This window comes from Mustela nigripes, chromosome 10 (assembly GCF_022355385.1).
Source record: "Mustela nigripes isolate SB6536 chromosome 10, MUSNIG.SB6536, whole genome shotgun sequence".
NCBI lineage: Eukaryota > Metazoa > Chordata > Mammalia > Carnivora > Mustelidae > Mustela > Mustela nigripes.
In genome coordinates, this window is record NC_081566.1 from 5,354,429 (window position 1) to 5,487,484 (window position 133,056).

A 133,056-nucleotide genomic window follows, 5' to 3' on the forward strand; every position below is an offset into this window, starting at 1 on the left:
CACACACAAAACAGACAATCATATCAAAAAATGGGCAGAAGATATGAACAGACACTTCTCCAATGAAGACATACAAATGGCTATCAGATACCTGAAAAAATGTTCATCATCACTAGCCATCAGGGAGATTCAAATTAAAACCACACTGAGATATCGCCTTATACCAGTTAGAATGGCCAAAATTAGCAAGACAGGAAACAACATGTGTTGGAGAGGATGTGGAGAAAGGGGAACCCTCTTACACTGTTGGTGGGAATGCAAGTTGGTGCAGCCACTTTGGAGAACAGTGTGGAGATTCCTCAAGAAATTAAAAATAGAACTTCCCTATGACCCTGCCATTGCACTACTGGGTATTTACCCCAAAGATACAGATGTAGTGAAAAGAAGGGCCATCCGTACCCCAATGTTTAAAGCAGCAATGGCCACGGTCGCCAAACTGTGGAAAGAACCAAGATGCCCTTCAACGGATGAACGGATAAGGAAGATGTGATTCATATACACTATGGAGTATTATGCCTCCATCAGAAAGGACGAATACCCAACTTTTGTATCAACATGGATGGGACTGGAAGAGATTATGCTGAGTGAAATAAGTCAAGCAGAGAGAGTCAATTATCATATGGTTTCACTTATTTGTGGAGCATAACAAATAGCATGGAGGACATGGGAGATAGAAGAAGGGAGTTGGGGGAAATTGGAAGGGGAGGTGAACCATCCATGAAAGACTATGGACTCTGAAAAACAATCTGAGGGTTTTGAAGGGGTGAGGGGTGGGAGGTCGGGGTACCAGGCAGTGGGTATTATAGAGGGCATGGATTTCAGGGAGTACTGGGTATGGTGCAAAAATAATGAATACCGTTATGCTGAAAAATAAATAAAAAATAAGTTAAAAAAAAAAGACTTATATTGCCCGAGTTCATGCTTCATTATCTACTTTTTTTTTTTTTTTCCATTCTTTAATTTGTTCTCTAATTCATCAGGGGGCATTGGGTTTGTCTTTTCTGAACTGGAAATTGTAGTCTTATTTACAGGAAACTGTTTTGGCATGGTGGGGTTTCTTATCCTCAATGTTTCTGTCAGACCAGAGCCATGAACGTCCCTGAAACTCAACTCTACTCACAATGACCTCAGAAGTCTACTGTAGAAGTTACTAATCTTACAACCCTTTACCTGCAGTTCCTGGTGATTCGTGATGGAATCACTGTGTGATATCTTGGTTGCTTTAACCCCAGGAGTACTGATTTCAAATCAAACATACCTCCCCGAAGGAAAAAGAAACCAAAAGAAAACAACCCCCCACATATCAGGATGTCCAGCTGGGGAGACATCTGTATTATAGACCACTCAATTAAACATTATGTGCCCAGGGTTGATTTAGGATATTAGTTCCTGATTTGGGGGCCTGGGAATGGTAGATAAAATGATGTAGGAGTTAAATAAATAAATAAATAAATAAGTGATGTAGGAGTATCAGAAAAAAATCTGTGGACTTTCTCAAGATCCCCTATCCTATCTGCTCAGGCATTTTGCAACTGGGAGGCCAAGTAGGGTGTGACAGGGTTTTAGCTCCAGAGTCAGGCAGAAATGTGTTTTAAGGTGAGTCCCACCAGTCTGATATGGAGCCAGGAGTTAAACTTCTCTGAATACATTTCCTTACCTGTCAAATAGGTATAGAAATGCCTGTCTCTTAGGATTGTTGTGAATACGAAATAAAAGAATGCATAGTGCCTGTGGACATCCCACCAGTGGTGGCATTGAAAATTATTGGTAAACATTAAGGGACAAGGGTATAGAATACCACAGAGCAGCAAAAGACACTTTGATACACAAACAAACAAACCCAAATGATTGCATGCTAAGGCATCTAGTTCCTTACTGGAGAAAATAACACTTTTGTTTAAGAGTACTCCTGGGGTTAAAGCACACCTTGGGAGGGGGAGAAGTGTTGTCTAGAAATTTAAAGGTATTCTTGAGAAAAATCAGAATTTCATTTAAAGAGAAAATTTTAAAAATCACCCCAAGGAAATTGATAATTTTCTAGAAAGTTCTTATGGTTAGAGGGTGGGTACTGAAGTAAAAAATATGAAAGATTACTTTACTGATCCATTATACTAAAAAAAAAAAAAAAAAGAGAGAAAAGTCTGCTATGTAGTAGTTACATTTTAATTATGAACTAGTTATTATTTTTTTTTAAGATTTTTATTTATTTGTTTGACAGAGAGATCACAAGTAGGCAGAGAGGCAGGCAGAGAGAGAGAGGAGGAAGCAGGCTCCCTGCTGATCAGAGAGCCGAATGTGGGACTCGATCCCAGGACCCCGAGATCATGACCTGAGCCGAAGGCAGCAGCTCAACCCACTGAGCCACCCAGGCGCTCCCATGAACTAGTTATTTTTTAAGTAAAATAATCAAAATTCTGTCACATATTGCTATGGATCTAGAACTAAAATCAAAGCAAAATGAAGAAATTTGGGATCTAGGCTCAAAGTTACATATTGGATTCCCTACTCAGTCTTTCCCAATTGATTAACCTTGAATAATTTCTTTAACTCCCAAACCTATTTTTCCATCTACAAAATGGTGATTAAAATGCTTTTTTGTTGGGGGGGGGGGGCGCCTGTGTGGCTCAGTGGGTTAAGCCTCTGCCTTCTGCTCGGGTCATGATCTCAGGGTCCTGGGATCAAGCCCCACATCGGGCTCTCTGCTCAGTGGGGAGCCTGCTTCCCTCTCTCTCTCTGCCTGCCTCTGCCTACTTGTGAACTCTGTCAAATAAATAAATAAAATAAAATAAAAAATACCTTTTTGTGGTTGTTGTTAGATCACTGAGATGATGTTGAGTCACAAAAGCTGAGATATGCTGACCCTGATTTACAGGAACATCTTGGGGAGTCAATTTGAGAAATTTCGTGGAGACTTAGGGGATAGGGGTAGCTTGAGCTACAACCATGCAGCTAAGATGCAGAGGGGAGATTCTCTGAAAGTTGACATACAGCTTCAGACTTGAAAAAAACACAATTTTATTTAACAAGAAAAAAGATGGAAGTATAATGTCTGAAGCCATTTTATTCTATAATTTTGATGGTTTCTTAGTTTTATCTTAATGAAATAAACACAGCATGTTAGTCTTCCTGCATAAATGAATGCACAAGTTAATGAAATGACATTTTATGGGCTAAGGGAAGGGAAGTTTGAATGCTGTCCATGGAATTAAATTGTCTGCTCACTTGTCTTCCAAAGTAAATAGCATTGGCTTTGCCACGCAGGTGGTGATAATGAAGGTACTGTGGGGACCTGAAGGCCAACTATCACAGTTGTGTGGCATTCATCTGGACAGAACTTCGTCTCAACGTTGAGACTTCACTGAGGGTCAGTCTTGCAAGGTCAGAGTTTAGAAGGCCTAGTTCATATTGTTTATTATTGTGGTTGTGGTGAAAATATTTTATGATAGTAAACAGAGTTTTTAAAAACCATCCAGTATATTATCAGAGCAGAAACAATATTTTTGTGTCAAGTAAATATTATAACCTAAAACTCCGCAATCAAATAAAAAGTTTGATTGGCTGGGCACCTGGGTGGCTCAGTCAGTTAAGCCTCTGCCTTTTGCTAAGGTCATGTTTCCAGGGTTCTGGGGATCAAGTCCCACATCGGGGTCCTTGCTCAGTGGGGAGTCTGCTTCTCCTTCTGCCCCTCCCCCTGGTTGTGCTCTCTCTCTCAAATAAATAAATAAAATCTTAAAAAAAAGTTTAATTGGCTTGGGATGTCTGGTTGATGCAGTTGGTTAAGCGTCCGACTCTTGATTTAGGCTCAGGTGGTGATCTCAGGACCAACCCCTGAGTCTGGCTCTGCACTCAGTGGGGAGTCTGCTTCAGGATTCTCTCTCTCCCTCTGTACCTCCCCTCACTTGCTCTCTCTCTCTCTCAAATACATAATTGAATCTTAAAATACAAACAAAACCCCAACAACTTTGATTGGTTTGGCTGAACCGCTGACACATAGATTTTAAAAAAAGAGAAAATTTTTGTAGAAGTCAAAGAGGTTGTTGCCTGTGTTCTCCTCTAGGATTTTGATGGTTTCCTATCTCACATTTAGGTCTTACATCTATTTGGAACTTATTTTTGTGTAAGGTGTTGAGAAAGTGGCCCAGTTTCATTCTTCTGCATGTGGCTGTCCAGTTTTCCCAACATCATTTGTTGAAGAAACTGCCTTTTTCCCATGAGATATTCTTTCCTACTTTGTCGACTAGATAACTGTGGATCCATTTCTGGATCCTTCCACTGATCTATGCATCTGTTTTTGTGCTGGTGCCATACTGTCTTGATAACTACAGCTTTGCCGTAGCAACTTTTTACCAGACACATCGCCAGAGGCAAGGGAAACAAAAGCAAAAATAAATTGTTGGGACTTCATCAAGGTAAAGAGCTTCTGCACAGCGAAGGAAACAACCAACAAAACTAAAAGGCAGCCTATGGTATGGAAGAAGACATTTGCAAATGATATATCTAATAAAGAGTTAGAAAACAAAAAAGAGTTAGTATCCAAAATCGATATCAAAATAAAATCCCCCCAAATAATCCAGTTAAGGGGCACCTGAGTGGCTCAGTGGGTTAAAGCCTCTGCCTTCAGCTCAGGTTGTGATCTCAGGGTCCTGGGATCGAGCTCTGCACTGGGCTCCATGCTGAGCGGGGAGCCTGTTTCCCCTCTACCCCCCACTCTGTCTGCCTCTCTGCCTACTTGTGATGTCAAATAAATAAATAAAATCTAAAAAAAAAAAAAAATCCAGTTAAGAAATGGGCAGAAGACATGAACAACACTTCTCTAAAGAAGACATGCAACTGGCTAACAGACACATGAAAAGATGCTCAACATCAATTATGATCAGGGAAATACAAACGAAAACCATGATGAGATCCTGCCTCACAGCTATCAGAATGGTTGAAACTGACTACACAAGAAACAGTAAGTGTTGGCGAGGACACACAGAAAGGGGAACTCTCTTGCACTGCTGGTGGGAATGCAAACTGGTGTAGCCACAATGAAAAACAGTATGGGGGTTCTCAGAAAGTGGAAAATAGAACTACCCTCTGATCCAGCAATTGCACTACTAGGTATTTACATAAAGGATACAAACATATAGATTCAAAGGGGTACACGCACCCCAATGTTTACAGTGGCATTAACAGTAGCCAAACTATGGAAAGAGCCCCAGTGTCCATGAATGGATGAATGGAAAAAGAAGATGTGGTATGTAGATATAATGGAATATTACCCAGCCATCAAAAAGAACATGGGTGGAACTAGAGTATTATCTTACGTGAAACAAGTCAGTCAGAGAAAGATAAATACCATATGATTTCACTCATTTGTAGAAGTTAAGAAACAAAACAGAGGAATATACAGGAAGGGGTTAAAAAAAGGGATAGATGAAAAAAAAAAAAAAACCGTAAGAGACTCTTAACAACAGAGAACGAACAGGGGTGATGGAGGGACATGGGTGTGGGGAGGGCCCGACGGATGGTGGCTGGCAAGGAGCACACTTGTTATGATGGGCACCGGGTGTTACATATAAGTGATGAACCGCTGAACTATACTGAAAACAATATATTGTACTGTGTTTGAGTAAAAATTTAAATAAAAATTTTTCAAAAAAGATAATTTCTTGGGGTGGAGAGCCAGCAGGTTTAAAGTGAGCTGTGTTGAAAAAAAATCAGTTAAAAAGGTGGGGGGGCATCTGGGTGGTTCAGTGGGTCAAGCCTCTGCCTTTAGCTCAGGTCATGATCTCAGGGTCCTGGGATCAAGCTCCACATCAGGCTCTCTGCTCAGCAGGGAGCCTGCTCCCCCCACCCCCACCTGCCTGCTTCTCTCCCTACTTGTGATCTCTCTCTGTCAAATAAGTAACATCTTTTTAAAAAATCAGTTTAAAGTGAGCTGTGTTGTCTGTCTTATGATTCCCTGCAGCATACACTGAGCTGTGTCTTTCAAGAAACTTACAGCGATAGAGGAAAAAGGAAGGAAGGGGGTCTTTCTTGATTTGCAAATGGCCTCATGCTGCCCTTGTTATGCCTCCGCCACAATTTACAGGCTTCTGGACCTTTTGATATCCTGATAGAAACTTAACTTTCTCCGGGTCTGTTTCATTTCAAAGGGACCAGCTAATCTACACCACTGAGTTAGCCTTAATTCAAAGGAATGAGCCTAACGCTGGGATTTCAAGCCAGAATTGCCCCTGGGCTCCCAAGTGTCCTTCTTTATCAGAGAACCCACCAGATGCATTTACTCTTCAGAGAAAGACACTCTCTTTCATTCTTCTTTGCATTTCCATCACCCAGAACAATCTTGTCCTCTAGCAAGTACTTCCTGAATGGAAGGAAAGAATGGATGAAACCAGTGAAGATCTTTTATGGCAGGTCCCAACTATTGCTGTGTAATATAACACAAGTCAACTGAATGGGTCTAGTGTTAACTAGGGTCTAAACGTTGGCTGTATGTGAGTTCCTCCTTCCTCTCGACCCCGCTGTAATCAAGCAGGGGCCATTTTCCTTCAGTTGGAGGGACTGTGGGAACGAGTGATTTGCTCTGTCTCACACACGCGCTCGCACACACACACAGGCACACGTGCACACGGGCCCTCAGCTCTCTGCCATCTCCCCAGCAGCCTTTGTGATAAATCGAGAGCTAAGTAACTAATTACCTGTGTGTGCAGCTTTCAAAAGAGAAAAGCTGTCTGCAATATGCACAAATATTGTGACTCCCTTCAATGACAGCTTCTCTCCCAGGAGTCGGAAGGAGCGCGCACACTGAAAACTGAGCCCCTTTGAACATCGCATCCTTTAGGTAAGGCTCCGTTTAAGGGCGGTCCCCGGGGCCCTATCCTTGTCATCCCCCACACTTCTTCGCCCTGGGCTGTCTGTTAGCGAGAGGGCCAACACCGGGAACGGGAGGCCGGCTGGAGCGACGGCTTTGTTTGCAGACTGCTTCTTCTGCATGGTGGCAGCCCTCCAGTCAGATTTCAGATTTCTCTGCAATTTGAGTTTTAATCCCTCCCTGGGCATAGATCCCTCTTAAAGGCAAAATGGTGTGGGAGAAAGAGTGGCTTTAAAATCAGACATACTTAGGTCCAATTTTTGTTCTACTTCCATTGTGATTTGGGGCACATCACCCCGTTATGTCTGACTTTTCACATCTGTGAAAGGGGGATTTTTACAGTGATTTTGGCTTAATGGGGCCTGGCAGAGAGGTGGTCAGCTGCAGGTCTAAATGCAATTCCAAAAGAATAGCGGGCGGGGTGTGTGTGTGTGTGTGTGTGTGTGTGTTCTGTCTTTGGGGCCACCGGGGCCAGGAACAGGAATTGTCTTCTTGTCTGAGGGCTTCTTTGTACTGTTGTCGTGTTCCAGTAACTTGAACAAGGCAAAGATCCACTTAAGCCAAATCTTCTCAAAGTCCTGCAAAGGGCCGTGAGTCATGCCAGCCATCTGCCCTTTTGCCCGCTGCAGGGAAACTTTGTGGCTCTGTGTTCCTCTGAGGAATGCCTACTTCTCCGAAAACAGCTCTTAGCAGCCTCCTGGGAGTGAGGTCAGAGCTGGCTAGCTGTGGCTGGCCCACTGCGGGGCCAAGACCAGTCACAACTGTGATGGTTTTTGGATCGACTTTCCTTTCCCTGCCCACTCTCCGTACCAGCCTCTGTTCCACCTTCAAGAAGGTGGACATTGGTCAAAACTGGCCTCTCTTGAAGCAACTTCCATGTCACTGTGACTTGGAGCAAAGTGCTTTCAGCAACTCTGGCCCAGTAGTGCCAGTAAAATGGGGGCTGCTCTCCCAAGTGGGGGGCTGATCTGCTGTGCCTCCCACAGACCTCTGGGAGTCTCTCCAACCTCGAGTCCCTGGGACATTCTCTCTACTCTCACCACCTAGCCCCCTTGCTCACTCATCGGGGGGAAAAAGATCACTCTGAAAGTAGCCAGAAACACCCTGACTTCTTTGGGTCCTAAAAAGATCCATGCTGAATCATTAATTATGTAGCTGATCAATAATTTTATGCTCTTAAAACAAGATTGATTTAAAAACTTACCATCTAGTCGTGGGTGTATAAAATGCTTACTGAGCACTTATTATGGACCAGGCATTGTCCTAAGCAGTTTACAGATGTCACATACTCTGTGCTGTGTGCAGTCTCTGAAGTCAGATGGTCTCGATTTGTATTTTGGCTTCAACTTGGAGTTGCCATATGGCCTCGGGTCCTTCATGGTTTCATCCTCCAAACCCAGTGTCTCTGTCAGTTCCTTTGCAGGGGATTCTTCGAGGTCCTAACCAGGCTGGCTCCGTCTCATTGCTTCGGCTTCAGCTCCTCAGAGAGGGTCTCCTGATCTCTGTATGACGGCAGCACTCCCCACACACAACATTGTTTCACTGTTACCTGGCTGGTCTCTCTCCAGCCACAACACAAGGTTGTGAAGAGCACCTTTTGTCCTAGATTTGATTTCTACATGTGGGGCTACATCCATGAACTGCAGGCTTGCATTTTGTCATTTTATTTTATTTTTTAGTGAGCTCTATGCCCTATTGGGGCTCAAACCCACAACCCCACCATCAAGAGCTGCATGTTCCACTGACTGAGCCCGTCAGGCATCCCAGGGCTTGCTTTTTAGTAGGTAGAGAGACAGACAGGCAAGTGGATAACAGATAAACAAATAATCTTCTAAATATTCAAAATTCCTCTTTAAAGTTTTTTTTTTTTAAGATTTTATTTATTTATTTGACAGAGAGAGATCACAAGTAGGCAGAGAGGCAGGCAGAGAGAGAGGAGGAAGCAGGCTCCCTGCCGAGCAGAGAGCCCGATGCGGGACTCGATCCCAGGACCCTGAGATCATGACCTGAGCCGAAGGCAGTGGCTTAACCCACTGAGCCACCCAGGCGCCCCTCAAAATTCCTCTTTATTGCCTATCTCCCTTCATAAAATTATTAGCTCCTTGAGGACAAGTTCTCATCTCTCTTGATTTCTCTTGATTCTCCAGTGGCTCTCGCTGTGTTTAGGACACCACAGGCTTAAAAAAAAAAAAAAAGGGTAAAAAGGTAACGGGTAAGATTTTTGAGGAGAAGATGTAGGTAATCCATGCCGAAGCTCCGAGCTTCGTGCCTGGAATATGGTGAACACTTGATACAGTGTCGGCTGTTTTTCCGTCGGATTCCAAAGCTGTGTTCTTAAAGACTTTACTGCACGGTGTCTATAATAATTATTACGGTAGTCACATTGTTATTATAGAATTACTCCTAACAATGTACAGCTTACTAAATTCTACAGTGTGCCATCACCTGCCTAGGTATGTTAAAATTATATCTTATTTAATTATAAGTCCATAATAATCCTAAAAGACATTCTTATCCTTATGAACCGAATTCCTATGATAAAGACCAGACTGGGCTAAGCATCAAAGACAAGTGCAAGCAAAACGCTGCATGGTTTCAGAGGAGGAAGAGACTCGCGTGGCCAGGGGAGCTGGAGGAGGGTGAGTAGCAGAGGAGAGGCTTGGAGGGTGGTGGGACCACTGCAGTGAGGTGGCAGGGCACAGTGGGGCGCCGGAGGCAGAGGGGACAGCCTAGGGAGGAGCACGGTAGAGGGTGTGGAACGGTGGGCTGCTCACACAGGGTGGGAGGTGTGGCCCACAAGGGGAGCAACCAACGGCTGGACATGCAGGATAAGGGAGCCCTTGATGGCCGTTGAAGGGATTGAAGCGTCACTGCCCGGGCGGTGGGGAGCACTGCAGGGCAGTGGGGAGCACTACAGTTCTGAAGCACAGGAATACAAAGAACCAGAATTGTGAACCTTGGGAAGATTAGTTTGGTTCTAGACCAGATAGACAAGAGGTGAGGCCAAAACTGGTTAGAAAGGCAGCGGCAATAGCCAGGCGGTGCGCAGAGGGGCCTGGTTTGGGGAGCCGTGAGAGGACTAGGACGAAGGGGGCAAATGTAACAGGCAGGGGTTACCGGGCCCGGCTGCAGGCAAGAGGGCCAGGGAGGGGACAAACGTGACTTCCACGAACGACGTTCTTCCGAAGGATCTGGAAGACCGAGAAGCCTGCACACATCTGTCCCCACTTGCTAATGCTCCCCAGCCACACCAGGCGCGAACGCTTCAGAGAGGCCGGAGAAATGCATAGCCCTTTTCTGGTAACTTTCCTGACACCACAGGCAGAGTCTTATAACCAGCCTCACAGTAATAGGTCACGGGATAGCTGGTGTGCTGGCCCCCAAATTTTGCCTTGGCTGTGCCTATCTTCTCTTGGCCTCCAGCTCCACACCTGGCCCTGACCCCCCACCTCTGTGACCGTGAGGCTGACTGGGCGCACGCCAGGCCAACTCTCTTGCCTCTGGGATTTGGTTTGTGGGGAACAAGACAGGAGACGTGGGGAGCCACGCAGGAGACTGGAGGCTGAAGTCCTCTGGCTCCTTCCCCATGGGGTCCTGTCAACCTGGCCCCCTGGACCAAAGATGTCAGCTCTTGGGAGACATCCTCCCCACACATCCAGCTCTCTCTGTCTCTCGGTCTCCTGGAACAGCTCCATGTGCTGGCCTCTTTGGCCCGGGGGTGTGAACCCAGGTCCTAGGGTGCACACTGTCTACGCTCGCCGACACCTTCGTAAATAACCCCTTTATGGACCTCCCCTTCGAATTATCCTAATCCGGGTGTGCCCTCTGTTTCGTCCTGGCATGCTTCCCATATTCCTTATTTCTTCACAGTCTCCAGGTTTTCATTTACCCTCCAAGGCCTCACCTTCGAGGCCAACTCTTCTCCTCTCTTTCTCACCCCAGAATTCTGTGCAGGATTCCCACTCTTGTGGGGTCCCTTCTGCACACTAATCTCCCCTTACTGTGGGGCTTTTCTCCTTGGAAATTCTACACAACTCAGGACTAGATGAAGGACGCAGAGTAGGTCTGTCTTTTCTTTCTTTCCTGTATAACAAAATTACTGACTCTGTGAATTGGTTCTGTGCAGCTAAAACCCTGTTCAATCATTAATTATTCTTAAGAGCGGATCGACCTTGTGGTCTGTGCATCGTGTTCTCAGTCATCTAGAACATCGCTGCGGAGGTGACACAGACACGGCCTTCCCACTTCAACGTATCTATCTCTGTGGCTATTCTCTGCCCCTTCTGCCCTGCTTTCTGTTCCTCTCCAGCACTGGGCTCCCCTTCTCGCTGGCTTCCAGTTAGGTCTGGCATGAAAGTTACTAGCATGAGATCACACTCTAGAAGGAGACAGAGGTCGGGGTAGTCATCCCCCTACTCCTCTGCTGGCCCTCGGCCCACGACTGTGGCTCTTGCCAGGCTCTACAAACAGCTCCCTCACGCTGTCCCTTCCGCTCTCGGGTGGTATTCAGTCTCTCACATTGCTAGGACCTGGGTGCTTTATTCTCCCTTCTCGTCCCCTTAACCCTGCCCATGCCACTGTGCACAGTTGCGGCATTAAACGCTCATCAGTTTCCAACTGGGGCACGACATCTACTGGGACCTTTACAGACACAAGGCATCCCTGTGAGTCTGGAAGGCCGGAGTGCAACCCATCATCCTGGATTGAAATACTTGATCACTAATTCAGAATCACTAATTCAGATCACTAATTCAGAAGTCATAGTTGTGATCCTAATACTCTAAAATCTGTTCAAGCTCATCAAAGATCACATAAAATTTCTACTGATGTGGTTTCCTGAAATAAAATCTAAACTCCAGGAGTAAGCTGAATTCAGAATCCCAAATTCCCAGACAGACACCTCCCTGAAGGCAGGATCCTGGAGGCGCTCTCCTTGGAGACAGAGCAAGCAAAGGCCTTTCTCCAGGGCTTGACCCTGCCCCTTCTCTGGTTTCTTCCTCTAGTGAGCTGAGCTCCTCCATGAGGGGCGACTGCTGTCCTCCAGCCTACGAGTGCAGCCAAAAGCAGGCCAGGTGGTCCCCTCGGTCTGTGTCCCCCCAGGCTCACATTCACTGCCGGGGAAAGACTAGGTGACTCTTGAAAAATTAAGATGCTTTGCATTTTGTTCAACATCCACTCAGTTGGGATACAAGTTGGGAGTGACTAAGTTGTTTTTTTTTTTTTTTTTAAAGATTTTATTATTTATTTGACAGAGAGAGATCACAAGCAGGCAGAGAGGCAGGCAGAGAGAGAAGAAGGGAAGCAGGCTTCGCTGCGGAGCAGAGAGCCCGATGCGGGGCTCGATCCCAGGACCCTGAGATCATGACCTGAGCTGAAGGCAGAGGCTTTAACCCACTGAGCCACCCAGGTGCCCCACTAAGTTTGTTTTTAAAACATTTCTTTTCTACATCTGTGTGGCTGAGATCAACATATTTATTTTTCACTCATATTAAAAAAGAGCAAGACACATGGAGGCCTGAGTTACATGGCTCCTGTGGATGGCTAGGGCTCAGCTCGCCTGTCAACTCACTTGGTCTATTCATCCCTGACCCTGGCTCTCTAAGTATTTACCTTAAATTATAAGATAACTTAAGAAGATCAGAAAAGAAAAAGAGCTGTTGTACCTGGGTCATTCTCATTCCTCCATCCAGAAGATTAACCTTCTAGTTGATTGTGCCTCCACCAGAAATTTCCCCGTGGGAGTGAAAAGAGAGAGGAAGGCTTGAGCTCACCCAGAAATGGGCAGCAACTGGCCTTCTTCCTGGCGGTATATGAAGATAATGTCATGTCATATGAAGAGAATGTTCTATCAAGCACTGGAAACCAGAGACTAAGGCTCACTGACATCTAGACAACGTGGAGCCCTTCAAGGCATATGCCTATTTTCAAATCATGCCAGGTGCTGCGTGTTGAAAGGAACTGTAGAAACCAGTCCACCAATGCTTGTCTTAAGATGTTTAACACATGTCTGCTGGCTTCGGCAGCCCAACCTGTGTTCTGTAAGGCAGACATACCTTGGGAATAAAGGGTTAAGCATTCTCACTGACTCAGCCCATCCAGAGCACAGGAAGGATCCAGTGGGCTGCCCACTGCATGGTCCAACCATCCTCCAAGGGATGAAAAGCAAGGGTGACTCAAGATTTCATGGAACCACACTGCCATCTCTTCGTGTTGGGCTTTGTTTCTTCTCCCCCAACCCGCGCCCCCAAAGTTTGCTTTTTTTTCTCTGCTCTTCCAGAGGGACCCCATCTCTGCCCACGCCTCACCACTCTCACCACAATACAACCTGATCTCCCTCTGATTCCCTGTTACTCTCTCGGGTCTTCCTCATGTCTTCCCACTATACTGGGTCATAGACGAGATACTCGATCCCTGTTTTAATGTGATGATAGTAGTTTTGTCCGAAGGCACAGCATTTACGAAACAAGGCGAGGCTCGCTCATCATCACCATCTGTGTCTTTTAAGGGGGGTTCAAAGAGCTAAAAGTGACCAGAATGAAGGATAAATGTCAGACAACATATCATTTTAATGGAGATCCCCAACATTTCAAAGAAACCACCAGAACTCAGTTTTGCCAGGAGAGGTGAGACCTGCCACAGGGTAAATTTCCTGGGTCTCACAAAACCTCCACCAACAGAACCATGTCCTGCATTCAGTCTTCCTGGATGTAAGCCGGAATCTCTGACGAGCTATGGTGTCGTGGTGAGCTCACCTCTCCAGTCAGTGCTGAACAGGAGGAGATACACAAGCGAAGGGTCAAACCACAAGAGGACATGCGGCAACAGAATTCGGTGTCAGTTGGCCCATCATTCAGACCCACGTGATGGCTCTCCTCCTCTTCTCCACCTCCAGAGCTGCCTCGTACCTCTCATTTGGGTTTTGCCTGTCTGTATGAGCCTCTCCACATCCCTGTCCCTTGACGGGCGGAGGCCAGGTGTGCCCCGAGCCCCGTGCTAAGCCGTGCGGCTTCTTCCCACGTTCTCCGTCTCTCCCAGGCCTGCCTTGCCCGGGTTACTCCTCCCTCCTTCTCTGCAGCTTCGTCCTGGTCTCTTCCTGCCGGCGTCTCCAGGCAGCAATGATGGCTTCATCGTCCATTTCTTCCTCCTCCTCCCTGTCAGTGCTTCTCCGATACTGGGACCGCCGCCCTGCAGCAAACCTCCCTTCTTCTCTGTTTTCCATCCTCTCTCTTTCTCCCTCTTCCTCAGACCTCATGAAGCTCTGGGTGAATTTCCTCTTGGCTCCGAATTCAGAAAAGTCTGAGTTGGACGACTCTTCCACATCTTCCCAGTCCCTGGGCCTGGCCCAGTTTGGACGCTGTGCTTCCGGGGACTCTTCCCCTTCGGAGGGCTCGGGGGTCCGGCGGAAGAAGTAGGGCTCTGGGCTCTCCTCTCGGGAGCTTGAGGTCTCACTGAACATCGACCTGGAGAACTTGTGCATCTCTCTGCCCTCCCTGGTGGAGGAGGAAGACATCCGCGAAGTGCTCCTTACAGAGTTGCCGTTGGCCTCACGGAAGGAGGTCGTGTCCTGTTCCTCCGACTGCGATTTGGAGAACTTGTAGCTAGAGGACTTGGACTCCGTTTCCTGGAGCAGGGAAGATCTGGTGTACCTCCCCCTGGAGCTTCCAGACCAATCACTCTGGGGAGGAGATTTATCCTCTGTCCGGAGGCCGCTGAGCCACTTAGCGATGCTGCCTTCCGTCTCTCTGCCAGCCCGGCTTCCACTTCCACAGCGATCCGACACAGCCAGGGACGAAGAGGTGTCTGTTTCAGGCTTCTGCGAGTTACTGCGGGAGGAATACCGAAAGCTCCCTATGGCACTGTCCACGTCCTCGTCCCCGTCGCCCGCGCCGCCGTCCTCATCGTCCTTGACCCTTTTCTTCTTGAAGAGGGAGCTCCGCTTGTTGTCCGAGGCCAGCTTCTCCATCTTGTACTCGGACATCTTCTCCCTCAGTTCCATCTGCATCTCCTTCTCCTTCCGGCCAAGCTCCTTTAGGTCAACGTTGTCGGCAAAGAGGCTATAGACAGGCTTGCTGGTCCCCCTGACTCGGCTCCCGAGACCTTGGGCCCTTGAGCCCAGCGCCGTGTGGGAGGACAGCAGGGCCGGCGTGTCGGAGCTGGGTCCCAGCTGGCTCTGAGGCAGCAGGCCGCTGCCCAGGGAGGAGCCACTGTGGCCACTGAGCAGGGAGACCTGGTCATCCCCCCGGCCACCGGCTACCGGTGCCACCCTCATGCTGGCCACCGATGGTGAGCGGGACAACAGCAGCATCTCGTTCTGCTTCTGGGCCAGAGTCTCGGTGACCACATTGGCAATCCAGTTCTGAATGCTGGCGATGGAGATGGTGTCTCCAGGCCCCACAGGCAGGTTAGGCAGCGCTGCGGCAGGGAGAGAGGCCAAGCAGCTCCCCGCATGGCTCCCAGCCTGAGAGGGGCGGGAGCTGTGGCTCTGGGTGCTGAGGACGGAGGCTGTGTCATCAGCTCCGACGGACGGAGCTGCCGACCAGAAGGCAGACAGGGGGATGCTCCTGCCGGCGGCGGACGAGTCGGTCTCCCAGCCTCCCATGGACTGGCTCTCCTCCAACGTCCGCCGGCTCCGCTCCAGCAGCTCCAGCCGCCGCTGCCTCTTCTTGGCCGAGGCAGAGTCCTCGCCCTTGCCGAGCTCCACGACCTCCTCCTTGTTCTCACTGCCCACCTTCTTCTGGTGCCTCAGTTTCCAGGCCTGGTAGGCCGTCAGGCTGACATCCGAGCTCCTCCCCTGGCTCTCTGCCTCCTCGGCACCTTGCTCGCTGCTGCTGTCTTCTGCGCCCAGTTCTTTCTTGTGAAATCCGAACTGGATTCTCTTGATCTTCCACCTTTCCAGGGCCGTGAGCCTGTCCCTGTTCCGGCTACAGAAGCTGGAGAAGGAGCTGGCCTCCGAAGACACGCTCTGCTCGCCGTCCTCCCGCGCCCTGCTCCCCACCTCCGAGCCGGCGTCCACCTCCGCCCTCTTGCTCCGGGACTGAGAGCGACGGGAGGCTTCCTTCTCAATCTCCAGCAGCCTCTCGCTCCACACGTCCCAGGTGCTCTCAGTGGACGCCGAGTCAGAGCGGCCTCTCCCCCCTCGGCTCTGGCGGCTGGTCTCCAGCTGCTGCTTCAGGACCCGGAGGTCGTGGCTGCTGACACTCTCGGATGTGCTGCTCTCACTCAGGGTGTGCCTCCGTCTTCTCCTCATGAACGAGCCGCCATCGCCTGCCGCCTCCTCCTCCTCCTCCTCCTCCTCCTCCTCCCTCCCCCACCTCCGATGCCCTTCTGCCTGGTACCTCTCGTTCCGGCTCTGCCACTCCTGGATCATCCGGTCCACGTCCTCGTCTTCGGGCTCCTCCCCACCTTGGCTGGAGGCCGACCGCCCGTCATCTCCCCCCGGGGGGACCCTGCCTGTGGGGAGGCCCTGCCCCTTCTTCCACTCCTCGAACAGCTTCTCCTCCTCATCTTCGTCAATGAGGGTGAGGGGCTTGGACGCCTGGCTGGCCTTCCCCCAGGAGGAGCCGCTCAGGCGGCTGGTGGTGTCGTCCTCCTCCTGCACGCTGAGGGTGCGCACTCTGGCCCCGGCAATGCTCTCCGCGTCCTCGCCCTCCTCGGCCTCCTCTGAGCCCCCTCCCTGACCGTAGTCTTCCTCCCTCTCCTCCATCAGCTTCTCGTTGAGCTCCCGGAGCTGCTTCAGGAAGCCGTCGTTGGGGTAGATGGCACGCTTCCGGCGCACGGTCATGAGGGCCTCCAGGACGGCCATGCTGTGGAAGATCATCAGGTAGGCCACCACCAGCACGGCGGACCGGCTGATGCCCATCTCGCTGCTGACCAGGACCTTCCCTGGAAGAAGGCACAAGGGACAACAACATAAGTACCGTGGCTTCCTTAGCGGTTTTAAAATACTGTTACGAAGTACTGTTCAGCTGTGCTGGGCCCAGCCTCTGGCATTCATCTGAGCTCCAGCGCCCTGAGGGACAAGCGTCACTGGCCCCCATCGCAGGTGTCAGCGAGGGCGGACAGGCGCCCTGCCCTGGTGCAAGCATCCCCCGGCATTGCCTGAACGCAAGCAGGGAGGAGGGGCAGGGAAAGGGAACCAAAAAGTGTCCCCACTTTTGAAACACTGGAGTGCATTTCGACTTTCTTCCCGCAACGTGAGCACCGGTGGGAGGAGAAATGAAAGAATCGGGGAGAGGGGGAGAGAGAGGAAAAGAAAGGAGGCCAAGTTGAATGAGTCACAGGACTGTCCGTCGGGGAAAGCACACGGACATAGTGGAAACCTGAGAATCCCCTTTACAACATCCTAGATGTAGACCATCCACCATCCAGTGGAGCCTGGATGCTTCCTGAGACGGGGAGCTCAGTATTCCACACACGCACTCACACACATACCTTTCACTCCCTATTTAGATCAATCTACTCTTCTGAAACTTATTTTATATGTTAGGGTGAAGTATAACTTTCTGTAATGAGCAACCCATGCTCCTCTTCTGACATTCGGACATTCTGGGGTCAATAACAAACATCTGTACAATGTTTTTTATACATAAATATTTTTTATGTGTTTTTTATACATAAATATGTTAGAGGATCACTAACATATTCTTTTTTTTAAAGATTTTATTTATTTATTTGACAGAGATCACAAGTAGGCAGAGAGGCAGGCGGAGAGAGAGGGGGTAGCAGACTCCCCATGGAGCAGAGAGCCCGATGCGGGGCTCGATCCCAGGACCCTGAGATCATGACCTGAGCGGAAGGCAGAGGCTTTAACCCACTGAGCCACGCAGGCACCCCTAGTGTATTCTTTATTAATTTTTTTTCCCTTTTCCTGGCTACTTCGGGTCTTACAATCATTCGGACATTTTTTCGTTTCCTACTACTATACTGGCCAAACTTGCAAGTCAAACTTTCATTAGTTTATTTATCCCCCTCCCCCCCGCACCTTAGGAGTCTGTATCAGGATGGAGCAAATATATTTCACGTTTGGACTGACCCACACAGGGTCAGGGAGGCCTCTCACCATTCTCATTCTAGGCACAGAGCCTTCACTGATGCCATTTAAGCTAGCACTATGGATGGGTGCATCCTAAAATGGACAAAGATTATCTTTTATATCAACAGAAACCTGTAAAGGTTTTTCAAAAAACTGCTATTGCATCATGTGTCACTTTTTTCTGGTAGCATTTTTAAAATGTAAGGATATCTTTACAAATTCCTATTAACATTTTTGGTAAATATAACCTGTTCTTAGAGCCTAGTGGAAACTTTACCAAGTCTTGACTATAGCACTCAATCAATTGGTTATCCCCTAGCCTCACTTCTGCTTCGAATCCTTCATGAGCTGGACAATATGCTTTCTCTACCTTCATTCTAACGGCTGTTTACAGTGCAGCTTGGATCCACAGACACCTCCTTCCAGGCTGCCATCAATCTATCTGCCCCAGACATCTTTGGGGATGTTTGTTAAATCTTTGGGGGGTCCTACCTAACAATACAGGATGGGCAGGGGGTGTCTTTTATTAGTATGTCTTGCATCACTGAAGACCTTGTCTGTCACCCAGAAGGTCGGAGACCAAGGCAAGAGTAGGAGGGACCTGAGGCCCAATGGTGCTGGATGGCATTGCTGCCAAAGGCCAGCAGTCCATAGAGGGAGGTGAGTGGGCAGAATAAAGCTGATGCAGGTTCATCTACAGATCTACTGTCTCTTTCCTGCCACCTCCAGCCCCGGGCTCAGCTGTCCCTCACCAAGGATCCCCCTTTAACTGGCTGACCAGGCCACCAATTAGTATTGTCAGTGCCAAAGTCTGCCTTCCTTCCTTTGGAGGTGGAATTACTGGGCCACCTCACAACAGGACACTCCAGGCACAAGCAGTCAAGCTGCCTCAAGGACATGGCAGCAAATGCTCCTTGGACTCAGTCTGGCAGAGACGCAGTTGAGGTGCCATGCTTTTCCGTGCCCTATTTTCTGCACGCTGGGATTCCTCTGTGGGGCCTCAGGGGCAGCCTGAGGACAAGGGGGAGGGTGGGGGGGCCAGACCCCAGGTGACGGACTGTCTGTCCTCTGTGAGGCACAAGGCCACATGGACACTGTACAGATAGTGCTCTGCACAACTCTGGGGGGCGCCTTGCACATCCAAGTCAGAGGCGATCTGTGGAATTGTTTGGTTATGATAAAAAATGTACAGCAGTCAGATGGCTCGAGGAAGGTGGTCTTATCCTGATTTGCAGTCACCATTTTGATCAGCAGCAGGGCTGAATGCGGGAGGGAGGTTCCCTCTAGAGGTGGTCCTTCTGTTCTAAGTTTGAAGGGTATGGCTAGTGGAGAGAGCGCTGGGCTTGAGTAAGAAAGGTCTCTTTCTGAGCTCATTATGCCTCTACACGGTTGGCTTTTGGGTTGTATTCTCCCAATTCATGATTCTCGTCTTCCCCAGAGCGTTCCCTCTTTCCATTTGCGAGAAAAACAAGAAGTACTTGCCTAGAATCGACCCTCCCCACCTTGCCACTATGGATAGAATTCAGGGTAGACAAAGGGCCAGAGTCTTTGCCAAGCAGATTTTCTCTCTAGGAGATTTGGAAATGGGACAGAGGCAGGGAGTTAGCCAGTCTACCTGCAGGCCTGCGGAGGGGCCACGCAGTCTGAGGCGGAAAAAAGAGAAGATGGAAACCAAGAGTCCAGAAATTCCCTAGTCCTCATTCAGACGATCCTCGAACCACATTCCCACCCTGGGCTACTTTCTTGTAGTGTTATAATTAATGCTTGAGACAGTTTCTACTTATTAGCAACCCAGAGACCCTTGATTATTACACAGTGGCAAAGTCAGGAAACCTTTCATGGTCTCAGGTTCCCCATTTGTAACATGTAAGTAACCCCCTCCATTGTGCTTCGTTGTTTTACTACACAGACCGCCCAGCCCAGGTGTTAGTGTTGCCTTTCTCTTCCTTAAGAAATGACTCCACAGCATCCCAGAGGAGAGGAAATGACAGAAACTAAGCCGGGGTGGGGCGGGGGGCTCGGTCATTTCTGGGGATGGTGACAACCATCAGACTAGGAGTAGGAAATACCCTGGAGGCAACCCTAGTAAAGAGAAAGTCCTTTGCCTGTGCAGCAGGGGTGCAGGGCACGGGGAGGGAAAGGAGGCTGAAAGCAACCGCCAGCAGGTGTGCGGGGCGGGCTCCCACATCGCCCTGCGGGCTTTTGCCAGGCCGCCCTGCACACCTGCTTCCTGCCACGGGGCCACCCACCGGGGCCTCCCTGGAGTGCGCTGCCCTCCTCGAGCCCGGATGAGACCCTTCCTGGCCGGGGGGGCAGAGCTCGCGTTCGCCCAGCCTGTTGCTGCCGCCTCCCTCCACGCTCCCAGCAGCTTCTCCCACTGCGTGGCCCTTGCTGTCCGCACTTCTGGGGACAGTCACCGTACTCGGGGCCGCGCCGGATCTACCCGCCAGGGCCACGTCTGCCCGGGCTCCTCCGCGCCTCCCCGCTGGCATTCGCAGACTCTCAAGTCACGTTGGTCAGAAGGAATGTATTTTTTAAAGTAGGGTTCCCCCCCATAAAACTGTGTCAAACCGTATATATTGTTTCACATTCAGTTTTGTTCACTTAATCCATTATGATCATCCTCTCATGGTAGCAAATAGAAGGTCCATTTTCATTTTTAAGGACGGCTGAGTTTTCTAATCTATGCCCATATCAAAATTGACTTAACTGATCTGCATTTGTGTTTCTGATCACTCACAGTATACTAATCACACAGTGACACCTTATAAGCACATCTCCGGATGTATTTCTCATGTCCTTAGGGTGAGTCACTAGCAGAACTGCCCCCCATCCAATGTTATGTACGTCTTAGTGTTCTTACTGAGGGCTGTTGCTTTTTTTTAGGCATTGAAAGAGAAGAAAACTTTTTCATATATATACATACATATGTAACATATATACTAAATTTATAAATTTCATTTTAATAAAAATATTTCTATAAAAGTAGTCTATGTATAGATATACATACATATATTTATAAATATACACATATGCTTACATGTATAGATGTGCCAGGGGCTGCGCTAAGTAAGCTTTTAGGTGCCTTTTAAAATGTTAGTCCTCGATGCCTGGGTGGCTCAGTGGGTTAAGCCCCTGCCTTCGGCTCAGGTCATGAGGTGAGTCTGATCAGGTCCTGGGATCGAGCCCCACAACCAGCTCTCTGCTCAGAGGGGAGCCTGCTTCCTCTTCTCTCTCTGCCTGCCTCTCTGCCTACTTGTGATCTCTGTCTGTCAAACAAATAAATAAAATCTTAAAAAAAAAAAAAAAAAGTTAGTCCTTGGGGCACCTGGGTGGCTAAGTGGGTTAAGCCTCTGCCTTCGGCTGGCTGGGGTTGTGATCTCGGGGTCCCGGGATCAAGCCGCATGTTGGTCTCTCTGCTCAGCGGGGAGCCTGCATCCCCACTCCCTCTCTGCCTGCCTCTCTGCCTACTTGCGTTCTCTCTGTCAAAATCTTAATAAAAAAAATAAAATGTTAGTCCTCACAGCGATGTTAGAAAAATTATATCTTTTATCTTTGTTGTATATACAAGGAAACTGGGGCTCTCCTGGAGAGAGAAACAGCCTGGGGTTCCATGGAATGGAGATCATGTAGCAAAGCCTGGACCCAAGCCTGGGGTTTCTGACTGTGGATCCTGAACTCCCAGCCACCCCCCACCAGGGCATGGGCTACAGCCTGACTCCACTGAGGTGTCCTGTCAACTCTACGGCTGAGTCGTGGGTCATCTTGGGCCAGCCTGGATGACGGCCACAGCCTTAGCACGGCTCTCCTTGTTCCCACTCCTACCTTCCTACTGCCGCGGTCTCCCAAGACCAGAGAGAGTTTTCTAAACTGTAGATCAGACCAAGGCTGATCAGAGGCTCAGCTACTTCACTTTGCCCTTCCACTTTCTGCACGGTGGGGCCCCTGCCTCTCTAACCCTCAGCCACCATGCTGGCCCGCATGAGCCCATGATCCCGCACACACCGAGATTATTCTACGGTAGGAGCTCTGCACCAGTTGGCATGTCTTCTTGCTAGGGACGCCCTTCCTCCGATTTTTCCGTGGCGAGTTCCTCCTTGTCACTCGCTTAAATGTCCTCTTCTCGGAGAGGACCTCTCAACTGGGCTAGCTGGTCACTCCAACACAACATCCTAGTCAGTCTCTGCATCACTCTTGTCACACTCTGACAGTTTTCTTTGCAATTTTCTCTGCCCTCACTGTAGTGTGAGATTCGGAGTTCAGGAGCTTTTTCTGTACCTCTCACCGCAGCACCGAGAACAGCGCTTAGCATGTGTTCGGCCCTCGGTAATCACTGAAAACATGAATGATGGTCCTTTCCTTTCCCCTCTTCTTAGAATGAGACCACAGCCTTCTTAAGACAGAAAATCCCTTCTCCCCCTGTGGAATTCTAGCAGCCTGGGGCAGGCAGAACCCCCCACCACCACCACGACCACCTCACCTCTGTAGGTCAGCAAGGCTTCATCAAGGAACTCAGCAGCCTTCCGGAAATGCTGGGAGATGTCCACCTCGGGGAAGTCATCCACCTCCACACCCAAGTACTGAATCTCCAGGCCAGTGTAGAATTCGGGCCCAGTGTAGACGCCGGTGCCATGAGCGGCATTCAGAATGTGAGTAATTCCCAGCCTCTTCAGCCTTCCCTTGTTCACAGCTACACTCCTGGGGAAAGAGAAGCAGAGATAATTTCTGCCAGAGTCCGAGCTAGAAAGACCCATTACCCCTGACACTGGGAGCCTGCTTTGGCTGGGTCAGGGAGGCCAGAGCTGGGGAGTGCCTCCTTCTCTGCTGTCTGGGGTCTGGAGCTCACTGCAAATGTGGTTCTCAAAAGGAGCCAGGGAGGGGCGCCTGGGCGGCTCAGTGTGTTAAAGCCTCTGCCTTCGGGTCCTGGAATCGAGCCCCACATAGAGCTCTCTGCTCAGCAGGGAGCCTGCTTCCTCCTCTCTCTCTCTCTCTCTCTCTCTCTGCCTGCCTCTCTGCCTACTTGTGATCTCTGTCTGTCAAATAAATAAATAAAATCTTAAAAAAAAGTGGGGGCCAGGGAGGGCTGGGACAGGGAGCTGGGCAGGAGAGGGTAGAATGAAGAGGAGAACAAGACTGATATGCCAGGAAATCTTTGGTCTAGAGATCTCTGGTTTAAAATTCTTTGCCTTGGGGCGCCTGGATGGCTCAGTGGGTTAAGCCTCTGCTTTCAGCTCAGGTCATGATCTCAGGGTCCGGGGATCGAGCCCCGCATTGGGCTCTCTGCTCAGCGGGGAGCCTGCTTCCTCCTCTCTCTCTCTGCCTGCCTCTCTGCCTACTTGTGATCTCTCTGTGTGAAATAAATAAACACAATATTAAGAAAAATAACATTCTTTGCCTTGGAAATGGACATTCATCAAGACACAAAAGTAGCAGACAAGAGTAATAATCAAGGTGGACATGCTTCACGTTGGTCCGACCTGCCATACTTTCCGAAGTCCTTTTACATGCATTCTTTGCCTTTATCCCTAATAATAAACTGAAGAGGTAGGCAGGGTAACTTTTCATTCCCATTCAAAGATTATAAAAATGAACCTGAGAGCTTTTATGACTGGTTTCTAGTTGAGAGCTCTGTTTGCTGCAGCAAAGTAAGTCGAGCTTCTTCTGAAGCAGATGGAGGTGTCTGGGGTCCCTGGTGAACGCAATGGGAATGTTTCTGGGTCTACAGAGTGAGCTGGAGATCACTTAGGACTTGATGCCCAGCTCCAGGAATCAGGTCTGGGCAACTCATTACTCCCAGGGGAGTATGAGCCCCACCATCCAAAGTGATCTTCCCGACTGTCTGCCACCATGGGGGCCCCAAATTTCCTCCTTTGCTTCTGCATGTAAGAGTAACTACGCAGAGAGAATATCTCATTAAGTAGCCAATGGATCAGCAAAAATCAGTCTCACAAACTAGCCTCATGGTACCAATTATACGCGGGCAAGATCCTCCAGGAATAGGACATGAGTGAATTGTTTCACGTTTTGTTTTGAAAACCACTCACAAACTTCTTAAAAATAACATTTTTTTCTGTTTATGCAAATAACAAATGTTTACTCTAGGAAATCTGTACAATTCTAAAGAAACCTAAAGAAGAAAATAAAAATCACTTGTAGAACCGTCTACTAGAGAATATCGTCACCATTTTATCATATTTGTGTCTGATTGTCTGTGCAAAAGTGCATACACACATCTATATATTGCTCAACTAGCATCATATTATATATGTATGTGTGTATACATATATATATGCATATAGATACATGCATATATATATATATATACATACACACATAATTTGTTATCTATTTCTCCTTACTATATTGTGAAAGTTTTCATTGGTTGGTAATAACATATAAAATCCAGTATCATCACTGGCTCCAAATGTCCCATCAGACAGCATCACTTTGCTGGATGGAGCTCTTGGGACTTTGCCTAAAGAGGAGGGAGTTTCACCTCTCTCAGGCATCAAGAGGGTAGGACAGAGGGGCATGGCCCACTGTGGTCAGACTCACTTCTCTGCTATGAAGACATTGGGCCAGACTTCATCCACCTCATTCCAGGGGGCTTCCTGGCGGTCTTGGACTAAGGCCCGCTGTAAATCCAGGACACAGGGGGTGTTGTACAGGCTGGTGTCATCCATCTTCTCCCTGACACGGTTGTACAGGTCCTCCACCAGCAGCTGCTCGGCCGACTCCAGCATGCCTGGACACTCGGCCTCGGCTCTGCTCCCCCGTGGCTTGAATTCTAGGGAAGGCAGGCAGCACTCTCGTTAGAGTTAAGAATACTGTGGCCCTCCCTGTTCCTCAGGAGAATCTGGTCTTGGCCAGTCTGCTGCTAGGACTCCGGGCACGGGGTGAAATACCAGGAAGGACTGAATGAAAGTCCAGGGGATGGGGGGATGCGTGAGGGGGGCACTGCCTCAGTCCGGACACTTATGGTCAGGACCAGCAGCCGTGCAGGTAGAGAGGTGGAGGTGAAGGAACACTGGTTTCCCTTACTCCCTCCTGCATTTGTCCAAAGCCGGCTTAGAACTTCTTAGAGCAAGGTCCTTCTGTCGTCGTAGGTCTGATTCACACCTACAGCTCCCACAGTGCTCTGTAGAAACCAGAAGCACTTACCAAATGAATCAATGGCATTCTTTCACAACAGAATTCACTTTAGTAGTTTGACTCCTTTACATTCGGAATGCAGATAACTTGGGAAAAGTAAAAACTTTCAGCATTTATGTCAGGTCACTCTCTTCATACACATTTAATTTACTAGTTCATTTCATTTATTGTCTGCTTCTCCCCACTGGAGTAAGCACCTGTGAGTCTCAGCCCCCCACTTTCTGGCAGGGGGCAAAGGTTTGCCATGAACTCCCCTCATAGTCCCCAAACAGCATTCCTGGCCTTTCTGCCAACAGTTTGGAAAAGATCGGATTCCAAATGAATTCAAGGGACGCCTGGGTAGCTCAGTTAAGGGTCTAATTTCAGCTCTGGTCATGATCCCAGGGTCCTGAGATCAAGTCCCGCATCAGGGTCCTTGCTCAGCAGGGAGCCTGCTTCTCCCTCTGCCTGCTGCTCCCCCTGCTTGTGCTCTCTCTCTGACAAATAAATAAATAAAATCTTAAAAAAACGGAACCAAACCAAAATGAATTCAAAATCTATTCACCCATATCTCCAGTAAACCTTTATCTCCTTCTCCTAATACGTTTGTTCCCAGTGATCAAATTTGTGGGGAAAGTAAGATATTTCTTTCTCTGAGAAGGTATATAAGAATAGTGGAGGGCAAAACCTTTGGGCCACTTAATAGCCAAAAATATTGACTAGAGAAGGAAGAAAGTAAGAAAGGAGTGTCACCTGCATTGGCCATAACCTCCTGCGGGCTCTGTGTCTCTCCCCGATGGGGGGAGAGCAGAGCCACGTTTGGCAAATAGACTCGGCCCAGCCCTTCGGGACGAACAGGTGTCTGTGAGCCGGGCTGGCTGCTCGAGGTCCGCGGGTCCTGGGAGTTCTGGGTTCTACCCAGGACCGAGTGCTCCACTTCCCTACAGCTCTTCTCCCTCTTTTCCCTTTTCTGAACCCCTTGACGGGCCCCCATATCCCTGCATCAGATCTCAGCTCTAAGTGTTCTCTGATCTCCGGCTCAAAAGCAGAAAGAAGAAAAAAGCCCTCCAATCCCAGAGCTTTATTTTGTTTAAAAATAGATGAAGCGATCCTATTCTCTCTACCACTGGGTCTTCTCCTGGGGGTCTCCTGGGATCTTACCGAGCAAACGTGAAAGCCCCCCCCCCCCAACTGAGACGTCTCTCCTTTACTACCTGTAAAAGATAAAATTCCCTGATGTCTTATTAAAATATACAGCAATGTCTTCCTCAGCTATTTATACTGCTGGCTTTTTCTTGATTTTTTTCCCTTTCCAGTTTAAAAACAAATGTCCCCCCAAAAAAAAAAAATGTCCCAGCCCTTCATTCCTACTGGCATTCCTGCCTTCCCAAGGGCTCCGGCCCACTCTCGGCCTGCTTCAACTCCACCTCCCTCCCTGCCTCAATTCTTCCCATTTATTTCTACTACCTAAGGCTTCTTCAGAAGAAAACAAAGCCTCTACATCTCCCCTCTAAGCTCTTTCAGAGGCATGGCATATGAAGACTTCCATGAAAATGAAGAGTTCTTCAAAACACGTTTTTATCCCTCTGATCACTGGTGAGGAGGGCAATGTTTTGAAATATCACTTGATTCATTTTGCTTTCTCTGGCATATATTTTTTTCTTCCCCCACCACCAATCAGCCACTAAGAAAAAGGAAACTTAGGCTTAATGCCCTAGACAAGGGGAGAGTAGATAAACCTAGAATTAAAAAAAAAAAAAAAAAGCCATTGCTTTGTTTCAGATTTCAATCTATGTGTGCAATGTCCCATAGACATATGTATATCATTCTCTAGGCTTGAGAGCAAAGTTTCAAAGAGAGAAGATGATTTTCTCAAAACTCCTAGATGTTCACTTATCAGGAACCCAAGCATGGAGAGGGGTCCAGAGAGTAAAGCACAGAGCAGAGATGTTGCAGGCTGGCAGGTGAGGGAACTTCCCAAAAACACAAGAGGAAAAAAGGACTTCCAGAGTCAGGTGCTGGGATCAATTCAGAGAGATCTACTGGGTGAAGCCACTCGCGCCTGGCTTGGAGCAAGGGAGGCGAGACCCCAGGCAGCGTAGTAAAAGAAAATAGAAAAGAACGTGAGCGTTCCTCAAGAAGATGGGGCCTCCAAGGCTGCTCCTACCACAAGCAGCAGCAAATAGAATTTCTGGCTCCTCAGCAGGTGGACAGGAGATCTAGGTATCCTCAGGGACCCTGTGGGAACCCAAAGGGCCTGGGGACTGAGAAGGGGAGCTGGGATACATGGAGAAGGGGCAGCATGTGTGGTTCTCACCACTAAAAGCCAGGGAAAGGATCATGGCCACCAGCAGTGGTGATGCCCAAAGCTCCAGCAGGGCCCATGTCATTACCAACACTGCTATAGCCAACCTCAGCCCACAGCAGAAGCAGAGATCCCCAGGGCAAAAGGAGGAGAAAAGAACTTTGTTCCAAAATTGATTTAAGAAAAATCCATCCAATCAGGATAACTGTCCTTGAATGAAATACATAGCATGCTTTCTGCTCCAAAATTTACCATGTGCATATTAACCTTTCTCCCCACTCTAACTTTCCCTGCCATAATTCAGATGAAAACCACCTTCAAACACTAGTGGACATGCAGATCTAAATCTAAATATCCCTTTGAGCAGAACTCTCTGGGTGCTTCTGGTCATTTCTTGGGCTTTCAGGTCTGTGTGTCCAGAATAAGCCACCCCAGGATCCCTGAGATGAACTGAAAAATGGAATGGGAGGCCACAGGAGCAGAGTGGAACTGCCTTCCGGGCTGTTAACTCAAGAGAATTATTCACACTTGTACCTAATAATTTCCACCTCGGGTTCATGAAGGTTGATGATGAGTTGTGTCGGCAGAACTGCCTTCTTTGGATCTATTCCTCTTAATGGGATGGGTCGCACCTGGGAAGCACCTTGACCTCTTCCAAAGGGCCCTTTCCAAGGGTTCCCAGATGAGCTGTGGACTCTCCCCGCTCCCACCACCTTCTGATGGCATTACCTTCATTGATGATCTGCTTAGCTGCAACAGCTGAGGAGAGGTGAATGGGCTCCATGAAAATGCTTTCTGTTTCTGCATCTGAGACCATCGAGTACCTAAGAGAAGAGGGTATCTGTGTGAGATGACTCTGGGTAGCATCGGAATGGGAGGCATTCTTTTTAGACAAGAAACTTGGACCTGATTTTAGGCACAGTGGACAACAATGAGAGATAAAGGGAAAGCCTTCCTAAGTTTAAGAACCTGAGAATGCTGAACACTGTGGGTCAGTTGCCACCCGATTTCAAACCAGAGTTAGCATTAATGTGAGTTGATGTTTAAGGACACGGTAGTCTAGGCTGTGGAGGGAAAGGCATACAACTGTGGTTGGGGAGAACTTACCCCGATGTGATTCTCCTTCCTCTACTGGGTTCCCACCCTTGGATGTGCTGTTGATAATTTTTTCCCTCTAGTCCCTCTTTCTCTGTCATCAGTACTCTAGGATGTCCCTAACCATGCTTATGTTACTTATGTTACTAAGGTTCTGCTGGATTGGTGGGCTGGTGGGCTGCCACCATTCCCTCCATGCCCTGAATCCTTGCCCCGTTTGAGAGAGAATGAGCTAAGAATGATGGGCTGGCACAGGGAAACAGGAAGGTATGCTCAGATGCACAGTCCTGATTCTGAACACAAGAAACCAAGGTTCAACCTGAGCCCAGGGATGCAATCAAGTAACTTAGGAAAATGTCAAGCAATTTTCCAGAAATAATTCAACAGACATGTCCAAAGGGATATGAGGAACATAGTGAATTGTGGCAGAAACAAGGGATAGGACCATAGTATCAAGGTGGGTGCCCGCCCTTTGTGGGTTCATCTCTTTTCCAGGCATTGGGGTGAACTTTGGGTCTATTTTTTCTTTTTTTTGCTTAATCTTTCCTTTAAGTCCAAAGAGCTTAAAGAAAAATTTTCCCATCATACAAACTCCCTGTGTTACCCCTTTATATAGTCAACCCCTCCCTGAACCTCATCCCCTGCCAATCACTGATCTGTTTTCTGTCCCTACAGTGTGGCTTTTTCCAGAATGTTATATAAATTCAGTCATACCACTGTCTTTTGGTTCTGGCTTATTTCAGTTAGCAAAATGAATCTATAAGTCATCTGTTATATTGCATGAATCAATAATTTGTTACTGAATAATATTCCATTTTTTAGGCACCTCAGGCTGTTGCTACCATTGCTGTCACACTGTCTTGAGTCACAACTGGGTATTCTAGAGGGGAAAAAGATAATATTCCCACTGCTGGTTTGGTTGAACTTTGAATTCTGTCTTTCTCAATCGGCCTGCTACTATTTACTTTTCAGAGTCTTTAAACAGTGGCTTTATCCTTCTGTTCAGGTTTTACAAAGGCAATCCATGAGAGAGTGGCGGGTTTTTGCCATCTTACCCAGGACTGGAACCCCTGTTCTACTGTCTTTTTGCTATTAAATGTCTGAAGTCCATGTGTTTCATGATCCTTATAACTAACTTTATTTTATCTTTATGAAAGCCACAGGATCTTTTCGTTTGTGGTATCTAACTTCCCAATGATGTTTGTTGGCTTATTTTCTTCCATTGAGTATGGAATGGACACCATTTTTGAGTGCCTTCTAGGAACTTAATCCTAACAAAATTCCCACTCTGTAGGTATCATTATTCCCGCTTTAAAATGAGCAAACTGTGGCCCAGACAAGCTAATAAAATTCCCCAAGGCAGTAAACAAGAGGCAGGGCTAGGAGGCAAATACAGGGCAACCCTGCTCAAAGTCCAATCTTCTCTCCACTACAAGATACCATTTAGATTAGACAGGGGAGGTGGAGTCGACTGGTGGATCCCCAAGCCCAACATAGACTTTGACACAGAAAAGTACTTCTAAAATACGTGTTGAAAGCACAGGTGGATACAAAGATGCATGGATGGATGGGGTTGAGTTGTGCTGGGTCCAGCTGAACTGAATGGAACTAACTTGAGCAAAAATAAGTTTAGTTGAATTGATTAGCAGAACAATTTTCTCATGGTAGAAATCTACATGAGAGTCCTCCCTTGGGAGACAGGCGTGCTTAGGGCTAATAAGACTATGGAGAAAGAAATACCTTAGCCAAAAGAAAGGAGTAGCCTATGACTCTACTCAGAATGTTGCTAGACTTACCAGTGCACCATAAGGGACAGCACAGTGTAGAATTATTGTTGGTATTCCTGAGGGATTTCCAAGAGCAGTTGTGTTGGATTCCCATTCAAGCGTGGAGTACTCCTCTAGTACTCCAAGTACTCAAGAAGATGCATTCTTAAGTTAAGTATGATGGTGGGGGCGGGGGTGAATTAAGGGCGAAGTCAGTGGGATATTATCCTTGCATGGAACCACAGAGGTCTCATTATTTGGCAAAGGTAGTAAAGAATGGAACACCCGGTGGGGGTGGGCATGGGCTCTGCAGAGGCACACATTAGGTCAATTTATTTACCCCCGTATCACCAGCCCATGGAAGGTGATCAGGCAGACTGAGATCAGACTGAATGGATGGTGGGTGGACAGACAGGTAGATGGATGAACAGACAGATGGATGGGTAAATGATTGGAATATGCCAGGTACTGGGCAAAGGTGATATGTCCAATATCACCCTGGGGAGCTAACCAAATGGTCTCCAGGTCCTGCTGCCTCTGTCCTTCTCCTTTCCAGCCTCAGCTTACACTGCCTTCCCTCTGGTTCACGCCTTTCTAGGAAGCTAGAAAGGCTTCCCATCCTCACCAAGCTTCCTTGTGCCCTGGGGCTTTGCAGAAGCCTACTTCCACTGCCTAGATGCCCCCTAACTCCTGCTGTGTCTACCTCTGAGATCTCAGTTCAGTCTTCTCTTCTCTCTCATCTCTGCCTCTCGTTGCAACAGACGCCTTTCCTTTATGGTGCTTCTAGCAGATGCAATTTTACTTTTATTTATGAAATCATTTGATAAATACCCATCTCCTTTACTTAACCATACCCTCTCTGAGGCAGGGACCATGCCTGGTACTTTGAAGACTGTTATGTTCCCAGCACCTGGTACAATGTCTGGCACACAGTAAATGCTTAATAGGGATTTTCTGATTCGCTGATGGACTGAACTGGTCCCCAGTATGGGTCTGCCTCATAGCTGATACAGCAGCTTCAACAATTAGCAACAGGTATTTATCAAGTATTTGCTACTTGCTCATTATGTCACTGGATACCATAGCAAGCCCAGAAGCGAAACCACGCTCTAATTGTTCATGCTCACTCTCTGCCCTTGTGAGGCCAAGTTGGACACAATCTCGGAGGCCGGTGTTGTTAGTAATTTTTTCTTAGGGTAGATCTGTCAGTAATTTTTTCTTAGGGTAGATTAAAGGTGGCCCCGGATCTGGAACACTCTTCACACTTGCCTTGAATCTGGAGGATCTGTGACTGTTTTCACCAACAGAATACGGTAAAGGTGACACTGTGGCAGTCTGAGCCTCAGTCTGGCTCTCGTGTCTCTCTCATCGGAAGCCCTGAGCTTCCTCTAAGAAGTCCTACTACCTCAGGACCACCGAGCTGACAAAGCCACGTCAACTGCTCCTGCTGAGCTCCTGGCCAATGGATGGCCACGTGGATGTGTCTCTTAGACGTGGCCCCTCCCCCTGTCATAGCGCCCCAGCTGACACCACACATACAAGCTGCCCAGTGGACTCCTGTCCAAATTCCTAATCCACAACGAGGGGAGCAAAATAAAATCATTGCCTTAATTCATTAGGTTTGGGGGTAAATTTGTTAAGTTGCAACAGTTTAACAGGCACGGTGCTATTCCAAGGGCTCGGAAGTGAGACTTGAGCATATGCTAAGGCGCCCTTCTCCCTAATAGTGATACAGAACCTAATAAATAGCAGCGAACGACCCAGATTTGTTGCAGTTGGGAAATAACAACAAAGTAACACCGGTAGGAGAGCAAACCCAGTCAACCTGCGGGCAGCTGGGCCCAGCTTTCAGGGCAGTCTATGTGAAACCAGCAACGTCTCACAGAACTAGAGCTGGAACCTCAACTGTTACATAAATGTGAGTGATATCCTTGTGAGTAAACAGTATTTGTTAAGGAAGTTTTACTCTTATTTATAAACAATTAATATTATTTATACTATTACTTTTTAATTTATACTATTATTAGTATAAATAATCATTTTTTAATTAAGGAACGGTATTATGTAAAATGAGTTGGGGGGTGGAATCAAAGCAAAATCCTGACCAGGGAATTGGCAGAAACCCTTGCGGTGTGTTGGGCCAAGAGGGGCTCGCTCCTGGCACATGCCCTCATCTCTCCTACAGGTCAGTTTTCTGTTTCTCTGCAGGCCTCCATGGCTCTGAGGCTTTCTCACATCTGTAGTCAGTATTCCACACAATGGGCATGACCTGAAGAGGGACAAAGGAGGAGCCCTCACTGGTCAGGCATGCAGAAAGCCTCGGAAGGAACCCACCCGGCCGTCTCACCTAGATTCCCGCCTGGAAGGATCGGCAAGCCCGTGATCAGGCCAATTTTCCTCAACAGCACTGACTTTAGATTGTATGGATTTGGTTTCACGTGACAAACACAGGGAACTGAGAATCTGTCCTAAATGTACCTGAACTCTGAGGCTATGAGTTTGATAGGGAGGATTTGAAATTAAAACCTGAAAATAGAAATGACACAGAAACATCCTTCCTTCTTGTGGGGAGTCAAGATGGAACTTCAGCTAAGGAGTCCGTCCAGAGGAGACTCTGGAAGACTCTATCCAGTACACTTCCCAGAAGCAGGCGGTTTTATGATTGAGAAGAGAGGGTGTGAAGAACAGCTTCTCTCCAGCCCCATGACATGTCTCTTCTTGGCTGCTCAGGCAAACATGTGAACAACAGTAAACTGAGCTCAGCATTACATCCTGTTGAGTCTAGGATGTAAATTATGAGTCACCTGCTAAGGGGAAAGGACACGCAAACCTAACAGTTCTAAATCTTTTTGCCACGGATACAGTTTACTAAGTCAAGTGTGGGGGTAGGACCCCAAAAGGACCCAGTGGAGAACAAAGTTGAGGCATAGAGAAGCGGCTCCTTTGTTTTCCATGGAGAAGCAGGCCCGCAGGGAAAGAAAAGAGGAAGGAAAGGGAGACCCTGAACCACCGGCCCTGTTTATATTTGCAAGGTCAGTGAGACAGTGGCTCTGGAGGTTTTGATTTATGACCACATCTGTGCCTCTACCGCAGACCTGAGACAGAGTGAAATGACACTCACACCCTGATTGGAAAGCAGCGAGGGCTGGCTGCTCAAAAAGATGGGCAGGGTAGGAGCGAATCTAGGATCGATATACCCCTCATCACAGGTTCACAAAGCAGCAGCTAAAAAGCCTTGAGGGTGATTTGAAAGAGAAACAATAAAGCAGAGTTTGATGGACTTCCTAACCAAGAGCAGGAGACTGGTGCCATTTTCTCTAAACCTGTGTTTTTCAAAATTGCAGACTGTGACCCATTAGTGTATCATAAAATCAATTCAATGGGTCCTGCCTGGCATCTGGAAAAGGAAGGAAGGAAGGGAGGGAGGGTGGATGGCTGGGCGGAGGGTAGAGGAGAGAGGGGAGGGGAGGAGAAGGAAAGAAAGAAGAAAAGAGAAAAAGAGAGTAGACTAGTACTAGCCATTTTAAGATAAATATAATTTCGTGAAACCTATTTTTTTATTAATACCGACCTGAATGTATGTTCTGAGTGGAGCTGCAAATGGCATGTCTTACCCTGGATAACAGTCACCAAAGTTTGAAATCCACTGCTTTAATCCAATTGTCAGGTTGTCAAGGCACAGAACAGGTCCTTCAACCCAGACCCCCTGCCAGCGGATCAGTTCATTTCAAGGAGACCCTTGGAAATGCAATGGACGCAGCGGCCCAGGAGGGGGTGTCTATCTTGATTTGGCTTTTGCAAAAAAGGAACGGATTTCTGAGTTTCTTCTAAGTGTACATTTACTCCAGAGAAAGTGACCGCACAAGCAAAGTTCAGGTTCCAAAGAAGGAGAGGAAGTCAGCAATGAAAGCAAATTGATTTATAGCAAACTGCTTCTGTCAGGCTTTGTGAAAGCTGTGAAAATCTTCATGGAAAAAGAAATAGAAAAGAGAAAAGGTAGCTAGGAGTAGCTGTTTCCCAAGGACACACAGACCTGACACTTCATGCCCTCATGTCAGTCCCACCTGCTGTTACCAGCCATGGAGACCTCCCTGTAGGGAAATCACAACATAGTTAAGGAACTTCACCAAAGGGGGCTAGGGAAATTCTGTCACAAGAGATGGCCTGAGCAGATAATCAAGGAGTTCTAGAAACTGTAAAGGCTTAACAATTTCAGATCCAAAAAGCCAAAGCAAGAAATGCATTTTAACTTGGAAAGAAAGAAAGGAAAACAGGGTGGAGGAACAAGATGGCAAAGGAGCAGGAGACCTAAATATCGTGGGGTCCCAGGAGTTCGGCTAGGTGGTTAGCAAACCATTCTGAGCACCTACAAACTCAACAAGAGATCGAAGAGAAGAACAGCAACAATTCTATGAAGAGAAATCGACCACTTTCTGGAAGGTCGGACATGCAGAGAAGTGAATCCGAGGCGATATACGGGAAGATAGACCGTGGGGGGAGCGCTGGCTCCTGGCAAGTGAGAGAGCAGCAGAGCAAAATCAGAACTTTTAGAAGTCTGCTCCAGTGAGGGATGTCACTCCAGAGGTTAAGCAGGGGTGGAGCCCTCACAGGGACAGTGTGGTCTCAGGACCCGTGAGGTCACAAAAAGACCGGGGGTGCCTGAGTGTGGCAGAGCTCCCAGGTATTGAGCAGGGAGAGTAGGCTCTCAGCTCGGGGTTAGCTTAAATTGATATCTGAGGCACAGTCGGGCCACTGCTCCTCAAGCAGGGACCCCACAAGTGGCAGGTCTGGGGAGACTCACCTTCCTCCTCTGGGAGGAGTGGCACAGGAGCGCAGGACAGGAATCTGCTGGGTTTGGAGACTCCAAATGGGGCACGCGCCAGAGACAGAAATGCTCGTCACAGGCCGGGTGAGCTCAGAGCACGATGGAGACCAGGGAGACGAGAGGGACTGATGGCATTTTCCTGAAGGCACACCCAGGAGTGGGGCGCCAAGCTCTCAGCTCCCCCAGTCGGAGACTGGGCGGCCGCCATCTTCATTCCCGTCCTCCAAGGCAGTACAGAAAGTGCTCAGGGAACAAAAGCTCTGAGCGCAAACCAGAGCAGATTGCTTAGCCCGGCCCCTGGCGAGGGTGGTGGATTTCCACCTCCCACAAAGACATTTGAGAATCACAGCAACAGGCCCCCCGCACCCCCAGATCAGGAAGAACATCCAGCCAAGACCAAGTTCACCAACTAATTCAGAGCTAGGGGGAATACAGCACATAGAATTTATGGCTTTTTTCCCCAAGATTCTTTAGTCACTCAAAGTTAAATATTTTAAAATTTTATTTTTTTCTTATTCTATTTTTTAAAAACTTTTCCTCCTTACTATTTTAACATTTTTAACTACTTTACCTTATGAATACATTTTTAAAAATCTTTTAAAATTTTCATTTTTATAGTCATATAGTATTCCTTCATTGTATTTAAGCTTATTTTTTGTATACATACAGGTTTTTCTTTCTTTAAAATTTTAGGCTACAGTTTCTTCTAATAGATCAAATATACCCTAAATCTGGAGAATGGCTTTGTTCTAGTCTCCATCCTGATCACATTCTTTCCTTCTTTTTTTCTTTTTTCAACCAACTTCTTCTCATATCAATTCCTTTCTTAGAATCTTTTTAAAATTTTCAACTTTACAGTCATATTCCATCCCTTTGTGTTTACCCTATTTTTGCATATATGTAAGTTTTTCTTTTTTAAAATTTTGGGAGGCAGTCTCTTCTAACAGACCAATATACACCCAAAATCAACTCTGCGGCTCTGTTCTACTCACCAGTCCAATCATTTTCTTTCCCCTCCTTTCTTCTCCCCCAGGTTTTGTGTCTCTTCTGATTTGGTTAGTGTATATTTTTCTGGGGTCATTGCTACCCTCTTAGTATTTTGTTCTCTCATTCATCTAGTCAATCTGGATAAAATGACAAGGTGGAAAAACTCACTTCAAAAAAAAGAACAAGAGGCAGTACTGATGGCTAGGGATCTAATCAATATGGACATTAGTAAAATTTCAGAAACAGAGTTCAGAGTGATGATTACCAATGTACTAGCTGGACTCAAAAAAGGCCTGGAAGATACTAGAGAAACCCTTTCTGGAGAAATAAACGAACTAAAATCTAAACAAGATGAAATTTAAAAAGTTATCAATGAGGTACAATTAAAATTGGAGGCTCTTACTGCTACGATAAATGAGGCAGAAGAGAGAATGAGTGATATAGAAGACCAAATGATCGAGAATAAAGAAGTTGAGAAAAAGAGAGACAAACAACTACTGGACCACAAGAAGAGAATTCAAGAGATAAGTGATACTGTGAGATGAAACAGTATTAAAATAATTGGGCTCCCAGAAGAAGAAAGACTGGGGGGCAGAAGGCATATTGGAGCAAGTTATAGCAGAGAATTCCCCTAGTTTGGCAAAGGGAACAGCATAAAATCCAGGAGACACAGAGAACCCCCCTCAAAATCAATAAAAATAGATCCATACCCAGTCATCTAATAGTAAAACTTACAAGTCTCGGTGACAAACAGAAAACTCTGAAAGCAGCTCAGGACAAGAGGTCTGTAACATACAATGGTAGAAATATTAGATTGGCAGCAGACCTACCCACAGAGACCTGGCAGACCAGAAAGGACTGGCATGATATATTCAGAGCACTAAATAAGAAAAATATGCAGTCAACAATACTATATCCAGCTAGGCTCTCGTTGAAAATAGAAGGAGAGATAAAAAGCTTCCAAGACAAGCAAAAGCTAAAAGAATTTGCAAACACTAGACCAGCTGCACAGGAAATATTGGAAGGGATCTTCTGAGCAAAGAGAGAGCCCAAAAGCAACAGACCAGAATGGAAGAGAGACAATATACAATAACAGTCACCTTACAGGCAATACAATGGCACTAAATCCATATCTTTCAATAGTTACCCTGAATGTAAATGGACTAAATGCCCTAATCGAGAGACACAGGGTATCAGAATGGATAAAAAAACATGACCCATCAATATGCTGTCTGTAAGAAGCTCATTGAAGAACCTAAAATACCTCCAGATTGAAAGTGAAGGGGTGGAAAACCATTTACCATGCTAATGGACGTCAAAAGAAAGCTGGGGTGGCAATCCTTATATCAGATCAATTAGATTTTAAGCCAGACTATAATAAGAGATGAGAAAGGACACTATATCATACTCAAAGGGTCTGTCCAACAAGAAGATCTAACAATTTAAAATACCTATGCCCCTAACATGGGAGCAGCCAATTATATAAACCAATTAATAACAAAATCCAAGAAACACATCAACAAAAAATACAAAAAATAGTAGGGGACTTTGACACTCCCCCCCCACAAAAAGGATAGATCATCTCAGCAAAAGATCAACAAGGAAACAAAGGCTTAAAAGGATGCACTGGACCAAATGGACATCACAAGTGTATTCAGAACATCCCATCCCAAAGCAACAGAATACACATTCTTTTCTAGTGTACATGGAACATTGTCCAGAATAGATCACATCCTGGGTCACAAATCAGGTCTCCACTGGTACCTAAAGACTGGGATCATTCCTTGCATATTTTCAGACCATAATGCTTTGAAACTAGAACCCAACCACAAGAGGAAAGTTGGAAAGATCTCAAATACATGGAGGCTGAAGAGCATCCTACTAAGGAATGGGTCAACCAGGAAATTAAAGAAGAATTACAAAAATTCATGGAAACAAATGAAAATGAAAACACAACTGTTCAAAATCTCTGGGACACAGCAAAGGTGGTCCTGAGAGGAAAGTAAATAGCAATACAAGAAAAAAGAAAGGTCTCAAGTACACAACCTAACCCTATACCTAAAGGAGCTAGAGAGAGAACAGCAAAGAAAGCCTAAAACCAGCAGGAGAAGAGAAATCATAAAGATGAAAGCAGAAATCAGTGAAATAGAAACTAAAAGAACAGCAGAACAAATCAACAAAATCAGGAGCTGGTTCTTTGAAAGAATTAATAGGATTGATAAACTCCTGGCCAGACTAATCAAAAAAAGAGAGGGAGGGGGATCCAATTCAACTAATTAATTTAATTAATTAATTGATTAATTAAATTAATAAAATCATGAATGAAAGAGGTGAGATCACAACCAACACCAAAGAAATAAAAACAATTATAAGAACATATTATGAGCAACTATACGCCAGCAAATTTGACAATGGATGCATTCCTGGAAACTACCAAAACTGAACCAGGAAGAAATAGAAAACCTGAACAGACCCATAATCAGTAAGGAGATTGAAGCAGTCATTAAAAATCTCCCAAACAAGAGCTCAGGGCCAGATGGTTTCCCAGGGGAATTCTACCAAACATTTAAAGAAGAATTAATACCTAGTCTCCTGACACTGTTCCAAAAAATAGAAATGGAAGGAGAACTTCCAAACTCATTTTATGAGGCCAGCATTATCTTGATCCCAAAACCAGACCAAGACCCATCAAAAAGGAGAATTACAGACCAATATTCTTGATGAACACAGATGTAAAACTTCTCACCAGAATACTAGCCAATAGGATCCAACAGTCTATTAAAAAGATTATTCACCATGACCAAGCAGGATGTATTCCTGGGCTGCAAGGTTGGTTCAACATCCATAAATCAATCAATGTGATACAATACATTAGTAACAGAAAGAACAAGAACCATATGATACCTTCAGTAGATACTGAAAGAGCATTTGACAAAGTACAGCATCTTTTCTTGAACAAAACTCTTCAAAGTGTAGGGATGGAGAATACATACCTCAATATCATCAAAGCCATCTATGAATAACCCACAGCAAATATCATTCTCAATGAGGAAAAACTGAGAACTTTTCCCCTAAGGTCAGAAACATGGCAGGGCTGTCCACTATTGCCACTGCTATTCAACATAGTACAAGAAGTCCTAGCCTCAGTAATTAGACAATGAAAAAAATTAAAGGCATCCAAATCAACAAGAAGTCAAACTCTCACTCTTTGCAGATGATATGATGCTTTATGTGGAAAACCCAAAAGACTCCACTCCAAAACTGCTAGAACTCATACAAGAATTCAGAAAAGCGTCAGCATACAAAATCAGTGCACAGAAATCAGTTGCATTTCTATACACTAAGAAAAAGACAGAAGAAAGAAATTAAGGAGTCAACCCCATTTACAACTGAATCCAAAAGCACAAGATACCTAGGAATAAACCTAGCCAAAGAGGTAAAGAATCTATACTCAGAAAACTATGAAGTGCTTATGAAAGAAATTAGGGAAGACACAAAGAAATGGAGAAACATTCCATGCTCATGTATTGGAAGAACAAATATTGTGAAAATGTCTATGCTACTTAGAGCAATCTACACACTTAACGCAATCCCTATCAAAATACCATTATTTTTTTGCAAATAAATGGAACAAATAATCCTAAAATTTATACAGAACCAGAAAAGATTGCGGATATGCAGAGGAATGTTGAAAAAGAAAACCAAAGCTGGTGGCATCACAATTCCAGACTTCAAGCTCTATTACAAAGCTGTAATCATGAAGACAGCATGGTACTGGCACAAAAACAGACACATAGATCAATGAAACAGAATAGAGAGCCCAGAAATGGAACCTCAACTCTATGGTCAACTAATTTTTGACAAAGCAGGAAAGAATGTCCAATGGAAAAAAGACAGTCTCTTCAACAAATGGTGCTGGGAGAATTGGACAGCCACATGCAGAAGAATGAAACTGGACCATTTCCTTACACATACACAAAAATAGACCTCAAAGTGAGACAGGAATCCATAGAAATCCTTGAGGAGAACATAGGTAGCAATTTCTTTGACCTCATCTGCAGTAATTTCTTCCTAGAAACCTTGCCAAAGGCAAGAGAAGCAAGGGCATAAATGAATTATTTATTTAAATGAACTTCATCAAGATCAAAAGCTTTTGCACAGTAAAGAAAACAGTCAACAAAACCAAAAGACAACTGACAATGGGAGAAGATATCTGCAAATGACATATCAGATAAACAGCTAGTATCCAAAATCTATAATGAACTTATCAAACTCAACACCCAAAGAACAAATAGTCCAATCAAGAAATGGCAAAAGCCCTGAACATACATTTTGGCAAAGAAGACATCCAAATGGCCAACAGACATATGAAAAAGTGCTCCACATCACTCAACATCAGAGTAATACAAATCAAAACCACAGTCAGATACCACCTCACACCAGTCAGAATGGCTAACATTAACCAGTCAGGAGAGAAAAGATGTTGGTGAGGATGTGGAGAAAGGGGAACCCTCCTACACTGCTAGTGGGAATGCAAGCTGGTGCTGCCACTCTGGAAACCAGTAAGGAGGTTCCTCAAAAAGTTGAAAATAGAGCTACCCTACGACCCAGCAATTGCAATACTGGGTCTTTACCCTAAAGATACAAATATAGTGATGTGAAGGGACATGTGCACCTGAATGTTTATAGCAGCAATGTTCACAATAGGCAAATTATGGATAGAACTTAGATGTCCATCAACAGATAAATGAATAAGGAAGATGTAATATATATATATAGGAATACTATTCAGCCCTCAAAAATGAAATTCTGCCATTTGCAACAATGTGGATGGAACTAGAGGGTATTATGCTGAGTGAAATAAGCCAATCAGAGAAAGATAATTACCATATGATCTCTCTGATATGAGGAATTTGAGAGGCAGGACTGTGGGTCGTGTGGGATAGGAAGGGAAAAAATGAAACAAGATGGAACTGGGGAGGAGATAAACCATAAGAGACTCAATCTCAGGAAACAAACTGTGGGTTGCAGGGGGATGGGGGGCTAGGGATAGGGTGGCTGGGTTATGGACATTGGGGAGGGTACATGCTATGGTGAATGCTATGAATTGTGTAAGGCTGATGATTCAGAAACCTGCAGCCCTGGAGCAAATAATACATTATTTGTTAATTTAAAAAGAAAACGAAAAGAAGAAGAAGAAGAAGAGAATAAATAAAGGAAAACAGAAAAACATTTTCCAAATCAGAACCAGAGAAGGATGAAGAAGTCCGATCCTTCATTTGGAAAGGAAATGAAAATTGGTCATAGCTAAGGAGGAAAAGGAGAGGCAGAGGTGGGCTACAGATCACCTGCAAGAGAGGGCTTGGGGAGCTGTGGTCTCCTGGTAAGGGAGGGGAAGGCCAGACTTGAACATGGTTCACAGCACAAGCACCCTGATTTCTTAGGATTTTCCTCCTTTGGAGCAGTGGAGAGGTCTGATGGAGATTACTGATAAAGGCAAAGCCCCACCTAGTTGCCCCACAGGACAGGAGTTTTTAAATTTTAGCATTAACTCATAAATTACCTGGGGAAATTTGTCTCTCTTGGAGACAAGACGGATTTCTTCCAGAGAGAATCATTCACAGACCTGGGTTTGAATTTAAAGCATTTGAGGTCAGTGCTTAAGTCAGGCAGAAATGAAGATCTGACACCTCTAACCACTGTCTCTTCCCCCTTCCCAGGTTGTCAGTTCACCCCAGGATTCAATTTACTGATGAGTTTGGAAATGTTAAGACACCTGCCAGGCCTGCAAGCAGACTGCATCCATGAACTAGCTCTGGTTGATTGGCAGCGGCTCTCCACGGCACAGGTTAGACTCAGCAAGGTCCCATCCTGGTTGTACCAGAGAGAGTACGTATGTCTCCCAGGGGCTGGATCTGGGGCTCTAGTAGGTTGAATGGTGGTACCCCAAAAACATATGTCTCCCAGAACCTGTGCATGCAATTTTACTTGGAAAAGGGATCTCGAGATGAGATCATCCTGTATTTGGATGGGCCCTAAGATCAATGGCAAATGTCCTTAAGAAGGATACACAGAGGAGAGAGAGAGAAGAGAAGACATATGAAGATGGAGACAGAGGTTGGAGGTACACAGCCACAGTCAAGGAACTCCCAGAGCTGCCAGAAAGTTGGGAGAGGCAAGGAAGCCCTCCTAAAATCTTCAGAGGGAGGGTGGCCCTAGCAACACTTTGATTTCAGACTTCTGGTCTCTAAAACTCTGAGAGAATGTATCTGTGTTGTTTTAAACAACTCTGTGGGGATTTGTTACAGCAGCCTTAGGAAACCAGGACTGACAGTCCCCGGTGGGGTATTTGCTGACTCAGGCTCTATTTAATTTCACAAATGCTCAGGCCTTTAACTGAAGAGATGAAAGAAGAAGGATGGGATTCCAGGCACAAATTAAGCACACGGGGAACTGTTCAGGCTGGAGACCAACAGCAGTGGTGACGATGAGTCGCTCAGAACACAGTATTCGCTTAGAGCAGAACAAGAGAAACGTGGCATCTTAACTAGAGTGGGTGGGTCTCTAGTTAAACAAAAAATTGCTGACATCCTGAGTTACTGGCAAATGTCTTCCTCCAGAAGGAAAAGAGAACCACCATTTCTCACTACCTAATTTGCCCTTATATACATGTTATAACTATATGTTATATATCAGAGATCATATATTATAAACAACATATGTTATATTATTTAATTTGTACCACTGGGTGAACTGGATTCCAATTTCACGATTAAGCAACTTAAACAAGCTCTCATGTCTACTAAGGGGGAGAGCAGACCTGACTTTGATATTGGTCTTGATTATGCCATTTAAGTTCTTTCCACAACACTAAGCTACCTTTTAGAAGAGTTTTACTTCCCCTTCAAAGCTCTCAAAAAAAACCCACAGCTTTCTGAGGGATAATTGCTATGCAAATGGCACATATTTAAAGTGTACAGAGCAGTTAACATTTGACAAACGTATACAACTGTGAAACCATCAGCACATTCAAGGCTGTGAACCTATCTATGAGCCTCCAACGTTCCCTCACGCCCCTTGGTAAGCTCCCCTCGACCATCTCTGAGCCCTATTACTCTTCCCAGCAACCACTGATCTGCTTTCTGTCCCCATACAGAATCATCTGCATTTTCTGGAATTTTATATAAATTGAATCATTTAGTATGTATTCTTTTTTGTCTGACTGCTTTCAGTTAGCACAGTTATATTGTGCTTCATCTATGTTGTATGAATCAATAATTCATTCCTTTTTTTCTGCTGAATAGTATTCATGCATATAAATTTATTGCAGTGTATTTAGCTGTTCACTGGCTGATGGACATGTGGGTTGTTTCTAGGCTATTACAGATAAGGTTGCTCTGAACATTCATGTACAAGTCTTTGTATGGATGTAGGCTTCCATGTCTCTTGAGGAAATATCCTGGCACAGAACGACTAGATCATATAGGAGTAGGTGTCCTTTTAAGCTGGTGTATGTTTCACTTTTTAAAGGAGTTTTATAGGTGTGCTTGGGGGGCTCAGTAAGTTAAGCTTCTGCCTTCGGCTCAGGTCATGATCTCAGGATCCTGGGATCGAGCCCCTCATCGGGCTCTCTGCTTGGCAGGGAGCCTGCTTTCTCCCCTCCCCCCGCTCTCTGCCTGCCTCTCTGTCTACCTGTGATCTCTGTCTGTCAAATAAATAAATAAAACCTTTAAAAAAAAATAAAGGAGTTTTATAAAATGATTGTACCTTTTCACATTTCCACCAGCAGTGGGATTCCGGGTACTTCACATTTTCCCCAGTATTTGGGATGGTCAATCTTTTTAATTTTAGATATTCTAGTAGTATGTGATCATATCTCATTATGGTTTTAATTTGCATTCCCTAATGACTAAGGATTTTGAGGCTCTTTTCATGTGCTTATTTGCCATCCACACACCTTCTCTGGTGAAGTATCTGTTCAAGTCTTTTGCCCATTTTCAATTTGGGTTGTTTGTTTCTTTTTTACTAGGTTTTGAGAGGTTTTTAAAAATATATTCTGGATACAGCTTCTTAATCAGATATGTGATTTGCTAATTTTTCTTCTGGCCTGTGGATTCCCTTTTCAGTTTTTTAAAAAGATTTTATTGATTAATCAGAGAGAGAGAGAGAGAGAGAGAGAGAGGGAGACAGAGAGACAGAGAGCATAAGCCCTGGGGGCAGCAAGCAGAAGGAGAAGCCGACTCCCAGCTGAGCAAGGGCCATCCCAGGACTCAATCTCAGAACTCTGAGATCATGACCTGAGCCAAAGGCAAACACTTAACCAACTAAGCCACCTAGGTGCCTCCGCCTTTTCACTTAAAAAAAAAAAAAAAATTATTTGACACAAAGAGAGAGACAGAGACAGCAAGAGAGAGAGCACAAGCAGGGAGTGGGAGAGGGAGAAGCAGGCTCCCCGCTGAGCAGGGAGCTTGATCCTAGGACCCCGGGATCATGACCTGAGCCCAAGGCAGATGCTTAACAACTACGACACCCAGACACCCCTGCCTTTCCATTTTTAAAGATACTATAGACTCATTCCTCTGGGCTGGTTTCGGCCCGGTCTATAAGGCAATGGGACTGACTGAAAGATGACTCAAAAGCCAGCGCAGCTCTCATAGTTTATACCTCAGGTTTTAGGACGACTATTGTAGGAAGGAACAGCCCATCAAGTGTTCTGTGTGTTTGCCTCCCTTGGAAATTTCTGAAAAGGGCCAGATGAGCTGGGATCAGCTTCAAACACCAGCTGCTATGAGGGCACCTGGGTGGCTCAGTGGGTGAAGCCTCTGCCTTCAGGTCATGATCCCAGGGTCCTGGGATCAAGCCCTGCATCGGGCTCTCTGCTCAGCAGGGAGCCTGCTTCCCTTCCTCTCCCTCTGCCTGCCTCTCTGCCTGCTTGTGATCTCTGTCTGTCAAATAAATAAGTTAATTAATTAAAAAAAAACCCAACTGCTATGGAATGTACACAAACCAAGAGCATCAAAACCAACAGGATTCAGCTGGGGTCCCTCAGAACCTGGAGAAAATTAGCTCTGTATATGGGACCATGGAACAGCTCAGACCATTCCCCATGGAAGTGGGGCTTTCAGGCTGAGCCTGTTTTCGCCCAGCTGGAAGGACTAAGGATTGAACACTGTCGGAACTTCTCTGTTACAAATGCTTCTGTCCTGTCCGTGGCAGGCTAACTCTAAGTGAAAACGGGAAGCCAGCAGAATTGGCCTTCCCTGCCTCCTGCCTCCCCATGCAGTGACCCACTTTTCCCTTCACGACCAGGGCTCACGGTTTGCCGTCCGCAGCCAATAATCTGAGAGGCTCAATCCCACCTACGTGATAAGCACTTAATAAAAATGTGTATTCCTTAGAGCAGCATTTAAAAATATACATACCACACTTCATTTACCCAGCCTACTGTTAACTGGACAGTTCATCACATATTTATACATTCTACACCATCAATGGCTATTAGCTACCAAAACAGGACTTCTGCTGGTGCACACATGTACTTGTTTCTGTTAAGCAGGTATCTGGAGTAAGCCTGCTGGGTTACAGGACGGGAGTACTTTGAAATTTAGTAAATACTATGAGAGAGTTTTCCAAGTGGTTGTACTAATTTACGCTCTTCCCAGCTGTGAATGGAGTTCTGATTGTTTAACATCCTCATTTGTAGTTGCTACCATCAGTTTTTAATTTTAGATGGGTTGGTGAGTACGTAGCAGCATTGAATTGTGGTTTTAGTTAGAATTACGATCATATATTTTTGCTTTATTAACTTCTAGCTTCATTCTCCCAAGGTCAAAGAACATATTTTATATGACTTCAAGCATATAGCAAATATAAAAATCTGTTGACACATGAATGGCAAGCACGTGATTTTGATAAATGTTCCACACGCATGTGATGGGAATGTGTTTCCTGTCCTTGCTGGGTACGCGTTCTATAAATGCCAACTAGGTTAATATTGTTAATGTTTTGTTCTAACTTCCTATATTCTTTTTTTTTTAAAGATTTATTTACTCATTTTAGAGAGAGTGAGCAAGCATGTGCATGTAGAGGGAGGGACAGAGGAGAGAAGCAGACTCTCCACGGAGAGCGGAGCCCCATACATGGCTCAATCTCATGACCCTGAGATCATGACCTGAGTTGAAATCAAGAGTCAGACGTTAAACTGACTGAGCAACCCAGGTGCTCCCTTCCTATATTCTTTTTTTTTTTTTTTTTTTTTTAAGATTTTATTTATTTATTTGACAGAGAGAGATCACAGTAGGCAGAGAGGCAGGCAGAGAGAGAGAGGAGGAAGCAGGCTCCCCGCTGAGCAGAGAGCCCGATGCGGGGCTCGATCCCAGGACCCTGAGATCATGACCCGAGCGGAAGGCAGAGACTTTAGCCCACTGAGCCACCCAGGTGCCCCCTTCCTATATTCTTTTTTTTTCTTTCTTTCTTTTTTTAAATTAAATTGATTTATTTTCAGAAAAACAGTATTCATTATTTTTGCCCCACACCCAGTGCTCCATGCAACCCGTGCCCTCTCCAATACCCACCACCTGGTTCCCCGACCTCCCACCCCCCGCCACTTCAAACCCCTCAGATTGTTTTTCAGAGTCCACAGTCTCTCATGGTTCACCTCCCCTTCCAGTTTCCCCCAACTGCCTTCTCCTCTCCATCTCCCCATGTCCTCCATGCTATGTGTTATGCTCCACACGTAAGTGAGACCGTATGATCATGGACCCTCTCTGCCTGACTGATTTCACTCCGCAGAATCTCCTCCAGCCCCGTCCACGTTGCTACCAAAGTCGGGGATTCGTCCTTTCTGATCCCCTTCCGAGATTCTCAATGATTCCCTCATACTATTAGTTGCTGAGGTTTCTGGTTTTTTTTTTTAATTTTATGTTTGACTAAGACTGTGGATTTTTTTTTTCTTTAGTTCTGTCAGTTTTTTGCTTTCTACTTTTTAAGGCTACATTATTAGATCATATAAACTTTATTTACTTCTTTTAAAAAGATTTATTATTTTAGAGAGCTAGAGAGAGGGCAAACATGAGCCAGGGTAGGGGCAGACGGAGAGAGAATCGCAAGCAGACTCCCTGCTGAGCGTGAAGCCCAGAGGAGGGCTCAATCCCACAACCAGAGCTGAAATCAAGAGTTGGAGGCTTAACTGACTGAGCCACCCAGGTGCCCCAGACCACAGACATTTTAAATGATTACATGTTTCTGGTGAACCACACCTCTGACCATTGTGAAATATATTTCTCGGTCCTTAAATTCTTCCTTGTCTGATATCAGCAAGTAGTTTTAGTTCGTGATTGTGGCAGTTGGTGTTTTCCAAAGATGGCGGCACTCTTTCCCATCCCGCTTGCTCTCTTCACATGCAGTGTCGGCAGAGTTTATGTTGTCTCCTTTTCAGCCCCAGTTGTGAAAATCAACACATGTCTATCTTGTCCTCTTGGACGCCAATCCTTGGAATTTAGCTACAGGCTATGAGAAAGCCCCAATGGCCCACATGGAGAGACCAGAGGAAAAGACATGTTAGGTGCTCTAGCCAACAGCCCGGCTAAGGGCTCAAAATGAAGTGTCATACATGTGAAGGAGCCACGCTGCCCCCAGCCCTCCGTGGGTGAGTCACCCGTGGCCTCAAGGCCTCCTGGAACCTATGTCTTTCCAGCTGAGGCGCCAGACATCTTGGAGTAGAGACGAGAGTCCCAGCACTGTATCTGACTGTGAACATTAAAAAGTGGCTGTTTTATGCTGCTAAGTTTTAAAGGTATGAGCAACTGTAACTTAGACAGTGTAGTATATTTTCTAGCCTTTGTTAACCTTTGTATCTCTCTCTCTCTCTCTTTTTAATTTAAAGTAGGCTCCATGCCCAACATGGGGCTGGAACTCATGACCCTGAGATCAAGAGCTGCCTGTTCCAGTGACTGAGCTAGCCAGGCATCCCTTGTATCTCTGTTTCTTACGGTGTGTTTCTCATAAGCAGTAGGTAGGCTTTTTACAGTATTTGCTTTTAGTTGGAGTATTTCATTTTTATTATGTTTCAAGTATTTCCATATTTGGGTTTAAATCTACCATCCTATTATTTTCCTGTTATCTGCTATGCTTCCTCTGTATTCTTTTTCTTCTTTCTTGCCTTCTTTTGGGTTGATTACATTTTAGTTTTGCATTCTCCCCTCATTAGCTTGTTAGGTATACATTCTGTTGTAAAACTTTTAACCACAATGACCACAAGTGTCCTGGACTCCCCACTCACATTTACAGCTTCAGATACCTTCTGAAGATAACAGTCTGAAGCTTAGACAGTGAAGTATGCAGACAAGGAGGCAAAGAAATAAATCAAGATTGAAAATTATATTTAAGAAAGAACTTGGTGTGTGGTTTCTGACACATGAGGTTGTCTGGTCTATATCCATCAGAAACCTATTTTTTTTTTTTAAGATTTTATTTACTTATTCGACAGAGATCACAAGTAGACAGAGAGGCAGGCAGAGAGAGAGGAGGAAGCAGGCTCCCTGCTAAGCAGATAGCCCAATGTGGGGCTCAATCCCAGGACTCTGGGATCATGACCTGAGCCGAAGGCAGAGGCTTTAAACCACTGAGCCACCCAGGCACCCCAGAAACCTATGTTTTTAAAGGGATCCTATTTTCAAAGAAACCAGGAGCCTTGAAAAGCCCTTGGCTGCTTTCAGCCTTAAACAGCCTTTAGGCACCCAAACTTCCATAAATAGGACATAGCCCGCCAAAGTTACAAAGCCTTCAAGGAAAACACACTCTCCAATCTCAGTTTGGAGGTGGCTCTGGAGGTAACAGAAAAGGGAAAAGGGCCAGAGGGTGGAGCTAGAGGCCACAGAGAACAACAGACAAGGCAATGCTACCCTGAAGGCCAAATCAAGGTCAAATCTCGGAGATCTGCCCTCTTCTCAGGCAGACATGCTCATTAATTATACGGACTGATGACTGCTATACCTCCCATTCCTCGTTTTATCCAATGGGAGCCTGTTTTGTAGACTTCCAGGGGCTCCTATCTGACCTGGGCAAGAGGATGCACACCCTCCAGAAAACACAGCCTTTTTCCACCAAGTTTTATTTAAATTCCAGTTAGTTAACATGTAGGCAGAGAACCTAGCTTTTGAACTGCATGTAGTAGTCAGTAAACCATTTTTGGGATTATCTCCTTTGGGAGTTTCATGAGTGGGGGGAAAGGTAGCACGAATATTCAGTCTACAGAGGTATACTGGGGCCAAGATGGCTATCTATTAGCTAAGTTCTAGTCAGTGGGAAATGAGTGGAAAAGAAATGGCCATTTTCAGGCCTGGCCCATATAAGCCTCCTAAGAAATTTTTCATTCCCCTCCCATTTTGTCTTAATGCCAATGAGCACAGTAACTTTAGCTTTCTGCCTTAAAAACTGAAGACCTACAGGATAAAAGGAGCCTCAGTTCCTGAATCACTGCTCAGGGACCCGTTCTGGAATTTATTTGAGTGAGAAAAAAATACCCATTTGCTAAAGCAGCTAGTATTACTCTAAGCACTACCCAAAGCCATGCATCACCTACCTTAATCACACACAAAATTATCTCTGCCTTGTCTGGTAGTGTAGAGAAGGGGGTTTATTTTCAAAACTCTATCCTGATAGGCTTTCTAAGTGGGAACATAACGCTGAACTTTAAAGGAAAAGTCCCCAACATTTGGACAAAGGGTCCTGGCCCATAAGTGATGAATCTCATTCCAATGGGGAAGGTTTTCAAGCTCTGAGAAGCAGGAGCCAGCAAGATCCCAGAACTGTAGGAAAGTGAAATCAAGCAGAATCATAGATAGTTTGAGGTAAAGTTATCATGAGATATCTTAGTTGGGTATTTCCTTCCTTTTTTTTTTTTGATAAGGAGACACACGCTCAAGAATGGAAGGACTTCTTCCTGTAAGTTTGGTGACAGAACTAAGATTAGAAGCCAGGTCCTCTACTATGATTTATGGCAGAAGAAAATAAACAGGCACACACACACACGATTGCTTTCGCAGGCAAGAAAACGTTTGTGTGATGTCTCATGCTTTTGCTAAAAAGGTTATGTAAATTTTCCTATTTACCCCATGATAGATCCTCAATAATTTTATGTAAAAGAAAATTTTAAACTACTTGACATAAACTAAAAGGACTCTCCCGGAAGACGTACCGTGTTGATCTACTCCTGCATACTTAGCCACTAACCCTGAGAAGTGCACATATCCCAGTTTGAAAGACATGGCTTGATCGTCTCAGCACTAGGGCTGGTCTTACAGCCCCTTCCTGTCCTGATGCCTGGTCTTACCGTCTGTGGTCTAACATTCTCCTAGTCAGCCTCAGTCCTCATGGGTCACGCATCACTGCCCAGGTGGGCTCATCAGGTGCCTACTCCTTCTTCGAGGTTCAGGTCCAGCATCACCGCCTCCAGGAAGCCTCCTAAGACCCATCCAGATCCAAGTGTTCCTTTCCCTGGCCCACTGTGCACTAGCCCTGAGGCACACTAATTCCAGCACTTACCATGCCACGTCAAAATGTATCCATTTGCTTATTTGCCTCTTCCAGAAAGTATGACACATAGAAAGTACTCCATGATATTTGTGAAACGAGTGAACTTAAAGTGGTGGCTGTAGGCCTCCCCAGGGCCCACATCTTCTCAGGCCCCCCCAGCCCACTCCTGCTGGGGCTGCAGGGTAGCAGCACAGCAGGTGCACACTTACTGGCTGGGGGAGGGGCTCCGGAGGTACTGCGCCTGCACGGCCCGCACATCGGCTTCATCCTCTTCGCTTGGGACTACCTGCTCCTCCTCTGGGTCCCCACTGGTCGCCATGACAGCCTGCCGGTCCCTGTAAGTTCAGCATGACCAACGTGATTAGGGAATCGGCTTCTGGAGGTTTTGTGGGTGGGGAGGGGTATATCAGTGATATCAGGGGGAAGGTCACCACGTGCTACGACTCTGGTGGGGACAGGACCCACACGGGGAAAACCCGCCTGATTTGGCCTAGCTACCGTCAACCCGGACACCAAGACCCACACACATCCAGCTGAGTCACAACATTTAAGAAAGAACGAAGTGTCTCCTTCCTCAGATTCCAGCCAGGAAGCAGTGAGGGGAACAGGGTCCTGGGTTTGCTTTCATATAGTTAACGCACCTGGAAAGCGGTGAGTTCCCTAGACCAGAAAGTTCTTTCTATCGAAACTCCTGGCTGTGCCCACACATGCACACGTGGGTACGCGTGTATAAGCACACACCCCGCCTGCGCACTTGTATACACCTTTGCCTATCCTGGGGGAGGTGCCACTGGCCTTCCTCAGTGTCTCTAACCAAGGCCATTGGAGTTGTTGCCTTTAGCTCAGGAGCCATCCCACAGCCTATTAAGGAACACGAAATCCCTCAGGAGCTGCTCCCCCACATGGCTGGGCTCTCACCCTCGGCCGCAGAACTGCTGCCCCTCTGCTTGGAAGCCTTGGGCTCACAGGACAAAAAAGGGAAAAGCACACTCACCACAGGTTTGCCTCTATCTCTACAGCCAGTCACCCAGGGCTGAGGGACCCAGACAAAATGGCCAGCAGTTCTGACCACCAAGAAGGACCAACCTCTCTCCTCTCTCCCGTGCTTCTTCTCTGAGGGGCAGGACAGCTGTTAACAGGAAATCTTAGCTCCCTTCTAAATTTAGCCTCTGGCCCCACAGCCTGGCAGATCTCTAGGAGGAAGGAATGCAGTCTCAGGACCCAGGCCCGACAGCAGGCCCCACTTAACCCTTTCCCTCCTGGCTGATTCTCTGGGCACTGGACACTGACACCGAGGAGCAAAGTTAGGAGAAGGTCACCCTTCACTGATGGAGAAGCCTGAAGAAAAAGATTTATTCGGGGTCTCTCTCATCATACCCTCTTGCCTGGGGCTACCTATTCAAAGTCTTTCCAGAACATGGCCTAACACCAAAAATTCAGAGGAATGAAACTGTATCTAAGCCATGTCAATCTAGTGGGTGCTGGGAAAAAATACCTAATATAGAGAATGGGGAGGGGCCTTGGATGGATGCCGGGAGAGCACCATGGTGCTACTACCTTAGTAGTCGTATGTTCAAGGTAGAATGTGACCAGGGTTACATTTCTCTGAGCAGCAATGACCTGGGATAGTGAAGTGGGCAGTTGTGCTCACCCTCCACAGTCCCTTCCCCATACCTGCACTCATGGTGATGGCCAAGCGGCTAGCCTGGGTGGTATAAAACACTCCATGGGCTTCAGGGCACCTGGGTAGCTGTTGGTTAAGCATTTAACTCTTTTTTTTTTTTTTTTTAAAGATTTTATTTATTTATTTGACAGAGAGAGATCACAAGTAGGCAGAGAGGCAGGCAGAGAGAGAGGAGGAAGCAGGCTCCCTGCCGAGCAGAGAGCCCGATGTGGGGCTCGATCCCAGGACCCTGAAATCATGACCTGAGCCGAAGGCAGCGGCTTAACCCACTGAGCCACCCAGGTGCCCCAGCATTTAACTCTTGATTTGAGCTCAGGTCATGATGTCAGATTTGTGAGACTGAGCCCCACAGTGGGTTCCATGTTAGGCATGGAGCCTACTTAAGATTATCTCTCTCACTCTCCCTCTGCCCCTCCCCCCCCACCATGCTCCTTCTCTCAAAAAAAAAAAAAAAATCCACAAGCTTCATAAACTTCAAATGAGCTCATAACCCACTATTCCACTTTGCCACCTCTTCCTATCACCATGTCCGACAAACCCCAATCGTCCAGCCCCTCATCCCACACATTCTGTAGTTACACCTGCATCCATCAGTCTGTCCACCCATTCATCTACCCATTCATAGATACCCTCCACGCGTCAGGCACTATCCTTGACCCAAGTTAGTAAGACACATAATTATATGCTCAACGTGATCCTTCTTCCTAGCTAGGTGGAACAATGCCCTGCACAGAGTATCATCAAAAACTGGCTGAATAAATGAATGAGCTCACAGTTTATTAGGAGGAATGAGACACAGGTTAAAAATAACTCAAGCATAAGGTAGAATGTGGTTAAGCAGCCTAAGAGGATCCAGAGTGCTGTGTGAGTTCAAAGAAGGGACGAGTCCTTCTGACTAAAGAAGTCAGGAAAAGCTTCATAGAAAAAGTAATATTACATGCACTGGCCTTTAAAAGACAAGCTGGATTATAACAGCAGATGTGATGCAGAGAGAGTAGCATGGACAAAGTTTGGGGATGTCAGTGGTTAGAACTAAGAAAGCAAACAGGTTTTGTGGCAGAAACTTGGCAGGGCTGGAGTTGGGGGGGCTCCTTTGGAAAGAGTCGCCAAGAAACACATCCCTGAGGAGGCACAAGGCAGCACCATAGACCAGTCATCGAACCTCCATCCCGGGGGTCAAAGTAGGGACTTGGCAATTGACTGCCGAAGAATGACCACAACTGAGAATACGGGGGTTCATTTCACGCCTACATACTTCAAGAAAAAGATGAAAGGTGGTTTGAGAGAGAGAAGTGAAATGAGGTGGGGCAAGGGCCAGGGCAGGACTGAAGAGCTGCATCAGTCGGGGTAAACGCTCAAGATGACTGGACACCAGCACAGAGCACGAGAAGTGGTAGGGAAGCGGGGGAGGGAAAGAGGGAGGCCCAACACACCTAAGAGAGGCAGCAGGTAAAAAGAGGGGACCACCCAGGGGGAGGACATGGCCTCTGTCTTCCATACACCCTCAGTTACCTGCAGAACGTGACATCAGGCCGCTGAAATGGCGGACTAGAAATCAGAAAACCACTTACTAGCTGTGTGATCTTTGAGAACTCATTTCACTTCTCTGAGACTCAGATCCCTGTTTCTAAAATAGAGACCCATAACTACCCAACCTCAAGTAGGGCCCCTCCCCCTGCCTCAATCTCATTTCCTGTACCATGTTCCAGATTGGAACATGGTACAAAGCACTGTCACCCTTTAAATAGAGTGACCAACCATTTCCACTTTGCTTGGGACTAAGAGATTCCAGGGACAAGGAACTTTCTGTTTTAAAACCAGGACAGTTCTGGGGGAGAAAAGTCCCTTTAATAAATGGTGCTAGGAAAACTGGACAGCTACATGCAGAAGACTGAAAGTGGACCACTTTCTTACACCACACACAAAAATAAACTCAAATGAATAAACTCAAAATGGATTAAGGATTTAAGTGTGAGACATGTAACCAAGAGACTCCTAGAAGAAAGCACAGGCAGTAATTTCTTTAACATCAGACACCGCAATATCTTTCTAGATATGTCTCCCAAGACAAGGGAAACAAAAGCAAAAATAAACTATTGGGACTACACCAAAATAAAAAGCTTTTGCACAGCAAAAAACAAAACAAAACAAAAAACCCATCAACAAACGAAAAGGCAACTTACTGATTGCGAGAAGTTATTTTCAAAGGATATATCTTATAAGGGGTTAATATCCAAAATATAAAAAGTTCTTATATAACTCAACATCAAAGGAAAAAAAAAAGACCTGATTAAAAAATGCACAGAGAACCTGAATATAATTTTCCCAAAGAAGACATCCAGATAGCCAAAAGACATGAGATGCTCAACATCACTCATAATCAGAGAAACGCAAGTTGAAACCACAGTGAGCTATCATCTTGCACCTGCCAGCATGGCTAAAAAAAAAAAAAAAAAACAAGGTAAAAGTGTTGGTGAGGATGTGGAGAAAAAGGAGCCCTCTTGCAATGTTGTGGCAGCCACTGGGGAAAACAATATGGAGGCTCCCCAAAAAATAAAAAATGGAAATACCATATGATTCAGTAATTCCATTACTGAATATACACCCAAAGAAAATGAAAACACTAATCGGAAAAGACAGATGCACCCCTATATTTATTGCACCGTTACTTAGAGACAGATGCACCCCTATATTTATTGCACCATTACTTAGAGTAGCCAAGCAAACTGAGGCAAGTTGGTCAGGTTATTTCTAGAATTGTCTTCTTTATTTACTTGTGTAGTCTCTATCTCCCTGACCAAGTTATCAACTCCCCGAGAGACTTCCTGTCTTCTTTATGCCCCTGTCTGTAGCATGGGGTGGGGTGGGGGTTGTAGAAAAGCAAGGGAAGTGGAAGAATTCTGCTTTGGAGGGTTTCAACAATTGTGGGCAACACCCTTTTTTTATTGGCTTTGGAAACCTGCCTCTGAGATCATTCCCTTTTTATGATGAGATGGTAATTTCCTATCTGTTATAGAAGCCCACACCCTGGTGAGAAGCCTAGGACTTTGTACACCTGCTAGGTGGGGAGAAGGTGGGTGGGGGCAGGTGAAGATGGGGAAGGCTCCTCTTCCGCATGAGGCCTCTGGTGGAGTAGGGGCAGCGGGAGTCCAGTCCCGTAGGGGAACTCACCTGCCAGACCTGCGGAGCAGTGCGGTGGGGGGAGCCAGGCTGGGCAAACGTAAACAGGAAAAGAGAAACCACAGGGACAGAGGGCTGGGCCAGGTCAGAGGCTGCTGTGCCTTTAACTAGTCAGCCCATCCCTCCCAGGCTGGGCTTGGGGCACAGAGGAAGCAAGACCATGGTGGGGAAGTTGCAGCCTGTGCTATGGACACTCTGTGCAGGTAAGTAGACCCCTCTCATGTCCAGCGCCCAGAGGGTGAGGGGGTGGGGTAAGACAAGGGGACTGATGGGGTGCCTGGGTGGCTCAGTGGGTTAAGCTTCTGCCTTCGGCTCAGGTCATGATCTCAGGGTCCTGGGATCGAGTCCCGCATCAGGCTCTCTGCTCAATGGGGAGCCTGCTTCCCCCTCTCTCTCTGCCTGTCTCTCTGCCTACTTGTAATCTCTGTCTGTTAAATAAATAAATAAAATCTTAAAAAAAAAAAAAAAGACAAGGGGACTGAGTGCTGGCAGTCTCCCAGTGCCCCCCCAGGGATGGTGGCCAGTGACACGGCCACATTCCCACTGGGCAGAATTACAGGTTCGGCTTTGCAGATCAGTCCCTGCACCACTCCCAGCAGAATGGTTTGTATATGCATATTAATCAATAAAATTCCGGCCCATTTCCGGAAGGAATAATTCATAAATTCTCAAGACCGTAATTTCTGATCACAAGATCTGACACCTGATCTGACAATAGGTTTGCTACCTGGGATTTTAACCATTGCCTTAACACTAGAGAAAAAGGCAATGGTAGAACTGATAACTTCTTTATCACATGTAGGGAAACCAAGGCAGAGACACTGCAACTTACTCTCATTCCCAGAGCAAGAGAAGACTCCAGTCCTTCAAAAACTGAACTAGAAAGGCCCCTTTCCAAAGGTCAAAGCTCTTCAGCCCTTCTGATGCTCTGGTCATTGAAAACTGGGAAGATGGGGAAGCCCTACAAAATAGAAATCAGGCATTTGGTGCTCTAATAATAAGTTAAATCTAAGTCAGGTGCTCTAATAGTTAAATCCAAATCAGGTGCTATGAAATAGCAAAGTCGTCGCGGGGGACCCGGGAGTGTTGTCGGGTTAAGACGGAGGCGCGCTGCTATTAAGGCTACTGGGTGTAGGGAAGACTGGAATGGAGAATGGAAGTAGAGAGACCGGGCAGGGGATTTAAGGAGTCTATTTAATTCAGTGTATTTGGCTAAGCTAGCAAATCCCATCAACCTGCAATTTAGGAACTGTTGAAGGCTTCAGGGATCTGGTAAGAATGAGGAGGAGGAAAGAGCTTTACCAGGAAAGTTAGGAGCCCCAAGGCCTGGGAAATAGGGGCAAGAAGGCTCTGATTCAGAGCTTGCTTTTCAGCTCCGACAGCAAGCCCCGGGGCCAGGTAGCCTGTCTGCCCAGTAGGCTCCACTCCTCCCACCCTCAAAACCTACCTTTGACTCATTAGGTGGAGGTGCTGGGGAAGGGCTGGGCTGAGTCTTAGAGGTGGGCCTGGAAAAGATCCATCAGCTCAGAGACCCAAATGACTGCGGGCAGAGATGCCGTCATGTGAACCTTTTTACTGAGCACCTAGTTTGTGCAGGTGTTTCAGGAGTGAGGACTGTGAAAGGACTGTAGCCCGAGGGCACGGCTCTCTGCCATCAGACCCAGGCAGTAAGGACACTTGGAGTCCCGGGGGAGGGAAGCGGAAAGGAAACTGCCATCCTCTGGGGACCTGGCCAGGGACTCTCTGATCCTTTCCTTCCCAGCGGGAAGTCTTACAGGAGACGCCTCCCTCCGCCCCCCAGCCAGTATACATCCTTGTATTTGCAGTTTGGCTGCAATCAGTGCACTTTTGGCCTGGGGAAAAAGGCTAAAACAAAATGCTCCCCCAGCTTAGAATGAAAAGCAGCCTTAACTCTGAATTGCCTGGAGCAGTACATTTTCCCTCATCCTTTGAGAAGGCAAGTGACCCAGGGGTGAACTCCTTCAGGGGAACCAGTTCTTGGGCCTGTGTTCAGACTCAAGTGTGTTTTCTGCCCCCATCCCATTCCCTCCACCCTCCCAGGCTGCCCGGTCCAGACTCCTGTGCCCACCACCATCGCCTCCACACCTTATGCTACGGTGAAGGGGCTGGAGCAGTGGGACAGGGGGAGCCTGGGTTGGTGGCAACGTCAGTGGCTAGCTCAGGGGACACGGACAATTTCCCAAATGCAAGTATCTGGGGACCAAACACCCACTGCCCCGTGCAAGTGAACAATGACGATGTTCAAAGGTCAAACCTAAGAGCGACTGGGTGGCCATTCCCACCCCCTCTCAAGAGAGCACACAGAGAGGAGCAGGGAGATGAGGGAGGGCTTCCTGGAGGAGGTGGAGCTTGAGCTGGGTTCCAGAGGACCTACCGGCCTTTGTCCTTCTTCCTTTCTCCATCTGAACCTGCACAGTAACAACCTAGATTTTGCTGATGTCCCAGGCAGAGCGACACCTCGCTGATGAGTCACTAGGCCCCAGGACTCTACAGACTTTGGGAAGGCAGACGATATCACCTATGGAAGAGACTCCAACAAAAGGCAGTACATTAGAAAAATCTAAAAACAATATTGAACCCAACTGAGAATCAGCCTAACAATTCCAAACACTGTCAGTGACACAAACACAACACCCTCATGGGACTAGAGGAAACCTTTCTGAAGGTTAAATTAGAAGAACTGAGGAAGGCACGGCTCTACACAGAGAAATAAAGGAATCCAACATCCCAAAATATACTAGATGAGAAAATACATTTTTTTTCTCTCCTATCTGAAGACATTCCATAAACCCATGGATGCTTGATCCATGGGTTGGGGGGAGGCTTTTCTGGGGTCTAGGTGTCCAAGATCCCGAACTGAGGTGTTCCGCAGGTGATTCTGACCGGCGGGCTACGTCTGAAGTTAGACACTAAAACTTGAAGGAAAGTAGGTGAAATCAACCACCACCTCTGCGGTGGATCCTCTGAGCGTGACCCGATTCAGTTTTGCGCCATCTGGCGGCTTCCCTGAGTTACTGTCCAGCGCCCGATTTGGTGACTCAACTCAGGGACCCAAGTGCGAGCATTCTCACACTTCCGTGTGTACAGAAGTCACCTGGGGATCTTATTACAATGCAGACTGATTCAGGAGGACAGGGCCTGAGAGTCTGCATGTCTGACAAATTCCCAAGTGAGGCTGATGCTGATTTAGGGACTGCTTTTCAAGAAACAAGGCTCCAGGGAGGAACTGGTTTGTGGGCATAGGTGAGAGCTTCACCTTGCCTTTGTCCCCCAGTGCCATCCCCAGGCTTCCAGGAACCCAGCCAACCTGCTTACTGTGATGTTGGTCCCTGGGAGGCCTGCGGGAGAGGGTGCCTCGCTCAGCCTGTGCTTGTGCTCCTGGCCGCACTTGATCCTGCCAGTCCCCACCTCCCTCCCTCTCTCCTTCCTGAAACTCTTCTGTCTGGCTCCTTGGACACACCTTCTCCAGGTTCTCCTCCTCCTCTGCCCACTAGGAAGTGTCAGAGGTCCTCACACCAAGACTCACTTCTGTTTTCACTCTGGATCCACATCCACAATCACATCTTTAGGTGATACCATTTCCAACTGACTCACAATTTCTGTCTTCAAACCCAACCTTCCTCCTGAGCTACGCACCCACAAATCCAACAGTCCAGCCCACAGGACCTCTCAGCTTTTTCTTCTTTTAAAAAATTTTTATTTACCTGTCAGAGAGAGAGACAGACAGAGACAGGCAGAAGCAGACTGCTGTGAGCAAAGAGTCTGACATGGGACTCAATCCCAGGACCCTGGGACCATGACCTGAGTCAAAGGCAGATGCTTAACCCACTGAACCATCCAGGCTTCCCATGACCTCTTAACTTCAATGTCTCAGAAGCACTGCAAACTCACAAGCTGAAAAGCAAACTCATAATCTTTTCCCCCTACCTGGGCTTTTCCAGTCATCTCTGCATCATAATCAACTCCCATCCATCCCCAAATGAAAGCCAGAAACCTAGCGGTCATCTGTTACAGTGTTTCTTTCTTTCTTTCTTTTTTTTTTTTTTTAAGATTTTAAAAAATTTATTTGACAGATAGAGATCACAAGCAGGCAGAAAGGTAGGCAGAGAGAGAGGAAGGGAAGCAGGCTCCTTGCTGAGCAGAGAGCCTGATGCAGGATCCCAGGACCCTGGGATCATGACCTGAGCCAAAGGCAGAGGCTTTAACCCACTGAGCCACCCAGGCACCCCTGTTATAGTGTTTCTACTGCTATGTAAGAAACTACCCTGAAACTGAAAATGAGAAAGCAATTTATTTCTCTCACAAATCTGCAATCTGTATGGGGCTTGGGAGGGACAGTGTGTCCTTGCTCCGGGCAGCATTGTCTGGGGTGACTTGCCTGGGGTTGGAAGCCCCACTTCCAATCGGCTCCTCTCTTTGTGGGCCTCTCCACGGGGAAGTTTGGGCATCTTCACGGCACGGCAGCTGGTTTCTAAGAGCAAACATCTAAAGACAGAAACTCGAAGCTGCCAGTTCCATAAAGTCTAGGCCCAGATACAGACCCAGTATCACTTCTACCATGTCTACTGGTCAGGAAGTCACAGAACCCAGACTCAAGGAAAGGGACATGAACTTTACTTCTTGATGAGAGGAGTTTCAAAGTATTCAGGGGCCATATTTTAGGATCCCCATGTCACCTGATACTTCTCCCTCAGCTACACATACGTCATTGGGTCCTGACAGTTTTATCTCTTCCGTCTTTTAAATCTGTTCACTTTCCTCTTTCTCTGAGGCCGAGCTGACGTGTCTGCTTCTCCTGAGCTGTTTCCATAGCCTCTAACTGGCCTTGTGCTCTGCCCCTTCTATCTGTTCTCCACACTGGAGCCAGACGATCTTTAAAATAAAACTGTGGCCACGTCACCCCCCTGCTTAACGCTCTTCGGTGATTTGCCACTAGCACTCGAACGAAGACTCAAATCATAAGGACAGGTTCTCCTCAATTATACTAAAGTTCTATAAACCACTGAAGTGTTCCCCAAGTCCCAGTATTCCAGCACCCTGACTGATCCCCCATACCTTGGACAGTATAAAAATTCCGGTCAGATCACATATTTACTCCTTGGTTTGGAAAAATATTGTCAGCACCTCTATCTGTAGTATCCACGCCTTCCTCTTCTCCAGTCTGATCTTCCAAGGCCACCTCCCTTCCCTCCACTAACGCCCCAGGTCACCTGCAGCCCCACGGATTTCTTCCTAATAGGAATTGAGAGTCTCAACCACTTCTCTGGCGTCTGTTTTGTCGCCATTTAACCTTTCACCCGCTCTGGGGCCTAGTTTTCCTAAACGACCTGGGGACAAGAACTACTGCTGCATAGTTTCCTTTTCTTCTTTTCTTTCTCTCTCTCTCTTTCTTTCAAGTATGGCAGTGACAGAACAAAGGCTCACAACATGTCTTTGATTTCCCAGCCAGGTTATAACTTCCCGGTCCTCATTCCTCTCCGACTCTCCCCGCGCTCTCTCCTCAGCCCCCAGACTCCCTGTCGTCTGACTCGGGTGTCCTCCCTACTAAGCAGCCTCAGGTGCCCGGGCTGTCCCGTGAGCTTCGACACCGCCCGCGAAACAAAACGACATCTCCGTCCCTGGTGACACAGGCGCTTCTGCCTGCTTAGCTGCTCTTCTCCACCCATGAAACCGAAATTACCCTTCGAGGCGGACAACTACACAAACAAGGCTTCTTCCCAGCCAGCAGTCCACCTCTCAGCCACCTTCCTCGTCGCCTCCTCGCGCCCATTTCCAGATGATCCTTCCTTTCCCCAGAGGGCCGCCGTGGAGCGCAAGGCAGGCCGAGTGAGGCCCGGCCCGCAGGGACGCTGCGGCCTTGCTGGGGGCCAGATGACGATGGGCCCGAGGACAGGGGGGCGCCTGAGGAGTGGGAAGGGCCGGAGAGGGGGACCTGTGCGGCACTAGGCCTAGCTGCTAGCACCACCACCCCCTCCCCTCAGGCCAGAGCCCACCTGCCCTCGTCCCCCCAAACATCAGGGGCCGGAAGTGAATTTGCTTTTTCCTATCGGTGGGTTCTCCAATTTTCTCCCGACATACTTATACAAAGAAAAACTGCCTTTCAAACTAATCCGTACCTTTTTTTTTTTTTTTACACGCCACCCTCCCCCTTTGAGTCTTCACTCATCTGATGCAAGAAAAAACCGCCATGTCTAGAACTGTTTCAAAGAAACCATCAATGCAGATGGCAGGAGAACACACACACACAACCCAAATTGTCCTCATGGCCAGTTAGACTTGGGCCCATCCCACACTTCCGGCCACACAGGCAGCGGGGTAATTCCAGAACTGCACTGCAGGACAGCCTTGGCGGGGAGGCGGCAGCCGCACTGAGACAGGGCAGGTAGCGGAACTGTCCTGAACCGCCGTGAGGAAATGGGCACACTCTCTGTGCTTTGCATCTATGTTTATTTGGAGTCTTAGTGGGGGCGCTAAAGGATAGCATACAGGGACATACACACCCCAAACCACCCCCTTGGTGCTATCACTACAGACTGGCTTCTTTTACTTTCTGGAATGTTCCCCACCTTCTCCACGACCTGACCTGTGCAGAGTGCTCTTCTCTCTCCACCCACCTCTTCTCTTTTCACATGGGTCACTTCTGCCCATCCCCCACTGTCAGGACACCTAGCCTTGCCTTAGGACAAGCGCTCCCCATCCTCAAATCTTTGGTTATATCCCGTCATCAAATGCGTAACTCTTGTTTCCATGGTGGTTTTACATTTTTCTCTGGGATTCTTCATCCCAGTGGGACTCAGCCGGAAGACTGAATGCTATGAGAGCAGGGACTGTGTCTGTCTCCGCTTGTCATTTTGCCCTCAGAGTCTAGCGCAGTGCCTGCCACGTGGGCGCCCAGCAGCCATTTGCTTTCTGGGTGTGAATGAATGAGAACCTACCCTTTTGAACCTCACGAGGCAGCAAGCTGGTTTGCTTCTAGTGTCTCCTAGCCTGCCTTTCTGCCTTTCCCTCTTTCTCCAGGCAATTTCAGCTTCTCTCCAAGGCGCGACTTCCTAATCTCCTATGCTTCTATCAAAAATTACCCATTCTGAGTCCCTTTCTAGGGTTTGATGGATAAGAGGGACTAATTAGGGGAAACAGGTTTGTCCTGCTCAGGAAAGAGAGTCACTCCCACCCAGATAGCACTTGCATTTTAGTACCAGTCCTGTGGGGGTTTGAGTACTGAGGCGGTTGGTGGAAGATATCTGACTTGAAGGTTAGTAAAGAGAGTGGCCCCTCAAACGACTCCGTGTTGGCAATGCTCGGGTTTTATGCCTGTCTCCTCCCTTTGAGCTTGTCCCTGCTCCCAGATCACCCTGTCCCTGGAGCAGCCCTCTCTGACCGGAGCACCCACTGTCACCCTTGAAACTGGCCTCCTTCCTGAGGTGCTTTTCTCCCCTCTGCCATCCAGGGACCTCTGGGCTGCTTCCTCCTTTTCTGCCTTGGGGACTCTGGGATGCCATAAACACCTGGCATGGACAGCACGCCGTGACAGACAGATGCTGCCACTCAGGAACTTCTCTCTCTGCGCACGTGGAAACAGGTCACACATGCTGCGAGCATACCTGGTCTTCCGCTGACCTGAGCCCTCCCCCCACACTCCCTTTCTCACCCAGGCCTGAGTCTTGCTCCTTCTGGCTTCTCTTCTCTTTTCAGTGTCTTCTTTCCTAGGAGCTCTTTCCCTATAATCTACAAGCCTGCCTAAGTCCCCGCATCCTCCAACCCAGAGGAGAGTAAAGAAACTTTTTCAAGGCCCCCTCTTCTCATTTCCACTTTTTCCTTTCCCTGTGCGAGGTGAGCACTCCCTGTCTCTACTTCCTCAATTACCGCTTCATTTATCAGTCTGTAACATGGCTTTGTGGTTATAAGAGCAATGCATGTTTACTCTAGAACATTTGAGAAATAAAAAATATACAAACAAGAAATCCATGCTCCCAGAAGATAAAAAGAATTTATCCATGCTCCCAGAATCCAGAGGTCACTGTTATTAATATTGTATTTTGGTATTTTTGCTTCTATATTTGGTATATTTTGGTATATTTGGTATATTTGCTTCTAGAATTCACTATTTGTGATTAGGTGGAAGTGGGATACTGTTGTGTAACTAACAGTTTTGCATCCTGCTTTATTTTCTTACACATACAAGTTCAATGTTGTGAATTGACTCCCATGGGTGCGATTATCAAGTCCCACCTCCTTGATAAATCTTTCTCTTACAATCCTTCCCCTGGGTGGTGACACAGCCCCTCCCCCTCTCTTCCTCCTCCTACCTGTTACTTCCTTAACCCTTGCACTTAACACTGAATTAGGTAGGCTCCATGGTGACCTCCAACCGAGTGGGGAGTGTGCCCCAGGCCACTGAATCCACAAGGTCGTATTAGAGCCCTCTGGAAACCTTGAGGTGAGAACTGGCAAAGAGAGGACACAAGAAAAACGCGGGACCCAGACCCTGCTAGAAGGAGCATACTGTCTGCTGAGAGGAGGAGGCCTGCTTGCACCAACTCACGGCAACGTGACCGTTGGTGGTGGCAAAGTTCCACTGGAAGCAGCTCTGAAAAGCTTCCAAACCTTGAAGCTGGGCCAGGCTGGTCCCCGTGGTTTCTGGAAGGGAGGCTCATGAGCATGTCTCTGATCGCTTTCCCAGTGCCTTGCTAGGAGGGGCCCAGCACTAGGACCTTAGGAACAATTCACTGAATTGATTGGAATTTATATATTGGAATAAACATCCCTGTAGAACTGAGTCCTAACCACCCAGGCCTCCACAGTCAGTCTGTGTGAACTGCCCCTCCCCAGCCAGGGGCCCAAGACTTTCTCAGCCAGAGCCCAGCAGGCAGGGACCCCTCTCGCCTCCGCACTTCCTCCCCGAGAATGTGGTTTCTCTGAGCAAATGGAATTGCCTAAGTGCCCGCATTACTGCCAGTCTCCCCAGGGTTCCCATAATGTGCTATGGAGGCCTCAAGCAACAATGCCATCAAGCACTTCATTATCCTCCTTGGATGTATTACTTTCTGGTTAGGTCTCTAGAGATGGTTTATTATCTTCTTAAACCTTCATTATTTACAAGCAGTAATCAAGGCTTCAGGCTGGGTCCCCCACATCACACACCCTTTTAGGGAAATTAAATGACTTCTCTTATTTCCTTGGGGGGGCATCTTGCCCCCTCTCCGGGGGCTCTTCTGACCCTTTATTTGATTTTTGGGGGGTGGGCATTTTCTAGCAATCTGTAAGATAGTTCTTCAACAAGTTTCTCTGGTGGTGAGTCCTTCCCATCTTTTAAGCTTAAATTCTGTCACTCATGTATTTGCTGTCCAAGAGCCCTCCCTTGAGCATCTCCAATGTTAGGCCCTTTGTTGAGTCCTGGGAACATGGAGGTGAAGAAAACAGAGTCGCAGAGGAGAAAAATGAGACAACAGAGAGCGCGGGTGCGGGTCTTGCTTGCGGGTCGGGCTAGAGGTTGTCCTCGCTAAAATGCGAAGTCATCCAATCCTCACAACAATATTGTTTGGTTGTATCCTCATTTTCGAGCTGAGAAAACCAAGGCACAGAAAAGTTAATTAAGGTGGCCAAGGTCACACAGTTAGAAAAAGTAAGAATGAGGATGCCAGCCCAGGCAGCTTCGCCCCTGCCTTTGTGGTCTTGGCCACTCTGGTATGTCGTGTGATAAAGTTGCATGAGACTGAAGTCCTAGGAGGCAGGTACAGTGAGTAATATGCACTGAGACTGCTTGCGAGAGTCTGGGCATCTCCTCTGGGACAGTGACTGTGCACTAAACTTCTTCCTCAGCGAAGTGCTGTGGTGCCCGCAGATCCTGATTTCTTCCTGGAGGTGAAAAACACTCACTCTCCCAGTTCGTCTGTCCTTAGGGAGGTTAACACAACCCTGGACTATTCGTTTGTAACCCCTTGTGGGGAATTAGCTGAGCATCAGATGGAGACTCTTCTTCAATGGGAGAAGGGCTCTCAGCCTTGAGAAGAAGAGCAGGGGAATGAGGGTGAGAAAGGATCCTTCTGGAACACGAGGCACACACCTTTCAGGTGGCGGCAGGATGAGAGAGCTGCAGCTGTTCGGGGCAGGGTGGGCTCTGAACCACTACAAAGGAGATACCCAATGTAGTCCCACACAAGGAAGTGGAAAGGGAGGTAGTTGGAAGGTTCTAGAAGTGAACTTCTCTACTTCCTACTTGTCTAACCATAGATTAGATGTCCCATCTGGTACTTTTGTCACACCCACTGAGTAGGGAGACAAAGATCCCACAGAAGAAAAAAACAAGGGCCACCGTATCAAAAACATTTTTAAAAAATATATATATATATATTTAAAAGGAACAAATCTCCCTTGACCCCACAAAACTCCTCCAACCCCCGTGTCCCTTTGGCAAAGGCTGCCCTCTTCTCCTCATCCCAGTTGCTCTTCCCAGGCTCCATCATCTCCACTCTGTGGAATCTGCTCGTGCCAAGGTCCCTCACCCCCTCCATGTTACAACATCCAGTGGTCATCTCTCAGTTCCCAGTTCCCTGAACCAATAGGTCGGCAGCACTGGAGTAGGTGACCCCCTTTGCTTTCATGAAACACTTTTCCTGCTTGGCCTCTGGCATCCACTTTTTCTGGGCTCTCTTCCCAGCCCTCTGGCCAGTTCTCCTTCTCCCTTGCTGGTTTCTTCTCAGTTTCTCCACCACCAAGCACTGGAGTGCCCCCATGGCTCCCTCCCAGAGGTCTTCCCCGTCTTTGTGCACTTCTCTGTCTTGCTCCCATCCTCTGGCCTTCAACGACCTCTCCAGGGAGCTATTGTCTCCTCAACACCTCTACTGGGTGTCTAATAAGCATCTCAAACTTCACATGTCCCACAGACAAACTCATGATCTTCCCTCTGAAACCTGCCCCCCTCAGACTTCATCATCTCCATAAATGACAATTCCATCCTTCCAGTTGTTTCGGTCAGATCCTGTATCTACCCTTGACTCCTCTTTCCTCTAATGTCAGGTCTAATCTGCAGTCAAATCTCGTCGGCTCTACTTTGTACATACATTCCGATTTGGATCACTCTTCCACCGCCACTACCCTGACCTGTACCCACGCCACCAAGAGCACGCACCTGTACAACTGGAATAACCTCGTGGCAGCTCATCCTGCTCCCACTCTGCTCCCCAGTCTCCTCACTTCCTTTCACCTCACTTCAGATGAGCCTTTAAAAATGTATGTCAAGTATATCCCCTCAGTTTAAATTCCTCCAAGGGCTTCCCGCCTCTTCCAAAGAAAAATATAAAGTCCTAAATACGGGCTACAAGGCCCACGTGACCTGAGATTTCTCTACCTCTCTGCCTCCTCTCTCCTCCTCCCTCCCCTCCTACCACATGGCTTCCTTGCTGTTCCTTCTCTTGGACCACACCTACTCCTGCCTCGAAAGTTCTCCTGAGAGGTAACCACGTGGCTTTCTGCTTCAATCATCTGTTGCTACAAACCAGATCACTCCAAACCTTAATGTCTTAAAACAACGCCAATATACATTTTCTCACGAATCTTCACTCTGGGCGGGCTCTGCAGAGATAGTGCACCCCTGCTTTCCCAGAAAACGGAGCGAGCCCATCCGCATGCTGAGAGTGGATGCGGGCTCTCCCAGGGGACCTCAGCTGAAGCTCTGTCCCAGATGCCCGCGCGTAGTCTTTCTTTCCATGTGGCTGCCTCACTTTATCAAAGAAAGTTACTGGGTTCTCAGAGGGAGCATCTCCAGAGGACCAAGCAAAGCTTCTGGCCTCTTACAAGTTAGTATGAGAAGCCATAAGGTGTCACTCACACTGCTGTCCCAGTCCTACTCAGATTCAAGAGGAGGGAACACAGATGGAGGAGAGTCACCATCATGTGGAAAGATGAATAGACATGAGATACTGGTGTGGCCATACTGTTTTTCTCACCTTTTCCTGATAAACTTATGTAGAATGAGCTCACCAGGGAATACCCTCTCTCTCTTTACCTTGCTTTAAGCTTATTTCTAAAACTCCTTACCACATTTAAATGCTCCATAAAAACTTGTTAAGTGAATGACTAAATCATCACCACAACAAAAAAAGATGGCGAGGAATATTTATCAAGAACTTTCTATGTGACAGAGACTAAAAGAAGTATTTACACATAGTATCTCATTAAGTTCTCCCAGCAACTCTGGGAAGTATTTGTGTTCCTATTCTATGGACAAGAGAAGTTCACACAGCTGGGAAGAGGTGAAGCTGAGGTACAAAGCTGGGCTTTAGCTACCACACGATGCATTTAACTGTTTCCACCTTGGTCTTGGAGAACAGCGGGTGTGTCATGGCCAAGATCACAGTTGCCGTGTGTCTAGCTGTGGCTGCTAGAGGAGAATGTCACTGGGCATTCCCTCAGAGGTCCTAAGGGCAAGGAGTGGCTATGCTATGCCATTTACTTCTTCCCACTCCCCACTTTCTTTCCAGTCTGGGTGGCTGTCCGTGCCATCTCTGTGGAAACGCCCCAGGAGATTGTTCGGGCTGCCCGGGGAAAGAGCGTTACCCTTCCATGCACCTACCGCACTCCTGTCTCCAAACGAAATGGATTTATCCAATGGGACAAACTTCTAAGGACTCACTCGGTAAGGATCCTTAAAAAGTTGAGGGTATCGTGGAAATAAATCTTACCTGACCATGACCTCTTAGAGGACAAGCACTACAAGTCTTTCAATAAATGCTAGAATAGACATTAGCAGCCAGGGGCGCCTGGGTGGCTCAGTCGTTAAGCATCTGGCTTTGGCTCAGGTCATGGTTTCAGGGTCCTGGGACTGAGCCCAGGCATTAGGCTCCCTACTCAGTGGGGAGCCTGCTTCTCCCTCTCCCACTCCCCCTGCTCTTGTTCCCTCTCTTGCTGTCTCTCTCTCTGTCAAACAAATAAACAAAATCTTTAAAAAACAGAAACAAACATAAACATTAGCACCCAAGCTGGACTGGGTGAGCAGATAGTAGTGAGTGTTAGACTCAGCAAGGGGCCTAAAATGCCACCTTTATTTTGAAAAAGTGACCTTCCCTAAAATATCCTTCTGCCGGTCAGTCTCGAGTTACCTAAATTGTATCATTTGAGACAGTCATTCCTTTTGATTAGCATAGAGCTCTCCTCGAGGCCAGATTTTATTTTCTAGCGTTTTGGGGTGTTTAAAAATTTCCTGTTTAGGTCCTTTTGGGGAATACAGAAGACTTTTTTTTTTTCTTTTAATTTGAAATGGGTAATACAGTCTCATGGTTCCAAAATGAAAACATCATCAAAAGCAAACATTGGGAAGTTTCATTCCCATCTTTGCCTCTATTTACTCTGATCCTTCTACTCCTCCCCATTTCCACCAACTCCCCCATCCCCCCCATACACTACCCACCTGCAGGCAAGGCTGGTTTTCACCGGTACTGGTTGTTTGGGACCAGTCTCTATTCTGATTGGTTGTTAGATCTGCTGCAATTATTACGTATTTTGAATATAACTCTTGGCTAAGAGAACCAATTTATTTTCCTGTGTATCCTTTCATTGATTCTTTACGCAAATTCAAGAAAATGTTAATGTGTTTTGTGTGTATGTGTGTGTGTTTCTATTTCCCCCTTTTTTACACAAAAGATAGCATATTCTAGGCACTGTTTTGCCCTCTTCACTTAACACAGCTGCTGAAGAGCTTTCTGTACCAGTTAGTAGAGAGCTCCCTCCTTCTTTCAGAGCTTTGTAGGAGTCCGTGGTGAGGAGACACTGTTAATATTTAACCAGCCCCATAATGACAGGCTCTTGGTATTCCCAGTCTTCCAATGACCAGGAATAACCATTTACATATGTCATTTTGTGTGTGGACAGGTATAACACTAGAATTGACCCCAGAAAGGGTCAATGCTCTTATAATTTCACAGAGACTACAAAACTACCTCCATAGGGAAGTGTTACGAGCTCCCCTGAGCAGAGCCTGAATTCTCATTTGTGTGCAAGAGTGTGTCTAAGTAACACACGCATCCGACTAACGATTAAGCAATAACACTTACACACAGTGAAAGTAGGTCTACCCCATTCTCTGAACTCCCAGTCTCCTCTTCCCCTCACCAAAGGGAACCACTTTTACAAGCTCTGGGGTGGCCTTCAATGCATGCTGTATGCATACATAAACATACATATGTATGTACCTACACATACATGAATAGGCATGTTTACATAGACCACACACATACTGTTCTGCACTTGGCTTTTCTTCTCATAATACAGGTCATGAAGCTCTTTCCATATGTCAGTACATTTATATATCTCTCATTTTTTTACCCTTGATCTCAGCCAAAAGGCCTAGAAGCAACCTGTCTCATTTTTTAAACACTTACATGAAGCATTCCATTTTATGAATGTCCTGTATGTACCAATGATGGACATTTGGTTTGTTCCCTGGATTTTGCTGCTACGAATAATCCTGCAATAATGATCTCGATGTGAGGGTCTATGGGCATGTATAGCACACACAGATAGCATAAGCGTGTATTTGAAGTAGATGCGTGTAGGGTAAGTTATTAAACATAGAACTTCTGAGTCATAGGGTATGTGAATTTAAAGTTTTGATAAACGAGATCAACTTGCTCTCGTGAGAGGTCATGCCAATCTGCACGTTCACCAACAATACGAGGGCACCTACTTGTCCAACACTCAGTACTCTGAAACTGTTTGATCTTTGCCATTTTGGTAAGTGAAAAAAGTCTCTCATTTTTAAAATCACATTCGCATTTCTCTAATGATAAGAAATGGAACATCTATGCTTACGTTGGAGTGAGCTCTACATTTATCTTATTTATTTTCTGGGGTGTGAGGAGGAAGAACACATTCAAAATTTACTCTCCAACGGACAGCTGGCATCAGCAGGTAAAACTACCAGAGTTTCTCCATAGATCATATATTCACGAGGCATTATTTGCTTACCAGTGAGAAAGGCTCTGGTGTGTTCTCTGTAACAATATCCACTTCACAGTGTAAGCAAGAGCTAGTATTGTGCTCCACTTACAATTCCAGGAGGAAAGGTACCACCTGTCTAAAAAAATTTCAGATCCTAAAGTCAGGTACAATAACACAGACAAACTTTTGATAACAGTATTTGTCTACTTTTCCACACAGAAGGAGACTGACTTCTCCACCCAGAAATTAGGTTCTTTTGTTCTCCTTCCTTTGTTAAACCATTAGAACAATGTTTCATCATTTGCTTAATATTACATATACAAAAAGGGAAAGTTAAAAAAAAAAATCACAAGGATATCTCGCCTGTTTCCACCACACAGCAATTTAGGTTTAAGTGTCAGAACACTACAGCTGTTGAAAAATAGGAAAATAGAGACTTTGGCTACAAAACTGAAAATTAAATGAGGTAGATAAATTAGAGCTTTCACACCCCTGACTTGCCTGTTTCAACTTCCTAACCTTCACAAAATACTCAAGAACAATCTTCATGATTACTTGACATAAGCTGCACCAAGGATGTCTTTGTACAAATTAGTATGTGAACCTAGGGGTGCCTGGTCTGCTGAGGGTCCAACTCTTGGTTTTGGCTCAGGTCATGATCTCAGGGTCATGAGATTGAGGGAGCCACTAGTTGGGCTCCACACCCAGGGTGGGGGGTGGGGTTGGCGTTGGGGGGCAGTCTGCTTGAGATTCTCTCTCCCTCTGTCCCTCCCCCTCACTGGTGTGCCATCTCTCTCTCTGTCTCAAATAAATAAATCTTTCAAAAAATTAGTATGTGAACCTATAAGAAACATGCCCTTCCATGAGTCTTTTCAAGAATAAAAACCCAGTTGGGGAGGGTATGCGCTAAGGTGAGTGCTGTGAATTGTGTGAACCTGGCGATTCACAGACCTGTACCCCTTGGGATAAAAATATATTATATGCTTATAAAAAATTAAAAAATTTAAAAAATTTTAAAAAGAATAAAAACCCAGCTCTTCCATTGAGTAGGCCCTGGTGAGCTAACTTAAGTCACCCAAGTGTTCCCACTCCAGTCCCTTCCCGTCCTGGTGGTTTGGGAAGGAGGCACCTGGAAAGCAGGGGGAGTATGCTGGCACTCTTGGGGCTCCAGTTGAATGGTTTTTAAATAGGCAGCACCACACACTGAGGGCATCCTACTTAAGGTACCATGGTTGAAGGAATTTTGTAATTCTACAAACTTAGGTTTTTTTTTTTCCCCTGTTTTTTAAACATACATCCAGAAAAAAAGAAAGGACGGGTTCAGGGTTGGTGGGGGTCATACAAAACAGGTCCCGAAACAGATGCCAGATCTTGTTCCTGCACCTGCACACAGTCATCGGGGAAGTATATGTTACCCCTGCTCCCCCAAGCTAACAGTTATCTTTCTCATGGTGGTTCAGTAAGTTCCACAGTGAGGTCTACTTTTAAAAGGCAAACATGGGGGTACCTCCTGGGTGGCTTAGTCAGTTAAGCGCCAGACAATCTACTCATCTATCCTATCTTATCTATTAATTTATTTTATGATGTGATGTTAGTCACCATACAGTACATCATTAGTTTTTGAGTAGTGTTCCATTATTCATTGTGTATAACACCCAGTGCTTAACACCCATCACCCTGTGACCCCATTCCCCCTGCCCCCTCCCTTCTGTAACCCTCAGTTTGTTTCCCACAGTCCAGAGGCTCACATGGTTTGTCTCCCTCTCTGATTTCTTCCCATTCAGTTTTCCATCCCTTCCCCTGTGGTGCTCTGTGCTATTCCTGATGTTTCACATCTGAGTGAAACCATAGGATAATTGTCTTTCTCTGCTTGACTGATTTTACTCAGCATAATCCCTCCAGTTCCAATCATGTTGATGCAAATGGTGGGTGTTCATCCTTTCTGATGGCTGAGTAATATTCCATTGTGTATATGAACCACATCTTCTTTATCCATTCATCTGTTGAAAGGCATCTCGGCTCCGTCATAGTTTGGCTGTTGTGGCCATTGCTGCTATGAACATTGGGGTACAGATGGCCCTTCTTTTCACTACATCCTTATCTTTGGGGTAAATACCCAGTAGTACAACTACTATTTTTAACTTCTTGGGGACCCTCCACACTGTTTTCCAAAGTGGCTGAACCAACTTGCATTCCCACCAGCAGTGTAAGAGGATGCCCCTTCTCCACTATCTCCAACACCTGTCATTTCCTGCCTTGTCAATTTTGGCCGATCCGGCTGGTGGGAGGCAGCCTCTCAATGTCAGCAACACCTCTTGGTCTTGGCTCCAGTATTGATCACAGGGTCTTGAGTGCAGGCACATTGGGGTCCATGCTGGGTGTGCAGCTACTTAATAAAATTTTTTTAAATGCAAATGTGCCTGCCAGAGGTAAGCATTAGGTCCCTGGAATACCCAGAGTGAAAGCCTTTACCTTTTTCCCTGACAGGAAAGAAGGGGTGACCCGGGACACCCAAGGCCTGGAGTAGCAGGACCCATGGGAAAAGAGAGTAAATCCGACCTGATCCTCCCTCTGTTGCCCCATCCGAGGACTGATGGGCCATGGGCACAGGTCCTTTCTACTTCCAGAATCTCAGGGTAAAACCCAGAGAGGGAAGCTGCTGCCCTCAGCCCGAAGAAGCTGAAGGAGGTCTCTTTCACCATCACATGTATTCAGCCAACTAGAGACGGTCTCAACAGACACTTCTCTGAGTGCTCAGATAAACACTAAAGTTCTTCTCTTGAGCGAAGGATCCCTCACTTCCAAAAGGAGTGGAGGCAATCCCCTTGAGAGTAAGCAAGGGAGCAGGGAAAGGGATTAAATCTGTGTCCTCACGGAGATTATTGTGACAGGTCCAGGCAAGGGGGCGGCGGTGGGAGATCCAGGGAGGAAGCCTTGGGATAGCTGTGATTAGAACAGTTGGGGCACGAAGGGTCCAGGCAGAGCCAACCCTTCAGAAAAGAGCTGAGCTGGGAAAGATCCAGATTCACAGACTGGCCCACAGCTCAAGACACTTCCTCCTCTCCCGCCCCAACGCTCCTCCCCTTCAGGAGAGCTAGTTACCTGCCCCTCCCAGGGCGGCTGCAGTTCCTGCCCTACACAAGAGAACCTGCTCTCCATTAACCAACTCGTGTTTCCTGGCACAGGCTGTGTTGGTCCAGAAACAAGGGCACCTTGTCTTGATTTGCCCAGAGGGCCTGTGCAGCCCTGCCACCATGTCTCCACACCCCCCTCTCTACCCATGCATGCTCTGCCTTCCGCCTCTACCAATCCCCTGCCTTCACCAGCAACTTCTCTTTTGCTAATTCAATGTACTCATTCAGGCTTCATCTTGTTTCATCTCTCGTTAGCGCTTCCCACTATCGACCACTGGAATCTTCCTCCCTTGGCTTTTTGGGCAGTCACATCTTGGGTTTTCTTCTGCTCTGACTTCTCCCCAACCTTTCAAAATGAAGTAACCTGGGGACTTGGCATACGGCACTCATTTACCTGGGATGGCTTTCTCTAGCCCACGGCTCAGTTAACATCTAAGTCCCTGACTCCCCAACCATCATCCCTGGGCGCACTCAGCTGCCCCGGCCAGCTCCTACCGAACTCGACAGCTGTGCCATCGACACTTCAGGCACATCACGTAGAAAACAGAATGCATCATTTTTTTCTTATAACATTCTCTTTCTAGGTGTTTCTTCTCTTGGAAATGACTTCACCAAACACCCGAATATTCAGGCCAAAGACCCTCCCCCTTGAGATCTGCAACTCCCTGACTCCCAGTCCCATTGGTCTACCCTGTTCACACTCCCCCAGATTCACTTCATCCTTCCCGTCTGCATTGCCACAGCCTGATCTGAAGACCCACAATTTTTCGTTTGAATTGCTGAACTCATTTCTTAACTGCCTTTCCTTCTCCTCCTAATTCATTTCCCACCCTGTGTTGAGAGTTAACTTCCTAAAAGACATGGCTCTCTAGTGCTTTCAGGATAAGATGTCACTGATTCAGTCCCATATACACGATGCCTGCAGTCTGGTAATCCAGAATCGCCAGGGTCCAGGCTCTAAAGCCAGAATGCTTGGTTCGAATCCCTCCCCGGCACTGGGTTAACCACTTGGGAGAGGTACTTAACCTCTTGCCTTGGTTTCCTCATGTAAAATGGGTAAAATCGTGATATTTCCTTCATGGGGGTAAAATCATAATATCTCCTTCATGGGGATGTTGCAAGGATTAAACAAGATAATACATACAGAGTGCTTGGAATAGTAGCCAGCACATAGCACACACTCAATAAACAGCAGCTACCATCTTTGCTGCTACCTTCCTGTGCTCATCTCCACCTACCCTTCCCTCATATACTCTCTTCCATTCATAATGAACACACTGGGGTAGACCCATAGCTTCCCACTCTGAGGTCTTTTTTCACTGTTCTCCCTTTGCCTAGAATGCCAAACACATCCATCCGTCCTCCAGCGTGCACCGCCCCAACCCCCTAGCCCTTTGCCTGGCCAGTTTGTCCTTCAGGATCCGAGACACTATCTCCTGGGAACTCTTCCAGAAAGCCTTCCCAAACTATCTAGTTTAGATGTAATGCCTCTCTTCTGAGGTCCCACAGTTACTCAAAGGCTGTCATAACATTTATTCTTTGAGGGCAGAAATCACGACCTCCTCATCTTGGAACATCACGGTCAGTAGCAATGATGTCTTGCACTTACTTTCTGCCGTGGTATGCAGTGCCCTCACTGTTTCGTATATATACTTTAACCCTCACAAAAATCATATAAAATAGGTGTTATTGTTTTGATCTCCATTTTGTAGAAAAGGAAACAGAGTCACCTTTTGCTAGAGGTCCTCTAACTAGGAAGTGGCAGGACTGGGATTTGTACTGAGGTAGTTTGGCTAGGAAGGAGTGATCTTAGCCACACTAAGATCGCACATGATTGCACAATGAGTGAATAAATTGATCCCAAAGGCAAGAGTCAAGTAAATAAAGTGGGCTTGGAAGCCAACGGTGCCTGCCAACGCAATATGGTGGTGCATAATAGATGCTCATTAAATACTTCGTTGTCTGAACAAGTGAGAAGAGTTTGAAATCAAAAACAATTTGAAATCTCTTAGGTAAGAGAAAAGCCAGAGGTTACTAAGGGTCAAAGTGCGGGGAGCTGAGAAAAAGCCCTTTTATCCCCATGTGCTTCTGTGATATGAATTGCCTACCTGTCCTGGCCTTTCAATATTTTCATTAAAAGTACAGATATATTATAAGAGGAATCCACAAATGGGCACTATGTGTTAAAGCTGTTTGTTCTGAGGGGTCGACGAGTTAGCCCTCTGGGCCTGGCAACCTGTGGACAGGGTTACTCAGCACAGGCTGCAAGCACCATGCCAAGACTTGGGGTAAGACCAAGTGATGTTTCTCCTCCCTCCCAGGAAAGTGTGCTCATCTGGGAATTTTCGAGAAAAGGCTACATCTACGGTGACCGCTATATGAACCGCGCCAACATCTCGAGCGGAGCCGAACACTCGGACGCCTCCCTCACCATCAGCCAGCTTACCATGGATGACAACGGCACGTATGAGTGCTCGGTCTCCCTGATCGAAGACCTGGCGGGAACCTCTAGGTCACGCGTCAGGCTCTTGGTCCTGGGTGAGTGTCTCCGTCTCCTTCCTGGGGTGGCAGGGAGGCGGGGCAGGAAGAGGTGCTGGGAGAAGTCGTGCCTTCGTGGTAAGGGCAAGCCAGAGACAGCCCTACCTGACCAGGAGCTCAGGCATCCCCTCACGCCATCTGCCTGCCAGGGGCTGCTCCTCCCTTTGTAATGGAAGACTATTCTGAGTTGCCTGCCCATGGCAGGCAGTTCCCAGGGCAGTGGAGTAGGCCTCTTTGGAGTGGCCCTGGGGCTCCTCCCCATATCTCAGCTCCCTTCCTTTTCATGGCAAACTTATTAGGGAGAAGAAAAAGGGAAATCATAGATCCTAAATAAGGACTCTCACTGTGCCTTCCTTTGGTGCCGAGAGCCAGATCGAGACTTCCCCATAATAAATTCAGCTAATCAGTAGATACCCTTCCCACTAGCATCTCTCCACCCTGGGCCCCAACCACATACCACTGATGAGGCTCCACGTCTTTGAAATGTGTCCCAAGATGACATTCTTCCCATACAGATAACTGATTATGAGAGCTCATAGTTTCGGAAGAATCTGAACATCATCTACTTTAGTATCTTCATTTTACAGATGAGGCCCAGAGAAAGCAGGCCCTGGACTCAGAGTCAGTCACTGGACATATATTGGCGAATGGCTCTTCTAGGTCCAATATAAGGAATGGCCTCCACCCTGGGAGGTAGCAACGCTTTAAACCCAAACAATGGATCATTTTTCATTTACTTTTTCCATTTATACTCCTTAGTGGGACTTTTTTTTAATTGCGGGAACTGGCTGCCTGGCTTTTTGAAGCATCGTGTCAATCAAACAGTGTAGCCCCCGAGAGAGTATGTGACCGTGTCCTTCCATCCCACCAGCATGGTAGCCAGTGGGAATATTCCTCCACGTGCTTCATGTCCTTTCTAAATATGCACACGCGCGCGCACACGCACCCACACACACACTTTTTCTTTCTTCCTTTTCTTTGGGGAAAAGAAAAGATTATATTATGAAGACCACTTGGCAGTGTTTTGGGGGTAACGTTCCATGCCTGTTTCTCCAGATCGATACTATAGATCTCCATATCGGAGGCGCACATTCTGTCACGTGGACGTGCTATGATTGATCCAAGTGTCCCACACTGATGGACATTCTCAGATTGTTTCCAATTCTGTGTGTGAACAGTACTGATGTATATTCTTCCTCTCTGTTGTTTTTGTTAAGTAGATTCTTAAAAGCAGGATTTCTAGGTCAAAGATGATGCCTTCATGAAACATGAAGCCATACTGGCAAACTACTTTCCTCAAAATGACGTCTACTGCCATAGCGATTTATGAGCACACTGGTTTCCCCCCCATCCTTACTGGCACTGAGTGTTATCAATCTTTTTAATTTTTGTAAATTTTGTTACTTTGTTAGGTAAGAAAAAATTCAGACAGTCTCAATCAAAATGTTAATTTAGCCACTAATAAGCTTCACTACTCCCCATTTGGGCCTAGCCCCTGAAGCCTGGGGACCAGCAGTGGGGAGTGAGGGCTTGGGGTCTGTCTCCTCACGCTACCTCCTTCATCTGACTCCTCCCAACCCTGGGAAGTGATGATGTGGCTCCTCAGAGGTCAAGGTCCAGGGAGGATCAAAGGGAGAAAAGCCAAGTCCTGCTTGCCTGGTGAGGCCTCGTGCATCTCCCTCTGGGCTCTCACATAACCCCACCTTAGCTTTTTTTGGGGGGGAATGAACGAACAGGTCCTTCCACCTGACACAGGTAGCATGTGTGCCCCCATCCTTTTCCACCCAGTACCCATTTCTGGCACTCACTCTTGCTCTCTGCCAATCTGCTCCGGGTTCCCTGTGGCCCAGCAAGCAGAGCCCCTTGGAGACATGAACATGGCATGGGTCAGCCCCCACTCCCACCTGGCCATTGCAGCCCACTCCAGCCCCCTTCTCTTGGCTGCAGGCAGGGGGATCCCTGGAAACCCAGAGGCCTCCATTAAAGCCCTTCTGTCCTCAGACTGCAGAATCAGCACTTCAACAACGTACAGGTTTCTGTCACTCAGCGAGCCTCAGCCACAGAATGAGAGATGCCAGCTTCCAACCATAGAGAACCCTGGCCTCCATGCTGGATTCTTCTGGTGTTTCCTCAGCTTGACCCGAGATGGGGGAAATACTTCTTTCCTTACCCCAGGAGCAGGAGAGCAAATACTCATGGGGCCCTTCCTAAGCATCCTCTTCAAAGAGATCTCCTTCCCGATGAACCTCCAGGCTTCCCTTGCTTGGGTGGGAGGAGGGTCCCTGATAACCTAAGGATTTGCTCTGGGAAAGGCTGCTGGGATGTTTCTCATGCTTCTCTTTCACACTGAGGACACTTACCCTCCTGGAGGTTGCAGTGGAAATTCTGGGCACAGAAGTCCCAATCTGTCTCATGTTGCTGCTTCCTAGAACACATCTGAGGTCCCTTGTCATGCACCACTGCCTTCAGTGGTATGAAAATGAACTTCATGTTCTTGTTTACACTTAGACCTTTATTTGATCCAGAATTTATTTTTGTAAATAGGATGCTAGAAGTCTAACTTTGTTTCCTCCCACATGGATAACCAATTGCATCAGCGTCATTCACTGTACCAAAGAAACCCTGCTCATCCCACTGGGATGCCAGCTTTGGCACAGAGTAAGTTCTTACACAGAATGGCTACTTTCTTACTCCTTTTTTGTTCATTTTCCTTTTGATTATTCCTATGCTGATATTACATGGTTTTGATTACAGCATGTTCATACTCATTGTTTATAGTCTGTTTTATTTTGGGGGGGTTGTTTTGTTTTTAGTTAGAGCTATCAGTGTTTGAACAGTCAGCTTTTAATACCTGGCACTGTATAATATCTTCTCTTGCTGAACTTTTCCAAAAAAAATTCTGTCAATTTCTACACAGTTATTCTTCCATGTTAATTTTTAAAATCATTTTTCTTAGTTAAAATTTGAAGGGGATTAGAATTATGGTCAACTTACATATTACTTGCAAAGGAATGACATGTTACAAAGGTGAAGTCCTCTCATATAGGAAGATGTATTTCGGATTTAATGACCCTCAATAACAAGGGATGGCCTACAGAATTCCAGGTCTCCTATGGACAGAAGGTATAGGACCTTTTTCCTATACCTTCCTCTTTTTCACAACCCTGCACCCAACCATGTAGCTAAATTTCCTGTTTCTCGTGTCCTCCTGCTCTGAAAACAGAGGGTATTTACCTTAAATAGAGAGAACACTACCATCTTGCAATGACCTTGGTCTGTGTGAAAGCTGTCACAGAGTCATGGTCATAATAGCTCCTGTTTCCTGAGGATGAGTTATGAGCCAGGCATCTAAGAGCTTTACAGATATGGTCTCTTTTAATCTTTGCAATCCATCCGTGAAAGTGGGTATTAACACTCACGTTTAATAGAAGAGAACACTGAGGCTTGACACACCTGTAAAACGGGTCCAAGCTTCCATCAGAACAGGATGGCCCAAAGGCAAAGCCCTGTACTTTCACAGTGGGTAACTGATCCTGTTCAGGACGATTCCCAAATTCTTTCAGGTTTACTTACATCTTCTAAGTACCCTTTCTGTGAGTTGATAGCAGACATAAGCTTGCCAGTGACGTTTTAGCTGACTGCGGCAGTAACTTGTGTTCTGCCCTTCCTGGATCTGTGCCAACAGAAGACTGGTGGGGCAGAGCCCAGTCAGCCCTGGATGAGCCGTTTGTCCTCATTTGTCCACAGGACCCTTGCATCTTAGACACATCACTTATTGATAAATGAAATTCTGACTCCTCTTCCACATGGGGGAGTCTTTGCTTAGGGTCTGGGACATGGAAACCCCGCTGCCTCACTGTTTCTGGATTTTCATGGGGAGCTCCTCATGGTCTTAGACCTTGAGGAGCACTGACAGCCCCTCTCACTTCATGGATGAGGCTGTCACCCTCACACATTTTCATCTTCTGGCATTTTTAGAGCCGTGTTTCAGTTGCTCCCAATCTAGCTGGGGTGCCTGATGTGTTTGTCTCAGAGTACCCCTAGAGCAAGAGGCAGGCTCTCTGGAGGGCTCCTCAGGTTGACATTTGTAGCCTATAGAAGGCTGTTGGTCGTTGAACCGCTCTCACATCCTGCCACGATAGCAGCCTTAGTCCAAACACAAACAAACATAATTGTGCTTGGTGATGCTGCCTTGCCTCTTGAAAATATGAATTAGAAAAAAGAGAGAAACAACAACAAAAAAGAAACATGTTGACTTGAGCTCCTGTCTTCATGCTCATTTTTGTCCATCACTGGATTTGTAGCCAAATGGTTTGGTACTTGGCTCTTTTTCGCTCCTCACCAGGTAGCACGTTCCGCCGTCTTAGCACTTACAGTCCTCTGAGCTGCTCGGGTGAGTGGATTGAGTCCCCGTCCCTGAGTGAGCATTCAGCCTGTCCCAGCTAAAGCCATTATGAAGAATGCTGTAACAGATTGTTTTATGTACATAGCTCTTCATTTTTATTTGACTTAGCTCCTTGGAGAGATATTATAAGCCAAGAAAATGCACATTTTTACCAGTTTCTGTTCTGTACTTCTTCCTCCTCTCCCATTGCCCTGGTTGGCCCCTAGCCAAATCCCTCACTTCTTTGGACATGATCCTTTTCTGGCTGATACTGTCTCCTTCTGGCTTTGTTATGGAACCTGGACTGGGTCCTGACGGGAGAACCAAGCAGCCCTCAGAGACCTTGGAAGATGGGAGATTAATGGAACACTGGTGGGCTCAGAGGAGACGGTTCCCCAAAAGTCTGAGTGCAAGCAGGGAGGGTAATTTATATCCTTCTACTTCCACATACTTGGTACTTTTGGTGCACGTGGGATAGGAAACAAAGAACCCGAAAGGGCTTTGAGACAGGGGCTGGAATTCCCTTGCTGGTTTGGTCGGCCATCTTAGACTACAGTTTTTCCCCTTATCATTCGCCCCCTTTGATGCCCCCTTAAACACCTACTTTAGAGGGCATCATTATCATCTACTGTGGGCCGACAACCCTGCAAGGCTAATACCTGGGTGGTGGCTTGCCTGGTAACAGTGTTTTCTATGAACTAAGCAGTCCATCCTAAGGTTGCCCAATAAGCAGTAACAATAACAAGTTTCTGGGAGGAAGTCCAATCAGAAGGGGAAGCAGCGTAAAGTCTGACTGCTGAGGTGAGGGATGTTGTGCCGATGATAGCCGGGGACCACGGTGAACTGATGTCCATCAGTCAGTGGGGTCTCGCTGAAGGTGGAGCCGGAGCGGGTCGGTAGGGTCTGGATGGGCTTTCCTCCGGCATGATTCGTCTGACTTGTGAGCCTCCTTTACTCTAGAGTGGTGGACCCACTGGGTGACACCTGAGACCTTAAAGGCGGTAGGGGTGGTGTGAACAGTGTCGGGCCCTATCCACTGTGGTTTGAGGGGGTCCTTTTCAAAGCTTCTCGGGAGATGCGCCTTAAAGTTTTTCACAGGGCTTGGAGGTGGGACACTTCTAAGTTTCCAGTCCGTTCAAGGTCTCCTCTGACCCTGCTTATTACGGGGGGCGGCCTGCCACAGAGCCTCTGAGGTGAATTATAGCTATGGGAATCTTTTAAATCCAATTGACTAGAATAAATAAGATCAATGACCTCCAACAGGTAGGCTCTACAGAAGTATGACATTTAGCTCCAGGCATAAGGGTAGCTGGGCTTAAAGTGTGACAGGTTTTAGGTATTATTTCAGGTGTATCTGTAAGCATAGTCTGGTATTTATTAAGTCATCCTCCATCATCCATCAGTGGCCTTTGGCCTCTAAGACAAATCTGGACCTAATGTGAAGTCATTACAGTCAGGGACTGTCCCATAGTGACAGTTATATGCTGAGCTAAAGCCTTTGCTTCCAATTGTACCTCAATAGAAGTGGCTTCTAGGATAAATACGACTGAGAGGGATGAAACAATTAAGAAAGACCTCTTTGGGGTAAAGCATTAATATCCTACCTACAAGGAATCACTGACAAGTGGGGGAAAACTTATCAAGAGGTTAAAGTCATTCCCAAGTACATCATCTGATCCAATCATAAAGAAAGGGTCATCCCTTATCTCCATAAGTCCATAGTTAACCCTATGGAGTGGAGTATGCTCTGGCTTTTAGGGAATGATTTCATTATCCCAGCCACAGCCATATAGAATTGGTCAAGGTGATAAGTTATACAATTCTTGGGGTATCAATTCCATTTTCCAGTTGTTTAATCATGTGCCATGGGGCCCTGTTATTATCCCCACAGAATAAAAAGCAGGAAGATTGTCTAAATGAGCTATTGTGCAACTTCTCTGAAGTTTACCTCAAGTTGTCTAGCTTAGGTGAACAACAAACATTTAAAGACATCAAAATCTAGAACTTAACATCCACAAAAGTGGGTTATTTAAATGTAATTTTTCTCTCTAAAATAACCCTCATTTCCAGAGATAGCCAAATCAGGACTAATTTGTTTAAAAAACAAGTCCAGTTTTAACAAAGTTGGCCTAATTATTTACATAAGCTCAGCAAGAACAGTGAGTGATCAGACAGATCATACGGATCTTTCAGAATCTGCTTTGTTGGAACTATTTATTTTTATTTTTTTAAAGATTTTATTTATTTATTTGACAGACAGAGATCATAAGCAGGCAGAGAGAGGGAAGGAGTGGGGAGCCTGCTTCCCCCTGAGGAAGCAGGCTCCCCACTGAGCAGAGAGCCCGATGCGGGGCTCGATCCCAGGACCCTGGGATCACGACCTGAGCCGAAGGCAGAGGCTTTAACCTACTGAGCCACCCAGGCGCCCCTGTTGGAACTTTTTATAAGGAATCTCTAGGTTGGACTTTCAGTAGCCTCTCCAGGCCAACTACTTGCCGTCAGACACACCTGCAATACCTATAGATTTGGACAGATTCCTCTTCCTGAGGGTCCTGCACCTTCCAGGAAGTGACATTCTTCACTCACCTGGTGAGGCTGCTGAAAACTCTGTAAGGTATCAGGCCAACAGTTCCAAGGGGCGTTAGGACTCCAGGTTTCATAAAGCCAACCTCCATTCCTTAAAGCTTTCTGGTTATATCTGAGTCTATGCGTGTCTTTCTCAAATAGGACATTCCAGTCTAAGCCTTGATAAAATAACCAATGTTTCCAATAATGTCCTTTTACAAGGAGAACAGATTCCTATTGAACTTATGCAAATGACTGCCATGGAAGAAAGAATACTTACTGAGACCTTCTGAGTTTCAGAAGGGTTACATAGAAAAGTTGAATGCTTTGATTTGCTTATAAATGAGTATTTTTACATTTCTGTAAGCCACAGATATCTTAAGAAAAAATTCCCTTAGTCTGAAAGAGCAAACATGAGAGAACCAGCAATGATTAAACAAGAGTCACAACACTACGATCTTTTAGCTCCTTTAGTCCCATGTTACTGATTCACGTTCCGTTTGAATGCAGCTTTTACTTAGTTCTGAAAGTTCTTACTCATTTCGGTGCTGATCTTAAAGGTATTGAATACCTGTATTGTCCTAAAGGTCTTTTATAAGAACCTCCTTGAAGATGAAACTTATTTTGCAAGACAGTAAGAACAATTATAAATAATTTAAAAAAAAACCCTCAGAAATGGACACAGTTAACGATCTGATAGGAGAGCTCACTATGATACGACTGACAAGGAAACTCAGTTATTCCGGGATACATACACTTCAATAACCAGAACCAGAAGGTTACAGACCCAACAAGCAAGCCTAATCAGTCAACAAGACTTTGTTCATGATTTAAATCTTGGGGAAGTTTGTTAAAACCTTAGAACGTTTTAAAGCACTTCCCTAAATAGGATTAGGGATGTTAAAGACCCGATAAAGGCAAGACAGAGAAACTGGTTTTTCTAGGCAAGCAGAGAGAAAACAACTATTTGTATTTTCTTATCAAGAGCTGACCAACAATAGTTTTGTCTTTTGAACAGAGAGAAGCAGACTTTCAATCTTATACCAATGTACTTTAAAATCCATTCATTTCAACCTTGGTCCCTCCCGACCGCATCTAAAATTCTGTTCCAAAGTTTTCCCTCCATAAACCTTCTACAACTTTTTCTTTGCATTCAGATTTTGTCCCTGCTCATTTTTTCCCAAACAACCATCTCATTTATGACAAAATTACCTTTTTTAAACCTTCAACAAAAAAGCATTCCCATGTCTTAACGTTTCTTACAGATCTCCTACTTTCCACACACTGAGTTGTTTTCCTTATTTCCACCAGTCTTAGTTACAGTTGGCAGAATTTCGCACTCTTTAGAAACCTTAATCTCCAGTAAAGACTGAGGAGTAAACAGTTGTGAACTGTTACACCATAATTCTTTAGATGGCAAATTTGTGAGCAAGTTAAGCACAAAGCATGTTTACCAACAGATTTAAATATCCTTAGTTTCTTTACAGTAAGAAGTCAAAAGCACAAACCTATGTCCAGTAATTAAGGACTTACACTTTATCCTATTTGGAAACGACCTAGATGTCCAATAAATTCAATTCCATTTATCATTGAAGCAAAACTTCAAAGTTTTAGTTTATCAAAGACTTTGAAAGTTATCTGAACAATCACCCAAGAAAACTTCTAGATGATTAACCATCCGTGTAGTCATCTTCTTGCTAACAAGTTGCAACAGACATAACACGAGGTCATCTGACCTTCAGTAAACCTTGACATTGAATAAAAGTTTCACGTTTACTGCCGAGAACTGAAAAGACATATCTATCTTAATTAAAGCAACAAACTTAGTTTAAATACTGAATTATGTTCCACCTGGATGCTCCCCATGGTCGATTTTCACCTGAGACCCGTGGGGAAATCTGGAGTGTGGGGGGGTGTCAGGTCCAGAGGGTGTTGGTCTTGCTCCGACAGTGAAGGGAGGAGCCACGGTGCCTGAAGCACCTAGGACGGTCTAGCAGCCACCAATGCAGGCCGCACCCAAGGTGGTGCAGAACTGGGAAAAGGGGGATGGGGAGGCAGAAGAGAGAAAGTGCTGCCAGAGGACAGAGAAAGGTTCCTGGCTCAGGAGCTCATCGGCTCCGAGCAGATGCCATGTCTTCCCGCCAACAAGGGGGGATAGGCAGTCCGTGTTGGGCCAGAGAAGACAGGGAATTTCCTGGAAACAAAGGGAGTTTCAGCAGCTGCTTGGGAATATTCCTCCAAGTCCCTGTCCTGAAGGACGCCTGGGATCATGACCTGGGTGGACGGCAGATGCCCCACCACCACCACCACACCTTAAACATCAGGGTGAGAGCTCCTGTGACTTTACAACCTGTCTCTGTCTGGATCAGTTTCCCCGTGGGCTGTCAGGGCTGCAGAGATCTCCCCACACATGCCACTGAGAAGCCTCGGGGCCACCGTCTTCCCGCACCTCTGCTTTAGGCCCCGGGTCAGAAGGAGGACTGTGGTTCTGACCCGTTTGTCTTTGTCCGGAGCTCGTTCCCACGGCTGCCCCCGATGCCCCCGGGGCAGGGCCTCCCTGATAGGCTTTGCTTCCTTACAGCCTTTGGGGTCTTTTACTTGGGTCACGAATACCCTACTTTGGTCCTTCCTATTGGCACAGAATGGGACCATGGGGGCAGAGTTTGGGCCACCTGAAGCCGAGAACCAATGTCTGGGACTAGGTCAGGGTGTCTGGGGGTCCTGACCTGGACAGTGGGTAGGTCCCAGGGCCCCGCGGAGGGCCAGCCGACCCCGCAGGTGGCCCGTTCCGGCTCACATAATGGGCCTAATCTTCCAGGAGACGTGTTCAGCCCACAGCCTCCGGGGAATCGCTTCTTAAGCCTTTCGAGCGTACAGTCGAAGGCCGTCAGTTTTGACGAGCACGACCCACGACGCGCAGGGGGCTGTCCACCCTGTGTGCTCCCTCCCTGTGTCGCCGGCGCAGAGACAGACAAAGGGTGGGTGTCCCTGCAGAGAGACCAGGCCCAGGCCCGCCTGTCCGCCCTCCTGGGGGACACCTGCATGCCTCTTGGCCACCGTGAGTCCGTATAAACCCCAGACTGGCGCCCCAAGGGCTCGCCTTAGACCCTATGAGGTCACTCCGGAGACAGGTCAGGGCCCACTCGGACTCCGTGGACTTCTGGGGGCCCTAAGGGTGGAGCCACGGCCTCGGGCCGCCTGACCCGGCAGGTCGAACTGCACATCCGCTCGGGCTTTCACACCGACGTTCTTACGGTTCCTCCCCCCAGGCCGGACCTGCGCGATTCCTTTCCCTTCGGGAGTTCTGTCCTGCCCCCCCCTTTCGGGGGTTTCTGACCTGAGGGAACCACCCCCCGCCCCGAGTCCGTACCTGTGAGACCTCTGGGAGGTGTCTGGGAGGAGATCGGTCTCCCCTTCCGGCCTGACGGGGGCCTGCCGGAAACCAGGCGGCGCGCCCTCTCCTTTACGACCCTCGTGCGTCGCCGCCGCGACAGCCGCAAACCGGTGGCCGCGATGGTGCCCGCGGGGGAGCCACGTGTTGCGAACCTGGACTGGGTCCTGGCCCCAAACCCAAGCGGCCCTCGGAGAGCCTGGAGCACCGGAGGCTCACTGAGCACGGGCGGGCTCCGAGGACACTGTCCCCGAGGGGGTGAGCCCCGAGCGCCAGCAGGGGTCTTCGTCCCCTTCCTCGCACGTGCGCGGGAAGCGGGCTGCGAGAGGCGAGCCAGGAGGCCGTGCGGACGGGGCTGGCTTCCGTCGCGGGTGTGCTCGGGCCGTCGAGTGCGGGCCTCCCGCATCCGCGTCCCCGCGGCGGTCCCCCTCCCACCGGCCGCGCTGGTTTGCGGCGTCGGCGGCCAGACCCCGTGGCGGGCGTGTCGGGGCTGCTCCCGGTCCGGCCGCGGGGAGAGACGGGCTTGGGCTGAGGTCCTGCTCTCCGTGTTTTGCTTTACAGCGGGAGCGTCTGTGAGGAAACCAGGAAAACCTCTGAGACTTGGGTTTGCCCTGCTGCGGGGCTGTATTTAGGGAGAAGGGCTCTCATTCTGCGGGGCCACCGCGCCGGCTGGAGGACTCCCAGAAGCTCGGGGAGCGGAGAGCTTCCGACGGGGCGGAGCGCACGGAGCGGGTCTCCGGGGCAGGGGGGGGGGGGGGGGGGGGGAAAGCCACCTGGCGGCCGCGGCTCCGCAGCCCTGACCGAGCGCCCGGCAAGCGGCGGCCAGGACCGGCGGCTCCGCGGACTCTGGCGCCCCCTGGCGCCGGCAGCGGGAGGTGCAGGCTTCGGGGCGGCGCGGTGCCCGGCCCTGCCCTCTGGGGAGAGGCTGCCTTCCGTCTGGGACGCAGGAGGAGCCCACCCAGAACCCCGAGATCTCGGGGGCCCCACAGGCCTCACAGCCTCGCAAGAGGGGCTGATTGAACGAGCGCTGCTTAGAGGTTTTGATGCTCGGGGTCTGGGGAGGACCCCTTCGAGAAGGATCAGGACAGTGTGTGTGTGTGGGGGGGGGGTGCCTAGGGTCAGCCAGGGCGGGGGGACGGACTGGGGGCTGAGGGTAAGGGCCCCTGGATGTGTGTGGGGGGACGGACAGAAACCTGACACACGCCTTCTTAAGGCTGGTCTCCTGGGGGTGGTTGGTCTCTTGTTACCCCACTGCTGCCTCGGGACTGAATGAAGGATTTGCCTTAATAACTTCCCTGGCAAAGCTAGCCCCCAGACTGTCCAGCTTGCTCCTTCATGCTTCTCTAGATGCTCCTTTGCCTTGGTCTGTTCTGTCCCCTTTTTGTCTTGGATCCCAGAAAGGCTTGACCACGGTCATGCACACCAAGTCGGACGCTGCCTCGCTGTGACACTCTCTGGGCACCTTATACTCCAGGCGGGCTCTCTAACTGGGAGATGAAGCTGTGGCGCCCTGCTCAAGGCCCACCTGGGAAACAGGCTGGGTGGTTTTCATGCGCGGAGAGGGCTGTCCCTGTACCTCTGGAGAGTTCAGGAGGCAAATTTGGCTCATCAGCCTTCACTTAGAGCCGGTCTCTTGTACCCACTTGCTGGGCCTGCGGGGTGGAGGGCTGAAGGCAGCAGCCTCTTCCTGCCCAGGCTGCTCAGTCCCCGGGCCCTGAGCCAGGATATAAAAAGGTGGCTCTTGAACCAAGCTTGGGCCTCTTAGTTTTAGGGGCTGCCCAACTGGGGCTGGTGTGAGGGAGTGCCTCTTATTTGCTCCATGCTTGTCCCACACCTAGTGGCCCTCACGGGAGCAGCAGGAGCTGTGGGGGACACACGCCGAAGAACCCCTTGCCGGTCTCAGAGAAAAACCAGAAGTGGTCGCTGGGTACATCCGGGGTAGCTTCCTGCAGCCACTTGGGGGGTGGGGGGGGGGCAGGGAGCGGGGGCTGCGACACTCTCTGTAGATCCGTACTGTCTGGATTGTACAGTGCACAGTGCTATAGACCAGGACAAGCAGACCATCCAAGGGTCTGAAGAAAGAGTTGGAGGGACATTCCTGCCAAGGGGGATTCAGCAATAAACCTCTGCATTGCGTGTTCTCCCCTTCCCGCCCCAAGGACACTACGTGAAGTCTCAAGCATCCTTGACACTTCTTCCTGCCTCAGGGCCTTTGCACATGCTGTTCCCTCTGTGTGGAGGGCCCTTACCTCTCTGACCACCACCATTTCCACTACTGGCCTTGCTTACTCTCACTCTTCCTGCAGGTCACAGCCCAGGCTGTGGGGATGTCGCTCACTTGTGCCTTCCCTGTCCCCGCAGTCTTGCCTCCAGCCCAGTCATTGTCCAGTCACTTGTCTTTTGCCCCCACTGGACTCCTTGAACACGGGAACTCACTCAGTATGTGATCCCAGTACCAGGCACTTTCAGACATGCAGGAAGTGCCCAATAAGGTTTGTAGAATGAGCCAGCCTGCGCAGTGGTATGGGAGCGCCAAGAGACTGGACCAGCTTAAGATCCTCAGGAATTGTGGGTGATCAGGTTAGGATTGTGAGTGGTTTTATAACCTTTCTGTAGGCTTCCCTTTCCTGGTCTCTGCCATCCCCCACCCCCACCCCTTTGGGCCTCACTGTCCACCCAGCTCACAACTCTGCAGCCACCTGGGGTCTCTCCCGTCACCCATCTACTCCGAGCACGTACATTTTATCCATGAAGGAAGTGCTCAACACAAAGGGAACTTTCCTAAGAAGTCTGAGGGGAAGGGCTTCAAAGAGAGGAGCTTTCCCCTAACCCAGGGCCAGGGAAACATGGCCAAATCCAGCCCAGGCCTGTTTGTACATGGCCTGCAAGCCAAGAATGGTTTTTACATTTATAATGAGTTATTAAAAACGTAGGAGCAGTGGCAGAGACTGTAATGTGGCCCACAACATCTGAGATATTACCTTTGACCCTTTACAGAAAGTCTGTTGTCCCCTTGCCTTACAGGAACACGGGGGGGTGGGGGACTACAAGGTTTACCTAAAATGGCACAGATGGGCCAACATCAGAAGAAGCTTGTGTGGGCTGGTGGAGAGAGCACTGGAGATGGTGTCAGAAGACCTGGGCTCCAGTCGCCCCGGCTCTTGCCTAGTCTCCTCCCTGGGCCTCAGTATCCCCACCTTTATAATGGTGCTGACTCCAATCCTGCACTCGGATGCCCCTGATGTCCGTGTGCACTGCCTCTCTGTGACGGTGCCAGGCCGCCGAGGAGGTGTTTGGGGCAGATTGATCTGGCAGCACTATTTCTCACCAGTAGGCTCTGACTTTCTCTGCGTGTGTGTCTGCGGTGGGAGGTGGCTGTCACCAAGCGCCACCGCCCTCTGGATTCATGCCTTCACCCTGTTCTTCCCCTCTACAGTGGCCCCCTCCAAACCAGACTGCGCCATCGAGGGAGAGACCGTGATTGGGAACAACATCCAGCTGACCTGCCAATCAAAGGAAGGCTCTCCGGCCCCTCAGTACAGCTGGAAGAGCTATGATATCCTCAACAAGGAGCGGCCAGCCCCAGCAGGTAACGGGGACAGCAGGGGAAGACGCGCCCCCGCCCCAAAATGCAGGTGATTGGCTAGGGCTGCCCAGGGCTCCAGCTCCTGGCCTGACCAGTCAGGCCTCCCTGAAGGGCTGCCCTCGGCCTCCCGCTTCCTCCCCGCAGCAGGTCTTTTCGTGACAATCCCCATCTCATAGGCTGTTGAGGAAAATGAAAGTCTCGTAAAGCACTCAATAGAGGCACATAATAAGTGTGCACCTGCTACCTTTGTTGCCCGCAGCTCAGCTCCTGTGAGTAAGCATGTCGGGTAACCACTCTGTGCAAAAGCACTGAGTGTGCTTTTAATGTTGACTGTGTTCATGTCCTTTTTTTTTTTTTTTTTTAAATTATTTGACAGAGAGAGACACAGCGAGAGAGGGAACACAAGCAGGGGGAGTGGGAGAGAGGGAAACAGGCTTCCCGCTGAGCAGGGAGCCTGATGTGGGGCTCGACCCCAGAAGCCTGGGATCATGACCCGAGCCGAAGGCAGCTGCTCAACAGCTGAGCCCCCCAGGCGCCCTGTGATCATGTCCTGAAGTACACACCTGAGGCCTCAAGTCCAGGGCTGGGGCTCCACTCAAGGACGAGAATTCCCATCCACATTCCCTATCCAGCCTAGTCCATCTCGGGCTCCGCAGAACCCCACCTTCCGAAACATGCCCTCCGTTTGTGGCCACACCCAACTGCACGAGCAGGTCTGCCATAAGGGTCCCCTGTTCTCAGGGAAGGAAACGTTAGGTCCAGCTCTGGTTGCCTGGAGACCTGCTTTGTGCCAGGCAGCTGGCATTTGACCTTCGGTCAGGAAACAAACTGAAAAAAAAAAAAACCCTATATAGATATCTTACTGTCATTACCGTGGTGTCCACTGGTGTGCGGACACCTCAGGCGGCATCTCGGATCCCCAGTACCCCCGGCACAGCCAGTTCCCCTGGAGATCAGAACAGACAAGTTCTGAGAGGTGCCGGTTGGCTTAACTTCTGGGGTCTCTCCGCTCAGTGTGGGTGAGGAGGAGGTGGGCAGGGCCGGGTGAAGCCGTGGGTGGAGACGGGTGAGAAGTGGGGTGGGGTGTGCTAGGGAAGGGCCTCCTGGGGCCGGGTCGGTCGACAGGGGGAATGTACAGACTGGGGCTTTGGTCGAACAGGACGAACTTTGTCAGTTTGTCTTTCACTCATTTGGGAGCCAAATGAGAACTTAAAAGTAGAAAGAAGAAAACAAGAACAGAACCCTCTCACTGCAAGGTAAATTAGAAAGGATGTTGTGGATCTCAATAGGTTTCCAGTTTTGTTTACAAATTTCTGACTGGAAAATTGTTGTCGAGTGTGTCTGGAATTTCTGGAAACCCCCTGGCAGCTCTCCTGTGGGTCTAAGGTGCCTCCTGTCTGGCCTGGGCATGACCCAGTGACTCCAGCAATAGTCACCAAGGTCTGCCATGGACAATGGTTGGTCGACCCTTTCTTCCAGCAAGGCACGTATAGAGAGACCCAGGGCCGAAGGCTATATGGCGAATGCCGTCATAGTTTTATAGTCAAGGGTGTGTTGTAAGTCAGAGGATGCATAAAGGGATAAAAGGTTTCTCCAAGGAGGGGGCACCCAACCTGGCACTACAAGCTGGCTAAGAGCATGGTGTGGGCTTGAATCCTGGCCCTACCACTTGTTAGCTACGTGACCATGGCAACAGACTTAGCCTCTGTGCCTTAGTTTCTCCATCTGTAAAATGGACATAAAACTAGTACGTACTTCATAGAGTTCCTGAGATTAAATAAAAGTCCATGTAAGGCATGGAGACCATGCTGGTAGGTAGTTAGAACTCCGTGAGGCTCGGTGTTATTAGCTGTGTGGTATGTGAGCTGCATCCTTCAGGATGAGTGGGGAGGGCGTGACAGATATCCTGGGGGGGTGAGTATCCGCGCCGTCCAGGGTAGGGAGCATGCGCTGGCAGGGAGGAGGGAAGTACTGCTGTGAGAGCAGCAGCCACCGGGTTCCTGCAGAACCTGCGCGTTGGGCCAGGGCAATCCTTCATCCTCCAGTGATTCAAAAGAAGAGAAACCTGAGGACACGAAAGAAGGTCATGGGGAGACGCTAATACATACTTTGGAAGAACGTCATCCTGCTCCAAGTTAAGATTTGCTCAGAGTGGGGCGCCTGGGTGGCTGAGTTGGTTAAGCGTCTGTCTTCAGCTCACCTCATGATCCCAGGGTCCTGGGATTGAGACCTGAGTCAGGCTCCCCGCTCAGTGGAGAGCTTGCTTCTCTCTCTCTCCCCACTGCCTGCTGCCTGCTTATGCTCTCTCTCTCTATCAAAAGAATAAATAAAATCTTAAAAAAAAAAAAAAAAAAAAGGTTCTGCTCAGAGTCAGAGTCCAGATCTGGGCATGGCAGCCAGGAGCGTGGTTAATGGTGAAACAACGCATGCCTGCGCCCGGTGTTGGGATGGAGGCGGCTTGTCCTCGGAGGCTCTGGACTCCACCTGCCTATCGAGCCCCGGAGTAGGAGCAAACCCAGTTCTGATTTTTGAAACATTTCCGTCCATAGGGCACAGTTTGAGAGTCGTGTTCCTCCGCCCTCCTCTGTCTGAGGACAATAGAGATTGCTTCCTTCCACTAAGTCATCGGTGGCAGCAATCCAGCAGGGAAAGGGACAGGGAATCTGGAATCAGTATATAAGAATTTCAGTCCCGATGTCTCCACTTAGTGGCTGTAAGTCACTCACAGCCTCTCTGACCCTTAGTATCCTCCTCTGAAAACCTAGGACGACCAGCATACCACCCTCCCTGAAGGCTGTAAAGAGCAAAGAGGAGACCCCCTCCACCCCGGGTGATAGTTCTAGGCATCCTTTGTAAGCCAGCTAACTTCATGCACTGAAAGACTAGGAATTTGGATATCAAAGAAGGAAGGAGAGTACTTCTGGGATCCCGAGTGCCGGGGACAGGAAAGTTGTGTCTTGCCAATTTGGCACCCGTGCCTCTGGGAGACCAGGGCTTCTCGGTGGGGAAATCTCTCCCCAGCTGGACCAGCCCAGGGAAGCAGGAGGCGGACTGTCCTGTAGTTCCTCCTGTTGCCCACAAAGTGGCGCCACTGCAGCGAAAACATGAGGTTTAGCTGGATTTCAGCAAATGTTTTAGGTCCTTTCCAAGAGGAAAAGGGGCTTTGGAGCCCCCGCTCAGAATCCGAGCAGATCGGGTAGCACGAGAGATGCACCGGTTAATTCCAGACCAGCTTCTTTAATATCCCCTGTTTCCTTTGGGGAAGAGTCCCAAGCTGGGCTCTGATAACCGGAAAGGCCCTGGAGGCCGTCTGAAGTCCTGTCCTGATGTGTGCGCTGCGCCCTGGACACGTTACACATGGGCGGAACCTCACACGCTCTAGAGGAGTAGGAATCTGGTGAGGGCTAGAATCCCCATATGTATTCCAGGGTCTTAGAACATTTCCCAAAGTGTGTTCCTTCAATATGCCTCTATTTTTTAAAAGATTTTATTTATTTGAGAGAGAGAGCGAGTGAGCAGGGGAGGGTCAGAAGGAGAGGGAGAGAGAGAATCCCAAGCAGACTCGGTGCTGAGTGTGGGGTCTGATGCAGGGCTCTATCTCACAACCTTGAGATCATGACCTGGGCCGAAATCAAGAGTTGGGTGCTCAACAGAATGAGTCACTCCGGTGCCCCAAGATGCCTCTTAAAAGAAAAATCCAGTTCATTTAGGAAATAAGACTGTCAGGGAGAAGGAGTTAAGATGGTAGAGGAGCCGGGGGACCCTAAGTTTGTCTCATCCCTCGAATACAACTAGATAGTTCTCAAATCATTTGGAACACCCGAAACCTCGATCAGAGTTTCTGAGTAAACAAATATTGCCAGTCTACAAGTAGAAGAGCAGCCACCGTTTGGAAGGTGGGGGGTCCAGGGGCTTGAATCCAGTGTCACAGACACATACATATATATAATGGAATATTCCTCAGCCATCACAAAAATGTTATCTTGCCACTTGCAATGCTGTGGGCGGAACTGGAGGGCATCACCTTAAGCAAAGTAAGTCTAGAGAAAGACACATCACGTGACTTCACTCATATGTGGAATTTAAGAAACAAAACAAAGGAGCATTGGGGAAGGGAAGGAAAAATAAAACAAGACAAAATCAGAGAGGACGACAAACCATAAAGAGACTCTTAATGATAGGAAAAAAACTGAGAGCTGCTGGAGGGGATGGGGGTTGGGGATGGGGTAACTGGGTGATGGATGATAAGGAGGGCCCAGGGCCGCGAGCACTGGGTGTTCTCGAAGACTGATGAATCACTGAGCGCTACCTCTGAAACTGATAATACACTGTTTGTTAATCAATAGAATTTAAATTTAAAAAATGATTCTTTAAAAAGATGTGATATATATTACTCAGCCATGAAAACAAGTGAAATCTTGCCATTTGCCACAAGGTGGATGGAACCAGAGGGTATTATGCGGAGCGGAATAAGTCAACCAGAGAAAGACAAATACCACATGATCTCACTCATATCTAGAGTTTAAGAAACCAAACAGATGAACTAGCGGTAGGGAAAGAAAAATAAGATAAAAGTGGAGAGAAGGAGCACCCGGGTGGCTCATTCAGTTAAGCCTCTGCCTTTGGCTCAGGTCATGGTCACAGGGTCCTGGGATCGAGCCCCACATTGGGCTCTTTGCTCAGCGGGGAGTCTGCGTCTCCCTCTCCTGCTCCCCCTGCTTTTGTGTGCTCTCAAATAAACAAACAAACAAATAAATAAAATCTTTGGGAAAAAAAGAAAGAAACAGGGAGTTACGAGACTCCTAACGACAGGAAATCAACTGAAGGCTGCTGGAGGGAGGTGGGTGGAGAGATGGGGTGGCCGGGTGGTGGCGTTGGGGGCACTTCGTGAGCACAGGCTTTTATATGCAACTGATGAATCACTAAATTCTACCTCTGAGAGTAATAATACACTGTATGTTAGCTAACTTTAATTTTTAAAAAATTAAAAAGAAAAGAAGACCATTATACTATCATCACCATTTAGGGACACACAGTGCTTATTAACACATTAGAAGCTCTGAGAGTTCTGTTGTTAAAAAGTGTATTTAATCCTCTTTCACGGATTTCAAATTTTGCTTTGGTCATGGACTGCTTTTTTAGTACCATATGTTACTGTCACAGGTAAGCAATATTCCAGAAAACATTCTGAGGCGTGAAATTCTAGGGTAGAAGCAGTAGCATTTTATAGAAAAAGAGCATCGAGAAAATAAAGACAGCTGTGGGTTTCAAGGGAACAATCTGAAGAAAGTACATAGGGAAAGATAGGAAGAAAATAACCCAAATCATCAGCTGGTATTTCTAGCTGGTGAAATTATGGATGGTTTTTTCATTCTTTGTTCTTTATACCGGCTTTCCCTGACCCTTCCGATGAGATTAAACTCCCTTGCCATAAGCTCAAGTAGCATTTCTGTTTCTAACTGATTACCTGTGACCACCCTGGTTTCTTGTCTGTCCCCTTCACGCGGGGACAGAGACTGTCTTCGTCTTGTGCAGGGCTATCGCGATCAGGCCCCTGAGGCTTTCTCCACTCAACCGACTGCAAGTAATAGCTTCGTGTCATGGACACATTCTCATAATGAACCTACGTTGTTTTTTATGATACATAGGAAAATGGAAAATTGTCAACTGCTCCAGAGAGTTCTAGACCTAAAACAGCATTTTGGTTATGCTTTATCATTTCTTAATTTTGTGACATTTGGCAAGTACCTTAATTTCTCCAAGCCTCTGGTTACCTCTGTGACCTTGGAGATTGAGTATTTGTTCCACTTCCCAGACAAGACTGCTGACAAAAATCACAGGACCGCACATTTGAGGAAGGATAGGGAGGAGCACATCCAGACAAGGGAAACCCACACCAGATGCAATTAGGCAAGAGACTGGAGGCCGTGGCGGGGGTGGGGGCTGCGGGGTGGAGTGGCCGCACAGTGGGGAACTGGCCAGAGACAAAGCTAAGGTAAGCGTAGGACCAGATCTGTAACCCTGTGATACTATTCAGAAGCTTGGATTTGTTCGGGTTTTTTACCTTTTTATTTTAATTGCAATTAGTTAATGCACCATGTAATATTAGTTCTGCTTGTGCAGGATAGTGACTCTTCCATACATCACCCTGTGCTCATCACAAGGGCACCCCTTAACCCCCATTACCTGTTTAACCCATGCCCCACCCGCTCCCCTACGGTAACCATCAGTTTGTTCTCTCGAGTTAAGCATCTATTTTTTGATTTGTCTCTTTTTTCCCCTTTGTTCATTTCTTTTGTTTCTTAAATTCCACATATGTGGAAAATAGTATGGAGGTTCCTCAAAAAGCTAAAAACAGAACTACACTCTGATCCAGTAATCCTACTACTGGGTATTTACTTAAAGAATACAAAAGCACAAATTCAAAGGTTTACATGCATCCCTTTATAGCAGCATTATTTTTTTTAAAGATTTTTACTTATTTATTTATTTGAGAGAGGGAGAGAAAATGATCAGTGCGGAGGGGCAGAGGGAGAGAGAGAGAGAGAAGCAGACTCCCCGCTGAGCAGGAAGCCGGATGCGGGGCTTGATCCCAGAATCTGGAGATCATGACCCAAGCCGAAGGCAAAGGCTTAACCGACTGAGCCCCCCGGGCACCCCATATAGCAGCATTATTTACAGAGTCAAGATACGCAAGCAGCCCAAGTGTCTACCCACAGGCGAATGGATAGAGAGGTGTTATGTGTATGCAATGTAATATTATTCAGCCATAAAAAAGAGGGAAATCTTGACATTTGCAACAACATGGAGCTCGAGGGTATAACACTAAGGGAAATAAGGGAGTCGGAGGAAGCCTGGACTCGTTCCTGAAGATTAGGAGCCACTTCTGGAATATCTGAGCCGTGCTGTGACTGGGTCCCACCTGCCGGGTCCAGCATCTCCCCTGGATGAAATCCAGCTGCCTGGTGCAGCAGGATCTCACGAGGCCCCCTCTGCTGCAGACAGAGGCAGAGGTGTCTAACTCTCCACTCAAAACAGCAGTTGTGACAAAGCGTCTTTGAGGACAGAGCATCTAAAGACATCTGAGCATGAAGCTCTCGCTTTCAAGGTAGAGAAATTCATCGGATCTCAGGTTTAGCAGGAAGGATTCTCATGAGGACGCTGGACTGGTCTCGATTTCTCAAAGACTTCTTCCACGAGTCCAAGCTCAAGGACACAGGTTCCAAAGAGCAGAAAAGTGGTTATGACCATACCTTCTCGTTAGAAAGCACTTTGAGGTAATACATATGCATTTTATGTTTCCCGTGCACGTGCGACAGGTCGCGTGTTCTCAGGCTGGCCTGCACTGATCACTGCCTCGCTTCATGCTCCCTCTTGCCGTGCCTCACACGGACTCTTGTTATTTATAAATACAGAAGCTAAGGTTCAGGGAAGCTAAGTTCCTGGGCCAAGGTCACAAAATTAATCTAGCAGAACCAGGCTTCAAACCCAGGGGCCTGACTCCGTTCTAAGCACTGCAGGGTTGTGCGACCTGCCTGCTGTCGTCCTGGGAGGCCTCCAGGCGGACGCTCTCTCCACATAGACGAGGTCAACGGCCGTGCTTGTGTCCTCCTGGGAATTCGGGCCTCCAGGTGTCTCGGTGTTTCACCGACCAGTGGTGCCTCGTTCCCCTGTTCTTCCTTCTCAGTCGCAGGCCAGATCTTGTCTCTGAAGAACATCTCCACGGACATGTCGGGTTATTACATCTGCACCTCCAGCAATGAGGTGGGGACCGAGTTCTGTAACATCACCGTGGCCATCAGACTTCGTAAGAGTGGGTTGGGGGCAGGGTGGGTCAGCCTCGGTCTGACGGAGGCCAGGTCACTGGTGCGGGGTCCAGAGAGACAGCTGAGGGAGACCTGGTGGTGGTGAATTGGGGAGCCTCTGTAGGTTTACCAGCTGGCAGGGTAACCTGGGGTGACCTCTGTCGGATGCTCCCCTGCCTAGAGGTCAGGCCAGTTCCCTTGGTTCTTGGGAAGCAGAGCCTCAGACTGACTTCTGGAGACCTGCTCAGCCCTGCCTGCCTTTAGGGCCACTCAGTGGGCATAAGGGAAGCGTCCAGAGTCAGCTGCCACAGAGTCTGGACCCTAGTTTCTGGGGCGGGTCCCCAGCACCCGCTCAAGGACAGGCTAGAGCCAGAGCTGGCATGGCAGACAGCTGGGGACTTTTTAGGAGCCTGGGTCACCCAGGGAGAGTTGGGACACCGATCTATTAGCCTGGGTGTCTTTGCGCCCACTCCATCCTGACGAGTGTCTCTAGACCCCCGTCTCCTCCCTGCAAGGCCAGGCCCTTCACGGGGTGTTGCTGGGAGCTGGCAGCCCTCCCTGGGCTGGGAGGAAGGCTGGGCCCGTCCAGAGGCTTCCCTCACCATGGCTCCTCGTCCCCAGAGGCCTGGGCTCAGGTCACGCCTCGGGAGATGCAGCTGCCCTGCTCTGTCTCTTGCAGCTTCCATGAACGTGGCCTTGTATGCGGGCATCGCGGGGGGCCTGGCTGCAGCCTTCATCGTCCTGGGCATTGTCATCTACTGCTGCTGCTGCCGGGGGAAGGACGAGGCTGAGGACACAAAGCCGTGAGTGTTCGCGGACAGCCTGTGGGCAGGAGTGGGGGCAAGTGTCACCGCTCCTCGTGACCTTTTGCACTCACACCGCCAGTGGGGACAGCTGCCCCCAAGTGGCTTCGCAGCCCTGGTGCTTGGCTGCAAGGCCCGTGATTGCCCAGGCTTCCTGTGGCCTCCGGGGGCCAGCCTGGGGCCGAGCTCGTCCCTCCTGCTCTGGTGGAACCAGACTGCCCCTCTAACACTCTGAGCTCAGGAGCCACCTAGCTGCCACCTCCTGTCCACTCGGAGCCAGCCTGCAGCCCGGGGGCCCTTCGCATCGGCACGGGTAGGGGCGGCAGGTCCAAGGGCTGCTTTTCCCCTAAGGAGCTCTAGGCCCAGCTCCCCAGCCTGAGTGAGGGCAAACCCTTGCCTCCATCCTCACTGCTCCCAGGAATCGGATGATCTACCAGAAGCCTCCAGAGCAGGTGAGGGAGCTTCAGACAGAGCGGGAGGAGGACGACGACTACGGGCAGGAAGACCGCAAGAGCACGGGGCGGGGGTCCCCTGGCCACGCCGACCGGTGACGAGCCCGCCGCAGGCTGAGGTGGGGCGGACTAGCATCCATTCCTCGGCCTCCTGCCCCCCCTCTCCTGGCTCCGTTTTCCTCGCCCTCCATCCCGGCCACGGACGGGATGCTTCTTCCCTGCGTCACCTGCTGGAGGGCTTGGCTAAGGGGGCCTTACCGGTGACTGACCCTGCCAAGCGCCCTCCCCCGCAGCGTGACCCCTTCCTACTGCCGTGCCCGGCTCACAGCCTGGCCCTCAGGCGGGACCAGGCCGCAGCCTCACCTACCTCTGTAGCTGGCAGGGCTCCCCAGGCACAGGACGGAGCCTGGGGCTCCTGGTTGGGAGCGACCCGAAGTTTCCAGAGGCAGCCCCAGCCTCAGCAGAACGGGAGCGGCTCTGCTCCCCACGACCACACACACACACACACACACACACACACACACACACACACGGCACCTGGGGGAGCCCCGGGGCGCTGCGGGGGGACGGGTTGCACACGGTACATACTTGTTGGATACATGAGTCGGGGAAGGACTCCCTACGATTTATCAAACCTAAGTGAAAACTCCTGCTTCGGGACCACTTTGGCCCCAAGCTCCCTTTCCAGCTCATCTCCCGAAACCCTCCGTGAGGGCCGGCTCAGCTCCCCTGCACTGCACACTTCCTCAGCGGCCCATCACTTTCTCTCTCCGGCTCGGATGCGCTTTCCATCGCCACCTGCCCCAACTGGCCTGTCTCAAATCCCAGCGATAACCAGACCCTGGTCTCCCCCACACATGGGAACAATCTTGTCACCTTGTCTCCAGCTCCTGAGCAGTTAACCTGAGCATCAGCCCATCCCTCAAGCAACGTCTGAGCTCCCTGGGCCGCAGCCTGGGCTGCACTTCCCTCCCCCTCCCCCATTCCCACCCCCCACATTCCAGGAGCCCCCCAGCGGGGCTCACTCCAGCTGAATCTGGGCGCCTTCCCCTTTCTGGTCTCTCTGATGTTTGTAGACTCGCAACTCCCCCCTCCCCCTGCTTGCCCGTCTTGTCGCCCACTGTCGGAGCCATGTCCCTGCTTCGGGCTCGTGGCCCTGTGGCTAGTCTCACCCAAATGCAGTTTCCTGTTAAATAAACATCGTTGTCTTTTCTGGATGATCAGAAAAGCAGTTCTTAAATCTATCATCCACTTGTGATTTAAAAAAAAAAAAAAGTATATTTATACACACATATATATCTTACATATTTTGTTAAATTCTTTGCTTCATTCAAGTGCTATCAGTAATAATAAATGTCAGTGGATATTCTTACTTCTTTTTTCCTGCGGGGTGTGTTCACCCCGAGGGAGCGCGCACGTCTCCTGGGCTTGTGTCTGCTTACCACACGCCTCTTCTGCTTCCCAGGAGCGGCGAGGCAAGGTGACAGGGCGGGAGCGGAGTAGAGGTCAGATCTGCGGGTTCCATTGCCGGTGGCCGCAGCAGGGCCAGGCGCTGTCTCTGGGGGCAGCCGGGACAGGACGGACCCTCCCCGGCAGCAGAGGGATATTCCAGGCAAAGTGTCAGACGGGCGGCGGCGGGCCTGGTGATCCGTCCACAGGCTCCAGGGAAGAGGGTGGAGAGGCTCTTGCCAGTGATGCCCCAGACGGGCCCCTCCTGAGAGAGGAGGAGGCGACGCGCCCGCTCCCGCCGTGGGACAGAACACGTGGCTCTCCCTCCTCAAAGCAGCATGATCCACAGCTGGTTCTCGCCTCCGACACTGTCTCTCCTGCCACACGTTCAAAGGCCCTTCCCTGTCCCTTCCCCTTCCAGTCCCAACACCGGTCACGCAGAACTGTCATTCCCATGGTCTGTCTCCGCCTAGGCCTGTAGGGTTGGTGAGGGCAGGCACTGAATCTCTCTCACGGCCTCCACCTGCTGGCACCAGACAATGTCTGTTGACTAAATACTGTTTGGTGTCAACGTTTCTTGCCCAAGGTCATCTCCTGGTCCTCTACCTACTTTGAAGTGCCTTCGTCCTCATGGCACGAGGTTCTCCAAGCATGCCCTTGACAGAGCTGAGGGAGGGGGGGTGGCCACCTCCCCCAGTTTGGACTGGCTTATTCCTCTGCTCTGGAAAGGCTCTGAAGGTTCACATGCCTTAGCGCCAGGCTCGTGTAAGGAAATCAGGGCAATCGGTACCCATCACATTAATTCGATAACGTTCAATCAGGATCTGTTGCACTGATTTAATGACAAATCTTTCATGAGCACCTACTATGTGCCGGCCCTTGTGCCGGCTGCACAGTCTAGAAAGGTCACCAAGACACCGTTACTCAGGAGGAGCTGAAGTCTAATGGAGGTGACAGGAACATAGTTATGGGAGATGGAGAAGATACCACGGGAACACAGCGGGGACCCTGAGGGAGTTCAAGAAAGCTCCAAAGAGGAGGGGATGTTTGGTCTCCATCTTGAAGGAAAACCAATGGTTTTACAAGTGGAAAAGGTGTGGTGCTGACAGGTCCATACCCAGTGTGGGGTTCTCCTACACGAGCCTCAGATCACGTGATCAGCTGGTAAGGCTGAATTTATTTCAATGCAGAAACCGTGGGAATGAGATGACTGCGGTTTCTCTCATAGTCAGAGTCCGCGATCCCAGTCTCCTTAGGCTGTCGGGCATTCCCTTCCAATGCATGGTTTCTGGCCGACAGTACAAAGACTTAGCATGCTTGAGGAGAGACACCAAGGTCATCATTGTTTGAGGGAAGATCGTGCGCTAGACACTTGTTAGCCATTTGAAACCGTTTTTCTTACAATCCTTACTTACAGCTTCAAATATCACGGCCCATGGCGAGATGAGGCATGCGTGTTATCCCCTGAGGAAGGACTCTGGCTGCCCGGAGAGGTCCCTTCCAAGTACCATGAACTTGGTAAATCAGTCCACTCTTTATGGGCTTGTTCTTCAGTTCCTTTAGTGCATGCCCCCGCAGCACTGGCTTTCAAAGGCAGAGTGACATGAACCAACCTCACAGAGTCTGATGTACAACACTAACAGTGAACACTCAGACAGCACTTGCTCTGGGCCAGCCACTGCTCCGGACACTTTCCACAGAGCTCATAATCCTCACTCTGGGAGTTAGGTGCTATTATTATTCCCGTTTTACAGTCGAGGAAGCTGAGGCCCAGTGAGTTTTAACAAGCTGAATAAACACCAAATGTCACTTTGCTATTTGCTGCTGTTAAGCCGACCAGACCTGCCCCAGGCATTCTCACCCCCTGACGACTGTGCCCTCAGTTGCTTATTGAACATGGCCTCAGAACAAGGGAAGCCAGCGATCTTCAAGGAAATGTCCTCTCTACACCGGTGGGCCTCACCAAGCATTATGTCATCTGGGGCGATTGTGAAAGACTTACCAGCCTTGCTTCATTCCTGGAGGTTCTGGGTCAGGGCCCTGAGCACCTGTAGGGTGACGCCTCATCCCTACTGGAAGTGCTGTCCGGGGGGGAAGGACCTACTTGGGGACACCTGCTGTTGGCTCTTAAGTTTGCTCACGGAGATTGGCTCTCTTCTGGCCGACTTCCAGTTGTGGGAGAGAGCCAGGATATAGTGCAAAGTGGGTTTACCATCAGCTCGTGCTTTTTTAAAAAACAATTTTTCCTTTTTATTTATTTATTTATCAATGCAAGCTGTCTTTTCGTATTCATCGGCTTAAGCCAACTTATGTCCTGGTGACGACATCAAGTCTCAGTGGCGGACGACAATGAAGGGTTACTTCTTGCTCACACGACCTGCTGCCTCTAGCTCAGCCTTCTCCATGCCTTCCCTGTTCCAGGATGCGGGCTGAACATCAACGCAGCCCTTAGGAAGGTGCATCTCATAGCAGAGAGAAAAGAAAAGGTGGGACTTTGAGAAGACTCATGAAACTTCGCTTGGCCAGGGGTTCCGTTCCTTCTGCTCCTACTTTGTGGCCCGGAGCAAGTCACATGTCATCAGAACAGGGGCCCACCGCCCTTCTCAAGGAGAAACAGTGACTATATTGAACCATCAAACCACCTAGTACACCTCCACTGTTTCCTCTTCTGTTCTCACAGCTTCCCCAAGTCTAACCTGAAACAAACTGGATTTATCCTTGAAATCACTTAACTTGAAGCCACTTCTTGAATGAAAAGAAGGTACTCGTGCAGTATATGTAGCTTTTTTATTAAGGCCACCATGTACAGCCCAGGCCTTGTCTTTTATTGTGGAAAAGCCTATTCTTCACATTTGGGAAAGCCACCACCTTCCCAATGCCCAAAAGAACAAGGGGAGAGAAGGGGGCGAACCCTTCCAGGACCCAGTAGGAGCCAGAGACAGGGGAAGGGGTTTCCAATGGGAGGTGGAGTCACAGAGAGATGCCAAGGTCAGAACAGCAGCACCGATGTGGGGAGCGGGCAGGGGAGGAAACACCAGTCTCCACCCTGCCCATCAGGTCATGTCTTCTGTGGGGATCAGCCTCTTGGAGTAAAAATCGAGGAAGAAAGGGAAAGAGAAGGTCGGGAGAGGGGGAGGTGCAAATGAAGAATAACCCACACATCTGTCTTCACCTGTAAGCAGTTATGGGTTTCCTGTTTTTACTGAGTTCTGACTCTCTCCACCCCCTCCCCTCTGTACCCCCCGCACCTTCTTAGAGGGTGAAGAGAGATGCGTTCTACTTCTAAAAGGGTTAAAGCTCATTCAGAGATGAACTGAAGAGAGTCCAAGTTCCAAATAAGGAATTTTAGAAACACTCATATCCTACTTTGAGGGTGGGAAGAACAAGGGCCTTTCAATGTCTTCCCAGTTCCAGAAAACGGGGGATTGGTTCTTCAGATGGCTGGTCCTGCGACCGCGCCACCGTTGACTGGGAAAGGCTCTAGGAATGGTGCGCCTGGAGATGCCACACATACACAGGAAGGTGGTGGGATGCTATGGTATCCCTCCACTGGATTTTTTCTCCTTCCACTATTTTTCTTGAGATAATCTCAAACCTACAAAAAATGTTTAAGTAAAATACAAAGGACTTTTTTTCCTGAACCATTTGAGAATGCCAACACAATGCTCCATCACCCTGAATGCGAATTATATATGTAGAATACTTCATGTACATTTCCTTCCTATAAGGATATTTTCCTAATTGACTGCAATACAGTCATCAATATCAGGAAATCAGCATCAATACCCTTAGACCCCATTAGCCCGTAATATCCAGTAGAGCAAGAGCATCTAGTTCAGAATTATTCCTTGCATCTAGTTACATGTCCTATCTCTGTCTGTATTGTATAGAAAGTCTCTCAATTTGGGTTTGTCTACTATTTCTTCATGATTAAACTCATGTGTTTTTAAGGAGAGCATCGCAGAAATGAAGCTGTGTTCTTCTGGTTGATCCTATGGGGGTGGCCCAGGACTTTAATTTCCCTATTACTGATCATGTGAACTTTGGTCACTGGATGAAAGCGGTGCCTGCAAGTTTTCTCCATTCTAAAGTTACTCGTTTTCCTGTTGCTATTGCTATTGTAACTTCTTTTTCTGAGAGGTTTTTAGAGACCATGTAAACATCCCATTTCTCATCAGAGTTTTAACTTACTCATCAGTTGATTAAATCTCTATGGGCTCTATTTTATTTCTATTTTATCTCCTGGGTTATAATCCCTTGTTGTCATTACTTATTTTGATGCTCAACTAGTCCCAGATTTTGGCCTTTGGAGTCTCTTTCTAGCTGACTTCTTTGGCAACAATCCTATAATTCTTTTTATTTTGCTTCTTAAATTCCACATATGAATGAAATCATATGGTATTTGTCTTTCTCTGACTGACTTACTTCACTTAGCATTGCACCTGCTAGGTCAGGTCCATCCATGTTGTTGCAAATGGCAAGATTTCATTCTCTTTCGTGGCTAAATAATATTCCATTACATTTAACCATTCATCTGTTCATGGACACTTGGACTGCCTCCAGAGTTGGCTATTGTAAACAATGCTGCAATAAACACAGGGGTACAAAAGTCCCTCAGATTAGTGTTCTGTACTTTTGGGGTTAATACCCAGTAGTGCAATTACTGGATCTATTTTTAAAAGATTTTTTATTTACTTATTGGACAGACAGAGATCACAAGTAGGCAGAGAGGCGGGCAGAGAGAGGAGGAAACAGGCTCCCTGCTAAGCAGAGAGCCCGACATGGGGCTTGATCCCAGAACCCTGGGATCATGACCTGAGCCAAAGGCAGAGGCTTTAACCCACTGAGCCACCCAGGCGCCCCAAGGGTAGTTCTATTTGTAATATTTTGAGGACCCTGCCTACCGTCTTCCACATTGGCTGCCTCAGGTTGCCTTCACACCAGCAGGGCATGAATGTTCCTTTTCTCCAAACCCTCGCCAACACTTGTTTCTTTTTTTTTTAATTAATTAATTTATTTATTTTTTAGATTTTATTGATTTATTTGAGAGAGAGAGAGAGATCACAAGTAGGCAGAGAGGCAGACAGAGAGAGAGGGAGAAGCAGGCTCCCTGCTGAGCAGAGAGCCCGATGTGGGCGGGGCTCAATCCCAGGACTCTGAGATCATTACCTGAGCTGAAGGCAGAGGCTTAACCCACTGAGCCACTCAGGTGCCCTTTATTTAAAAATTTAAATTCAATTAGCCAACTTATAGTATATCATCATTATATGCAACTGATGAGTTACTGAACTCAACACTTGTTTCTTGAGCTTTTGATTTGAGCCATTCCAACAGGAGTGAGGTGGATTTGCATTTCCCTCATGATCAGTGATGTTGAGCATCTTCTCATGTGTCTGTTGGCCATCTGGATGTCTTCTGACCATTTTTTAATTGGATTATTTGCTTTTCAGATGTTGGGTTGTATCAGCTCTTTATATAGTTTGGATACTAATCCTTTATCAGATATGTCATTTGGAAATATCTTCTCCCGTTCAGTAAATTGTCTTTTAGTTTTGTTGGTTGTTTCCTTTGCTCTGCAGAAGCTTTTTATTTTGATGTAGTTCCAATAGTTTATTTTTGCTTTGGTTTCCCTTGCCTCAGGAGATACATCTAGAAAATGTTACAGCTGATGTCAAAGAAATTACTCCCTGTGTTCTCCTCTAGGATTTTTATGGCTTCAGGTCTTACATTTAGGTCCTTAATTCCTTTTGAGTTTATTTTTGTGTGTGGTGTGAGAAAGCAGTCCAGGTGCCTTCTTTAGCATGTCCAGTGTTCCCAACAGCAGACATTGAAGAGAATTCTTCCCAGGGAGCCTGTTTATACTTCAGCCTCAGGCATCATCCCTTTTCAGCCTGTGTATCATAAGTTCATGAATGGGGGTGCCTGGGTGGCACAGGTGGTGGAGTGCCTGACTCGTGGTTTCAGCTGGGGTTGTGATCTCAGGGTCATAGGATCCAGCCCATGGGGCTCCGCCCTCGGTGGGGAGTCTGCTTGGGTTTCTGTCCCCCTCTCCCCCCGCCTCTCTGCCCCCTCTGCATGCTCTCTCTCAAATAAATAAATAAATCTTTAAAAAAAATAGTTCTGAACTTTGTAAAGCATATTCAAAGACATGACCCATTTTGACCCTCGCAGCTGCACTGTCAGCCAGATAGCCACGCTACCTCAGAAGAAACTGATGTTCCGAAGAATTGAAGTGACTTGTCAAGGATTCAGGCAGCTGGTTGGTGACAGAGCTGGGGCCCAAACTGAAGTCTAACTCTGTGTCCTGAGCTTTATTATAGAACCTTCTCCTCAGAGAGAGATCCAGAACCCTTGAACAATATGTTAGTTGCTTAAGGCTACATGCCATGGGCCTTAGTCCTTCCCTTCAGGAACACTCGATATGGTTTATCAGCTCAGAGTGGCCTTCCTCCTCTCCCAGCATGTTGCTTTTCTCTTCCTGTTCCCACTTTCTCTAACTCGTTTTTATTATCTGCCTTATGAAATTAAAAACATCTTGCAGTTCCTTTGAACCCATTCCATGACTCAGGAGAGCTGTGTCTTGGCACCTAGGGTGGAGACAGGGAAGAGTCAGGCAGAAACAATGCCACCACCAAAAAGTGCCCAAGACCTCATTAATTGGAGTTATTCTCTAGACCAGATGGGGACAAACAGATGGGGGTTGCATTTGTGTTAGTTTTGCTCCCTTAACTTCTCTACAATGTGGATGCAGTGGAAATAACCCAGGAAGATCTGAAAACCAGGGGCTTTGGCAATGTGACTCAGCAGTCATAAGATCGGTGGAGTTTTTTTCCTTCATTGAGAAAAGAAGCCACTGAGACCAAAGGAGGTGCCTAACAGTCATCTCGATGGCAAAAGACTTACCACCGTTTTTGACTCATTAGGAGGGATGACCCCAAATTTCCAGATATCAGAGATGGAAGCATGGAGAAAATCATGTAAACCAAGAGTATATTCTCTTAGGGAGAATCTTTCAGCCAGAATCAGAAAAATCATGTGATTTCCTTCTTCGTTAGCTCCCTCAGGTAGGAAAGTAAGCTCGTTGTTGGATTTCCAGTGCCTAGAACAGTGTTTGGATATAACATGTGCTCAATAAATGTCAGTTAACGAGTAAATGAAGTTGATGCAAACACCCAAGAAACCTAAGATTATTAATCTCATAATTCAGAACCCTAATCCGTATTTTTAAATATTTGTAAATACCACCTCCAACTGCAGTTTTACCAGGACTTAAGATTCCTTTAGTGTATCTTATTCTTGTTAAAATTTGAGTCTTTGTTAGCAGAAAGATAATAATTTGAAACATCAGGAAAACCCTGAAAAATCCATTATCAGAGATAGGAACAGTCAGTACAGAGAAAGAGAGTGAAAACTACCCTTAACCATGCAAAAATATATTCAATGTCACTCACAGTAAGATAAACGCAAATTAAAACTACACCAAGAAATATTTACCACCTGTAAGATCTGCAAGAATCCAAACTTTGGACCATAAACACCGTTGGGGAGTCTGGTGAAAGCAGCACCCATGTACCTTGCTGGTAGGCATGCCAAACGGCCCAGGAGTTCTGATGGAGGAGAAACTGGCAATATTCAGCAACAGTATACAGATGCATACCATGCGGCCCAGTAATTACACTGCAAATCAGTATTTTAGGAATCTAGAGTCAAGACACTATCCTGAAAGCACACTAACAACAACATGACAAGATGTATGCCCAAGGTACTATTAGGGCATTATCTAATAATAAGACTAGCAATAGCCTGAATCAGTAGGAATATAGTTAAGTAAAAAGGGCTTCAGCTGCATGATGAAATATAGTATGGTGTAAAAAGGTATGAGGAGTATCTCTAAATCCTACAGTCCAACAATCTCTAGGTTATATTGTTAAGTAGAAAAGGCAGAATGAAGAAAAACATGTAAAGTGGGCTACCGTTTATTTTAGAAAGGGGGGGGTTGTGTATATCTGTATGTTGATATAGATACAGATGTACATATACACATGTATGTATTTGCTCATGTACTAAAAACCACTAACAGAATAGTAGTAAATTTAAAAATGGTTATATAGAGGGGTAGAGAGAGAGTCTTCTTGAAATAGCATGAAAAGGGGAACCTGGGTAGCTCAGTGGGTTAAGTCTCTGCCTTATGCTTGGGTCATGATCCCAGGGTCCTGGGATTGAGCCCTGCATTGGGCTCTCTGCTCAGTAGGGAGACTGCTTCCCCTCTCTCTCTCTGCCTGCCTCTCTGCCTACTTGTGATCTCTGTCAAATAAATAAATAAAAATCTTTAAAAAAATTTAAAAAATAGTATGAAGAGTTGTCTTTAGAAGCACAAGTACTTCACAAAATTATGAAACAAAATTAAATAAAAACTCCTAAAAAGAGAAAATAAAATACAAGTGATAATATCTGCATATCCAGTTAATCGTGTGATTGGACAGAGATGAACTATTTTGAGTGACTTTAAAATAGTAATTTGACCATGTCTTCCCACTGGAACCAACCCTAAGAACAAAACAAAACAAAACCTTAAAAACAAAAACAAAACCTTAAACTCTTCTCAATAATTATAGTGTTGCTAGTAGATTTAGTGCTGCTATTTTGAGTTTGTTTTATTGGAAGAGTAAAGAGAAATGAAAATTTGTTTTCATTTAGAACCGGATGTTTCTGGCATGGTTGAAGGGAGATACAGATACAGGATTAGTGAGGTTAAGTAAAAGCCTGGGGACCTGCACTTTGTAATATAGTGTGAAATCATGATGTATTTGATCTTAAAAATATATATTCTCCAGTTGTATCTACTGAAAAGGTCCAGATAGAGTTTCTGACTGTATTCGGGCGTCACCAAGACCAAGCTCAGGTTGATGGGTTCTCTAAAAAAAATTTACAGAACTCAGCAAAGCTGTTGTACTCACAGTTTCTTCTGCTAAGAGATTACAGAGTGAAGTCAGCAGTGGATCAAGGCACATAGGGCGGGGACCAGGAGAGACCAGAACAAGCCTGCAGTTGTCCCTTCCCTGGCGGGGGAATCACAGAGACAGTACTTAATTTTCCCAGCAGTGACGTGTAGCAACATGCACAGAGTATTGCCAACCCCAGAATCTTACTCAGATCTTGTTAGGATTTATATTAGGGCTTCAGTCATGTTGTCAAGACCCTCCTGAGGTCAACTGACACAGTATGACCCCAGGACCCCTGCCTGCATAAATCATGTTGCTAGCATAGAGCACCTGGTATAGCCCAAGGTCCTAGATAAACACTCTTATCAGGTGGGATAGTCCAAGGGCTTAGAGGTTATCTCCCAGGAATTGGCTACCCGCCAAACCTTTCTTTGAAATGTGCAGGGTTTAGATAACCCAGACCTGCTAAGTTAATTCTTCACTGCACAGTGACCTAGTACTAGTGCGGCACCAGGGGTACTAAGATTGTGGTTTTTAAACAGTACTTTTCACAAAAGAAATCAGGGCTCTCTGGATAAATTTCTTAGTTCAGGTCTAGGGCAGGAATAATGTACAAGGCAAGCTTAGAACTTTTCATATTGTGATACCAGAGAGTAAGGAAGGTATCACAGACCATTGGAATTGTGTCCGTACCATTCAGAAATCTATCTTTCAATGGCCAAAGAGGATGATTTGAGCAACAATAGAGATAACTACTAAAGTAGATTAAAACACATAAAAATGTGTGTATCTATTATTCATACTGGTATTAAAATAACTAAAACTCATTGGTCAACTTTGGAAGATGTTAGGAGCCATGCAAATCGTTAATGTGAAAACAGATAAATGAAACATTTCTCTCTCTTTTCCTAAATGATCAGTGAAACCAGATAGTTGATGTGGGGTGAATAGGGAAGGACTTCTCTTTGTGTAAGTATTTCAACTAAAAAGGGGTGGTGGGGGGGAATGTTACTATTTTACAAATACTACTCAACTACTAGATTTAGGCAATAATCATCACCCCTAAAAAGAGAGAGAGAGAAAACAAGAGACTGTTCCTTCTATTACAAGTACAAATACCACCAGTAAAGCAGGTCTGAGAAAAACAGAAGAACCAAAATGTGACCAAGCTTCTACCAGTTTACGGGTGACTCAGGGGACAAAGGAACACATTAAAGGACACTCAGGAATGCAGCCATGCAATCAGTAAAATCCAGACTATGAGATAATGCAATATATTTATGAGAAATTAGTACTACGGAGCTGGCTTTTCAACCAAAAACTTGCAGAATATAAAGGAAGAATGAAGAATAGAAGAAGCATATCAACAAATCAGAATATCCTAATAGATCTCTAAGAAATTAGAATATCTTCATTTGTAGCCTAACTCAAACTACAAAAGTGAAAAACAAAATGGAAACATTTATAGCACAGTTGGGAAATTGTAAACACTGATTATATGATGATATTAAGAAATTAATTTTTAGGTGTGATGAAATTGTGTTCTTTTTAAAGGACTCCTCATCTTTCAGATATACATAATGGAATCTTTATAAATTAAAATGATATGATATTTGGGATTTGCTTCAGACTAAACTGCTGGGAGGTACAGGGAACGGTGGAAATATAGATGAGACCAAACTGGTCACACTTGTATTGATATTTGTTCAATCAGCGTGAGAGGTATGTTATATATTCTACTTTTACATGTTTGAGAATTTCTATAATAAAAAACAAAACCTCTGTATCAAATAACAAGATAGCCCCATTATTTTGATTGAAAAAAGGAATAATAGGCAATCTCACTTACTCATTCATTCATCCAACAAATTACTATCCACTCTTGCCAGACAACATAAAAACAGTGATGAAAAGAAGAGGAAGAAAAACTCCCTGTATCCATGGAGCACACATTCTAATGATGGGAAAAGACGATCATAAAAAAAAGATGAGTGAGGTGAACAAAGTATACCAGATGCTTCTAACTGCAACAGTGGCCTGTAAATCCGACTAGGGAGCTAGAGAATGGAGGGGAACAGTAATTTTGAAGAAGTTGTCCCCAAGAAGATGACTTTCCCCCCTTGTTTTTAAGTACTTATTTTAATTCCAGTTAACTACAGTGTTAAAATTAGTTTCAGGTGTACAATATAGTGATTCAACAATTCCACGCATTACCTGGTGCCCATCACAAGTGTACCCCTGAATCCCAATCACCTATTTTGCCCAACCCCTACCCACCTCTCCTCTGGTAACCATCAATTTGTTCTCTCTGAGTCTGCTTCTTGATTTGTCCTTTTTTCCCTTTGTTCATTTATTTCTGAAATTTCACATATGAGTGAAATCATATGGTATTGTCTTTTTCTGACTTATTTTGCTTAGCATTATACTCCCTAGCTCCACTCATGTCATTGTAAATGGCAAGATGTCATTCTTTTTCATAGCTGATTGATATTCCATTTATGTCCATACCACTTCTTTATCCATTCATTAACTGGTGGACACTTGGCGGGTTCCATATCTTGGCTACTGTAAATAATGATGCTATAAACATCAGGGAGCATGTATCCCTATGAATTAGTGTTTTTGTATTCTTTGAGTAAATATCCAATACCAGAAGTGCAGCTCCTGGCTCATAGGGTAGTTCTATTTTTAACTTGAGAAACCTCTATACTGTCTACCACAGAGGCTGCACCAGCTTGCATTCCCAGCAGAAGTGCATGAGGGTTCCTTTTTTTTTTTTTCCTTTTTTTAAAGATTTTATGTATTTATTTGACAGAGAGAAATCACAAGTAGATGGAGAGGCAGGCAGAGAGAGAGAGAGAGGGAAGCAGGCTCCCTGCTGAGCAGAGAGCCCGATGCGGGACTCGATCCCAGGACCCTGAGATCATGACCCGAGCCGAAGGCAGCGGCTTAACCCACTGAGCCACCCAGGCACCTTGAGGGTTCCTTTTTCTGCTCATCCTCGCCAATACCTGTTGTTTCTTGTTTGTTGATTTTAGCCATTCTGACAGGTGTGAAGTGATCTCTCATTGTAGTTTTGATTTGCATTTCCCTGATGATGAGTAATGTTGAGCATCTTTTCAGCTGTCCGTTGGCCATCTGGATGTCTTCTCTGGGAAAATGCCTGTTCATGTCTTCTGTCCATTTTAATCAGATTATTTGTGTTTTGGGATTTTGAGTTATAACAGATATTTATGTATTTTGGATACTAATCCTTTATTGGATATGTCATTTGCAAATACCTTCTCCCATTCAGTAAGTTGCCTTGTAGTTTTGTTGGTCATTTCCTTTGCTGGGCAGAAGCTTTTTATTTTGATAAAGTCCCAATAGTTTATTTTTGCCTTTATTTCCCTTGCGCCGAGACATATCTAGAAAAAAGTTGCTAAGGCTGATGTCAAAGAGGTTACTGCTTGTGTTCTTTGCTAATATTTTTATGGTTTCAGGTTTCACATTTAGGTCTTTAATCCATTTTGAATTTATTTTTGTGTATGATTGTTGAGGGTTTTCAACATGAATGAATGTTGTACTTCGTCAAATGCCTTTTCTGTGTCTATTGAAATGATCATATGATTCTTACCCCTTCTCTTACTGATGTGCTGTATCACGTTGATTGATTTGTAAATATTGAACCACCCTTCAACCCAGGAATAAATCCCATTTGATCATGATAAATTTTTAAATGTATGGTTGGATTCAGTTTGCTAGTATTTTGTCAAGGACTTTTGCATCTATATTTATGTTCTGCACAAAGGAGTCACAATAGGCATGGTTTGGTTTCAAAAAGAAAAGAAAACTTAATATTATTATTATTACAGAAGCCTAATAAAAGCAGAGGAGGAAAGGAATCTATACAAGACGAAGGTAACAGTACACAATAAATGAGAAAGAAGCAAAGTTACATCAAACCCAGTACTTGCAACATCAAACCTCCTCAGCCAGGGAGGCCCCATGGAAACAGCCAGGCGGGAGTCCTGACTGAGAGGCCTGGGCAGAGCATCCTCCGCTCAGGTGAGACTTGTACCTGACCATCCCCATAAGGGCCACGTTTATAGGGCAAATAACAGGTTTTGAAATTAAACATTTGCCTCCCAACGTGCAGTTTGGACCGGGCTGCACTTTCAGGTTATCATGTTTCTATATTTTCAAGGAGCCTGGGCCGTGTGTGTCCGTCTCCCCTCCCCGATTCCGTTCTAGGGGGGGCCAGCCCAGCCTGCAGCAGGAGCGGATGTGAGACAAGATTTGTAGCTCTTGGTGTCCGGAACAGAAGGGCCAGTTCTGACCCAGAGGCCGGATATTATATTTTAAACAATTAGGCTCCCAAGGTTATTCACACAGCATGAGTCTCACAAACAACATTCCTTAGCCTGCCTGGGTACGTGCAGGTCTAGCCGGTCAGTTTTCAGGACAAATCATAAAAATACTTATCCATACAGAACAGATACTATGGATATTGGTCTGCAGTTCTCTCTTTCTGGTGATGTCTTTACCTGATTTTGATATAGGGTAATGCTGGCCTCATAGAATGAATTTGGAAGTTTTCCTTTTCTACTTTTTGGGAATAGGTATTAACTCTTCTTAAATATTTGGTGGTACTCACCTGTGAAGCCATATGTCCTGCATTTTTGTTTGTTCGGAGGCTTTTTTAAGAAAAAATTTTTCATTACTGATATAATTTCTTTGCTGGTTATTGGTCTGTTCAAATTTTCTGTTTCTTCCTGACTCAGCTTTGGTAGTTTGTGTGTTTCTAGGAATTTATACATTTGAGAAGACGGCGTTTAAGCAGACATGTGAAGAAGGTAGAGGAAGAGCTGCAGGATGTCTGTGGGACGAGCATTCCAGGCAGATGGACGGAGCGCAGAGGCCCGAAAGTGGGAGTGAACCTGGAGCGCTAAAGCAACAGCAGAGAATAGCGTGGTTGCAGCAGAGCGCGCAAAGGAAGGGGAGGGAAGCAAAGTCAGAGAGGCGGCGCCAGGACTAGTGGCCACAGAAAGGACCCTGTCACGTGACTTCAGATGGAAATCACCACTAACGGTTGACTGGTCTGTTTGTAAGTAGTTTATTGAAGTGTGTGTCAATTTCTTAGGACTGCCATACGAATCACTACAAACGGGATGGCTTAAACCAATAGCAATTTTGTTCTCTCCATGTTCGGGCATCTAGAAATCTAAAATCAGGGTGTCCGTAGGGTTCATTCTTCCTGGAGGCTGAGCCTGAGGAACTATAAAATCGGGAGGAAGGGAGATAATACAGCTAAGACTGAGAACTATTAGCAAGACAGGAACGAACCAAGAGAATGTGGTGTCTCTCCTAGAAATCAAGTGAAGAACCTGTTTCAACGGTGCCGAAGAAATGTTGCTGGGAGGTTAACTGAGAGGGGGACTGAGACTGACCATCAGCTGGGCAGTACGAAAGTCACCGGAGACCTTGATAGGAATAATAACAGCTGAGACGATGGGAGGAAAGGAAAGAAAGAAAACACAATTCTTTAGAGACACTTGGCTCTAAGAGCGGATAATGGAGCAATATAGAAAAGTGTAAGGATTACTTGTTCTTACTTATTTGAAATTTTATTTCTTTTCAGATAGAGAGGGTGGGGGAGGGAGATAGGGAGAGAGAGAGAGTCCCAAGCAGGCTCCATATGCGGGAGTTGATCTCAGGTCTCTGAGAACAGGATCTGAGCCAAAACCAAGAGTCAGATGCTTCACTGGCTGACCCACCAGGCACCGCAATTGTTTTTATTTTTATTTATTTATCTATTATTATTATTTTTATTTTTAGATTTTATTTATTTTGACAGACAGAGATCACAAGTAGGCAGAGAAGCAGGCAGAGAGAGCGAGGTGGAAACAAGCTCCCTGCTGAGCAGAGCCCGATGTGGGGCTCGATCCCAGGACCCTGGGATTACGACCTGAGCCGAAGGCAGAGGCTTTAACCCACTGAGCCACCCAGCTGCCCCATTGTTTTTATTTTTAATTGGATAAATCATAACACGTTTATAAGGTAGTGGGAATTATCAAATAGAGAAGGCAGCATGAAGCGTGCCAGAGTAAATAAGAATCGCAGGTGCAGTGCTCTAAGTGAGAGGGATGAGCTTTAGACCCAAGGAGTGGTGTTGACCTGAAGAATAAGTGCGAGCAAGTAATCCCTTCTAACAGGCTGAGGTGGCTAGGACACAGATATAGGACAGATGCCAGTGGCTGGGTATATGGCCCAGAAGGGGCTTGTATAAGTTCTCTTCCCAATGCTGCTTCTTTCTCAGTAAAGTACGAAGCTAGGCATGAGGTTGGGATGGAGATGTTGGAGTTTTGAGGAGAGAGGAGAAGGTATGAAGGAACCATCCAGAAGAGTGGGAGAGTGAGGGACTAGGGTAACACAGTAGCATTAAGGGTGCCCTTGAGGTGATGATCATAAATTTACAGTGAAATGGGGCGGCCTGGTAACGGGTCCTTCTGCAGTTATTATCGGATGCGCTGGTGTTGACACAGAATTGGCAGAGTTGGGTTTAGCAAGGAGTGGCCTGTACCAAACAAAGAAAGGAAAAGATCAGCAAAGGAGATGAGAAGGCCTGCAAGGGAGTGACCCTTAACTGTGGATTTTAACATGGTAAAAAGCTAAATGAAGACCGTGTGTGGTAAGAGATGGGGGAAATGGTGATGTGATTGAATCAACAGATTGTAGGTCCCACATGCAAGAGCGGAACTGTTGAACTTGGGGTGCCAGGAGATATGAGCCCAAACACTGAGGTGGTAAGTGGAGCAGAGAATTAGAAACGAATGCATTCTGGGGTTGTGTTACTAATAATTGTAAGGACCAGGATAGGAGTAGGAGACTGGGTAACTGAAGTGGGATGCAGGACAAGTTCACTAAGGAGACGATGTCGAAGAACTGAGACATCAGGATTTGAAAAGATGATCTCCATGGAGACTGAAATCCCCAAGAACCATGGCAGAAGTAGCACTGGAGAGCGCGGCAGGGACCCCAGAGCTGAGATCATTGAAGAAAGGGTGAGTGTGCTGGCAGAGTTGGTGACAACAGCAAGGAGGGGTAGGTGACAATCTGTCCACAGGACACTCCAACCTTGAAGTTCTTAGGGAGAAGTGAGGGGAAATGAGGAGCCGGGGGGCACCCATCTCCCCTCCAAGCCCAGGGGCATGAGGAAGGTGGGGAAGAGACAACTGAAGTGGAGAGAACAGAGAAACATGAAGAGGAGGGAATGTTCTGACAAGAGGTGGTTATAATGGAGCACCGGTGTGCCCACAAACCCCCTTGAGCTCCAGAGGTCCCCATAAAAGGGTTTTATGAGATGGGGAGGGCTAGGAGAAGGGACCAGAAAGGAAATGTGCAGAGCTGTGTGGGGATTCTCATGTGGGGAAAGAGGATGACCTGAGAGTCTGGTGTTTGGGAGCATGGGGTGTGGGGTGTGGGTAGATGATGGAAAAAGAAATAAATGGCCCAATGAGATGGGTCTCGGTGGTCTCAGGACAGGAGGAGGTGAAGCTGCTCACAGCTGTTGAGTGTGAGGGAGCTGTAGAGTCTCGGGCCGTGGTAATATTCCTGTCAACCAGATGAGGAGGCAGGGAAGACATCTTATCAGGGCACTGACACATTCCCCAGGAGCTCGCGGGGGGCTAGTGGTGACAAGGTTGTCGTAACTAGAACTTCTTGGTGCCAGGAATATTCTAAGTGTATTAAATCTTTTAATTCTCATAACAACCTAAAAGGTAGGTGTTGCTACCACCACTTTTAGATGAGAAGCGGAGAGGTTCATTTGCCCAAGGCCATACAGTGAGCAAGTGGTCAAGCCCAAATCTGACTAGAGACTGTCTGCCTCGAAGGCCGTGTCCTTGACCACTGACTACCAATATTTGACATTCCCCAGGTACCATCTGTGTGCCCGCTCTCCGTGAACTCTCTAAGAGTAGGGACTGCCATTCATCTACTGCTCTCTTGCACTGGCATAATGCCAGATATTTAGAAACTGCTTAATAAATGTCTGTATAGTAAATAAGTAGGTGCGTGAATGGGATGAATAAATAGAAAAATGAAATAAGCAAACTTGACCTTACGGAAGGGTAGGGACTGGGTTAAAAATGAATGAAATCTTTTCTTTGCCATGCCAAATTATTAGAGGTATATAACCAGATACTTGTAAAGCTATAAGTAAAACAGGACAGTGAATACACGAAGTTGGGAATTAGGCTTAAATATACATAGGAATTTATTAAATGAAAAATCAGCATTTTGAAATTATTGTGGAAACATGGATTTAAAAAATGATCTGGGGATACTGGTTAACCATCTAGAAAAAAAATGCAGTCTGAATCCACGTCATACCGTCACCAGGATGCAACTTAGATGGATCAAAAATTAAGATATAAAAAAAAGATATTCTAGAAGTCTGAAAAGCAAGATGTAAATATATATTTAAAAGATTTATTTATTTTAGAGAGAGAACGTGTGAACGGGAGAGGCCGAGGGAGAGGGAGAATCAAGCAGACTCCACGCTGAGTGCGATACACCCTGAGATCACGTCCTGAGGTGAAACCAAGAGTCAGATGTTTAACCAATTGGACCACTCAGCTGCCCCAGCAAGGATATATTGGTATCTCAATGTGTGGAAGGCATTTATTAATGCAATATAAAGCACCGAAACATAAAAGATGGATAGATCTGAACAACATAAAAGTAAAAATTTCAGCATGGCAAAAGCCACAATTAATCAAGATGACAGATGTACAAAAAAGATGGGCTAAAATATTTGCAACTCATACCATAAAGCACTTTTTAAAATGAAGGTTAAAAACAATTCAAAAGCATAGTGGACAAAGAACAAGAATGCTTAGTTAATAAAAAGGGAAATATATAATTGCTCTTAAGCATACAAAATATCCTCAGCCTCATAATAAGAGAACTGGGATTTCAGTCCTACCGCACTACCATGGTTACTATCACACTGACAAAGAGCCAAGTTTGATAAACATCCCGCATGGCGAGCGTATGGGGAAATGGGTACACTTTTGGACTCACACATTTGCAGAACAACATATGTACAAGGATATTCATTGCAGCTTTTGTAACAGCAAAAGACAAGAAGACATTAATGAAAAAAGAGAGAGAAGCCATCAATGAACAGGGATAAGCCACACCCGTGCAATGGTGTGTTGCCACAAGCACACGCACATACAATCACCTGTGAAAACGCAGGGGGAGACTCGAGAGAATGATGTGGAATGAGTTCCAAGATCCATCAAGAACAAAGAAAGAAGGTGCAGACAGTATGCTACCATTTCTATTATTTTTTTCTGAGAGAGAGATTGAAGAATATATGAATGTATACATATCTGGTGTGCTTCGATGGGTGTAAAAGATGGAGGAAGTATACCCAAGAAACTGGCAATACCGGCTGCTTCTGGAAAAAAACAAGGAGTCCAGGGGAGCAGTGGGCGAGGCAGGTCACGCACACAGATGACTTCATACCCTTTCTATCTTTTGTATTGGACAGGAAGTACCTATTCCAGATAACTAAAGCGATTTGAAAAAGAATGCCTTTTTTTTTTTTTTTAAGATTTTATTTATTTATTTGACAGAGAGAAATTACAAGTACACTGAGAGGCAGGCAGAGAGAGAGAGAGAAGGAAGCAGGCTCCCCGCTGAGCAGAGAGTCCGATGCGGGACTCGATCCCAGGACCCTGAGATCATGACCCGAGCCGAAGGCAGCGGCTTAACCCACTGAGCCACCCAGGCGCCCCAAAAGAATGCCTTTTTGTCCTCAAGTTGGGGAGAAAAAAATATATGTGCACTGCTTTACTACAAGATGAAAAATGTTAGGTGTCCTGATGAAATTGTCCAGAGATTAAATTCTGTTCTGTTGGCTAAAAAGAGCTGGTAGAAATTTAACAGGAGTATGCTTGTATTTTATTTACATATACCCAAATGGAACTGGAATGACTATGCCTATTTCAATGTTTAGGTCATGTTCAGCAGCACTTTGGCCCCCAATGAGTTTTCTTCTGGTGCCTGAGTATTTGAAGAATTGCCCAAGAGCATGGAGTGCATGCGGTACAAGCCAAGGGCCTGGTGTAAGTGCCCATCACCCTCCTTTGTGACCTGTCCCGGCAGTAAAATAATTGTGCCGAACACCATTGTGTGCCAGTGCGAGACAGAAGATGTTCGTTATTTTTAGCAAATTCTAGTAAAAATGGTAGATGGTCTTTGGACTCTGCTGGCAGATTTGCCTCTGAGCTCCTGGGAAGCCAAATCTATTCAAATTGCCATCCTTGACTTTCTAGGTTCCTCAAACTGAGATGCGGTGGGTGAAGAAATTCCCAGGGTGGCACCCAGCTGGGGCTGATCGAAAGTTTGGGGTTTGCTTCACTTCTTAAAGCCAAGGAAAGACACAAAGCTCAGCTCAGCAGCTGACGCAGACACCTAGTTCAACTGATGCAGAGCCCTTCCTATGTTCTTTTCCTTTTTTTTTTTAAATGATTTTATTTATTTGAGAGAGAGAGTGTGCACAAGCAAGGGGAGTGGCAAGCGGAGAGGGAGGGGGGGAAGCAGACTCCCAGCCAAGCAGAGACCCTGGGATGACAATGAGCCGGATGCACACACTTAACCACCCCAGCCACCTAGGCGCCCCGTGCCTTTATCTCCTACAGAAGAAGTTTCAGGGGCGCCTGGGTGGCTTAGTCGTTAAGCAGCTGCCTTTGGCTCAGGTCATGATCCCTGGATCCTGGCACTGAGCCCTGCATGGGGCTCCCGGCCTGGCAGGAAGCCTGCTTCTCCCTCTTCTACTCCATCTGCCTGTGTTCTGTCTCTTGCTTTGTTTCTCTCGGTCAAAAAAATAAAATCTTTAAAAAAATAAGTAAGGTAGAAGTTTCACGTGACTCATTAACGTTAGTGCTTTCCATACCAACTAGCAGAAACTGTCTTAAAGATTAAAATATTGTAACTTGAGACAAAGAACCTCTATCTCACTATTGCCCGAGTCACCAAAGAGCCTCTATTAAAATTTGCTTTGTCCTGTCCCTTGAAATGTAATATTTGACACATGGATTTCTCTGCTTTCTCACTTTCATTCCCCAGCGGCAACCACTGTCCTGACTCCAGGCTTATAATTTCCAGCCTGTGGATTGTCTTTTCACAATCTCTGTAGTTTGTTCTTGTTTTAATGAACACAGTTTCTTCAGGTAGTCACTTGTGTCAGTATTTTTTTTGTAGTGAACTCTTTCTGTTCAAAAAATCCTCAAGACCTCAAAGTCAGATGTGATTTGTCTTCCAAAACTTGAAATTTCTCTTCATATTTAAATCCTTAGACCAAGTGGAATTACATTTTTGAATAAAGTAGGGAGCGGGTCTAATTTCAGTTGTTTTCCCTTTATGCATTTATCAATTTTTTTCTAAAAAACAATCAGCTAAGTGGACAATTTTCTAAGTAGTCCCATGGGTCTGAAATGTCCCTCCTGTCATACACCGGTTCCCAAAATGTGTGGGTTTTTGAATTCCGTTCCATTTGTTAATTTGTCTATCCTTATCGCAAGCTCTGGCAGAGCAAGTCCCATCTTCCTGAGCACATCATTCTTCTACGGGAGTGTCCCCAGCTCCTTCCTCTATTCTTCCCAGGACTGACCTACTAAGTCCCACAAAAAGAACGCTGGGATTTTAACTGAGATTGCATTTCATCTATAGATGAGTTCAGGGAGAACTGAACTCTTTATTTTTTTTTTATAGCTAGAAAACTGATCTATACAGAGAAAACCCATCTATAGAAAGATTCAATATTAAAGAATTCTCTGTATAAGAATTTGTTTTCCACTTAAGCTGTAAAATTTTCTACATATGGGCTTTATACATCTTGTTTTAGTCAGATTTATTCCTTAGGTACCTCAGAGTTTTATTTTTTTGTTTTTTTTTTTTTTGTTATTATACTGTCTTTTCTTCTTAGAAATATTTTTCCAAACTATTTGTTGCTGATGTATAGAAATGTATTTGACTTTTTATATTGATCTTATAGCCAGCCAAACTTACTATTTCTGCCTACTATCTGTAGGTCTTTTGAGATTTTCTGTAGACAACTGTATCTGTGAATAATGACAATTTATTCCTTTCTAAATCTTTTATTTTCCTTCTTATATTGTATGTGATAGAAACTCCAGTACAATGTTGGATAGAAGCAAAACAGAGGACACTTTGTCTTATTCCTGGTTTTAGAGGAGATGCTTTTAAAGTTTTTCCATTAACAATATTTGCTGTAGAATTTGTGTAGATGCTTTTCATCAGGCTAAGAAGTCTCAGTCCTATTTCTAATTTGCTTGGAATTTTTATCATGAATAGGTATTGAATTTAGTCAAATTTTTTTTCATTCATTCTAATAATAACTTGGTTTTCTCCCTTTAATCTATTAATGTAATAATTGACATTTATAGATTTTCTAATGTTAAATCACTTTTGCTCTCCTGAATAAACCCAGATTGAATACAGACTACTTTTTAAAATATTGACAGATCTATTTCTTGAAATTTAAAACTCCCAGTTAAACCATGTGGCCCTGACATTTTATTCTTTTTTAATTTAAAAAAAATTTAATGTTTTCATTTAAACCCAATTAACTAACGTGTAGGGCATTATTAGTTTCAGAGATCGAGTTTAGTGATGCATCTGTTGCATATAACATCCAGCGCTCATTACATCATGTGCCCTCCTGAATGGCGATCACCGAGTTACCCCATTCTCCCACCCACTACCCCCCACTCTAGCAACCACCAGTTTGTTTCCTGTGGTTAAGAGTCTCTTCTGGTTTTGTCTTCCTCTCTGATTTCTTCTTATTTTTCCCTCTCTTCCCCTATGATCGTGTTTTGTTTCTTAAATTCCACAGATGAGTAAATCCTATGATATTTGTCTTTCTTGGACTGACTTATTTTGCTCAGCATAATACCCTGAAAATTGTTATAGTATTTTTTTAAAAAATATTTTATTTGTTTATTTAAGAGAGAGAGAGAGAGAGATCAGGACCCTGAGATCATCACCTGAGCCGAAGGCAGAGGCTTAACCCACTGAGCCACCCAGGCAGGCACCCCTGTTGATGGCATTTTGATAGGGATTGCATTGAATGTGTAGATTGCTTTGCATATCATAGACATTTTAAGAAGTTTGTTCTTCCAATTCACGAGCATGGAATGTTTTTTTGTTTCTTTGTGTCTTCAATTTCTTTCACAAATCTTCTATAGTTTTATAGACTTTTTTAAACCTCTTTTGTTAGGTTTATTCCTAGGTATCTTGTGGCTCTTGGTACAAAGTTACATGGAATTGATTTCTTGATTTCTATTTCTGCTGCTTCATTGTTCGTGTAAATAAATGCAACTGACTTCTGTGCATTGATTTTATAGCCTGTGACTTTGCTGAATTCCTGTGTCCATCCTAGAAATATTTGGGTGGAATCTTTTGCGTTTTCTATACATAGTATCATGTCATCTGTGAAGAGTGAAAGTTTGACTTCTTCTTTGCCAAATTGGATGCCTTTTCTTTTCATTTTTGATTACTGAAGCTAGGACTTCAGCACTATACTATACACACAGTACTATGAACAGCAGTGGTGAGAGTGGACATGCCTGTCATGTTCCTAACCCTGAGGGAAGAGCTCTTGGTTTTTCTCCCATTGAGGATAATGTTAGCTATGGGTTTTTCACATATGGCTTTTATGATATTGAGGTATGTTCCCTCTATCCTTACATTATAGAGGTATTTAATAAAGAAAGGATGTATTTTGTCAAATGCTTTTTCTGCATCTATTGAGAGGATCGTATGGTTTTTATCCTGTCTTTCATTTATGTGGTATATCACATTGATTGATTTTTGATTGTTGAACCACCCCTCCAGGCCAGGAATACATCCCACTTAGTCATGGTGACTAATCCTTTTAATGTACTGTTGGATCCAGTTAGCTAGTATCTTGGTGAGAAGTTTTGCATCCAGGTTCATCAGGGATCTTGGTCTCTAATTCTCCTTTTTGGTGGGGTCTTTGTCTGGTTTTGGGATCAAGGTAATGCTGGTCTCAAAGAATGAGTTTGGAAGTTTTCCTTCCCTATTTTTTGGAACAGTTTAAGAATAGCTATCTCTATTCTTTCAATTTTTGATAGAATTCTCCTGGGAGGCCATCTGGTCCTGCTGGCCTTGATTTTGGGGAGACTTTTGATTACTGATTGAATTTCTTTAATGGTTATGGCTCTGTTAAGTTTTCTATTTCTTCCTGCTTCAGTTTTGGTAGTTTATGTTTTGGGGAATGTATCCATTTCTTCAAGATTGCCTAATTTGTTGGTCTATTGTTGTTCATAATATCCTTTATAACTGTTTGTACTTCTTTGGTGTCCTTTGTGATCTCACCTCTTTCATTTATGATTTCATTTATTTGGATCCTTTCCCTTTTCTTTTTGATAAGTCTGGCTAGGGGTTTGTTGATCTCATTAATTCTTTCAAAAACCAGTTCCTAGTTTTGTTGATTTGTGCTACAGTTCTTTTGAATTCTATTTCATTGATTTCTTCTCTAATTTTTATTATTTCTTTTCTCCTTCTAAATGTGGGCTTTATTTGGTGTTCTTTTTCCAGCTCCTTTAGGTGTAAGGTTAGGTTGTATATTTGAGACTTTACTAATTTTTTGAGAAAGGCTTGTATTGGTAAGTACTTCCCTCTTAGGACCAACTTTGCTGTATCCCCAAGGTTTTGAACAGTTATGTTTTCATTTTCATTTGTTTCCATGATTTTTTTAAATTATTAATTTCCTTGTTGACCCATTCATTCTTCAGTAGGATGCTCTTTAATCTCCATGTATTCGTGTTCCTTCCAAATTTTCACCTATGACTGAGTTCAAGTTTTAAAGTATTATGGTCTGAAAATTATAGGGAAGAATTCCAGTCTTCTGGTACTGATTGAGACCTGATTTGAGACCCAGTATGTGATCTGTTCTGGAGAACATTCCATGTGCATTCAAGAATAATGTGTATTCTGTTGCTTTAGGATGGAATGCTCTGTATATATCTGTGAAGTCCCATCTGGTCCAGTGTGTCATTCAAAGCCCTTGTTTCCTTGTTGATCTTCTGCTTAGATGATCTGTCCATTGTTGTGAGTGGGGTGTTGGAAGTCCCCTGCTATTATATTTTTATCAATGTGTTTCTTTCATTTTGTTATTAATTGGTTTATATAATTGGCTGCTCCCATGTTAACATAAATATTTGTAATTGTTAGATCTTCTTGTTGGATATACCCTTTATAATATAGTGCCTTTCTTCATGCCTGACAGTCTTTGGTTTAAAATCTAATTTGTTTGCTATGAGGATTGCTACCCTAGCTTTTTTTAATGTCCATTAGCCTGATAAATTGCTCTCCACCCCCTCACTATCAATCTGGAGGTGTCTTGAGGTTCAAAATGAGTCTCTTTTGACAACATATGAATGGGTCTTGGTTTTTTTTTTTTTTTTCTTTAAATCCAATCTGATATCCTGCGTCTTTTGATTGGAACATTTAGCCCATTTACATTCAGAGTAACTATTGACAGATATGAATTTAGTGCCATTGTATTCCCTGTAAAGTCCCCATTTTTGTAGATTGACTCTGCTTCTTTCTGGTCAATGTTACTTTGAGACCCTCTCTTCACTTAAAGGGTCCTTTAAATACTTTTTGGAGGGCTGGTTTAGTGATCACAAATTCTTTTAGTTTCTGTTTGTCCTGGAAGCCCTTTATCTCTCTTTCCATTCTGAATGACAGCCTTGCTGGATTAAGTATTCTTGGTTGCATGTTTTTCTCAGTTAGTATCCTGAATATATTATGCCAGTCCTTTCTGGCCAACCAGGTCTTTGTGGATAGGTATGCTGCCAGTCTAATGTTTCTACCACTGTAGGTTAAGGAGCTCTTGCCTTGGACTGCTTTCAGGATTTTCTCTTTATAAGGATTCTCTCTTTGTCTCTATCTGAAATTTGTAAGCATCACTATTATATATTGGCATGTTGATCTATATTTATTGATTTTGAGGGGTGTTTTCTCTACCCTTTGACTTGAATGCTTGCTTCCTTCCCCAGGTTAGGGAAATTCTTCGTTATGATTTGCTTAAATATATCTTCTCTCATCTAAGTACTAACCAGGCCCGACCCTGCTTATTAAATATATCTTCTGTCTCTCTCTCTTTCTTCTTCCTCTGGGACCCCAATAATTCTAATATTGTTTCACTTTATGGTATCACTGATTTCTTGAAACTTCCCCTCAAGGTCCATTAGTTGTTTTTCTCTCTTTTCCTTATCTTCTTTCCTTTCCATTATCTTGTCTTCTATGTCACTGACTCCGTCTTCTTCCTCATTTATCTTAGCTCTTAGAGCATCCATTTTTTTTCTTTTTTTACTATATCTCAGTTAAAGCATTTTAAATTTCAGTCTGATTAGATTTTATTTCTGCACTAAGATATTCTGTAGTGTCTTTTATGCTTTTATCAAGCCCAGCTATTAACTTCATAAGCATTACCTGAACTCCAGCTCTGAAATTTTACTTATATCCATATCAGTTAGATCAATGGCAGAGAGTATTACCTCTGGTTCTTTCTTTGTTGTGAATTCCTCTTTCTAGTCATTTTGCCCAGAGAAGAATGGATGAATGAGAGAATAAAATAAAAAAATCCACAACCCAAGCAAAATACATACTAGACAAATCCAAAGAGGTCAGAAACCAAAAAAGAAAAAAAGGGGGGAGAGAGAATATAATCTCCCAGGTGGACAAAACAGGGTGATCCTCTTGGTCCTGCGTGCCTTTTGGTCTGTTTGTTAGAAGAAAGTAAATCCCCAAATGGTAATGAAAGCAAAAACATATATATACAACAATAGAATTGAACAGTTAAAGGAAGCAAAAAATGAAGGATGTATCTATAAAATGTAAATGTAAAAATGGAAGTTAAAATTTTAAAAACAAAGAGTTGATAAATTAAGAAACCAATTGAAAAGGGAAAAAAAGGAAAATTTTAAACTGAAAGATAAAAGAATCATGAGGAAAAAACCCTCAAATTCTATATACTCTTTTCCCCTAGCACTGGAGTTTTGCAGTTTTATGTGCTCTGTAAACTTGGTATTTGCCTGATGTTCCAGGTGATCTTCTGGGGGAGGGGCCTGCTGTACTGATTCTCATGTGTTTTTGCCTGGACATACTTGAACCACACCTTGCCAGGGGACTACACTCAGTGTAAGCTGCTTTGGTTTCCTCTATGTGGTTTTCGTTCGTTCCCTAAAGCCTTTCTGCATTGCTTTAGAAGATGGAAATAAAAATGGCCATGATCTGTTCTCCAGTCCTGGAGCTGAAAGATCATGGCCCCCCTCTCTTCAGTAAACATCAGGGAAAAGCAGTCTTCACTTTTGTGTGCACCAAACTCTGCAAACTCCTGTGGTGCACACCCACACCTATCCTCCGAGGAGAGGGATGAGGGTCACTGTGGTCTGCCACTTGCAGGGCCCCTGGACTGAGAGAAGTCACCACCCCTCCTGGATTTCAGATGCAGGGCCCCCTCATGGAGAACAGTTGCCCATTGTGCTGCTGTTTGTGGTTTTGTGGCAAACTGGGCTGACAGCCCTTTCTCTGGCCCACTGACCATAGCCAGTTTCCCCACTCTGATGCTTGAGATCTCTGGTGGTTTAGGCACCTCTGTTCTTTCTCTGACTCAGGTAGATCCTGAGATCACACTGTCCCACCTAGGATTCTGCCCTACTTTACCACCTGAGCACTTTCCAGGCAGGGACATCTCTCACTAGAATAGACTTCTAAAAGTTCTGATTGTGTGTTCTAGGGCTATATCACTTTCTGGTAGTAGGTTTAAGAAGGCTCCCTCCCCCTACTTTTTATCTTCCAATATATCTCCTCTGATTCAATTCTCCACACCTCCTATCTTGCAAAAAGTGGTTGCTTTTCTATTTGTAGAATTCCAGCAATTCTTTTCCCATATCTTAGGTTGAGTTCATAGGTGTTCAGAGTGATTTGATAGTTATCTAGCTAAATTCAAAGTACCTGATGAAACGAGGTTCCCTAATCTTCCACCATCTTGCCTCCTACCCTAGAACTATATTGTTAATTGAATAGTGGAGAAAGAAAAGGACTTGGTTACTTGAAATTTGAAACTTATTTTGCAGTTTTGTCCTTTACCATTTTTTGAAAAAAAGTCTGTATGTTTTTAAAATGAATGCAGTCAACAGACTACTAATTTGAGTTTGTTAATTATATTTCTAAATAGACTATATTTACTAATTTCTAGTATGCTTATCAATAAAAGTCTTGTATTTAAATCTTTCAGTGTGATGTCTATTTCTCCTTATGCTCTACTGCCTTCTACTTTGCAGTTGTTAAAACTATTATATTAGTTGCATATAAGAAAAAATATCATTGAACAAAGAAATATTAAAAAAAAGTCTAATGAAATGATTTTTAACCTAAACATTCTTTTGTTTCATGTTAATAGGACAGATTGTAAGCAAGTTTTCGGCTGGTACATATATATTTTTTATCCTTTTATTTTTCATTTTTTTCCTGTCAAATTTGCTGCCAGTATATTTATAAACAGTATATAACTGGGTTTTTAAAAATCCAATCTGTAAACTTTTGACTGGCTAGTCCATTTGCATTTATTATAGTTATTAACATACTGCACTGAATTGTATCATTTTACATTGTAATTTCTATTCTTGTTTCTCAACTCTATTCTCTTTCTTTCTTTTTCCAATATATACATTGGATGCTATAAATTTCCCTCTAAAAGAAAGAAAGAGCTAAAGTCAATAATCTAAACTTCTACTTTAGGTAACTAGAAAAAGAAGCATTAAATCCAAAGTAAACAGAAGAAAACAAAAGTAGAGCAGAAATCAATAAAACTAGGAACAGTAAAGAAAATCAGCAAACCACAAGCTAGTTCTTTGAAAACACCAATAAAATTTGTAAGGCTCTACTCAGATCAAAATAAAAAGAAGACACAAATTACTTCTATCATAAATGAAAGAGGAGACATTGCTGCAGATCCCACTTAATGGATAATAAACATTAAAATAATAATAAATGAATTTATGAATAACCCTACACAAATTTGATAACTTAGATGAAATGAACTAATTCCTTGAAAGATACAATCGGCAAAACTCACATGAGAAGAAATAGACAATCTGAATTAGTCTGTATCTATTAAAAGAAATTGAAACATAATAACCTTCCAAAAGAGAAAGCACCAGGCAATTTACTAGAGAATTTTAACAAATGCTTAAGAAACTGTACCGATTCTCTACAATTTCCAGAAAACAGAGTCAGAGGGAATGCTTCTTAATTCAGTCTTTGCAGCCAGCATTAGCCTAATACCAAAACCAGCTACAGACATTACAGGAAAACTACAAAGCAGTATCTCTCACAGACATAGATGTAAAAATACTAGCAAATAAAATAATAGCAAATAAAATCTAATATTGTCTAGAAAGAATTATGCATCAGAACCTAGTGGGATTCATCTCAGGTTTGCAAGGCTGGTTCAACATTTGAAAATAAATTAATGTCATCTATCACACAACAGGTTAATGAAGAAAAATCACTTGATCATATCAAGATATACAGAAAAACAAATGAGTAAACTGGGGGTAAAAAGAGAGAAATCTAGAAATAGACTCTTAATGACAGAGAACAAACAGATGGTTACCAGAGGGGTGGTTGGTGGGGGATGGGTCAAATAGGTGAAGAGGATTATAAGTACACTTACCTTGATGAGCACTAACATACAGCAGTGTTGAATCACTACACTGTACACCTGAAACTAAAATAACACTGTTAACTATACTGAATTAAAATTTTAAACAATTTTTTAAAAGAGTATCTACCAAAAACTTTCAGTTAACATCATACTTATTGGTGAGAAATTCAAATGTTTCTTACAAAGCAAGATGTCTCCTCTTACCACTGCTTTTCAAAATTGTACCAGGAGTCCTTGCTGATACGGTAATATATGAAAAGGAAATAAAATGTACACAGATTGGGAAGGAAGAAATAAAACTGTCTCTGCTCGCAGATGACATGATCATCTATGTAGAAAAGTCAAAGATTAAAAAGCTCCTGGAATAAGCAATTATAGAACATACATATTAGTTTATTAATTAAAGATTAATATTAAAAAGTCAATACTTTCCTATATACCAGCAACAAACAAGTGAAATTCAAAATAAAAACATTACCAGCAGAGCACAGAGAATTTTTAAGATATTATATCGTTTTTTATTTTTAAATTTCTTTATTTCTATATTTTTAAAATACTATATCTTTCTATAATGATGGATACATGTCATCAAGCATTTATCCAAACCTACAGAACATACAACACCAGGAGTGAAACCTCGGGTAAATATGGACTTTGGGTGAATGTAGTGTCTTAATTGTAACAAGTATACTGTTCTGGTAGGGGATGTTCATAATGGAGAAATCTATGCATGTCTGGGGGCAGGAGACATATAGATCTCTGTAGCTTCCTTTAAACTTTGCTGTGAATCTAAAACTCCTCTAACAAAATACATTCTTTAAATACTTGATAAAAATTGTTTCCATTAGCAACCCCTATACATGAAATACTTAGTTATAAGTCTAACGAAATATGTATTAGATCTATATGAATAAAACTATAAAACTAACGAAAAACAAAGAAGAATTAAATTAATGGAGAGATATCCCATATTCTTAGACAGGAAGACTCAATATCGTCAAGTTGTCAGTTCTTCCCAAGTTGATAAACAGATTTGATACAATTCCAATCAAAATCCCAGCAAGTTATTTTGTGAATATTAACAAGCCAGTTTTAAAGTATACACATGGGAAGCTGAAAGATCTAGTACAACCAACTCAACATTGAAGAACACTGTTAAAGGACTACTTTGAGACTTTCTATAAACAACAATAATCAAGACAGCATATTACTGAAACAGACAACAGGTCAGTGGAACAGAACAGACCCACCTAAATATGGTTAATTGATTTTTGACAAAAAAGCAAAGGTAACACGGTAGATAAAAGATGGTCTTTTGAAAATGGTGTTGGAACAACTAAACATCCACATGCAAAAATAATGAATCTGTCACAGAACTTATATTTTTCACATTTAACTCAAGCTGGGTTATAAACTCAAATGTACAACACAAAACTATAAAGCTCCTAGAAGAAGAAATCTAGATAACCTTGAATATGGAAACAACTTTTATAGAAATCAATGATAAGCTGGACTTCATTAAAAATTCTGTTCTGGGGCACACAGGTGGCTCAGAGGGTTAAACCTCTGCCTTCGGCTCAGGTCATGCATGGTCTCAGGGTCCTGGGATCGAGCCCTGCATCAGGCTCTCTGCTCAACGGGGGGCCTGCTTCACCACCCCCCCTGCCTGCCTCTCTTCCTACTTGTGATCTCTATCAAATAAAGTCTTTAAAAGAATTCTGTTCTGCAAAACACAATATAAAGAAAATGAAAAGCTAGACTGCAAAAAAGTATTTGTGAAAGACATGTGATACATAACTTACCTAAATTGTATAAAGAGCTTCTAAAACCTAAAAAAATGAACCACCCAATTTAAAAACGGGCAAAAGAACTTAAAAGACATCATAGCCATTTTTATTTTTTTAAAGATTCTATTTATTTATTTGAGAGAGAGTGAGAGAGATTACAAACCAGAGAGAGAAGCAGAGGAAGGAGAAGCAGACTCCCTGCAAGGCAAGGAGCCTGATTTAGGGCTCAATCCCAGGACTCTGGGATCAGGACCTGAGCCAAAGGCAGATGCTCAACTGACTGAGCCACCCAACACCATACCAATTTTTAAATTAGGATGTCCATTTACTGTTGCATAAGAGTTATATATTCTGGACTCCAGACCCTTATCAGATAAATGATTTCCAAATATTTTCTCCCACTCCTGTGGGCTGTCCTTTGACTTTGATAGTGTCTTTTAATGTACAGAGACACTTCTACTGGGCTTAATTTTGATGATGTCCAATTTACCTATTTTTCTCTTTTGTTACATTTGTTATCTTAAGAAACCAATGCCCCATAAAATGTCATGATTTACTCTTATATTTCCTTTTAAAAGGTGTATAGTTCTAGTTATTAAAGTTTTTCAATCATTTTGAGCTAATTTTTATAAATGGTAGGGTCCAAATTCATTCTTTTGAAGGTGAATATCCAAATGTCCTAACACCATTTGTTGAAAGACAATTCTTTTTTCCCCATTGAATGGTCTTGACACAAATGTCAAATCAATTGTCCATAAATAGGAGATTTATTTCTGGATTCTCCATTCTAGTCCATTAATCCATGTATTTTAGCACTTTTAGTAACAGGTTAATCATTTATTCCATCCATGAAACAAAGTTCCTTGAAGGCAGGGGAAACATCCTCATTCACTGTAGTATTTTTTACTCAGCACTTAGCAGACCCTCAAAACATGCTCATTAAATAAATGAAAGAAATCATTTACATCCGCAGTCCACAGGAAAGGTGAGCTTCTTTCCTCATACAGTACTTCACCATTGGATGTGGATTTGGGATTTTGGTGTTCCTTCTCCATTATTTGCAATGGAATTTTTTTTAAAGTTTCAGGTGTACAATTTACGGATTCAACACTTACTTACGACACTCAGTGCTCCTCACAAGTGCACTCCTTAATCCCCAACACTTATTTTTTTAACCCATTCCTCTATCCCCTCCCCTCCGGTAACCATCAGTTCTTTTCTCTACAGAGTTAAGTGTCTGTTTCTTGGTTTGCCTTTTTTCCTCTCTACGATCATTTGTTTCTCAAAATCCACATATGAGTGAAATCATATGGTATTTGTCTTTCTTTGGCTTATTTCACTGGCATAATACTTTCTAGCTCCATCCACGTCATTGCGAATAGTGGTATTTCATTCTTTCTTAGGGCTAATATTCCATTTTGTGTGTGTGTGTGCGTGTGTGTGTGTAAGCAGACATTTACGGAACATCTTATACAGCAGTATAGGCATCTAAAGTTGGCAACGGAGGAAAAGATAGGTCCTGAACTCAAACAGCAACAATTAAAAGCTCTAAGCACCTGTCAGAGAACACCAAGAAAATGCCCCTGAAGATGGTGCCAAAACCACTTTCAACCAGGATTGCTAGGAATATCCCCCGCACTCACAGTCTTCTTGAAGGGTAGTTAATCCCTCAGATTTGCTGCCAGAAGAACTTTTGGGGGGAAAAAAGACAGGAATTTGAATTTTACTAATATGGTTTGGAAGTTGATAGCTCTCAAAAGAAAGAGCAGCTATTCTTCTAAAGTAAATTCCTGGGACCTATTGCTTTGGTTTATCTGACATATATACCTCACAAGTGTAACATTTCCTATAAAATTTTAAAAATGTAAGTTTTAGATTAACACAGGATTAAATTCAGATGGCACAAGATTTAGGCACCTAAATCTGTGGATCAAATTATAATTTTAGTCCTTTCCTTCACTTCCTCAGCCAACCCTATTGTCATGCTGATTTTGCCCCCCCCACCTCCCACCACGGATGAAAAGAGGTGGGGGGGGAGGGGCAGAGAGAGAGAGAATCTTAAACAGGCTCCACACCCAGCGTGGGAACC

At 46.0% G+C, this 133,056-nt stretch overlaps 2 protein-coding genes and 1 long non-coding RNA gene across 5 annotated transcripts; 2 read left to right on the top strand and 1 right to left on the bottom strand.

Moving 5' to 3' along the window:
* Positions 1–13,444: 13,444 nt before the first annotated feature.
* Positions 13,445–50,854, bottom strand: STYXL2 (serine/threonine/tyrosine interacting like 2). The gene is made up of 5 exons (XM_059413991.1): positions 50,745–50,854; positions 28,057–28,151; positions 24,447–24,678; positions 22,372–22,589; positions 13,445–16,741 (listed from the first exon to the last, which is right to left on the bottom strand). Exons 1-5 carry the CDS (start codon positions 50,852–50,854, stop codon positions 13,911–13,913), a joined length of 3,486 nt encoding a protein of 1,161 aa, XP_059269974.1. The 3' UTR covers positions 13,445–13,910.
* Positions 50,855–55,525: 4,671 nt separating this feature from the next.
* Positions 55,526–100,288, top strand: GPA33 (glycoprotein A33). Of its 2 annotated transcripts, XM_059413993.1 has the most exons (8): positions 55,526–55,602; positions 67,900–68,054; positions 75,810–76,026; positions 89,803–89,955; positions 97,640–97,759; positions 98,437–98,560; positions 98,979–99,131; positions 99,689–100,288. In XM_059413993.1, exons 1-7 carry the CDS (start codon positions 55,560–55,562, stop codon positions 99,109–99,111), a joined length of 945 nt encoding a protein of 314 aa, XP_059269976.1. In that variant the 5' UTR covers positions 55,526–55,559; the 3' UTR covers positions 99,112–99,131; positions 99,689–100,288. The 2 variants fall into 2 exon arrangements, with proteins under 2 accessions (XP_059269976.1, XP_059269975.1); XM_059413992.1 differs by having other exon boundaries at positions 98,979–100,288.
* A 13,528-nt stretch (positions 100,289–113,816) lies between these two features.
* LOC132026054 (uncharacterized) lies at positions 113,817–119,958 on the top strand. 2 transcript variants are annotated; one of them, XR_009406748.1, is made up of 3 exons: positions 113,817–113,945; positions 114,176–114,489; positions 119,413–119,958. It is a non-coding gene; the product is annotated as an uncharacterized LOC132026054 (long non-coding RNA). The 2 variants fall into 2 exon arrangements; XR_009406749.1 differs by having other exon boundaries at positions 114,191–114,489.
* Positions 119,959–133,056: the final 13,098 nt, after the last annotated feature.

Coding starts and splice junctions, on each gene's coding strand:
- STYXL2 (XM_059413991.1), bottom strand. CDS start 50,854: ATGGCGACCAGTGGGGACCCAGAGGAGGAGCAGGTAGTCCCAAGCGAA. Junction 28,152..50,744: donor CGGAGCCCCTCCCCCAGCCA/GTAAGTGTGCAC, acceptor CTCTTCTCTTAG/GTACTCGATGGTCTCAGATG. Junction 24,679..28,056: donor TAAGCAGATCATCAATGAAG/GTAATGCCATCA, acceptor TGCCTTCCCTAG/AATTCAAGCCACGGGGGAGC.
- GPA33 (XM_059413992.1), top strand. CDS start 55,560: ATGGTGGGGAAGTTGCAGCCTGTGCTATGGACACTCTGTGCAG. Junction 68,055..75,809: donor AACTTCTAAGGACTCACTCG/GTAAGGATCCTT, acceptor CCTCCCTCCCAG/GAAAGTGTGCTCATCTGGGA. Junction 89,956..97,639: donor GGAGCGGCCAGCCCCAGCAG/GTAACGGGGACA, acceptor CTTCCTTCTCAG/TCGCAGGCCAGATCTTGTCT.